At 34.3% G+C, this 144,179-nt stretch overlaps 2 protein-coding genes, 1 long non-coding RNA gene and 1 pseudogene across 4 annotated transcripts; all 4 read right to left on the reverse strand.

Annotated features, from left to right (window-relative positions):
* Nucleotides 1–30,581: 30,581 nt before the first annotated feature.
* LOC128241290 (kalirin-like) lies at nucleotides 30,582–55,901 on the reverse strand (annotated as a pseudogene).
* Nucleotides 55,902–59,312: 3,411 nt separating this feature from the next.
* Nucleotides 59,313–68,514, reverse strand: LOC128240608 (uncharacterized). The gene is made up of 3 exons (XR_008262218.1): nucleotides 68,292–68,514; nucleotides 60,547–60,715; nucleotides 59,313–60,066 (listed from the first exon to the last, which is right to left on the reverse strand). It is a non-coding gene; the product is annotated as an uncharacterized LOC128240608 (long non-coding RNA).
* A 16,198-nt stretch (nucleotides 68,515–84,712) lies between these two features.
* LOC128240602 (protocadherin Fat 2-like) lies at nucleotides 84,713–104,453 on the reverse strand. Of its 2 annotated transcripts, none has more exons than XM_052957300.1 (5): nucleotides 104,355–104,453; nucleotides 87,829–88,096; nucleotides 87,435–87,562; nucleotides 86,471–86,539; nucleotides 84,713–86,140 (listed from the first exon to the last, which is right to left on the reverse strand). In XM_052957300.1, the coding sequence occupies exons 1-5, from the start codon at nucleotides 104,407–104,409 to the stop codon at nucleotides 86,022–86,024; spliced, it is 639 nt and encodes a 212-aa protein (XP_052813260.1). In that variant the 5' UTR covers nucleotides 104,410–104,453; the 3' UTR covers nucleotides 84,713–86,021. The 2 variants fall into 2 exon arrangements, with proteins under 2 accessions (XP_052813260.1, XP_052813259.1); XM_052957299.1 differs by lacking the exon at nucleotides 104,355–104,453 and adding an exon at nucleotides 98,207–98,288.
* An 8,672-nt stretch (nucleotides 104,454–113,125) lies between these two features.
* On the reverse strand, nucleotides 113,126–129,164 carry LOC128240598 (protocadherin Fat 4-like). Its single transcript, XM_052957295.1, has 5 exons — nucleotides 129,003–129,164; nucleotides 116,317–116,590; nucleotides 115,691–115,818; nucleotides 114,974–115,042; nucleotides 113,126–114,651 (listed from the first exon to the last, which is right to left on the reverse strand). Exons 1-5 carry the CDS (start codon nucleotides 129,055–129,057, stop codon nucleotides 114,401–114,403), a joined length of 777 nt encoding a protein of 258 aa, XP_052813255.1. The 5' UTR covers nucleotides 129,058–129,164; the 3' UTR covers nucleotides 113,126–114,400.
* Between the last annotated feature and the right edge of the window lie 15,015 nt (nucleotides 129,165–144,179).

The following is a 144,179-nucleotide window of genomic DNA, read 5'->3' on the forward strand; positions in this document are numbered from 1 at the left end:
CATCATCAACATCATCATTATTATTATTATTATCGTCATCTTCATCCATTTTCCCCTACATTTCTTGAGTTGTTTTTCACTCCGAGGTGTTATTTCCCCATAAGAAGTAGATTCATTCGCTAATTCTATCCATCTGCTATTTTTTCAACTTCCATTTTTTCAACTTCCATATATTATTTTCAAACGCCCAAGACCGCTTTATGTAGAATACAAAAGCAAGATTATATATGAATACATATTTAAATTACGTGATACAATGGAAAACGGCTACATATTTAAAACAGCAACAACAATGACAACATAAAACATGCATTTAAACGTATTTTGCAACAGTTATTTACAACCCAAAACGTTTATTTTTATTAACCAATTGTTTTAAAATGAAAATATCAGTTTTAGAATAACACTTATTATCATTTGTTTGTTGCCATAACTAACAATAAGGTACTCAAATCTCAAATAAACATATGTTTACAATTTATAATGTAAACATCACCATAGTCAAACAGATAATCCGATATGATCATGTAAACATACCTGTATAATTATATACTGTATTGCTCACTTGATGAAGTGGAGTGTTAGCGAGGCGTGTGAATACGAACAGATCACTTGAGTGTCACTCCCCATATTCCACTCAAGTGATCATTTGAGTGTCCCTTACGGGAATGTGGTTGGAGTGTGAGTGAGAGTGGATGTTCTGAATTCGGCCCTTACAATTTCACCATCAAAATCCAGGTTTAGATCCCAGACCGAACTTTGTCTCCTTCATTAAACTTAATTTCAGATGTTCTATAAGCCACATACATGTTCACTACTTATGACGGATAAGAACTTTCGCAAATTGATTATAAATGCGTTTTCCCAGATTTACACCCTCCTCTTGCAGATACTGCCGATGGTGAAGCTTGGATGCACCGGGCCGGTTTTCCAGCCGTGTGGAATCTCCAGCTGAACTGGGGCCGGGAATTATATAAGACTCCTTAGCAGCATGGTGAGCTTTTGCGTATTTATTTCCAGGCTCATATACCCGGCCAGACTTCTGCGTTTAAGCTTTCCTGTCGTCATTTTTTTAAATAACGTATCTCAAGTCTTTCAATGAAATCACCACTGTGACACCTTTGGAGACTAGATTTAAATTAAGGAACCATTATGTGTAGAAAGCCTTTTGGGTGATTTAAAATCAAATTAATAAACAGGATTCTCATGGTTCATGGTTTATAATTGGTCTTGTGGACCTTTCATTCTTTACTTTGGTAACAGCCGCTTAAGTATGTAAGAAGGGGGGGGGGGGGTACAGATGTGATAGTAAACAGTGTTTAATAAGGTATATTTGTTTTTATTTTATCACCAGTTTGAAGGTAATGATTTTGTTAAATCAGGGTTAAGTAACAAGTTTAACACAAACACTGTAACATGTTCTTTATTTCAAATAAATCTATAAATTATCTCTGGAGAATTTAGTCTGATCTCCATTTCTCAGAAAATGTAGCTGTCTAAGTGCCTATTCCATCAATGAGTATCACTGTCTTTAAATTGCTGTTGCGGTACAGTTTAAATAGCAAAAGTTTTATGGCCCTGCTTGTTTGCAACTCCTCATTCATTTTTGTACAGCGAGAAAAGTAAGGGAATTCTAGAGATTTACTAGAATTATGGATTGTTTTTCATGAGTTACACAGTACATAAGGAGGAATAAGTGTGTACACAACTCCTCATTTTATTCCTGTTTATTATTTATATATGTAACATAGATGTTTACAAGACTTAGAAACATGACATAAAAGAGCTCACTTTGATAAATTTTCTCAAAAAAAGATATCTTTACTGTTAGAGTAACAACTTTTACTGCATAGTAAGTAATGTCTTCTGCTCATCTTTATGACATTATTACATGGAATGGAAACTTCCCAAGATACATTTCCACATGGCGCAGCTCATTTATATATATTGCTGATGGATTGTTTAGAAAGGGACAGTTTTAATTGGACAAAATGTTTTAATCGCCATTTTACAGAGTGCCAGCCAGTCATTGCTGTTCTTGCATTGCTGAGGAGGACAGTCCTGCCAACATAACAGTTTGTTCAATAACGGGTAAAAAACTGGTCTCACTACATTTTCAACCACTGCCAGATAATATAATCTTATATAATGATAACTCCTTCTTCACAACTGGTGTTAAATATACAATGATTAAACAAACAATAAAATGAAAATTATGCTCTTTAAACTCAGAACCATTATTGACTGTCTGATGCTACTGGTAAATGAACTGGTCTTGATGTCCTTTTCTTGAGATAATAAGTATTTGCATATTACCCCGGTACTACTATTGTACATTCAATAGAAAATCGTCTTGTTTTGTATTGTTAAATGGCTTTATAATGTTCCCCACTTCCTGATTCTTGAAAATTACGTGAACAAATGACAATCCTACTACCATTTAAAGTTTGATTAAATTTCGTACAAATGTGTTTGTTTTAATTTGCCTTCTGCTTAAAGTAAGGGTATATATACTGGGCAAGAAGTGCTGAATTTCATCGTGAATGACAGTGATTATCCATAGTTTGAATTTGGTTCGGACATGTTTGACGGGAATTCAAAGACATTTTTTTGTCATCATTTTCGCATACATTGGTTCATTCTAAGATAAAAATATAACCTTTTTCAAAATGTTTAATCTGTGAGAGTGCAGCTTTAATAGACCTGTGAAACTAAACTCTCAATCAAACTTTGGTAAAAGATCAAATGCGGGGCTCCGTGTGTGGCATAGACTGTGTTAATTTTTATTTAATATGATGAAGAGCTAGTTAAGTTATCTTTGTTAAAAGTCTTTATTTGAAGCAAAATATGTTTCAATACCCTGTATGAATTTTCTTCACTGGATATTGATTTATAGGTGTCTAGCCATATGAGTAGATAGGAGTGTCACACTCTGCCAAACTTAGTTCATCAGACGAGCAGAAAGCTTCTCAAGATCCCGCACTGCACACTAAGACATAGTCTTTGACTACAACAAGGTGATGAAAGTACAGAGGTCCAATGAAATCAATTCTGTGCTGCTGTCATTTCTTCATTCTGGAAGTCGATGGACATGATTTATTATGGCATCAAGTGTGCATTTTGCCGACTATCAGCAGTCTTGTTCACCAGCTGTGCAACTTGAGCTGGTAGCTTTATTGCTTGAAGCCACTGCATAAGAGGGGGAAGGTGCAGGCTCATCAAAAAGTCTCAAAAGTTGAAACTAGGAAAAGAAGTTTATCAAGAGTGTGAATCTATTTTGAAAACAATCGTTACAATGATTTGATTTCCTTTGAAACTTCATACATACTATGAATTGAGATGCTTAAATAAAAAACCGCTATTCAAATATCAGGAAACTGCCTTTTTCATACTAAAGGGTAAATGATGTCGCCATTTCCTGTATGTATTTAAATAAGATATGTCTCCACAATTAATATTTTTAGGGAATTTTTCTCAACCTTATGAATGAGATTAAATTGTACAGCGTTATATGAGCTTAATATGTTTTCTCATTCTTTAAAATTGGTGAAAAATTGTCAGAAGATAATTAGACCAGTATCCATTACTGCAATCATACAATCAAATATACAGGGACAAGCCCACTGGGCATATAATATAATTAAACCCTGTTTAGGGGCACGAGGCAAACAGAGTTACTTTCAAACGTTAAAGCTGCACTCTCACACTTTGGATGTTTTGACAACTTTTTTCATTTTATGTCTTGGATTGGAACCATCCAATTTTTGCGAAAAATTAAATCCCAGATTTTTCTATTTAAGTTAAAACATTGATATTTTTTATGCACTTTTCTTAAACCGTTAGTAACATTAATTTTCGAACGGAAATATGAAATCTGCGATCTGATCTTTTGTCAGCAATCTTTTATCATTGGTTTGCAGATAATTACGCAAAAACTTGCTCATTCGAAGACAAAAAAAGTTGTGGAAACGGTATATCTGTGAGAGTGCAGCTCTAAATGTTTAATTTCTTGATTTTACTACTGTATTAGAAATTACAGGGATTGGGGTATATTTTTAGTGTTTTTATTGCTTGTTTTTGATTCATACAGTCATACTTTATTCTTCAGGGCACAACTTACAAATAAACAAAACTGGAAAATGGTCATATCAAAAGGTCAAAGATAATGCAAGTTGAACAATCATATTGTTCATGGCTTGTATTTTTGGTATATTTTGTTGCATATGCTATAGAAATGTTGAAAGTTAAAAATAAATTCATAGTTTAAATGATGGCTTTGAATGATATTGTCAGATGAGAAACGGCACTATTAAGAAATAGGTATAATGGTACTTTATTTATTTTAATCAATTTTAGATATTATGAAAATTATTATCTTATTTAGTACATGAGACCTTTTAAACAGTTATTGACAATATAACAATGTGTATATGAAGCTTTAGATCAAAACTTAAAGCTGCACTCTTACAGATTGTCAGTTTAGACACAAAATTGTCTCAAAATCGGCTGATTTGGTTATCATTCCTTTAATTCAGTCATATTAGATAATTCACAATAGAACCAATCAAAAATGTTTGGTAAAACTGCCGAAAAAGTAATTTACATTAAATTGTTTGTAATGCTTTTAGTCATTGTTCGTAATGCTTTTAGTCATAAAACATCATTTTTTTAACATAAATATGATGAACTGCAATCTGATCTTTTTTCAGCAGTCTTATATCACTTAAAATTGGGTCTAGACATTTCTGCAAAAAATACTCCATTTATTGACAAACAATAAAAGAGTACCGGTAGTCAAAACGATCAATCGGTGAGATTGCAGCTTTAAATACACCTTTTAAGACCGCCGTAAAATTCCAATGGTTTGCCTAAATCTTTAAAGCTAGCATACTGTTTAATTGACAACCATACTTATTGTTTAAAATATGTCATGATATCTTTGTACAATGTGTTTATATAATTCATTAAAGAAGTCAAAACAAATTTGTTTACCTTGTAATTTGTTATCTGTTATTTAAATGACCCAGACAGAAATGGGAACGTCAGTGCTAGTTCTTTTACTATAAACATCCCATGAAGTTTCTATTGGTGTAGCAGCAAGGAGGTGTTACATTAATTATGCATCATTTAAACCAAATTATACATTCATATGCACATCATACAGGCGTGTAGCCGCCTATACGTGAATACGCGGCTGAATCCACATGATTCTGACAAAAAAAATCAACCAAAGTTGCAGTATGCGAACTTGACTACATGAATCTAAAACTGGTTATTTTCCAGTACTAAATAATGCACTAGATTGCACCATGGTTTTCAAAATTTTCTGAGGGGGCACGCCCCTGAACCCCCCAGCACATGAATTCACATGAATAGAGGGGTAGCAACGCCCCTGACATAATTGAACCCACAGTGTGGCTAAACAACACTTGTATGTTTATCATACGCAGTGATCTCCCATGGAAATGCAATCGTCAAAGAATCTGAAGGGGCTGTTTATATGGACTAGATTTGAAATGCACCAAGTGTTTAAAAAAGTTGATTTCAGTCACGAAGAGAATCAACCATACCCCACACTTGTTGGAGTAAGATGAAATGTCCACTTTCCGCGAGAAAGAAAGTACATTGAAAATGGTCATTTGATTCAATTGACTTTATCTTTTTATAAATATGTTGCAATACATAAAATACGTTATTTGTTATAATTGTTTACCCATGTTGAATTTTATTTGGCAAATTTATAAGAGATTTAAATATTAAGAAACTCAGCCGCTAAAGAGCATATGATTATGACATACTTTTTTAAATCTTTCGAACATGAGTTTTTGAGTGAATATAAGCGAAGCGTTAAGTGTTTTGAAAATGCATCTTTTACTTGGATTTTATAGATTGTTATTACGAAATAAAGTATGGCGAATCAAACGAAGTGTTAAAGCCAAGCTATTGATGGCTGAAACCCTTCAATAAATGTTGATATGTGCTAAAATATAGTCTTTGAAGTCCAAAATTTTGACATGCGTTACTAACCTGATTCAACAAAAGGCTGTTGCACAATCAGTTGATTGACATAATCACGTGATAAACCAATAACTTCCATTAAGGTTAAAATATTCAACACCTTAGTATGAGTCCCTGTGGGCGAGTGGATAAGCGATCCGTTTTTTATTCTATGTGTTATCTGCACCCCATGTGCTTGCTCCCAACTTGAACAAGATTAATTTTTAATACTTTAATCGGTTTTTTAAAAATGCAATTGAAGTATAAAAGAAAATCAATCTGGTTTCTATTATTTCTGCAATTTCAGTAGCAAGGAGTAAAATAAATATACATGTAAGTGTTTTTAGATGCATTACGAGGAAAAATATGTTTGGTGCCAAAACATGAGAGAGTCTCTTTAAACGGAAAAGTTTTGGCAGTTACTCAGTCAGTCAGATGATGATAAATATAATGCATAGCATCATCGCTCTGGAGTACGAGAACGTTGTATACAGAGTATGTTTTTACTGAACATGCGTCTGTTTATTTTGATGCCATAAAAGGTTTAAACTGTTTAAAGGAACTATAACATTATGAAACAACAAATCTGATTACAGATATCAGTGGCAGATCCAGGAATTGACTTAAGAAGGGGTACGTGAAACTCATGGGCTTAATCTTTCCACATCCGCCCCTCCCTCAGAACAGAAATTGAATGGCTTAAAATGTTGGACCGGGGTGGGGGTTAGACTCCCCTAATTTATAGTCCGAAATAGTGCATTTTTATCTTAATATTGTATTTTTTCCCGATATTGACTGAGAACGTATTATAAACGGACGATTCAAAGGGGTGGGGGACGGCGCGCGCGCTGGGACCGACCCCCCCCCCTGAATCTGCAATTGAGTACATGCATTAAAACCGTCTCCGTAGCCTATTGGTTAAGGCGTTCTATACCCTTCATTCAATTGACTTAATACTTCACACAATTGTTCAGGACCATCAGCCAATGAGGTTACATGACTCCATAATACAAGTTATGGCCCCTGATTGACTTAGGTTAAAGTTTTAGGCAAGTAAAATTTAAGGGGAAGTTGGAATTTAATAAAACAAACTTCCATGGGTCACAATGAACCCAATGAACAATGTTCTTTAATCATGAGCTAACTGTTCAAGCGTTAACAGACACATTCCTGTGCAGACAAAACTTTTATTGTTTTTACAAGCACAGAACTTGTATTTAGAATTTACAGTTTCTATATAATTCAACTGAAAGTTCTATTTAACCATAATATATCAAATATTAAGTCACCATTCACTAGCGGATTGAGAATGGGGCGCAATCGGCGTGCGCTGCCTTTAAAATCGTCCAAGTTAACTTTTTGTGTCAATATATGAGAAGAAAATAAATACGCACATAATGCATCATTTCCGACTACAAATTGTTAAAAATTTCTTGATTGAGTAACCCTCAATCCTCCTGCAAACGCCCCTTAGTAACGCCCCCTTCTAACGACAATTCCTGGATCCGCCCCTGGCCATTATATTTTTTGTTGATCAAACGGTACACATACCAAGTGACTGAAGCTGAATTTCATTTAATGAATGAGATGGTCTATAAAAGATTTCTGATGAATATCCTATGAAATTTGCAGTCCTCCCGTTTCGACCGGTCAATGTTTGTGGATTTATTACACACAATTATATAAAAATACTATTACAAAGTTGTCTCTTAAGGTTACGGGAGCCTTCACTGTCAAAAGTAAGATATATATAATTTGTCCCCCTAATGCCATACAATATGGATGGTCCCCTTAATGCCTCAAAAATAATATTATATATACACTGGTCTCCATAAACCCTTCGACATATATACCGGTCCCCTTAAAACCTGCAACATACTTACAAATTATTAAGGAGACCGCAAATTACGTATATTTTTTGTTAATTAATTTAAGAAGCCTAAATCTTGTACACATAATAAATGATCATTTCAATACTAAATTATCAACAAAAAAGCAAAATAAAGTATAAAACAAAAAATATACAAATTGTCTCCTTAATGCCGTAAAATACATACGGTCTCCTTAATGCCCTAAGTAGATATATAGATATATATATATATATATATATATATATATATATATATATAGTATTTATGCACTGTGCTGTTTGTAGAGTTTTGTGCTGTTCTATGTTTCTTGTTTGTGATTGTGTGTTCTATGTCTTTGGCGTTTGCCCATTGCCACTAAACCGGGTTTATGTTTAAACTTTTTGCTACTGAGATTGTTTCTGTAGCTTTTTGCATATATACTGCAAATCCTGGAAAATTTGTTAAATAAAAAATGTATCGGTCGAAGAGAAATGATATACCTACTAACACAGAATATTGCAGACGACTCGGCGTTAATTGTATTGGTTCCAGGCCGCTGACATCTATGTTGTTTAACAACAACATTTTTTGTACAAGTTGAAATGTATTTTTGTGAATTGTACTATAAAGGCGGTGGTACGGGAAACGAATACCTCGACTGTAGCAGATATTAAAGTCTTTTAAAGTCATTTCTTATGGAATATTGATCAAGCAAAGAGTACTGTAAATATGATATAATTATGTCAGATTAATGTTTCGGTTTTAGATTAAGAGTTATGAAAGGGTGCTGTACCCTTTCACCATTATGAAGGTATTAAAGCATGGGTACCCTTCTACCATCACATGATAACACGCTTAAGAAAATCAAATAATCATTTGGTTTTGATTTAATCTTATATTATGATGATAAATATTAATCAACTATACATACATGTGTTAGGCAGACGATTCTTAATATAACTTCATTCAAATACAAATTCAACATTTTCTGTGGATCTCGAAATGTCCTTCACAGCAGGATACAATATTTCCTTTTTATTTTCATAGCAAGCCGACCGACTTCTGCAGCCTCGTGCCCTTTTTAAACCAATATGCTTTATTACCATTATTGTTTGCGTATTCTTGTTTAGTTATAAATAACAGTTTTACCTATTACCATGGTAGTGAATCAGGTTTTGAGCACTTCTCTTAACATGAGTCAAAAAGTATAAATACTCAGTTATAGTCATTCCTATAACCATGGTAGTGAAACAGATGTTCGTCACTTCTCTTTACATGAGTCAAAAAGTCTAAATACTCAATTAAAGTCATTCCTATAACCATGATAGTGAAACAGATGTTCGTAACTTCTCATAACATGAGTCAAAAAGTCTAAATACTCAATTATAGTCATTCCTATAACCATGGTAGTGAAACAGATGTTCGTCACTTCTCATAAAATCAGTCAAAAGTCTAAATACTCAATTATAGTCATTCCTATAACCATGGTAGTGAAACAGATGTTCGTCACTTCTCTTTACATGATACCAAAACTCCAAAGTCTTAGAAACAGATTATGATCACTACTCTTAACATCAGACCAAAAGTGAAAAGTCCCAGTTGTGAATAATAGTCATTCCAATTACCATGGTATGAAATATTCCTATTACCATGTCATGGAAACTATGATCACTTGTATTAACATGAGTCAAAATGTCGAAGTACCCAATTATGAAGAAGAGTCTTTACGTAACCATCGTTGTAAAATTGATGATAACCCTTCCCAACCCTTTCCAATGACTGAACCCGAGTATTTCCCCTTACTTAATTGCCTAACAAGTTTAAGTTCATAATATTGATACGAACATGTACCCTATGACACTGAGTATATTGATCGCTAATAACAAACAGATAATACAAATGTTAAATGGCAGGCCCTAAAATTAAGGTGAAGAGACGATAGATGTTGTACATTCAATACCTTGAAGCAAAATCTGAAATTTTAAACCGATCTTTAAAACTTAAATTAATCGTGACAAATAATTTTGAAAAATAATTAGGAAGCAAATTAGTGACTTACGAAAAATATACAGAAACATAGCATTGTTTAAAATACAAATATGAAATGATAGTTGTAAAAAGTATAAAGTCATGGACACACTGTGACAAATATGTGTTGGAATAAAAAATAAAAGATTGCAGACTCGCCTTAATTATGCACAATACGGCCACTCACAATGATGTCGGTCAAGCACACACTTCTTTTGTACAAGTTGAGATGTATTTAGGGGACTTAATTGGTATATACTATAAAGGTGATTGAACTTCAAACGAATAACTCGGGAGTCGCAGATTGTTGAGTGTAAGATAGGTTCATCTTATCCCGACTGTAGGTTTTTTTGGGGGGAAACGAGGTTTACCGAGTAAATTTGGTTTGGAAAATTTGCTCCAGCGTTAAGACAGAACTTGCTAATGCTACGGCTTTATTGTTGCACTGGCAGTTTTAACCACAAGAGTATTTTTATGTTGGAAAATTAATCTCTAGCTACACTCTTTGTACGAGCACTTAACACTTATAGCTACAATGCCCATCATTGAAGTTCAGAGTATTTCCGGAAATGACGGAAGGCGTTCACTACTAGAGGCTGAGCAATAGAGGGCCCGAGTCGCTCCGGGCATAGGCATCGACAGAAAATGTCAGGGGTTGCTATTGGAACGCAGCTTGAGCACGCAATATGCTGCAGTCGATCAGGGGTTGTTGGGACATATGCATCAGCGTGATCCAACTACCAGACGTTTTTTGGCTCGTACGTATATAGCATATTCCACCTCTATGAATAAGCGGAATTAAAGTTACACACACCTTAAGGCCGACACGCTTAAAACCTAGAGCTCAAGGCTCAGTAGCTTCACGGCGTGCTCTTTTTTCGAATATCTTAAAGGTTGACTGCATGCGCAGCGTGGCGTATGACGTCAATCAAGAATTTGACGTAAACGCTTGATGCTTGTTTTTCATGGACAAGCTCAGTAGCCATACCTTAACGAAGAACCTGTTTGTAGGCACATCGTGCAAAATATTTTTCAGAAACAGACCACACATGTATACATCTTGCATTTTTAGCTTTGAATTTGATAAGGAAAACGTTCATGTGTTTCGAAGTATAATATGATGACTGACTGATTAAAAGCAGTTCTGTCAATGTTAGATATTGGAACAAGTTGGAACAAGTGTAAGGTTTTGCGCATATAAACAAGTTTAAAGCCCCCAGTAACCTCGTGTTACACTGAACTCGTCTTTCAATGACTGTTCCAAGGCGCTGTGTCAATCATTTTTAATAAAGCTATTGTGACGAGTGTTTTTGATAATAGTGCGTTTGTGGCTCTAATTCAGTGTCGTTTTGGCCCTCATCTTGTGCGTCTCAACAGGGTTTATATTTGAATGTCTGACTACTGGACTTGTTCATTGTATTATCATTGTTTTGTTTCAACGCATGTGAACGATATAGGACGATATTGGAAATTCTGCTATGTTCTTGGATCGTCCATTTGCATAACTCAAATAGAAATGTAAAAAAAAAAAAACAACTCCTAAATCGTGATACATGTTTTATTTTTTTCAAATATTAATATATCAGTACATATTTAACGTTTGACACATCTGGGTCGTTTACTTCAATTTAAAGAGATTTACAATAATCTTACTTGGAATCTATTTAATACAATGATTAGGTTGGTATGTGTCAAATTCGTAAATAACATCAACTTATACCACTTGGTGTTCATCTTATGTCAGGCATGCATAGTTATCATGTATCAACGTTTCCTTTTTGTAGGCTTAAGAAAGAAAGAAATAGCACAACTGTGAAAAAGGCTGAGATATTCAGCAATCAGAACCACAATGGCCATCATAATGCAGAATTCTCAATGAAGGAAGATAAGCAAAAACGACCAGTATTGACGAACAAAAACATGACAAAAACATATTTTCTTTGGAAAAATTAGACAATTTGTACACGTGCATAATGATATTTGTCTTCGTAGATTCAGTTCGCAGAATGTTTTTACTGCTCTACGCATTGTCATTTGTATTTTATAACACATTTGATTATCGAATTAGCTAATAATCTATTAAGTTTTAAGCTTTTTACCAAAACGTTCACAATCAAAGTAGTCCGTACACTGGTTATAGAGAAATAAAATAAACCTGTGCATTAACAAAACGGTCACCCTTCGACTCACAATCCCATTGTATTCAATTATATGTATTTTGATCTGAACTGCATTATTGATAATAACGGAAACTCGTTGTCAGACATCAACTAGATAGTATCGTGTTCAATGCAATGAAACTGCCTTTTTTAGATAAATAATCATTGAAAGTTCAAATTATAACTCTTTTGTTATTATTATCTTTAAATGTGACACAAAATACTATGTTTTTTTAAAACGTTCGTAACACTTTCGAAATTATTTTTATAATTACAAATGTTTGCATAATTGCTGCAAGGTATTTGTTCATACTTGTAAATAATAAAGCTCAGTTGAAACGCAGTTTAAAACAATCGTTGCCAACATCAACTATGTGAATGAATCCCTTGTAACATGTGTTATAAATATTCGTGTGTTGATTTACTCAAGCTTATATTTTATAATAAGAAAAACATTTCCTATTAAAAGTCGTTCACTATATGGCACCTAAAATATTAAGCGTCGAAAACATGTGTCACTCTTTGTATACAAAGTCATGGGAACTTTGTGTAAAATCCATGATACATATGCATATACAATGTAGGAATCTAGAAGGGCGTTCCAACTGCAAGTATCAAAGTCGTTTACAGGGAAAGAAGGGCATACGCAAGCAGAGACAACAGAAGGCTTCCGAGAGCAGCAGCCATTTTTTCCTTCCCGCTGCAGTCACCAACTTTAACCGTCAGTGTAAGGACGTTGCTCTCGCCACCGGTGACCGTGCCTGAAATAGCGACCGTGTACTCGTCTTTTGTGGCCTTGTCGAGGGTAACACCAGCAGCCGTTGTCACAGCTCCAGAAGTGGGACTAACAGCAAAGTTGGTATCTGGAATGGTTACGCGATTCAGGGCATTGATAGACAGATGTATTCGAACATTTGCAATGGCGTTATTAAACAAACAATTATTTTGTAAAACAAATACATCACAATACAAAGATATGTTCCAACTGCTGAATACAAACAATATTGTTATCGACTTTTGTTCTTTGTAAACAGAACGGTTTTTTATTCGTTGTATTACATACTGAATTCCCCTCGTAATTTCTAAATTCGAAAAGGACAATATATTTAAAACATTTCATTCAATATACCATTAATGACTAATGCGTTTGGTGTAATGTTTTAAAAAGATGTTGTTTAAGCAACGCAATACCAAATTAGATCTTGTCATGTTAGGGTATATAAAGAAAAGTAGATTATTCTTATAGCAATTTTATATCGTGAATTGGTGTACATCATATGTTCAGGGCTGCTGCTGTTTGAAATTTTGGTAAAATATATGTAAATTGTATACAGGTTTTTTGAAAGGATGATGCACCCTGTTATTTTTGGTAGCGCCCTTCTGCCCTCATGGAGACCAGCATTTGCACCCTTATGCCTTTATGTTATTAAATGCTGAACAATGTATTCTATAAATTGTGAGGGTTTTTCTTTAAACTTATAATATTATTATATAATTCATACAATTTTTACATGTTTGGTTGTTGAAATATAATATAGCATTATCTCTCAAATTCATAACAATTAAGTTGTTCACAGGCGAAATAATGTGCCTTTTCCCCTTAAGATCCCTGTCCCTCTTCTGCAGCATTCTGTCCTTTATAAAATCTAGCTAAAACACATATATATATATTTAATCCTATGTGTTACGACCATAACCTCGAGTCAGTCTATTGTCTTTGGGTTTTTTATAGATAGTTGTCCGGTTAGCGGAGTGGTAAGCGCATTCGCTACTCACCAATGCGCCTCAGGTACGATTCCCGGCCTGGACGAATGTAAGTTTGGTTCGTCATCACCAAGCCATACAAGTGGGTTTCCTCTGGGTACTCCGGTTTCCCTCACAACATAAGACTATACTCATGTGTGAAATCGTGCCAAACGAGAGTAATTAATATAATGGTGCAATAACTTGTTCAACAACCGTTGCAAAATAAATAAGTTTAGGTACGTACCAGTAGTCGAGTAAGTGTCGACACCGGTAGCAGAAACGTCACCAACCGATTCACCTATTAAAGAAAAAGGTTCATTTTGTTAAATGAGCAATAAATCAATTTCAAAATGTGTTTCTAAAGAGTTTTTGGCTTTTTTTGGCCATTGTTTTAACGCTGATTAACATCTGGTTGTTAAATTTGACATTCAAATACGTACATAACCTGCTAAATGGTTCATAACGAATGTTACAATGAGTTCTGAAAACCTTCAATTAGTAGGTGTTGTAATAATAAGTGAGTATCCGGATTCGTGTTCTTGAATTTATCAATTGTTTTATCATTTTTAATTGGACACTTATTGGGAATGGGTATTTTTATTCAATAATTAGCAAAACAGAATATAAATGTAATTTGTGTATTCATTTATAAATTAAGGAGTGACCAGCAGGTTTTCGCTGTTAACAGATATTCGTAGAGCATAATATCATTGTCAATGAAACAGTACAATGTTACAAACTGACATATTTTAACCATGGAATACTTCAATGCCTATTTTATACTTTCATCTTCATGTTTAAATCACCAGGTTATTTCGAACGGCTGTTTCCGGTATCATGCAAACATGATTTGCATCATGCATCATGCTCATGCATTTATCTTCATATCGGAACAGTAGCCTGAAGTATCGTGAAATAAGTAGAGTGCAGACTAATGATGTTCACTTATTCGCACGCAACCTGAATGATGCTCTAAACAATGTTATGAACGCTCAAATATGATTTCAACAATTTGAGTATAGATCACAGTATGTATTATACGATTTGAACAGATAAAAGCTCATAGCAATGTAATGTATACGACGATGTTTTTACTTTTGACTATTTTAAACCATTTCACATTTTCGCAACATATTTACTCCATTATGCGTATATTAATATAATTACTTGTTATCCGCACATTGATACTTGCACAGTTAGAACTCTGTCTTATGGTTACCACTCTGCATACACAAAAACAAAGAATAAATCTCTCTCCAGTAAAGTACAATTTGCCCTTTAAAAGAGTTTGTCCTAAAACAGTTTTAACAATGGCAAACTGAATTTAATATTGATATCAATAATTAGAAATATTGTTAAAATTTCAATGGGAAAGTTCTACCGACCTGGACCTAAACCATCCTCTACGCATAGCTCTTTTGTTATTGTTGTAAAAGGGCCGACATCTCCAATTAGCACTGAAACAGTAGCAGTTCCGGTTACAGTGCCATCTGTGGCTCTGAAATTAAAGAACGTTTGTAAGAACGCTGATATAAATTGAAAAAACAAGACTAAAGTAAGTAAAAGTAAAAACTGTAATCGTTTTGACGGATATACTCAATGACCCCACAGTTGACATATATTCGTTAAACTAGTTACACGGGCAAAGTTGGCCCGTTAAGGTCGGGGACGATGCTCCATGTCTTCATAGATTAGTATGAATTTGTGTTAAAACATTTATATTGAAATTCCATTTGTTTATTTGTTCTAGACTCACTCGATTTTAAGAACCAATACATCATCAACTTCGTAGTCCACTGTGGCCGAAAGCGTTACAGTGCCTACAGTAGGTGTGGCTAATGTCACCACACTTGGAGTTCCTGTGACCGTGTATCCTGTGATTGCGGTGCCATCACTGGCTGCTGTAAGTGTTACAACTGTTGTTCCTATAGTTGAGTCCTCGGACAGTGCAGCAAGTGTTATTGTTCCACTAGCCCCGGCTATTGTACCATCACCGGACCAACCGGAGATAGCCGACTCTAAAATGAATGTATTTCTTAGTTAAGAAGATTACTAGTATATATATCATTTATTATACACCTATATGGTATGAAATATGTTATTTGAGGCAAAGAAAAGTGTATTGTACCTTTAAAACGGCTAATATTATCTTAATAATGGTTCTTTCGTTTTTTGTTATTTGAATTTATATTATTTTATCATTTTCATCCATTTTCGTAACCAGTTGTAAGAGTTCATGAAACGCCAAGACGCTTCTTTTTTCAAAGTGTACAATATAATGTTCAACGAATCATAAAAGCCGAGAGGTAACAAATAAGTTGCCTCATCCATGTTTAAAGAGTATTGAGTTTATGCGCGCTGACCTCGATCATGACCACTTATGAGAACACCACATTGCTATAACAACAGATCGTTGTTGTTGCTTTTTTAAATGACATTGAAAATTGAACGACTGAAATAATACAGTTAAAAGTGATTTTCTGTTGGTCAAAAAAACGAGACATATTTAATAAAGGCTCAGCTTTCACTCAGCTACTATCCATTGTTTCCGAAATTTCATAATGGGCGCGGACATTTTTAATATTACTAAGATTTGCTAAATATTCACCTGTAAAGATTACATGTTTTGGTGAATTTTCAATTTAAAACATAGGTACCTCGCTGCCGCCGTGGTATTTTGCAAACATTCCACGTAATTTGTAACAAACTGGCAACCACCTTATCGTTTAAGGAAATGTATCTGTTCTCTTAAGTTCAAATGTAACGTCATGACAAAACACTTGCGTTTTCAGAATGTTTGTTTTCTAAATAAATTATATGGATTTTGAAAAACTAAACAATGCATACTGGACCATTCTCTAAATAAATTCTTAATAGTATCAAAGTATTCCGGAGTTAAATTTAATTGATTTATTCATAAAATACAAGTTAATTTCGCTGATGGTATCTAAAACGATCATTTTAGACCTGATCGCTGCGTGTAAAAATGGCATTCGAAAAAGAACCGTTCCAATGCGGTACCTAACATTTCTTGAAAAACATACCTATTTCTTATATAAATAGAATGTATGCACAGTGCTGTTTGCGGAGTTTTGTGCTGTTCTTCTTTGTTTCTTGTTTGTGATTTTGTGTTCTATGTCTTTGGCGTTTGCCCAGTGCCACTAAACCGGGTTTATGTTTAAACATGTTACTACTGAGATTGTTTCTGTAGCTTTTTGCATAAATATTGATTAAAATTCAAAGAAGTTGCTTAACATAAACATAGCTTGTACTATATGCTTGTAATAGCATGTCAGTTTCATAGTTTATGATTGTATTTGTTTGTGTTCAACTCGATTTCTGAACACTTTCACTCTTTTATTAAAGGAGATATAATTCATCTATGATTTCTTCGTCACAAAAACGCTGCTGACTTTAAGATATCACTAAGTCGGAGGCGTTCCAACTCCCTGTTTTGTAAGTAAGATAACAATAATGAATCTTTCAACAGATCGCTGAACGTTGCATAACATTAAAGCACAGAAAACAGTTTCCCAAAATGTTTATTCATATTTTATCAATCATAAATAGATACAAAGTAGACCCTGGCGGCTCTAAAATTTACAAAAACTGATGAATGTTTAACAATTTACTGTATGCGTTTTGAAGATGAAATGTTTGAATATTTACATTCTCATGCTCATCCTGTTAATTTCTTTGAAAAGAAAGTGAATGGAAGTGTTTTTTATTTCATCCCGGTTCCTCGACCAATTTTCTTTGCAGACAGACTTCCGGGGATTGAATGACAAATGCAATGACAAGTGCAATGACAAATGCAATACAAACACAAATTGTCATTATTTTATAACCTTTTGTCAAAACAGAAAAGGAAGTATATAATGACACGGTGCATTTTGAATTGTAACGACTTTTATTTAATAACGACGCGTTGAACAGACCGTGCTCTGTGTGAATACACCTAATCTAACACAGAATAAAACATGGGACAAAAACCAGCAAGGTAAATGTGAGTGCCGAGTTCTTGTTCTGTATAGATTGCAACTCAACCTTAAAAAAGATGTCATATTAATAAAGTAACATTCTTTTTCTATACAATTCGTATTAAGTATAATGGAAACATGTTGTGTGTCAATTTTGCAATTTACTTTCCATTGCACTGATGCAAACAGTTTAAATATTTTAACCGGTAAAATTATTATGTTCTAGTTCACTGATATGAGGCTTTATGAACAAATTGAACACAAAAGAGATAAGATCAGTTGTCAAATATTAAATGAAGACCACATTTGAAAGACATAAGACTAAGGCTAACAGACACTAAACGTGAGACCCTCGACACAGGCAGATCACACATGCATCAGAATACCTATGAACTAAAAAATGATGTAAAATCTCACTTTCTCTAACAAACTACTTATATTTCGACCACAATCTTTGAAAATGTTATGATCCGATATAATTTACAAGTGGGATAGTCCGGAAAACACTAACAATTGTAGCAACAGGTAAAAATGAAAATGTTCCTTTCTCTTGCAGGGTTGAGCAAAGTGGTTATTAGAGAAAAGTAAATGACACGATAATTGGACGTACAAATACGTGACAAATGGAAACTGTAAAGCATATCCATTTTAAACAGTTAATTAACGTTATTAATAACGTAATTTCATATTTATTTTATTTAGCGAAGTGTTATGTTGCAGCCCACTTTATTTACTTAAAAATCTGATACTCGTTTCATCATATATTTACGAGGTACACAATCGTATTCAACTCGTTCAAGAAATATTTTAGTAAGCTTATCAAAATGCTCGCTTACTAATATATTTCCTGAACTCGTTGACTATATGACGACTCATGACAGATCCTATATATCTCTGTTTTAAAATAGATAGTTGGTATCGCATTTGTTTGTTTGTACGTACCAAGCATCCAATTCAGAACTGTAAATAACCCTGTCATATTAACGAATTCCACATTTTACATTGTCTAAGATACCATTTGTTCAGTTTCGCCGATTTGCATATTTCAATTAACTTAATGAGAGTTTAATTTAAATTTGTTTATCAATAGTTTTTTAAAATATATATTGAATCAAACATGTGTATTAATAACAATGTATATATTTGAATATTTGAGATATTTCATAAGAAACAAAGTATAAAGTTTATTCTTAATTTTGCCATAAACGACTCGAATGTTATTTCATTTTATTTCATGCATTCAAACAGTTATCTTTCTTTTTATAAACCCTATAAACCTCGATCGCCATGTTTATACGCATACGTGATAATTTATCAATGATAAGGGGGAAATTTTGACTGATGTCTTCATGTATATTGCGTGAAATGTTAAACACGAAAGAAACTTTGTAATTTTATGTTATATTATGTGTGAATGTTTAGACCCCGTTTAACGTGACGTGAGCAAATTTATCCTCGTGATAAGGTCTTGAGTTGGAGTTAATATGCCTCCCGTTGGACTATCATGTCATATAAACCTTCTGATTTGGGTCGGAATTTTCAGTAAATTTTCTTCATAATCATAAAATTGTAGGGTGAACATTGTTATAAATACACAATTATTTATTTTATTAAATCAATGATTGTCGAAATCCCTTCTTATTAATTGAAAATTTCGAAAATATTTCTAAATAAGCGACTTATACACTAAATTTACGTCGGATTTTCATTCATCGCGTATAGCTATTTGGTTTCCTTCTAGGCTGGTTTACAATTATTAGAAGCTTCTGCACACAATTTATTATATGCATTTTATTTAAAAATATCCAGCAGTGAATGAACATGAAAAGCTAATATTAAGTGTTCGAACAGTCGTACTATTATAGAATGAGGTAACACAGGACATCTGTTAGATTAATCTTATAGAACAGATTTGAATTATATATAAATATCTATATCGCAAGTCCCTTGTCATAGTTTTACTATGACACTATGATCATATTTACTTGAAAACACAGATGATTGTATTTCTAAGAAGAATATCGTCGGTTTATAAAAAAAACTTTATTTCATAGTCGCATTTTTTACATTAAAGTACACACGAACTAATATTTGATACGCAATTGCAAAACATAAAACTTTATCAAAATGATAAGGACATTATTAAACTCACTATCTGTATGCTTTGCATTTAGCATTTTAGTTCTTTGATTGTTCATAAAATATAACTTTTGCCAGTCTTTCTAATATTGTTTCCACCAAACCCGAATATGTCCGACACGGATTGGATGCGCACAAGCAATAGTACCAACATTATTTAAATCGTGAGGTTTAAACAAAGCACCGCGTGTTTGCCTGATGTCGTGGTCGTCTTGCTTACGGCCAGTTACAAATATTCTCATATCGGAATCTTTTTACTTCGCAACAACAACTCCCGATGTGCTCCACGGCTAATAATAAAAACAACCAAGGTGCCTACAGGATAGTCACGGTATTTTCCATGCCTCATATTTCATTAGTAATGTCATGATAATAAACATGCATTTTGGATCGTTTTTTTCTGAATGAATGGTTTATTTAAAACATCTAGCATTTTCTAACATGCTCATAACGCGCGCTTAAGATTATCGGAGAATTTCGGAGTAAAGCCAATTTAAATTAATTTATAAATGCAATACATTTAACTGGCTTATGGTCCACTGTATCAAACGTCTGCATAGAGTCCATAAAAATACTTTTAACCTCTTCGCTTCATGTAAAACAAAGTTTGAAAAAGAAGCTACTAAAACACAAGCGATTGAATTTGATATGATATTACGCAATTTAAAATCAATTTAGCTCGGTTTTCTGTAGCATATATTGTTGGTAACATTATGTCAATTCCATAAACAATATGATTATATTTATTTGTGTTACCAATTGCCCGATTTCTGAACAAAAGCACTTGTTCATTACAGAAGATATGAACCAACTCTGAGTTCTGCGTAACTCCGCTGACATCAAGACATCATTAAATCGAAGGCCTTTCAACATCCTTATTTGTTTCTAAATAATATTATTTAAAGTAAAATAACAAATGTTTTAACATACCAGATCTCTGAACGCCGCAGAACACCATTGCACAGAAAACAATTTCCCGAAACATCGTTACAAAGTAGATCGCAGGTGTGCGTGGAACGTTTTTCAATCAGCCGGTAAGGCGCTACAGGCCCGACCTGACAATTTATACTGCACAATGCTGGGGTTTCTACGGCAGCAAGATAACATTACCTTATTTAGACAAAATGCTGTGTGAGTTGCAAACATATTGACATATTGAATTCAATATTTATATAATTTTATTCAAATAGTATCAATTGGCGACGCCTCTTTTGCAGAAGCCGTAAATAATTACAGGGAAGTCACATATAGAAAGTAAAACTCTGTACTGCCTATGTTTTGCAAAGATGCAGTAAAAACGTAAATTTCAAATATTTACGGTCTCAGCATGTCAATGACTCTTTTGTTAAGAAGTTACATGCAAATACCCTTTGATCCTGCAGGCAATCTCCCGTTGATACAATACAAATAGTTTGACATTCACTTCAACTATTTTGACACAACTAAACAAATAATAATGACAATGTTGGTGCGGTGCATGGGAACACGTAAGGAAGGTTATAATCGGCCACAGAACGGAAAGCAAACAGCAGACCATGTTATCAAACTTGTATAGTATAAAAACTTTTCATTTTTACAACTCGCTTAACTGGCTATGCCCTATGCATGCGGCTTTGCAAAAAGGACTCATTCAGACACCGGCTAAAGCAGGGAGTTGCGTGTAAACATAGCCATGTTATTTTGACTGTTGGTATGCTCGCATATCAAAATAGTTTTATAAATGGGCCGGGACATGAGTTTTTTTTATTCTACTGGCAAGACTGTGACTTTTAAGAAACGTTTATTTGAATGATGTTTAAATCGAACAAAAAATAAAGTTTTGTACATATTTTAACTCGTGCTAAAATGATTTTTAAATGTTCCATTCTTTAATAAATTGAAAGCAGAAAAAAACATACCAAAATACGTCGTTAGTGAATTGTCAAAATAGATTTTCGTTTTTCACGTCAGCAAATGTTCTAAAAAGTTGGTATTGAGTTTAGCGACATCATTTTGAGTGTCAAGTGCACTTAAACATTCCACTGCGTCGACCTTGGCTTAATAACTTTCAAAGCGATAACTATATGATGAATTCAAGATTGTTTGGGTATCCGTGTCCCTAAGACACAATTCAGGATTTCTTTCATATCTGTTTTACACTTAAAACACCTTTAACAGGTTCTTAATCAGAACCTCTGTTGATAACCTCACATCATGCCGGAAATTAAGGTCCTTGGGATTTTGGCCAGCTCTGTGCGCGCTGACATTTAATTTAATAAAGCAAAACGGGACAAATTGGCCATGCAGTGACATATATTAAAACAATATTTCACTGCTTATTTATCTCACTGATATATGAATTAAGGCGATATCGAATCTTAAATGAATTATTAAACATTCATTAATTCTAATCCGAAAGTGAACATTAAACATGTTTCAGTTTCTGATTTTTGTCGAAAGCGCATTAAGGCATTCAATGCTTAATTTCGAAGGAAGCTACGACTAAAACGCTACATTGTAAGGAACCGATTTTACTATTTGCCACCGCATAGAAGATAGATCGTAATGTTTTGCACCAAGTATGCACCAACAGTGACGTAGCAACAATGTAAACACATAAGAATGTGGGTTTAAGTCAGGGATCCAATGTTATTTGCCCTCTTTTGTTTTTATTATGTTTATGTAAAGGATATAAACAATCGCTATTTTTCAAAATAAACGCGCCAAGTTGTGTGCAAACTTTACGTCATTTTGGAAATACGGTCGATAAAATTGTTCCCAACCCCTAGCGCGCTCGCGTTATTTGAAAGAGTACAGTATTACAGTGCAGTTCTATTTTCATTTCACTAGTAAATCGCTTAAGGTCGTAAAGGTTGAACGTGACACAATCCACCAGATCGCTAGTGTCGGGTTCAAATAAATCTGCTGCAAGCATATAATAAATATATGTTTGTTAAAACTACTTTCACGAACGTGAAAACGTAGTGTGTATATATTATGTGTAAGAATCATTGGGTATTGCCGTACGAATTCCCATTGGCTGTTGGACCTTTGATATTGGTCAAATTGTCAACCTTTTCTGCTTCCCTCTAGCTGAACCGAAAATGTGAAGGTCCATCATACCGCTGCTTGAAAGTAGTCCCCGTTCAGGCTTTATATGCATGTGAACCGTAGAATGCGTAAATGCCTGTCGCTTCCGGCCCGTATAAAGCACATGACAAGCCTACATACGTAGGTACCACAAATCGAAATCAGGTATCTTTGTTTTAATACGTTTTTAAGATTGCAACGTGAATGTGAATTTGAAAGCAAGCCGAATATTTTTTTAAATAAATATTGGTGAGTATCCTAGGGGAGTAGATGATTATCCATTTCTTATAATAAAGCAGAAAATGTTGATGTCTATAGACATGGACATGTAAATACTCGTTACACTGATACTTCATTGTGTCAATCTTAGGTTATTTATAACAAAACAAGTAAAATCCTTACAGCCCCTGTGAATACAACATTGTTTACTTCTCACTTGAGCTACTAGAGCATCTATCAGATGATCGGTGATCCGCCCTGAATAATTATACATTTGATAATCAAAAAACGACAACTTAAGTTTATCTTTGTGACCAGTGTGTCTGTCAAATATTTACTTTTATACACAATGCATTGAGGGTTAGTAAAAACATGCATAAGGAGTTATTGAGGATCTATTGAATGGCATTAATTTGAAGAAACTTATCAATAAAACAAATAATAATAATAAAAGAAAAGGTAAACCCCACGTACTTCAATGATTAGAGATCCCAACTCTATCTGCAGACGGAGGGAAACTAAGTCTGCCTTAAAAAGTTTAAAACTGTGTGATCTTAGAGTTTCAAAATAAAAAGCATCATTGTATTTAAACTGGGAACAAATAATAAAAAAAAAACATTATTAAAAATAAAAGCGACTAATATATGCTATTCTCTCCTTCCAAATGATTTGAAAACGTAAAATATTTGAAGAAATTTAAGTCACAGCCAAAACACTCGGAGTCAGTCAACACGTGTCCGCCAAAAACGGTTTTAAACATGAATTAGCAAATTCTTCATAAAAATCAAAGCACTGAAAGTTTAGTTATGAAAGGGTGCTATATTCAACCCAATATTTTGTTTCAGGTATTCATCTTCAAAAACAAGAAGGCAAGTGCTCTTCAAAATATTGCCTTTATATCCACGGTTTAAATAAAATCCAAGTAATTCATTAAGTCTATCTGCCCAACTAACTGCTGGAAACATTTTAATTTTACGAATTTTCTTTGAAACATCACCATAAAAATCGGGATGAGCAATACTATCAGCAATGAACGATTTAAGACTACTATTGTACTTTGATATGAGATTATAATGACCATTAACAAATTTTGACAAAGTTTTCCTTAATTTAAAATATCGGAAACCCTGTTTTCCATCCCTAATAAATTAATGGTTATATTATAGCACCTTTGGCATTCTACTACACTGGTCAGAAGATGATGATGGTAAGTAAGAAAGAAATTATTAGAACTGGAACAAAGTGACTGACCAGAGGGCAAAGCGTGGTCATCTGAAGTACCCTATTATGACCGAGGTAGTAAAGTAAGCACTGACTCTTGCTCATGGAAATGCTGATGTTGAAAGGCCACTATCTGACAACAAAAACACTGTTACCCCAGACAGAACAGACCTTAGCTTTGGGACCATCAATGGGCTGAGACTACAATGGACTAAGTAAGTCAGGTAAAGGGTGTGCACAATGTTCAGAATTTCAACAAACAAGTCATTTGGGCCCAAAAAGCAAAGAACTTTTTAATGAAAGATTAAGAAAAAAGGAAGAAACAGGCAGAAGGAAAATGTCTATGGAGGAAAATAAGATGGAAGAAAAACTGTTACAAATGGAACAAAAAGAAGTAAGAAAACTAAATGCAAATTTTGACAGAAAGGAGAAGGACTTGAAAAATGAAGGAGATAGATTTAGTAATGTAATGAAAATGGCAGAAGTACTGCTAAAAGAAGCTACATCAAACCTGGGGGCAGCCCTGAAAACAAAACGAAATGCAAAATGAGGTTGAAATGCACGTTGCGCAGGGAATGCTTGAGAGTGCAGAAAGAAGAATTAAGAAGGGAAGAAAATGTGTAGAAAGATGTCAGGAAGAAGGCAAACATTTAAGTAAGAACAGAATTAATGATGTTGCCAGAAGTAAGCATATTGTCAACCAAGCATCTGAGAACAGGAAAGGATCAGTTGACACTTGTGCATTTTGTAGTAAGAAAAGAAAATTGTCTAGTGCTAAAGGCAGCAAACTCGTTTCTGTCAAACCTTCAAAGAAATGATGTTTAAATGTCATTTGACAAAACATATATCTATGTAAGAACTATATATCTATGTAAGAATTTTTGTTTCTAGGAATACACGACGGCCTGGTAGAGAGAGCTGAGTTCCAGTGTACTAAGCAGTTCTGTTAAACAGCCTTCTTCCTTTGTCTTGTAATTGTTTAAGTTAATTTTTTTATTGAGATATAACAAGTGCAATGAAGGCGGTTTTCTTTCATTCTAGTGTATAATGTTTCAAGTTACGTCGAAGGAATCCAAGTTTAGAGTATGTTTGTCTTTATGTAGATATTTGCTATGTGGTTCGACCATGTAAAGTCATTTGATAAGTAGTCCTATGAGTTTTAGTTCACGTATTTCCGTTTTGTATTGGCAAGTTCATAAAAGTTAATTTATTTACTTCTGACTCTAGGAAAATAACACTTTCTTGCATTGAATAACATGCCTCTAAAGAGTCGATCCTGTGATTGGACGCTCATAGGTAAGTCATTTATATGGCAGAGGAGCATCAAGGACCTAGGACTGTTCCTTGTGGAACCCCGGTGTCTACGTGTATGCTCCTTGAGTTTACACCTTCAACCACGACATTTATTGACCGGTCTTTCAAGAACGATAACAGCCATGCCAGAAGAAGGCCTTTCGTCCCATAATACGACATCTTCTGCAGTGAGCGATCGTGGTGTACAGAGTCGAAAGCCTGACTAAAATCAAGAATAGCGATATCGATTTGTTTCTTTTCAAAACAATTTAGTCGGTCATGTAAGGTAACCAGCAGCTGTGTTTCAGGAGAGAATCCAGATATATAATCATGGTTAAGTGATGTCAAGACATTGTTGTTTTTTTTCAAAGAATTTCAATAGGTGGCTACATATAATGTGTTTCAATATTCTACCTGTTATAGATGCTAGGTTCACTGTTCGATAGTTCTTAGCTGATTGTTTGTCGCGCTTTTTGAACATAAGTTTAATGTTAGCGTTTCTCCGTTCTAGTGGAAGCTCGCCGCTGTTTAAAGGTGTGTCTGAATACACATTAAATGAATATGATAACAGCATCTGAATCCGTATTGTTTATTATTATAAATACAATACAATATACACAGTCAAGTACAAGCAAATAGTATTTGAACTACCAATAAATAGTGAAAAAACATGTTCATAAAGATTACATTCATCAAGCGTTTATAGAGAATAAAAACAAATGTCAATTTAAATACACAGCAGAAATGTGATTATGATATCAATGACAAAAATGTAAATGTACAAGTAAAATTAATGAAACCTGTATTTCACAGGAAAAACGTTGTATTAAATAGTGTTATAACCACAAACTGCATGTCCATATAAATTCAAATGATAAATTATTGATAGTGTATCATTGTCACAAATTATAATATGGATCGAAATGCATTGTGACCATTTGAATCATTAATCTAGATGCAATCAAACCGAAGTATATTGACGAATTTGACTTGTTTTCTAAATAATTTTGCCAAAATAATGTTTTCTTCAAGTAAATAATTGGCTTGCATGAATATGGAGGGAAGGGTATAACATCTTGGGTGCCGACCTGACAATTTACACTGTAAAGAGCTAGTGTTTCTACGGCAGCAAGACAACATTACCTTATTTAGACAAAACTTCATAGGAGTTGCACATTTTTAATAGCAAACAGACACTTTAGGGTACATTGATTTTAATATTTAATTAATTTTATTCATATAGTCTCAATGGGCGAAACTTCTTTTGCAGTCACTGGCAAATACAAAGTTCAACAACTTAGTTTCTTCGTTTTGAGAAGATGAAGTAAACGATGAAAACTTCAAATATTTACGGTTTCGGCATGTCAATGTTTCTTTCGTTAAGAAAGGTCAAGTAAATATGTTTAAGTACTTCATGTTATCTCCTCGGAGATGCAATACAAATAGTTTGCCATTCACTACATAAATTTTGAGACAACTAAACAAATAATAATAACAACGTTGGTACGGTGCATATGGAAAAATAAGGGAAAATGAATAACTGATAACAGGCCTCAGAACGGAACTCGAAGAAGGGACCATTATCTTAAAAAACCTTTTATAAAATCTTTATTATTACAATGCGCACAGCAGGCTATGACCTGTGCAGGTGGTTTTTCAAACGCAGTATCAAACTGAAGGTTGCGTGTAAACATAGCAATGCTATTTTGACTGTTTGCATGCTCGCGTATCAAAATAGTTTTATAAATGCGGGCATTAAATGGGCCGGGACATGATGTGGTTTTTTTTCATTCTGCTGGCAAGATTGTGACTTTTGAGATACGTTCATTTGAATGATATTTAAATCGAACAAGATTGATATATTTTGTACATATTTTAACTAATGCTAAAATATTATTTAAAGGTTCCATTCTTTAATAAATTGAATGCATAAAAAACATACCAAAATACGTCGTTAGTGTATTGTCAAAAATAGGTTTTCGTTTTTCACGTTAGCTCATTCCTAAAAATATTGTATTGAGTTTCGCAAGATCATTTTAAGGTCAAGTGCATTTAAACATTTAACTGCGTTGACTATGGCATAATAACTTTCAAAGCGGCAATTATGTGATGAATTCAAGATTGTTTGGGCATCCGAGTTCTTAAGACACAATTCAAGTTTTCTATAATATTTGTTTTATGCTTAAAACACCTTTAACAGGTTCTTAATCAGAAACTCTACTGATTATGTCAAATCATGCTGGAAATGAGGTCCTTAATATTTTGTTCCAGCTCTGTGCGCGCTGACGTTTGATGTAATACGGGATAAATTGGCCATGCAGTGACTGATATCAAAACGATATTTTACTGCTTATTTATCTCACTGATATATGATTTAAGGCACTCCTTCACGAGCGGAGACCGTTTAGTGATAAAACATTCTCTTTCTTAACTATATTATTAAAAAGACAGTGCGAGTATTGAATCCTAATTGTATTATAAAACATTCATCAATTCTAATCCGAGAGTAAACGTTAAACATGTTTCAGTTTCTGATTTTGTCGGAAGCGTTAAGGCATTCAACGAACAATTTCGAAGGTAGCTACGACCAAAAGGCTACTCGGTAACGGAATTTACTATTTGCTACCACATATAAGATAGATTGTAATGTATTTCACCAAGTGTGCACCAAAAGTGGCGTAGCAACGATATAAAAAAATATAAATATGTGGGTTTCGGTGAGAGTTCAAATAATATGATATTTGAAAACATTTGTAATGTGCATGAAAAGGATATAAATTTACAAATAATCGCTGTTTTTCAGAGAAACGCGCCAAGTTTGTGGAAACGTAGCGTCATTTTGGAAATAAGATCGATGAAATTGTTCCAAACCCCATGAGCGCTGACGTTATTTCACTATTTGAAACAGTATAAAGTTAAGCTAAGTTAAGCAATTGGCCTGTGTGAGTATGGAGGGAAGGGAATAAGATCATGGGTGCGTTTCATAAGCCCATGGAACGAACCATTTGTAATGGATGTTACATTTGTGCCCTCCGTAATGTGTTCTGTGGCTAGAACTTTGCTTCTTTGCTGAGAGCGACCGTCGGCTTTGTATCGTTGCATTGAAACTTTGCACCTAAACATGAACTAAAACCACGTGGACAGGTTCGAGGCGGGGCTTACATTTCTCGTTCTTTTAATAGTGTTTGTTTTGTCTTGTTTTGTTTTTTGTTTGATTTGTCAGCCAACTGCTTTAAGCATCGGGCCCCATATTCATTCTAAATATTTAGAAATATTTTTGTATTCATCTCTGGGAGATAAGTACAATGACCCTATATAAATCTGGTTTCATTTCAAAGGGTATTGACCCCTGATTACCAATTTATAAAATAAAAAATCGAAAATACATTACAGATAGTGAAGCAGTCGATTTTTCATTATTTTAATGTTGCAATATTTGTATCAGTGTCATGTTTACATATTTTTCCTTTACACATTAAAGGGACTAGACACCAGAAGGTCCCAAAATCTGCCACCTCAGTATGTCCACAAAACAAGCCTATAATTGTCAATAGGAGCTTGTATAAAGACGATAATACATCACTCTACATGATAAAAAGAATATTTTGTCGCTGTTTCAGCTGAATCTACTCGTAAAAAAAGCATAACGGTTTCCAAGTTATAGTGTGTATATCAAGCATGTGAACGTCATGCGTTTAGTAGAGAAACATATTTTCAAACAACTGGTGTTTACCAGTAAAATTCGTATTGGATATCTGTCATTAGCGATAAGATACATCAGTAAGTAAGATTTTTTTATGCGTTGTGCACAACAATATCAATCGTGTGTAAGCTTTTGACAATTTCCTTTTTTTTCATGCAATTGTATCATCTGGTGTCTAGTCCCTTTAAACCTTTTTCAGATGATACCAACACAATATGGGTTCATCGGACATTTAAACGTCACATTATTGTACATCGTATACATAAAGCCCAGCCTCATGCAAACAAAATTTATAAATAAATCAAATGAATGATTGGAAGCCCATGGTTATATTAGGGAGTAATCGACTTGGGCGTGTTTGAAACTTGTAAAATGTTCAGTTTAATTAAAGAATCTGTGCCATAAACTATTTTGTCATTAAATACCAAGTATGACAAGAAGGTTTAGTGTATGGACGTCTGTTTAAAGAGAGTCGTACTTCAGTCAACATTTGCTTTGAGTGCATGAGCCTTGTTATAATTCATTCAAACTTAAAAGCTAGGCCGTATTCAAAAGATTTCCATTAATAATAACAATTTTTATTCGGGCCTGCACGCACAATCCGAGTCATTGAATTTATACAGCGCTGAAGCACCTACAGCTCGAACAATTGGTATAATAAACGGATTTTAGCTTCACTTAAGGGGTCCAGTTTGGTTTTGTAGAATATACACAAATCTAGCCCCAGTTTCTTGAAAATTCTCAAGGTTTTTTTTAAAAAACCCGAGTATAATGTGAACAAAAATCAAATACAATCTATTTTTTCCATATAATTGCTTTTTTAATTATTTTAATTGTGCGAGTATTTCCTTTTATAACTTGATTATTAATAAAGAACAAAATTTCTGTTTCTCCAAACAAGTCTCTATACAGTAAATATAATCCATAAGTTTGATTCTGACAGAGTAAAAACATTTCTTTGTTTTACCCATGTTTCGCTGTTAAGTTGTAAAAAAATTCGAGATAAGTAAAGATAAATTACTTGAGTATGTTCGAGTCACTGGGACCTGGTCCTATATATGTTGAGGTAACACGATAGGTGAGAAAAGGCTGCTGAAAGACACCTAATATACACACAAAGTCATAATAAAGAGTTAAGATATATGTCTCTCGTCAGATGCACCAACGTCGCTTCTTATCAAGATGTGGCCAAAACCTGACAAAAATAAAAACACATTATACTATATTTACTATTAACAGTAACACATATATTTCTATAAATATAATTAATTACCAATCATTATGTTTGGGTACCTTGCACGGTAACAGCTAGGAAATTATTGCGTAGCGCGCGGAAAGTGCGTACCCGGATCGATGTTGCATAACCGGGCAGATATTGCTCATTCTGACCAACATGACGTTACCGGGCCGATACTGCTCATCCGATGTTACCTAACATTGGTCCGAAGTAGCGATATCGACCGTGGTACGTGCCGATATTTCATTTAACAATATTCGTTCAAAATCACTTTATGTGTCCATATCGGAAAAAAGTAATAAAATACGCTCATAATGCACCATTTCTGACTTTAATGGTTTAAAAAATTCAGAACCCCCTGCCAGCATTTTAAACCATAAAAAATAATTATAATAGAGGTACTCATGTCAAAAGGTTGCACCCCTAAATTACGCCCCTTCTTATGTCAATTCCTGGACCCGCCCCTGATTATCGCTCTGCCAAACCAATACTACTCTCTACTTTCCAGTACACAATTTTAAAGCTCAATCAATTTTATTAGCAAAATACAACTGTCATGTGTACATTACAACCTATTTTTCAATCCATTCAAATCGGCTTGAACTCGAATATCATTCCTTAACTATTGATCCATTATTTAAAATCTCACCAGGTGTCGCCTTCTGTCCAGGAAATGAGCAAGACGGGCAGTTGAGATAGGGCGGGGCCTAATCTAGTTCCTTCGGTGAAGCGCCGCCCTCTTCAGCCAGGCGGAGTCAAGACACGTATGCGCGGTGGGCCGCTTTCTAAAAACAAAACAAATTCTGTCCATGTGTATTGTGCTTACAGTTGTGTGCTATCCTTGTTTTGTAATATGGCATGGTCCCGTTAAACAAGAGACATAGTTGATTGCTTTTTATTAGGATTTCGTGGTATTTAGATGAAAAATAACTGTCAAAATGTTCAAAGACAACATGTACACACCCCATGTCATCGACGAGCAGCGTCTTAATAAACTCCTTTGCCTCAGCAGTGACGCCGGCGAAGAACTCTTCGGGAAAGCAAAAGTCGGTCCTCAGAATGTTAGAGCAAGTTTCTTCTTCGCTTTCGTCTAAAAACGGGGACACGCCGCTCAGCATAACGTACAGTACCACACCCACCGCCCTGAGGATACCGATAAAGGGTATTAACATTACAGTATATATCAATGTACACGATTAATAGGCAAGGCAGTCATTTGTACCTCATAATGTTGGAGGAAGTCTTCTCTTCGCATTCGTCTAAGGTCAGCAAGGCATACAGAACCACAATTACTATGTAACACTGTAAAGAACACATTGTCAACGGTAAGCTATAGCGTTGTATTGTTTGATAAATCCCAGCAAAGCACAAAGTAGTAAACTGTCAATCATATGCAAACTCAAAATCTTAACACGCAAAAATGAAACAAGCATTATACAAATCAAGACTATATGCGTACTCCAGTACGCCCGGGCGAACAAATCCTTAAGGTTCCTCCAAACACGCACGTGCTTCAATCTTAAATTTTGGAGTTCAAATCGAAGGCTTACAATTCACACCGAATGTTCGCGAAAATAATGCTTCGAACACGGTTCTTAAAATACTGTTTTCTTCATAAAATTCTCACACTGAGACCAAAAAAATAAAATACCTTTTTAATATCGAAGGGCGTTCATTTAAAAGTTTTCAGTTACGCCCCTGAATACTGAACATGTTTTTAAGCATAAACATGTCAAGGATCGATTTAAACCAGTACAAACAAGCAGTACTACAAACAGTGATTATTGTTAATAATATGTAATAAGTTTTGTTCCTCATTTCCATACCATATATCTGAGAGAAGACCGACGGGAGTGCCGGCGACTATTTCCGGTGCGAGGAACTCTGGGTCACCGGAAGCCGCGTGCACGTAGTAATTGTTGTAGATGTGTCGAGCGTCACCGAAGTCCGTCAGCTTCACCATTGCAACCGAGTTGCTGATGTCTAGTAGCAGGTTCTCCGGCTGGATAAAATAAGGTGCAAGTGAAGGAAAATGTGCAAAGAAATATATATATACATTGCATGCCCAAATACGGATTACGTATTTTGAACAACAGACTCTGTTATCTCGAAATTACAATATTTATATTGAAACACAGGCTGGTTTTGGATCGAATAAGAGTAATGTAGGTAATATGTTTGTACTTCATAGCTTATTAGCGCATGTCATTAACCAAAGGAAACAATTGTATTGTGTTTTTATCGATTTTACTAAAGTCTTCGATTATGTTGTCAGAGACAATCTTTGGTGAAAACTTATCAAGCTAGGAGTACGATGTAAAATATTTTACATTATTGAACCTATGTACTCTTCAGTTAAGTCGAGAGTAAATTATTGTAACAATTTGAGTGAAACGAATGAATTTTTACTAGGCGTGAGGCAGGGAGAATGTTTATCGCCATTCTTGTTCTCTATGTATTCATAAGATCTAGAGTCTATTTTCTGTGAAAAAGGTGTAAATCATTGGTATTGATATAGATTCATTTAAAAAATATTTATTTATTATAAAGCTTAACAAATAATGAGTTGCATGAAAGTCTTAATCTGTTATCAGATTATGCGACGAATATCATTTTGTTTTAGAATGCAGTTTATACACTGATATTAGTTGTTAAAACCTAAGTGGGCAATCCTGCAGTTATGCAGGTACTGAATGGCCTCAAGTAGCTGGGCAGTCAAGTATGCGGGGTCATGATACGCATTCTTTCAGCTACTGTATTTACTATATCGCTATACCTTAATATCTAAGTGAGCAATCCTAAATACATAGTTACAAAGCTAAGTGGTCTCATCACCGCGCATATATATATATATGCGTACGGATGTAAGAGTTCTATAAAAGGGAATCCGAGATCAGTAGTGAAAGTAAACAATCCATTCAAATCATAAAATGATCTGTTTTGGTTATCCAATACATGTATACGTAAAGAATACCAAAGTTATATCTGACAATGATCTTTGGGTTTATATAAGTATATATTTGGCATCAAAACACTCACAGCTGCATAATCAGAAGATAGTGGTCGGGCGTTTCGTACAAGTCATGCACGCGGACGATGCCCGGATGCTGCAGGCTCTGTACGGTGTTGTATTCGGTCTCCACGAGCGCCTTGCACGTGCCGCGCTTCTTTATGTACTTGGCGGCAAAATGTTGACCGGAGCAGTTCTGAGACGTTTTCTTAACAACCGAGAACCGACCCCTGGAGTTGTTAAAACGTATACTTGTGTAAGTTATTGAGCATACGAACAATCATCGTATATAAATATCCATATTTACGTTCTCAGGGGCGATTTATCTAGCACTATCGATCGCTACGCAACGGTACCTACCTCTAAACCCTGATTCAGGTCGCTTGTTAGGTAAGAAGCGCTTTCACAGAGCGCTATTCGGGACTCTCTTCCGCAACTAGACCCATGTATAGCTGCAGCTTAAAACTGTAAGCGGAATTCAATACAGAAAAAATAAGTAACAACAGAATTAGCCGAGTTAAAATTTACATGTAGTAATGTTACGAAATGTTTCACTATCATGCAATCCCAGAGTTAAACATTTACATGTAATCATGTTACGGAATGTTTCACTGATATGCCTTCACAGAGTTAAATATTTACATGTATTACCAGTCTAAACTTTCCAAGCTTATTAAATGGTTCTAATGGGAATGTTAGAAAGGCACGGGTTCATTTTTTTAGTCTTTATTGCACCGTTTTAGTTATCATAAACATGTAGATTCCAATAACCGTATTCCATGTAATATAAGAGAGAACGTTCTGAAAATAGAAGAGTAACAATACTTATTACAATACATATATAACTATTCTTGTAATATAAACATAAGGTACATAGTAAACAAAGAATATATGCGTTACTTAAATATGATATTACAAATACGTCAGGTAATTGTCTAGTGGTGTTAAAATGACATAACACATACAATAACATACAATGTACGTATACAATAAACAAACATGTACAAAACAGTTCACAACAATCACCTACCAGGTCTGAGGTACTGAACTCCCACTCTCAATCACACATCTCTCAGGTGAATGCATTTCATATCCTGGTTATAACTGAAAACCCAAAACCATGAATGCAATATTAAATGTAAAGAACAATTAGCAGATTATGCTATATTGAAACCAATCCTCAAAAGTCTAATACCACGACAATACATAATTCAGCCTGACAAATCTACCAAATGCATTATTACATTTCCAACACATTGCAAACACAAATAGAATAGTTTAAAGATCAAATTCAACCAATACTGACCATAATAGTTTTCCTATACCTCGACCAGATCAAATTAAAAGCTTCCACAACTTTTCAAACGTTTTCAACAATGGAGGGAAAAACTTTGCAACAATGATAATTACAGTCACCTGACCAATTTCAAAGAATTCACTTAACCATATAACATATCATGGTCTAAGGGAAACAGTAACCAATAACTGGTAAAAATGTAAAATCAATATGCATGATACATTTTGATAAAAACATGTATCAATAAAACATAAAATTGGTTCAATAGCTCTATTAATCTACTTCATTTTAATCTACTTCATCAGAGACTCTATCACGTTCTGTGCCACAATCAAATCTAAGTTTCTCAATGCTCCTGACTGTGCTAGAATATCAAGAGCTTCAATCCTTGAATCAGGTTGTCTCTGAACCATCTGTTTCATCTGGTAATCTCTGTACCTATCTGGTGGTCTTCTCTGTCTCTCTGACCTTCTTATTTCTAGCTCCTCTGCAATTTCTTCTCTCTCATCAACTTCATCTATCTGACCTTCTTGTTTTTGATCTCAAGTGTCTCTTGTAGCATTTCTGTCTACTTCTACCTGTTCTATCACATCTTTCCTTATAGTGATATCATCAGTTTCTTCTCTTTCTTCATCTGTACGGTCTGTTCTCCTGCTAGTGTCCTCAGTGTTCCTGTCTCCAACTGTAGTTCCTGTTGTGTTATCTTCAACTACCTTTGGTCTTGTATCCTCATTCGTCTGAGAGGGCTGTTCCCTTTCATTACCAACATCATCTGTTTCCTCAGCTCTATGCTCTATATGTTGGTCAACAATATCATCTCTATCTCTTCTATCCTCTATTTCTTTTCCTCTTGTACCGTTACCTGTTTTAACTTCACTTGCTCCTCTTGGATGGTAGGCGTCCCCACTTCGGTGTGTCATGTCTACACACCCATATCCCTCTTCAGTTTCACTTTCTGTTTCATCTGCGACATCGCCTCTATTTTTTCATATACATTATCTTCTTCCTTATGTATCTCAGTTCTACTTTCAGTAGATGACTGTTTCCCCTGTTCTTCTTTCACTTTCTTTTCCTCATCTTCTTGCTCCACTTCCTTATTGTCGTCTCCCTGGCAATTACCGGGTACAAATGATTCCTGTGAAGTGTCTTCAATAATCCTGATCTTCTACCTCTGATCTTGAACACTGGTATCTCACTTCTAGGCTGATCCACGACCTCGTACATCTCTTCTTCAAATTTGTCATCGATTTTGTGCTTCCCATCAAACGCTAGTTTCTTTACTAATACTTTGTCTCCTATCTCTATCCTAACCGCCTTTTTCCTTTTTGTCGTATCCTGTTCTCTGTTTTGCTTTCGACTTCTGTGTGTATTCTTGAACTACTTCGTTAGTTCTCTTCATCCTTTCCCTAAGGTCTTCTAAATACTCCCTAGTTGCTGGGTTCTTGATGCTATCTCGCTCTACGTCAAAAACTGCGTCAGTAGATAATCTCGGTCTTCGTCCGAACATCAACTCGTAAGGTGATATCTTTGTTGTCTCGTGAGGGATGCAATTGTAGGCAAACACTAATGGCGCAATGTACCGCTTCCAGTCCTGTTTCTGTTTAGGCTCTAATGTCCAAAACATGTCTAGGAGGGTCCTATTCATTCTCGCTGTCTGACCATTTCCCATCGGGTGGTAAGGTGTTGTCCTTGACTTCTTCATGTTTGTCTACACAGTTCCTGTATTGTCTCAGACTCAAAATTTGCGTCTTGCTCGGAATGTAAGGTGGATGGTATACCGTAATGACCTATAAAATTGTTGAAAAGAGCTTCTGACGTGGTTTTAGCTGTCTGGTTCTTTGTTGGAATTGCGTGCGCGAATTTAGTGTAATGGTATGTAATGACTAAGATGTTTGAAATGTTGCCTTTGGATGGTTCCAGTGCCAAATAGTCAATACAAACTCTCTCAAGTGGATATGTTGACGTCATGTTGACTAATGGAGCTCTTGTGTTGGTTGGGGTCTTTCTCTTGAGACACCTTTGGCAATTATTAATCCAGTTTTCCACATCTTGCTGTATTCCTGGCCAATAAAACCTTTCTTCAGTAGTGACATGGTCCTATCTTTTCCAGGATGTCCTACATCTGTTTGTACTCCTTTTAAGACTTCTTCCCTATGGAGGTACTATCAATTGGTCATAACATATGTCTCCTTCTCCTATGTGTTTATACATAACCCCATCTTCATCATCAAATTCTTAAAATGCCTCCTCATCACTATATCATCCCAACCATGTATATTCCCGGGTAACCTTTCATCTATCACAGCTCTTCTCCACTTCTCTATCATCGGTTCCTGTCTCTGACTTCTTCTCACTTCTCAACTCCTTCTGAGCTAACGTCTGTCCTGCCTCTTCTAATGTCTCTACTAGGTTGATATTCATAATTGGTATTGTCTGAATCAGTGGTGTCTCATGTGTGCTATTGCATATGGCCTTAACTGCTTCGTCATCAAGCGTCTTCTCCTCCTCATCTCTCTCTGGATACCTACTTAAGCTGTCTGCATCTGAATTCTTAAGTCCTGCTCTGTAATGAATTGTAAAGTTATAGTTCCCTAATGCCGATGCCCATCTGTGGCCTGTCGCATCCAGCTTAGCTGTTGTGAGAATATATGTTAGCGGGTTATTGTCAGTGTAAACTTCAAAGGTATTCATTTTTAAGTAATCTGAGAACTTCTCTGTGACGGCCCATTTTAGCGCTAAAAACTAAAAACATTTTGTACTGGATAATTGCGTTCACTTTTGGAAAGAGACCTGCTGGCATAGGCTATCACTCTCTTTTGGTTATCCTGTGTTTGGTACAATACTGCCCCCAGAGCTCTAGTGCTGGCATCTGTATGTATTTCAAATGGCTTCGTGAAATCTGGGTAAGCTAGAGTAGGTGGGCTTGAAAGAATGACCTTGAGTTCTTCGAATATTTGTTGTCCTTTCTGGTCCAATTCCAGTCTTGATTAGGCTTCTTGTGTCTTCCTTTCTTTGTCGGTGTTCCTGGTAGTAGGTCTGAAAGTGGTCTCGTGATCGTCGAAAAGTCCTTAATAAATCTGCTGTAATATTCCGCGAACGCTAGAAAGGACCTCAGTTCACCACTGTTCTTTGGAGTCGGCCAGTTCTTCACCTTCTCTATCTTTCCCGAATCGGTCTCCACTCCTTCCCCACTTACTACATGTCCAAGAAAATGAACTTTTTGTTGTATGAGAAAGCATTTCTCGGGAGATAGTTACAGGTTGCATTCTATCATTTGAGGTGGAATTCTGCGATGTGGTTGTTTGAAGGGTGCTTGGCAAACTGGTAAAAGGTCAATCCAATGCGTAATCATGTCGCAATGTCCGATGTCTGTGTCTTATGTTGAAAAAATGTCCCTATGCTTTTCAAGTAAACTATCTATCTTCTTACTTTTATCTAAAGTTAGGTTATTGTCTTCATCAACATGTATCTGCTTAAGTACATCTGACTTGTCTTCTTCAATCTTGTTGAACACTTCTTCGTCAACCTTGGCGGGTTGCAGTTCACATAATATGGCTTTAGGGTTGATAACAACTGTGTTGGTGGTAATGTTGGATACATTCACTATCACATTCTTGCTTTTTCCATATTCATAAGTTATAACTCCTGGTGTGATATCAACATAAGATGGCAAGGTGCTCTCATTTGATTCTTGAATAATTGCTGTGGTTTTTGCATGATTAACTGCCTTGTCTATATATCCATTTATATGTTTACTTTCATTTGGCCTTAGTACAATCTTCTCTCCTACTGCACTTCTGATAATGGCAAGTCTGTCTTTGTTTCTCTTTAATTCCCTTTCTCTAACTACCATACACCTAAATGACAAAAACCAAGGTACATATAATCCAGCTCTATGAAGAAATTGTTCACCATGTGTTTGTTCACAATTATCTAGTAAAACTTGTAAAATATTTATTCCAATGATAAGTGGTGTTGTAGATGAGTACTTAGTATCTGTGGTGACCAAAAACATGCATCTAAGTACATCTGAGCCTGGTATTCCTTTCTGAACTTCCAAATCTATTTCTACATAGCCTTCATATGGTAAGGTATTGCCATCCGCACATTTTCAATTTTCAATACACTATCAAGGGGTTTAATCTCTATATGTGCTAAGTTTTTGTCATAATACTAACACAACTTCCAGTGTCAAGGAGAGCATTCACTTCTATTTTGTTCAAAAGTACTTTTACTTCATTGGCTTTACTTCACTTTATCTCTGTGTGTCATAGGAGCACTCATGTATCTAGTGTTTGGGCAAAGTCTAGCAATGTGACCCTTTTGTCTGCAATTAAAACATGTAGGCATAAAAATATTTATTGCGATTGGCCTTCTGGGTTTATAATTCTGTCTTCTTTTATCATAATGACCCCTATATCCTCTGTACTTTCTGCTTGCCTTGTACCATCTTCTTTGTTCTTCCCCTATTTGTTCTTTCTCTAAAGTTTTAATTCTATCTAGCAATATGTGAAGTTCAGTTTTAACATCACTCTCAATTTCAGCATATCCATCAATCTTCACACCAGCTCCACAATAAGCATCATGTTCATTACTATGTGTATCTTCTTCAACTTCGCTTAAAATCTTTTTCTATTCTTCTAAGTTCAAAAATGAAATCTTCATACACTTTCACTGTGTCAAACTTATACCTTACCCTATATTTTATCTCTCTCCTCAATCCAGCATACAATACATTCTGTAAACTTTCTGTATCTGAAGACTTTAGACCTCATAATTGCACTGCCTTTTTGAACAATACCTCAACCCTCCTTGAGTAACTATTAATACTTTCATCAGTATCTTGACTTAATGAGTAAAACCGTCTTAAAATATCTTCCCTTGACCCTATTTTTCCAAAACTACAATCAACTGTGTTCAAAATCTGTCCCAGAGTAGCTTCTGTTCCAAGCCTTCTTGCAGCATCATGTGCAGATCCCTTCAGAGCCTTCAAAACACCTAATTTGACCATATCTTCACTAAATTCATTACTATTCAACAATATCTCCACCTCAAATTTAAATGTGTCCCAGCACACTTCATCTTGTTCACTATTCCCATAAATTTTGAAATTCGTGGACAAAGATAAGATTCATATTCCCACTCAAATTCACTATCTTCTGAATCTTCTGCCATAATTCCAATCACTTTCAACAGCACAACACCATATCACTATCAAATCACAAACTCAAAGTCACTTTAAAATGTCTGATATCCTACCATACAAGTTTTTCTCTTAAAGACTAGAAGTTCTCATTTTTCCATTCACTTCAATTCATAATCACTATCTTCGAATCAAACATATTACACAAATACTTTCTGAACACTAGTCACTAGTATTCATATAATTCCACAGAATTTTATGTCCCGTGTAACACAATCTACTATTCAATATTTCTTATCACTATGTGCAATCACATATAGTATATCACATCAATTGCTTAAAGGTAATACACAATTGTACAATGTCTGCGACAAAACAACTTGTCTCATCAAAGTCCAAATTATCACCCAAATTACACGTATTGAGAAATTAATTCAGCATGCAAAACATCATCTGTACCTAAGTCATCTCTTAAAATCAATGCTTATTCATTCAATCATTATCTATGCACCAGACTTTATCACCAATAAGTTATCAAATAACTCAAAATCTTAATCACATTGTAGCAATAAAAAGTTTCTCTAAATTTTTATACCAAGATGTGTCATCGGTCATTCAGATAAATCTAAAACATCAACTAATGTATGAGCCTTTGATAAATGAAACACATTGGTAATGTTGTATTATTGCACAACAAATCTAAGTGTCAATAATTCACAATAGAATAATTGCAAATTGTCTAAGTACAAACAATAATTTGCAAAACTATCAATGCAATCCAAAATATTTTCTATTGCAAGTGTCTCTTTTCATTATACACAGCTTAAATTCAAGGTACCTTTTCACTAGGCACTGCACACACAATAATTAGTCACCAAAAATCAATAATCAATTTTCATCTGTTATGATCACTCTTCATGTAAACAATCATCAACTGCATAAAATGACACAACTCTAAGTTACAAATTCATTAATAAGTTCCCTTATGTTAATTAAATACAAATATTAAACATTTCAAAATACAAAAACAAGTGTGGGGTAAAATAAATATATGACCAGTTAAATTTATTTAAAATAATGACAATGTTTTATTTTAAATACTGACAATTCAAAGTTCAAATTAAGTCAAATTAGTTTCAGTAAAGAAATTAATTTGGTAAATGTATTTTATGTACAATGCGAACTAATCAGATTATATTTACTCATTTGTTCTCAACTAAGAATACAGAGATTGTTCACAACAATTTCATTATTCTCAACTATTTTTAGATTTATTCTAAGTTTAATTGATTCAATGCATGAATCAATTAAATAATTTTCCCAATATGTTATAATACTTCTTAGTCAAAAATATATACTAAGTAGTTCTATTCATCTAAATAACCTATGCTAATTCTTTTCTACAAGTATGTCTATCTAAACAAATCACTATTATTGTATATGTGTATTTATTTCAGAATCTCTTCATAGTAAATTCATTACCTGATGAATGAAGTTCATGGGTCACGACCTTTCCAAATAAGGTTACTCTACTATTAAATAATCACCTGACACGTCACATGACCTTTAGCTTCTAATTTAAGAACCAATAAAAGTCAACTTTTACTAATTAGTATGCAAACGTCACTAAAGTGGGGGTAAAACGGAATAGCTAATACAGCTGTCAAAAAGTAGCACTTCAAATGTCAGAAACTATTCCCTAGTTTATTCAATGACAAATGACCAAAATTCACAAATGATCTCACCAAAACTCGACTAAATACAAGACAAATACAATTGAGGCTTGAAAATCAAATGTCTGGGGTAATATTGCCAAATATAATTCAATACACAACTAGGTCAATATGAGGGCAAAATGTAGACCATGTGTTGGAATGCAAATGTAAACAAACTCAGCTGATTAAAATTAATATCAGAGTGGTTTCAATGTAGCGGAAAATAGTCAGAATATAGTGTTAAATGTTAAATAGTGATACAAATAACTTAGTTACCTAGTAAGTTAATGTCCTTTACCAGTATTAAAGTACATGCAAAGTGAAAATACTCTTACTTTCGGTTTCACACTACAATAGCTCACCAAAAATGTACATCAATATTCTCTTTTCAATCAAAAACTGCAGTTATCCTTGTGAAAATAAAACTTTAAAATCAGAAAATAATAAGAATGGATAGAGATTTACTGAAATAACTGCAATTTCTGAAATAAATCCAATGCAATATTTATTTTACTCACGTAATCTTGAAAACCTTGATCTTTACTGCCACTAGACAAAAATATATAAGTCCTAATTCACAATTCACAAATAAAGTTCACTGCTACAAAGTTTCTGTCCTTGATGATTGAAGAATACGTCTCCTGGTGATCACAATACACATCCTGTCTCCCTGCGGCCTGAAATGCGTCCCAGCATTTCAAAGAAGGTTCCCGAACGATGGCACATCATCACGTACAACCTGGACCACGAAACGATCCGATATGGTGTTAGCGAAAGTCCAAACGATCCAATCCAATCCATATGGCTATATGTTCAAATTCATCAACTTGGTTATGGCAGTCGATTACTGCTACAAATGTTAATCAGGCTGATAATCCAAATCATACACTTTTATCAATGTAGATGTTCAATACGGTGCATATATTATAATATTTCCACTGTCTTTCCATTCTTTAAAATTAAATTTCTGATTTCTCCTGTATTCATTTAATGTTTATGGACTAAAAGGCACAACACACGTTGGGCGCCAATATTACCAGTCTTAACTTTCCAAGCTTATTAAATGGTTCTTATGGGAATGTTAGAAAGGCACGGGTTCGTTTTTTAGTCTTTATTGCACCGTTTCAGTTATCATAAACATGTAGATTCCAATAACCGTATTCCATATAATATAAGAAAGAAGTAACACTACTTATTACAATACATATATAACTGTTCTTGTAATATAAACATAAGGACATAGTAAACAAAGAATATATGCGTTACTTAAATATGATATTACACATACGTCAGGTTATTGTCTAGTGGCGTTAAAATGACATAACATACAATGACATACAATGTACATATACAATAAACAAACATGTACAAAACAGTTCACATCAATCACCTAACAAGGAACTGAACTCCTCACTCTCAATCACACATCTCTCAGATGAATGCAGTTCATGCTGGTTATAACTGAAAACCCAAAACCATGAATGCAATATTTAATGTAAAGAACAATTAGCAGATTATGCTATATTGAAACCAATCCTCAAAAGTCTAATACCACGACAATACATAATTCAGCCTAACAAATCTACCAAATGCATTATTACATTTCCAACACATTGCAAACACAAATAGAATAGTTAAAAGATCAAATGCAACCAATACTGACCATAATAGTTTTCCTTTACCTCGACAAGATTAAATTAAAAGCTTCCACAACTTCTCAAACGTTTTCAACAATGAGGGTAAAATCTTTGCATCAATGATAATCAAAGTCACCTGACCAATTTCAAAGAATTCACTCAACCATATAACATATCATGGTCTAAGGGAAACAATAACCAATAACTGGTAAAAACGTAAAATCAATATGCATGAATTGTCTCCCTTAAACTCTCAGAATTTCAACTGGATTACACATGTAGTAATGTTACGGAATGTATTACTGACATGTCTTCCCAGAGTTAAATATTTACATATAATCATGTTACGGAATGTTTCACTGGCATGCCTTCCCAGAGTTAAATATTTACATGTAATCATGTTACGGAATGTTTCACTATCATGCCTTCCCAGAGTAAAATTTTTACATGTAATCATGTTACGGAATGTTTCACTGACATGCCTTCCCGGAGTTAAATATTTACATGTAGTAATGTTACGGTATGTTTCACTGACATGCCTTCCCTTAGTAAAATATTTACATGTAATAATGTTACGGATAGTTACAAAATTATCATACCTTTTCCAGCTCCTCGAGTTCGGTGAAGTCATTCTCATATGTTGTTTTCCACGTTGTAAAATTGCCGTCAGCGGTCTCTGTCAGTTCTAAAGATAAGTATGGAAGACCATTAGCGTCAAAAACAAACCGCTTCATGCCTTTATGATAAAATATTATGGTCCTTTTATGAAAATATAATTGTGTTTTTTTTTTTTAATTTAATCGTTTAATTAAAGGTGAAAATATAAACAAGAGGGACATGATGGCCCTAAATCGCTCACCTGAGTAAAAGAGTTTAACCTTTGTTATCAATATAGCTTGATATTTGTTCTCAAAAAATATTGAAAAACATACTGGTCAAACATGTTGCCTGGATAATCACTGACATGATTTGTCACATGTGCCTGCACACTGACAAGACTTGTCACAGTTTCCTGCACACTGACAGGACTTGGTGATTGACTGCACACTGACAGGATTTTGTTCAGTTGCCTGCACACTGACAGGACTAGGTAATTAACTGCACACTGACATAATTTGATTCTTATACCTGCACACCGACAAGATTTTGTTCCGTTGCCTGCACAATTGATAATAGACAGCACACTGACAGCACTTGGTACAGATACCTGCACACTGACAGGTCTTTTTTCAGTTGCCTGCACACTGACAGGACTTTGTTCAATTGCCTGCAATCTGACAAGACTTCGTTCAATTACCTGCACACTGAAAAAAAAACTATGTTAAATTGCTTGCACACTGAACGAACTTTTAGTATAGATACACAAACAACAAACAGTGCACCATCCAATAAAATCAATAAACTGCTTAAAGCTTTAAAAATCAGATATCAGAACAGATTCAACTAATATTATCGCTACTTCCATCTAGGACAACACCACCTTCCTTCAAATGTTAAGAACCAAATGTTGCTTTATATAAGGCTTATTCACTATCCACACAGAAGATAAGATTGTAGCTTAGAATAATCTATATGAAGTTTACAATAATCTACATGAAGTTCAATGGAAAAGTCTGATTATTAAATTTATCATAAACTAAAAATAAAATTTCTTCTAAAGAATAAAGTGTATAATAATTATTTGAATCTATGAACCTTAAAAAAAGAACAATAATTATCTTAGAACTGACTATGTTGAAGACTTAATAAAATTTAAAATCTATTCCCTTGTTACTAAAAATAGAAAGTATTGGAATCTCCAACAAAAAGGGAGACCGTATAGCAAGACTTGCTGCCCTTTCTTCAAGAGTAAACTTTACATAACAATCAGATTTTAATAAACATGGTAGATAACCAATAGACAATGTTACACACCAAATACTTAAGCACTAGGCCTCATAGTATTTGCCAAAGAAAGTTTTGTAATTTTTCCTTTAGGTTGCCATGGCAACAAGAGTTCTGCATGGAATTCATTTCTTTGAACAATTATGAAAAAGAACCAACCAAGGATCACTCCTATGAAGTTTCATTAAGATTGTCCAAGGGGTTTAGGAGAAGATGATGATTATAACCAATTGTTGACACTTTTCCTTTAGGTTGCCATGTCAACCAGAGCTCTGCATGGAATTCATTTCTTTGAACAATTTTGAAAAAGCACCAACCAAGGATCATTCCTATGAAGTTTCATTAAAATTGTCCAAGGGGTTTAGGAGAAGATAATGATTATAACCAAATGTTAATGCTTTTCCTTTAGGTTTCCATGGCAACCAGAGTTCTTCATGGAATTCATTTCATTGAACAATTTTGAAAAAGCACCAACCATTGATCATTCCTTTAAAATTTCATTAAAATAGTCCAAGGGGTTTAGGAGAAGATAATGATTATAACCACTTGTTAACGCTTTTCCTTTAGGTTGCCATGGCAACCAGAGTTCTGCATGGAATTCATTTCATTGAACAATTTTGAAAAAGCACCAACCATTGATCATTCCTATGAAGTTTCATTAAAAATGTCTAACGGGTTTAGGAGAAGATAATGATTATAACCAATTGTTGACACTTTTCCTTTAGGTTGCCATGGCAACCGGAGTTCTACATGGAATTCATTTCTTTGAACAATTTTTAAAAGGCACCAACCAAGGATCATTCATTTGAAGTTTCATTAAAACTGTCCAAGGGGTAAAGGAGAAGATGATGATTATAACCAATTGTTGACACTTTCCATTAGGTTGCCATGGCAACCAGAGTTCTGCTTGGAGTTCATTTCTTTGAACAATTTTGATAAAGCACCAACCATGGATCATTCCTATGAAAATTGTCCAAGCAGTTTAGGAGAAGAAGATGATTATAACCAATTGTTGTCGCCGAACGACGGACGACAAACGCCGGACATAGACAGATCACAATAGCTCACCTTGAGCACTTTGTGCTTAGGTGAGCTAAAAAAACAACTTATTATTGTATGATTGATGCGATTCATTTTTGTAAATATAAACGCTGTTTTACAGGCTCCAAAGCATTTAATTACTTCCTTGTCGACATTGTGGCGAAGTTAATACTCATGGCATGAATTACTCAATGATACACTTCGAGAAACTTCAGGGCATAATAAACACAAATTATTATTATTTTACCTCACTTTTGTCTACAATGGTAAAATCCCATTACCCGAAAAAGAGATATTTTGATTATCAGAAACATTTTTAATCTTTTTGACACGTGACCAAGCGAAAATTCACTGTCAGGTCATGTGACCGCAGTGATATTTTGAATGTCATATAAAGGCAAATAACTGCGTCAATATTTTAGCTACATTATGACGTGATTGCCTCCCTTATACACATTCAGCAGTGACGTCACTAATCAATCTGTACACAAAAACATCAGACGACAGAAACTGTCGGGCTTTTTAAGGAATTTTAGCATAATTAACGTTGGAATTTGGTCCTAGATATAATTATATTATATTTTGTTTTCCTTGTTAAACCTGTTTAATTAAATGAATCAAAAACATGTTTAAACCTTTTATGTACTTCATTTTGTTCGGTATAATAAAATAAATATCATATCGCAGCATGTGTGACATTGATATTGTCAACCGTCAGGTGACATTCTGCTCTCGGGTTGACAATTTCAATGTCACACATGCTGCCATATGATATTTATATAATATTAATTAAATATAACAAAACTCCATTGGACTATAAATACCTGATTCGGTTGTTTATGGCAACGGGGTAGGAGAGAATGCTGGGGTCGCTCATACCGATTGTGTTATTGGCCCGAACCCTAAACTGGTATATGGCCCCCGGGGGAGATGTCTCCTATCACCTGGGAGGTGGTGGGCACGTAGGGAATCCCGGCCTGCCAGTAATCCAGACCGACCTCATTAAACTCTATTGTGTAACCCTGGAAACAACGATCATTGAACTTACGTTAAAGTAGTATATAATTAATGTTTATGGGTTTGACTTCACTTCTATCAGAGCGGATGAATGAGTAAGCGGGTATACCCGGCGACTTCCAGTAACTAGAGGCCCACGAGAGCCTACGCTCTACTACCATGACATTTATGATATTGTTTTTATCAAAACAATGTACATACTAGTTATAGGCAATATACTAAACCCACATTCAAAGGGAAGCAATCAGTGAATTATATGTTTTGCAACGGGCAAATTAACTTTATAATAATACATGACTCTCTGTACAAGTTGTCTCCCTTAAAGTAAACTTTCGTTAGAGCTACAGCATTTCAAAGGCATAATCCAGTCATGCGTTGGTGGATCTGACTGACTTCAGAAAAGAACCGAGCTCTTATGGATATCTTACTACTGTATAAGTTTGACTGATACAAATCGAAACTGAAGACTGAATCGCGTTTATAAGCATTCGTATACGGACGGACGCACGGACAACGGACACCGCACCATCTCATAAGTCATTGGCCAGTATAGTTAAACATGACCTACCACAGCAGGAGTTCTTACGACAAAGCGAGTCATTTTCCAGGATGCGCCTTATACGAGCTCAACTGTGATTCATGGATGCATAGTTAATCCCCATAAGGCTCAACTATCTAAACTCTTAATCTAGACTCTTTATTATTCCTTTATTTTTATCTTTCACTATACATACTCTCACCTTTTTCTTCAGTTTTATTTTACTTTATTGCGCTATCCCCTGGCAGCTTGTTGAATGTGGCAAGTATCTGGTAGAAGTAGAAGAAGTCCTCAACTTTAAACTACATGTACATTAAAGGCGCTGTACCTGTATCTGTCTACAGGATACGATGGAAGGCGGGCGCCACTCCAGGTGGACGGAAGTTCCCACCTGCGTCTTCATGTCCGGTTTGGAGGGAGGGTCGGGACGGCCAGCACTGTGAGTGTCGCCCTGGTGACGACTCCGCCGATGTCGCTATTGGCAACGCATGTGTACTCCCCGCTGTCTGCCGCTGTCACCTGGGAGATCTGTAAACAGGAGAGGGGGACTTGAAACGCAGTACATGTATAACGTTTGTGGAAGAATATAGTTTTTGGATATTTTGTTTTTTTGAAAAACAGCATAATGATGGAGCGATCATGATAGAAAAGGAACAACAAAATCTCCTTAATTTTTATTAAAGCTGCCCTATGACAGATTTACCGTTAATATAACTTTTTTTCTTGGAATGAGCATATTTTTGCGTAAATATCTGCAAACCAGTGATAAAAGACTGCTGACTAGAGATCAGATCGCAGATTTTCAGATTTCCGTTCCAAAATTAATGTTTTGTGGCTAAAACCGCTACTAACGGTTTAAGAAAAATGCATAAAACATCAATTGTTTAACTTAAATATAAATATCTGCAATCTTTTGTTTTGTCAGCAGTCTTATATCACTGGTTTACATGCATTTTTGCATAAATTGGCTCGTTCCAAGACAAAAAATAAAATTAGTGCAGCTTTAAGCATGTTGTTTTTTTGTAAAAATAAATCATTAATACACATTGAAATTAGTACTAATTGAAATGTCATTTTGTTTAAAGCGTAACAAATACCGTTTATTGGCAACCGTACTTCCGGAAATAACTGCTCATTCGCACAAGATATACCAATAAGAGGCCCAAAAGGGCCTATGCTCTACTGGCATGGCTCTTGTGGTCATTTTCAATCCAGTGCATGTACCAAGTAAAGGTAATCAGAGGGTGAAAATATTTGCTTTCAAAACTGCACTCATGGTCAAAATTTCATTTTTGTTGCTTTAAAAATAAAAAGTTGGTCAAAAGGTCAAAGTCAAGGACATCCGAGGACAACATTGATGCTCGTTTGCAAAACTGTACACATGGTCAAAATTTCATTGCTGTAGCTTTAAGAATTAATAAAGTAAGACAAAATGGTCGGGGCCAGCTTTTGCCCAAGGGGCATAATTTTAAACGTTTTGCTAGACGGTCATCATATGATGCTCCACAACAAATATCAAAGGTATGGGCCTTGTGGTTTGAAAATATTTCTGAAATAAGTCTCTAGGAAACTTGTGACCCCCGGGACAGTGCAAGTTTTGACCCAAAGGGCATAATTTGAACAACCATGGTAGTGGACCACTAAATTAAGCCTTGTTCAAAATAGCAAGGATCTGCATAGTAAGGATCTGCATAGCTGTTTCAGACAAAAATGCTTTTAACATTTCACAATTTAAGTATACCAAACCTGTGAACCCGGGGCATGGCCAGTAATGACCCCAGGGGCATAATTGGAACAAATATTCACAAGCAATTGCGACTTTACATGTAAACTTGGCTAAAGATAGACTTTGCTCATGTAGACTTGGCTAAAAATAGACTTAGCTAAAAATAGTATTTTTTATACTTTCATGACCCATAATCTAGGCATGCATTGGCGGATCTGGCTGGTTTTCAAAGCAACCGAGCTTAAATGTATATCTTAAGTTTCATCGAGATACAAATCAAAATTGAAGACTGTATCGTGTTCACAAGCAATTGTTTACAGACGCACTGATTTTTTATACTTTCAAGGCCCATAATTTAGGCATGCATGGGCGGATCTGGTTTTCAAAAGGAACCGAGATCTTATGGATATCTAAATACTGTACAAGTTCCATCGAGATACAATCAAAACTGAAGACTGTATCGTGTTCACAAGCAATTGTTTACAGACGCACGGACGCACGGACGCACATACTACGTACACATTACCATTTGGCCAGAAGAGCTAATCACGATAATCGCACAACTGATTGTAAAACTTGTTTGCTCGTCCAAATACCTGCAGAGTAACAACGCCATCTTCCCTGTACGCCGTGATTGTTCGGTGGTCCGGTACCACAGACATGTTGCTGTTAAACGTCCATGTGACGATAGGGGCGCGGGCGACCGCATATCCGACATGTGAACACGGCGCTCTCGCCCACCTTCACTGTAAGACTCGACAGGGGAGTCACCGCGCTGGGTGACATCTCAAACAAGAACTCCTGACTGCCCGCCTGCAAGACAAGCAATGTTTGGCTACATTTTAATAACCAGATTTTGTTTAATTCAACTGCGCATGTGACTACAATATGTGTATAGCGTGACTAAATTGCATATAAGTGACTGCAGTATGTGTATGACGTGATTAAAGCATGACAACAGTATGTGTATAATAGGACGACTGTATACGTCGGTGACGACAGTATGTGTATAATGGGACGACTGTATATGTCGGTGACAACAGTATGTGTATAATGAGATAGCAGTATATTTCTATGACAACAGTATGCGTATAATGCGACAGCTGTATACGTCTATGACAACAGTATGCGTATAACGTGACAGTTGTATATATCTATTATAACAGTATGCGTATAATGCGACAGCTGTATATGTCTATGACAACAGTATGCGTATAACGTGACAGCTGTATATGTCTATGACAACAGTATGCGTATAACGCGAAAGCTGTATATGACTATGACAACAGTATGCGTATAACGTGACAACAGTATGTGTATACCGTGACCACAGTTTGAGCATAACACGACTACAGTTTGAGCATAACATGACTACAGTTTGAGCATAACGTGACAACAGTTTGAACAAAAAGTGACTACAGTATGCGAATAACGAGACAACGGTATGTGTATACCGTGACCACAGTTTGAGCATAACGTGACTACAGTTTGAGCATAACATAACTTAAGTTAAAGCATAACATGACTACAGTTTTAGCTTAACATGACTTCAGTTTGAGCATAAAGTCACTACAGATTGAGCATATCATAATATCAGTTTAAGCATTACATGACTACAGTGACATAAAGTGACAACAGTTTGAACAAAACGTGACTACAGTTTGAGCATAAAGTGACTACAGTTTGAGCATAACATGACTACAGTTTGAGCATAAAGTGACTACAGTTTGAGCATAACGTGACTACTGTTTTGAGCATAACATCGCTACAGTAAGACTCCGGTATTATACTTTGTTCATAACCTGACTAAAGTAAGTGTAAAACGTAACTTAAGTATTTGTATCTCATGAAAGAAATTTTCGTAAATAAAGAGTTTTATTTCATTAGAGTTAAATACATGTTAAATTTCCGTCTAAAATTTAAACCCGGAAAAATGTGTATTGCATAATGAGTTTACTGATTCCGCTAATCTTCAGCAATACAATTTGAAAGAAATAGGACGTACGGTTTTCGTCGAATTAAATTGCTTTTGTGAAAGTTAAACTAATACTATTTAAAAGTACTTTAAATTTTGAAAGAAAACAAAAGATATTCTAGTCAGTTGATCTGTGGGGTTGTATCACTTCTCGTTGATTCTCATGCGATATGGACTTGACGCAAGAGTCTCAAAGTGATACAAGGCTAATAAACCGACTAACATAATATTCCCTAGGCTAGTATTTAAACCTGAAGGTCATATAAACCATTATTAATCAACTATTACGTATTTAGCGAGATACAGAGACAATAGCGGTACCAATACCAGACAATTGAAGACAATATATGCCAGAACTCGCTCAATATCGACCAAACTCGGCCAATATCAACAAAACTCGTCTAATATGAGTTTCCTCCGTTTTGATTGGCTAAAAACTCGCCTAATATAGGATTTGAGAAATGGGCCATTTTCATTGGCTGTCGAAACTCGCCTAATATGAGAAATATGTCGGAAATTATTATAGTAGTCATTTTGTTTTTCGTTTTCCGACTATTTTGAAAAGTTTGTGCTTCTTATAAACCTATTTGGAATACTTGAACATATTGAATGATTGAACCACTGTGTACGGTTTGATATTACAGTTGCATTTCACCCGTTTGTGGATTTTACGACTATTACGATTTTGTGCACCGACAAAAAGGACGACGAAGGTGAAACATTTGACGTTTTGGCAAATGATTTACGAATTTAAGACGAAAAGACATGCTTCCTTACAATGTACAGTGCTTTATTCATAAGTATGTGCAATGTCACTCTAAGGATGCATGTCAAAATCAGCAAAGTCAAGTCTAGAAAAGCAGACACCATGAATGGATAAGGGATAAATACGGCTTCACTGTGAACTAAAGGTAAGTTATAAGAATGTTTTTAACCAAAATGGTAAAAGTTCTTTATTAAAATACTTATTGATTATGTGATTTCATATTGGCCCAGTTATTTGTCCTCGGTCAGCTGTATTTGCCTGAGCCCGAAGGGCTCAAGCAAATGCAGCTAACCTCGGACAAATATTTACTGGGCCAATATGAAATCACCCAATTAATAACATTATAATACAACTTTGGTAGTTTTATCTTATTTAAAACAGTTGTTATCTTATGTCAGGATTCTATGGTTATTATGAATTTCATTTACTCGTGACAATTAGTCAGCCTTAGCAAACAGTTCCGCACTGTATCTTTATTCCGGATTTAAGAACAATTTCGACTTTATTTTTAACCTTGTTATAATATACAAGTACCACATAGTGTGGTCACTTCTCTTAACATGAGACACAAAGTGAAGACTGTATAAATTGTAAAGAAAAGAATTTATGTCGTCATTACATAACTGATGATAACACTTTTAAACCCCTTCAATTGACTTAACCGGAGAATTTCTTCTTTCTTCTCTGCTTTACAAGTTTATTCTATTTATAGCACTAAATATATTGATCGCTTATACAAATAGTTAAAACAAAACTTAAATGGTAGGTCCTGGTAGGTCCTTGAAGAAAGATCTGAAATTTAAAACGATCTTAATTAAGATTAATAATAATTATGACACCTAGTGCAGTTAGTTAGTGACCTACAAAATATAAACATGAACATTGTTAAAAGTATGACCATTATATTTTTTAAGTCATAGACATACTGTCACAAATATGGGTGAAAAATTTAAAATAAAAAAACAAAATGAAATATAAGTTCCTAATAAAACGACAGGATTTCTTTAATTATTCATTGTGTAAAAAAGGTTTTACTTGTGTATTCCTACAATTGAATCGACAAGCATGTAGAGTTTGAAGAGGGCAGGCACTCTGGAACATTTAGGTGATTTAAAATGGCGTGGAGAAGTGTACCTGTATGTTTTATATTTTCCTGGAAAAACGATCCCTCAATTCGAGTTGTGATCGGAGTCCATGTGTTTCTTTGCTCTTAAATCCTTTGTATAAAAATGTATAAGGCAGATAGAGATAATATACCTACTAACTCAGGATATTTTAGATGACTCGGCGTATAACGGCTTTCATCAATTGTGCAAAATTAGGCCGCGTATAGTGATGTTGCTCAACCTAACATCCTTTTGTACAAGTTAAGGTGTATTTGGTGACTTGATGGTTACTGTAAAGGGGATGGTGCGTGGAACGAATACCAAGCAAAGAGTACTGCAAATGTGATATGTATGTCTCTCTGAATATGTCAGATTTATGATTCGGGTATTAGCTTAAGAGTTTGAAAGGGTGCTGTACCCAAATGGTTATTATATTATATTATGATAATAAGTATTAAACTTTACATACATGTGTTTGGCAGATGATTCTTAATAGTACTTCATCCAAACACAAATCCTAACATTTTCTGTGAATCTCGAAATGTTCTTCACAGCACGATACAATATTGGATTTTACTTTTCTCTAAAGTACCCGGACCGACTTCTGCAGCATCCTGCCCTTTTAAAACTATTAAGGTTTATTATTGTTGTTCAGTTTTCCTATAACCATGGTAGTGAATCAGGTTCTAAGCACTTCTCTTAACACAAGTCAAAAAGTCTTAATACCCAATTATGAAGAATATTTATTCCTATAACCATGGTAGTGAAACATATGTTCGTCACTTCTCTTAACATGAAACCAAAACTCAAAAGTCCAAGAAACAAATTATGGTCATTACTTTTAACATCAGACCAAAAGTGAAAAGTCCCAGTTATGAATATTAGTCATTCTAATTACCATGGTAGGAAATTAAATTATGATTACTTCTCCTTACATGAGACCTTATGTCAATAGTCCCAGTTATGAAGAAAAATCATTCCTATTACCATGACATTGAAACTATGATCACTTGTATTAATATGAGTCAAGATGTCTAAGTACCCAATTATGAAGAAGAGTCTTTACATAACAATGATTGTCAAATTGATGATAACCCTTCCCAACCCTATCCAACGACTTAACAGGAGTATTTCCCCTTATTTAATTGCTTAATAAGTTGAAGTGCATAATATTTATACGAACATGTTCCCTATGACATTGCGTTTATTGATCGCTGATAACAAATAGATAAATAAATCGTCACCTTAGTGCAAGAACTCAATATCTGATTCTATTTCTATATGCTGTTATTCAGTTATTGCACTAAGGTGACGAAATGTTAAATGGCAGGCCCTAAAATGAAGGTGATGAGACAGTAGATCTTTCACTTTTAATAGCTTGAAGTAAAATCTGCAATTGTAAACCGATTTTTAACACTCACATTTATCATGACAAACAATTTAGAAAAATAATTAAAAAGCAAGTTAGTGACTCACGAAAAATATAAACATAACATTTTTTATAATACAAATAAGAAATAATAATTATAAAAGATATAAAGTCATAGACAAACTGTAACAAATATGTGTGGAAATAAAAAAAGATTACAGACTCCCCTTAATGCACAATAAGGCCGCTTACAATGGTGTCGGTCAACCACACAGTACAAGTTGAGATGTATTCAGAGGACTTAATTGGTATATACTATAAGGGCGATTGAACTTCAAACGAATAACTCGGCTGTCGCAGATTGTTGAGTGTAAGATAGGTTCATCTTAACCCGACTGTAGTAAATTGGGTTTAGTAAATTTGCTTCAGCGTAAAGACAGAACTAGCTAATACTACGGCTTTATTGTTGCACTGGCAGTTTTAACCACAAGAGTATATTTATGTTGGAAAATTATCTCCTAGCCACATTTTTTGTGCGAGCACTTAGCACTTATCGCTACAATACCCATCATTGAGGTTCAGAGTAGTTCCGACAATGACGTAATGCGTCCACTACTTGAATCTGAGCAATAGAATGATGACCCAAGTCTCTCCGAACATTGGCATCGACAGAAAGAGCCAGGGGTTGCTGTTGGAACACAGCTTGAGCAAGCAATCAAGGGTCGATCAGGGGTTGTTGGAACAGGTGCATCAGCGTGATCCAGCTACCAGACGTATTTTGGCTCGTACGTAGCTTTTCATATTCCACCTCAATGAAAATGCGGAATTAAAGTTAAAGACACCTTAAGGCCGACACGCTTAAACCAAGAGCTCAGGGCTCAGTAGTTTCACTCTCTATTTTCGAATACCTTAAAGGTTGACTGCATGCACAGCGTGGTGTATGACGTCAATCAAGAATTTAACGTAAACGCTTGATGCTTGTTTTTCTTTTATTTACCAGGGGCAAGCTCAGTAGCCATACCTTAACGAAAAACATGTTTGTAGGCACCATATATTAATCCAGACATACCGTACAAAATGTTCTTCTGAAACAGACCACACATACATCTTACTTTCATGTGTTTCAAAGTATATTATGATGACTGACTGATTAAAAGCAGTTCTGTTAATGTTAGATGTTGGATCAAGTGGGAACAAGTGTAAGATTTTGCGCATATAAACAAGTTTAAAACCCACAGTAACCTCGTGTTACAGTGAACTCGTCTTTCAATGACTGTTCCAGGGCGCTGTGTCAATCATTTTTGATGACGCTATTGTGACGAGTGTTTGGTCTGGTTTGATGATAGTGCGTTTGTGTCTCTTATTCAGTGTCGTTTGGGCCTTCATCTTGTGCGTCTCAGTAAGCTTTCTATTTGAATAACAGACTACTGGACTTGTTCATTGTATTATCATTTTTTTTTTCAGCGCATGTGTACGATATAGAACGATATTGGCCATTCTGCTATTTTTTGGATCGCCCATCGCCATAACTCAGACATAAATGTAAAAAACAAACACAACTCATAAATTGTGATACATGTTTTATTTTTCGGTAATATTAATATACAAGTAAAAAGGTTATTATTGACACATCTTGGTAGTTTAGTTCAATTTAAAAGAGATTTGCAATAATCTTACTTTAGATCTATTTTATATAATAAATAGGTTGATATGTGTTAAATACGTAAATCACATCACTTGGTGATTTTTTTCGTATTGACACGGTGTTTATCTACTGTCAGGCATGCATGTATCATGTTATCATGTATCAGCGTTTCTTTTTGTAGGCTTAAGAAAGAAAGAAATAGAACAATTGTGAAAAAGGCTGAGATATTCAGCAATCAGAACCACAATGGTCATCATAATGCAAAATTCTCAATGAAGGAAGATAAGCCAAAACACAAAACCAGTGTTGACAAACAAAAATATGATAAAAACCTATTTTCTTTGGATGAATTAAAAAAATTGACACTTATCCCAATATCATTAAAAATTATAACAATTGTATTCTTAGATTAAATTTGCAATAAATTTTATCTGCTCTATGCATTGTCATTTGTATATTATAACATATATCATAAAAGAAATAGCTAATACTCTAAAAGATTGTCTTTAAACTTAACTATTCATTTTAACGTTCACAAACAAAGTAGCCCATACACTGGTCCAAGAGCGAAAAATCCTATGTATAAATAAACTTGTGCATTAAAAAAACGGTCACCCTTCGACTCACAATCGCATTGTACTCATTTATATGTAACTTAACCTTAACTTCATAAGTAATACATGTAATACCAGAAACTCGTTGGCAAACATCAACTAAATTAGTATCGTGTTAAATACGATGAAGTTGCCCTTTTTAAAAATAAATAATCATTGAAAGTTCAAATTATAACTCTTTTGTTATTATTATCTTTAAATGTGACACAAAATAGTATGTTTCATTAAAACGTTCGTAACACTTTCGAAAATATACTTATAATTAATAACAATTGTGTGCATAATTGCTGTAAGGTATTTCTATAAACTTGTTAATTAGATAGCTAAATTGAAACACAGTTTAAAACAATCGTTGCCAAGATCTACTATGTTTATGAATCCCTTGTAAGATGTGTATTAAATCTTCATTTGTTGATTTCCTCAAACTTATATTTTTTAATAAGGTAAACATTTTTTTTTATCAGATGTCGTCCAAAATAAGGCATTTCAAACATTAAGCGTCAAAAAATGTATCACTTTGGTATACAAAGTATTGGGCACTTTGGGTAAATCCATGATACATATATATAAACAATGCGAGAATCGATAAGGGCACACTAACTAAAATTATCAGTCTTTTATAGGGACAGACTGGTATACAAAAGCAAAGACAACAGAAGGCTTCCGAGAGCAGCAGCCATTTTTTCCTTCCCGCTGCAATCACCGACTTTCACCGTCAGTGTTAGGACGTTGCTCTCGCCACCGGTGACCGTGCCTGAAATAGCGACCGTGTACTCGTCTTTTGTGGCCTTGTCGAGGGTAACACCGGCAGCCGTTGTCACAGCTCCATCAGTTGAACCAACATCAAAGTCGGTATCTACAATGGTTAAGCGTTTTAAGACATTAATAAGGAGAGGGATTCGATCATTGTCAATGGTGTTCCAAATCAAACATTATTTTATTACAAATACATAACATAAAAAATAGATGTTTCAACTACAGAATACTAGCAACATTTATATCGACTTTTGATCTTTGTAAACAGAATGGGTTTTTTTATTTGTTGTATTACAAACTGAATATAACTTGTAAGTTCAATTTCTAGAAGGGCAATAAAGTTTAAACTTTTCATTCAATTTTCCTTTAATGACTGATGAGTTTGATGTAATGTTTTTAACACCATGTTGTTAAAATAACACAAGACGAAATTAGATCTTGTCATGTTTAGATATGTTTTGAAAAGTAAATTATTCATATAGCAATTATATGTCGTAAATTGGTGTCCATCCTATGGTGATGGCTGCTGCTGTTTGTATTCTTGGTAAATGTAAGTAAATTGCATACAGGGTTTTATGGAAGGGTGTTGCACCGATTTAGTTTGGTAGCGCCCTTCTGCCTTCATTGAGACAATCCTTTAAGTAATTAAATGCTGAAGAATGTCATTCATATCTTTTGTTGTTTTATAAAACTTATAATATGATTATATAATTTATACAAATTTTACATATTTCAGTGGTTAGCGCATTCGCTTCTCATCAAGGCGTCTCGGGTATGATTTCCGGCCTGGGTGCATGTGAGTTTGGTTCGATATCATCAAGCCTGACAATTGGGTTTCTGCGGGTAATCTGGTTTTCTCCACAACACTTGACTATACTCATGCGTAAAACCATGCCAAACGAGAGTGATTAATACCATGTTGTAATAACTTGTTTAACAGTCGTTGCAAAATCAATAAGTTAAGGTAAGAACCAGTAGTCGTGTAAGTGTCGACACCGGTAGCAGAAACGTCACCAACTGGTTCACCTATTAAAGAAAAAGGTTCGTTTTGTTAAATGAGCAATAAATGAATTTCAAATAGTGTTTCTAAAGAGTTGTTGGCTTGTTCATGGCCATTGTCTAACGCTGATTAACATCTGGTTGTAAATTTTGACATTCAAATACGTACATAACCTGCTTATTTGTTCATAACGAATGTTACAATGAGTTCTGGAAACCTTCCATTAGTAATTGTTGTGCATCTGGATTCGTGTTCTTGAATTTTTAAATTGTTTTAACATTTTTATTGGACACTTGGTATTTTAATTCAATAATTAGCAAAAAATGAATATAAATGAAATTTGTGTATTCATTTATACAGTAAGGAGTAACCAGCAGGTTTTCGCTGTTAACATATATTTGTAGAACATTATATCATTATCAATGATAAATATAAAACAGTATCATGTTACAAACTGACATATTTTGAACCATGGAATAGTTCAATGCCTATTTTATTCTTTCATTTTCAGGTTTTAATCACCAGGTTATTTCGAACGGATGTTCCCTGTATCATTTTGGAAAGAGCTTTGTTTGTTTTCGTTCATTTATTTATCTCCATATCGGAACAGTAGCCATCAGTATGGTGCAATAAGAAGAGTGCAGATTAATGATGTTCACTTACTCGCACGCTACCTGAATGCTAAGCTTAACAATGCTATGAACGCTCAAATATGATTTCAACAATTCGAGTAGAGACCGCAGTATGTATTATGTGTAAACCATTCGAAGAGATAAACAACATATTTTTCGCATCATATGTTGTTAGGTATTTCCTCAATTTACCGTTCATTGTCATATCGTTGTATGTTATCCGCTCATTAATACTTGCAGAGTTAGAACTCTGCCTTATGGTTACCGCTCTGATATAATAATGAATGCATAAAAACAAAGCATAAATCACTCTTCAATGAAGTACAATATGCGCTTTAAAATATATTGTCCTAGAATAGTTCAAACAATGGCATAATGAATTTGATATTGATACCAATCATTGGAAATATTGTTGAAGTTTCAATCGGAAACTTCTACCGACCTGGACCTAAACCATCCGCTACGCATAGCTCTTTTGTGGTTGTTGTAAAAGGGCCGACATCTCCAATTGGCACAGTAACCGTGGCTGTTGCGGTCCATCGCTATCTGTGGCTCTGAAAATAACGACATTTTGTCAGAGTGTTCGACATCAATTAAAATAATAAGATCACAGTAAGTATAAGTACAATAAATTGGTAAATATCTTATTTTGTCTTCTTTGTGTGTCTTAAAGTGAAATCATCGAAAAGGTGAAAACAAAGTACGTGCGGGTAGACATTGGGTAAAAGGAGAATGTTTGGTGTGTTTTTTTATAGTAACACACTGTTTATCACTTAGCAAAGTTTGTCGTTTCTTTACTGATATAGTCAATAACACCACACTTGACAGACAGTGATTACGGGGAAAAGTTGGTCAGTCAGGATCGGAGAAGATGCTACATGTCTACATAGTCTAAACTAACATATTGATATAATCCATTTGTTTATCTTTCTAATCTTACATGATTGTAAGAACCAACTCTGCATCTGTTTCGTAGTCTACTGTGGTTGTAAGAGTTACAATGCCTACATTAACTGTGGCTATTTCCACTTTACTTGGAACTCCGGTGACCGTGTATGCCGAGACAGTGCCATCAGTGGTCGCTGTAAGCGAAACAACTGTTGTTCCCACACCTGAGTCCTCGCAAAGTGGTGAAGCAAGTGTTATTGTTCCATCGGCCAGTGGCTAATTTGCCGTCACCGGACCAACCACTGATAGTTGATTCTAAAATGTATGCATTTCTTAGTTTAGAAGATTGATGATGATGATGGTGGCAATTGAACTCTTATATATATTTATATATGTATTTATATGCCATTGTCTTTTTTAAAACGGCTTATATTATCTTAATAAGGATTCTTACGTTATTTTATATTATTTCATTATTTTCGACCATTTTCGTAACCGGTGGTAAGAGTTCATAAACGTGAAAAGGCTTCCTTTTTCAAAGTGTACACTAAACTGTTCAACAAATTATAAATGCCAAAAGTACAGAATAAGTAACAATGAATCATCCATTTTTAAAGAATAAATAGTAATACTTGAAATTAGTAAAATGACAACGTTTTGTAAATATGCAATCTTTTTTTTAAATAAAGTAAGTGCAATATTATAGTTTTATACCTGTCTCACCTGCACTTAAATAGTTTAGCAGAGGTAAAAGTGTATGCATTGTTCAAAATAGTATATCTAACTTAGTAATGTACTATGCAACAATTATTTTTGTCTTCAAAAAGGAGGACGATAAAGATCCTACTACTACGAGTACTTTATTCCATATAATACATTTTTAACATAAACAGGATCATTTTCGATACACGGATATAACTCAACAATTATTATTGCTATAATTAAAGGCCATACTTTCGTGTCTTTGGACATATGTGTCAATATTTATGTAAAAAATTACAGAAACAAGATCAGTAGCAAAACGTTTAAACATAACACTGGTTTAATGGCACTGGGAAAATGCATAGAACACAAAAACAAATAATCACAAACGAGAAACATGGAAGAACAGCACAAAACTCCACAAACAGCACAGTGCATAATACTATATATATAAAAAACTAGGTATGTTTATCAAGGATTGTTTGGTACCGCCTTGGAAAGCTCATTTCAATATCTTGACCGATTTTGTGTTAAGTTATAGTTGTAGCCTAGTATTGAGTTTATGCGCGCCCACCTCGACAATAAAGATAGCACATTGATATAACAACAGATCGTTGTTGTATTTTTTTTTTCTTTACATGATATTGAAAATTGAACGACTGAAATAATTCAGTTATAAGTGGTTTTCTGTTGATCAAAATAACCGATACATATTTAATAAAGGCTCCGCTTTAACACTGCGACTATCCTATGCTTCCTTCTGTTTGGAATGAACGTGGTAATTTTCCAGATCACTAAGATTTGCTAAATATGCACCTGTTAAGGTTGAATGTTTCGGTGATTTTTCGTTTTAAAACATTGGTACGAATGAACGCACGTTCCCCAACATTTCAATTCTAATTTTTAAATATTTTTGTATTAAATAAAATAGTAGTCAAGTTCTTAAACATATTATATTTGTATGTGCGGGATTTATATTTATGTAGCCCATACAGATACCCGTATGTGTTCCCGAACGGTGATAATGATATTCTTTGTTCGCTTTTTAGTACTTAACTCTGCTTTTTATTTTCTTACAGTGTTTGTCAAATTGTTTTCTTTAACGCATTTCTGTCCGTTAAAAAGTTACTCAAAATAATTCTTACTTTATTGTAAAGGTAAAATTAATCTGTACATGGAATTAAGATTGCCTTATTGTTAAATCAACTACTAATATCCACCTGACCCGTGCGAATTGTTATTCTACTTCGGCAACCATAGTAAGCGAATCCAATCGCGTAGAGCCCGTTAGTAAGATGCAATGGTACCGCATTATTCATGCGAATGCCGTACGGTACTTGGTCGGGAGACGGGCGGAAACCGTCAGATACACGTACGATTTCAGACGCCGTACGGCGCTCGCAATGGACTCGGACGGACAATGTTAAAGACTTGAACGATTTGAAGAGCCAGTAACTCCCAAAAGTCAGTCCGGAAATCGTACGAAGTCCGCCCGATTGTTGTTTGGGCCGTCTTGGGTCGTTACAATATTGTCTCTAACGTGTTAGCTAGCTTAGAAATCAGTTAGAAATCTTTTCACATCGGAATATTTTTATTTTGCACTCCCTATGCGCCTTACGGCTAATTAAGAATCCAAAGAATCCCGCCGCATAGCCACGGTTCCCTCGCTGCGGCCGTGGTTTTTGCAAACTTTCCACGTAACTTGTTACTGGCAGCCAACTTATAAATGGTTTAATGCATACTTTGATAAGAATTCCCTTTACGTTTTTTTTTTCTTTATTTAGGATTGTTGGGATAAGAGTGAGGTTTGTGCATTTAAACTGTTTTAAACCCCCAGTAAATTTACATGTTACTGACCGTTCCAAGGCGGTACCTAACAATCCTTGATAAACAAACATAGTTGTTTTATATAAAATATGTATGCATTTTGCTGTTTGTGGAGTTTTGTAATGTTCTTCCATGTTTCTTGTTTGTGATTTTTGTCTTTGGCGTTTACACAGTGCCATTAAACCGGGTTTATGGTTAAACTTTTTGCTTTTGAGCTTGTTTCTGTAGTTTTTAACATAAGTATTAAGGGTACGTTACTGTTTTCTTAAGTTCAAATGTTCAATCATGACAATAAACGTGCGTTTTTAAAATGTTTGATTTCTAAATTTATGGATTATTAAAAATAAATAATGCATAATGGACAATTCTCGGAGTACAAAGTATTTCAAAGTTAGACAAATTTAATGAGTTTATTATTGAATAGTTAATTTGGATGATGGTCCACGGTATCAAAGGTTTACATATAAAGATCCATTTAGACCTTATCGCAAATAGCATTTGAACAAAATGCTTCTAAAAACACATGCGATTGAAATTAATATCAATTGCTTAAAATAAACACAGCTTTTGCTATATGCTGGTAATAGCATGTCAATTTCATATATGATTGTTTATTTACTTTTGAACAAAGTCACCCTTTCATTAAAGTAGATATAATTCATCAATGATTTGTTCGTAGCAAAAACGCTGCTGACTTTAAAAAAATCAATAAGTCAAAGGCGTTTCAACATCCTATATTTTTGTTAATATAATTTATTTCGAGTAAGATAACAGAAATGAATCTTTTAACATACCAGATTTCTGAACGCCGCAGAACAACAAAGCACAAAAAATAATTTTCAGAAACATCATTGCAAAGTAGATTTGTGTGTGGAACGTTTTTCAGTCAGTCGGTAAGGCGCTACGGTCCCGACCTGACAATTTATACTGCATAATTCTAAGGTTTTTACGGCAGCAAGACAACATTACCTTATTTAGACAGATTTAACATGAGTTGTGTTTTTCAATTGCAAACAAACTGACACCTGAGGACACATTGACTTTAATATTTGAGTAATTTTATTCAATTGATTATCAATTGGCTACAACTGTTTTTGCATGCGCCATCAATTAATACCAAGTAGGCCCTTGCAGATCTGTAATAGGCAAATACCAACGAAAGTACGAAGTAAAGCATTGCACAGTCTGATTTTGAAATTGAAATCTTTAAATATTTACATTCTCATCCTTTCAAAATGTCTTTGCAAAGAAAGTGCTTGAACATTTTATGTTATCCCTATTGCAGGACCCATTTGATTTGCAGACAGTCTCACGAGGATTTTAATGACGAATGTAATACAAATACAACTTGTCATTTATTCACTGCACCTTTTAGCAAAATATGAAACGAGTTATTTGTTAGTACGATGCATCTTCAATTTTAAGGACGATTAAATTTAAAACGACGCGCTTAACAGGCTGTGACCTGCGCCGGTGGTTTTTCGAAAACACCGGAGCAAACACAGGGTTAAACAAAGGGGTAAACACAGCCAAGTAAATAGGTTACTCATGCTTAAATAATTATCTTATTAATAAAGTAAAATTCTATGATAAATGTATTGCTTGTAATGCTTGAAAACCATTAGGGTTTTCTATACTAATATACATCAAGAACGTAATCTCAAAAAAGGTGTATGTTTCTTACTTCAGTATTCTCTTTAATATAAAACAAGGCTTGAGTGAAATCATTTTGTGTGTCAAGTCTGAACTTTCACATTCCATTGCACTGATAAAATCAAATAAAATGAAATAAAATCTCTGAACCGGTAATATGCTGCAATTATCAAGTAATATTTCACTGATGTATTGCTTTAAAAAAATTATAATGGAAACCATGGACCAGTAATCGGACCCTTTTCAAAGGCACAAAACTAAGGCTGACAACCAAAACAAAACAGGCAGATCATACATGCACCAAACAAGGCTTTCGCAACAAACTACATATATTTCGATCACAATCTTTGAAAATATTGTGTGGACCAATATCATTTATAAGTGCGAAAGGCCGAAAAACATTGTTTAATGGTAAAAAGCTATATACATAGAAGCACTATTTCATTTAACCGTTTAGTTTTGAGTTAAAAATTGTAGAAGCAGGTGAGTCAAATAAATTTGTTGCTCTTTCTCGCAGGATCGGGCAAAATGATAAGTAATTAGAGAAAATAGGTGGCACGATTGTTGGATATACGTGACAAATGAAACCTGTAGAATGTATCCATTTTAAACAGTTAATTAAAGTTATTAATAACGTTGTTTCATTTTTTTATTACGCGAAATGTTATGTTGCAGCCCATGATGTCTTGATGTAAACTGAGTGACATCATTTTAATCATATTGACGGGTAAATTGAATGTCATTTTAAACACGTTTAAATGCTACAATTGTGTATTTATTTTAATTTACACGAAACTTATAAAACACTTCATGTGTATTGCAGCCAATTATTGCATAAATTCCAGCAAGTCATACGTTTATGTCTCCTTTTGTCTTGGTGATAAAGAATTATTTGAATTAAGTGGTTATTTTTCATTACATCGTTAGAAGAAAATGGTATATGTTCATGAAACCATGTGTGACGTCGACTTTTGCACGGATTCTTACAGGATAAGTACTACCATGTACTATATTTAGGCAATGCATGTAGCTCGGAAAATTGATTTGTCAGGTCATTATTAGCGCAGGTTAAACAGGTACGTAATTGTTTTTTTTTATTTATTACCACAAAGGGGCCAGTGATAACAATTGTACGACATTCGTTTCATCATTTAACGCCGTATTTCACAATAGTTTTTAACTCATCCAGGAAATATGTTCATAAGACCTCCAAATGCTCGCCTACTAACAAATTTCAATGAACTCGTTGAATACAATGGGGACTTATGACAGATCCTACACATCTTCATTTAAAAATAAATATTATTTTGTATTGTATTTGCATGTCAGTATGTTATTGTCAACGATCCTTTATGTTTAAATTATTTATAGTCTGAAATTAAACGCCTAACACAAACCATATACATCTTTATAAAGATGACTTTGAATTAAGCATCTAATCAAAAACTGTAAATGATTTTTTTTAAACCTGTTTTTATCAAATTGCACATTTCATAGTTATCAGTAAAATAACAACAACAACCGTTTATACATTTGCGTTATGCATCGCAACAGCGTAAAGCACACAAATGAATATACATGTAAGAGTATCATAAACAATTATCGGTATATATGTTATAAACATATAATATTGAATTATTTTATTATTGAATAATTTATGAATGAAATGCCTCGAGGATTGAAATATTACAGATAAGCTTTAATAGAGATAATACTTTTATTGTAAATGTTTAAGTCAAGGATTTAACTAGTTTATTATTAAAAATATATAGTTGGGATACTTTCCAATCATCGGCGCTTACCGAAGGACTGCGAACGACGCTTTGCATATTTCAATTAACTTAACTGAAAGTCCCAGAAAGATAAAAACATGCAAAACAAATATGTTCTGTTCGGTGTAATTGCTGAGACACCGTTTATATGACGTGAGCAAATTTACCCCACGGGAAATATGTGCATGTAAACGCAAAAACTCCCTGGTGTATTTTTGCCAAACGGGCCTTGAGTTGGGGCCAATGAGCTCCGTGGGACATGTCATATAAACCTGAATTGCCTTCGGTGATGTTTTGATTTAAGCCGCAGTTTTCCGAAATTATTCGGCAGTATTATAAAACTGAAAGAACTTTGTTATATATACACAATTATATATTTATTAAACATGTTGTCGAAAATCCAAGCCACAATATTTCTTAAAAAGCAACTGGTGTATCTAAATGAAATGTTTACATCTGATTCTTTTCATTGCGTTTAGCTATTTGGTCAATTTCAAAATTGGTATACAAGAGTTGAAAGCTGCCGCACATGTTTTTGCATGTGCATTTTGTTTCAAATATTTAACAGTGAATAGACATGAACAGCTAAGTGATCTAATAGCCTTATAATTACTTATTGAGGTGACACAGGACATATATGAGTTTTTTAAGTCGTTTTTAATCGTTTGATTCAATGCAGTTTTTTAGTGTGTAGAAACAGCCGTCAGTCTTTCTAATATTGTTTCCATCACGGATCGGATGCGCACAGCACTAGTCCCAACAGTATTTAAATCGTGTGGTTTAAACGTACGCGATGCTGAAGCGCACAGCATGTACGAGGACATAATGTGGAATGGTGTATAGATGCTACCTACGGCTGATAAAGATCTCCAAGGCGCCCGCCGGGTAGCCACTGTACCCTTGCTGCCGCCGTGATATTTTGCAATCATTCCACATTATTTTTAGTTCAAATGTAAAATCATGACAATAAACATGCGTTTTCTGAATGTTTGTTTTCAAAACCTTATGGATTATCTAAGAAAAACGAGCATAATGTACCATTCTTTAAACGCATTCTAAAAAGTATCGGAGCATTTTTGAGTTTAACAAACTTAATAAATTATAAGTTTAATGCTACTTAATTATTGAATGGTCCTCGGTATCAAAGGTTTACATTGAATCAATGAAGATCATTTTAGACCTTATCGCTCTATGTAAAATAACACTTGCAAAATTGAACCTTAGTTAACCACAAGCATTAAAATTCATATACGTTGAATAAAATAATAACAACTTTTGCTGTGTGCTAGTTAAAGAATGTCACTTCACATATTTATATATATAAATAATTGGTATGTTTATCAAGAAATGTTAATTACCGCCTTGGAACGGTCAGTAAAATGTAATTTTACTGGGGGTTTAAACCAGTTTATGTGCACAAACCTCACTCTTATCCCAACAATTCTTAATAAAGATAAAACGCAAAAGATAAACCTTATCAAAGTATGCATTAACTTTAGGAAACTTATCAATAAAACAAATAATAATAATAAACGAAAAGGTAAACCCCAAGTACTTCAATGATAAGAGATCCCAACTCTATCTGCAGACGGAGGGAAACAATTCAGAGCACCTAATGCAAATACTTTTCAAAGATACGATGCAGTCATCGTTAGAAACCAAAAGCTTCACAACAGTCTGCCTTAAAAGGTTTAAAACTGTGTGATCATAGAGTTTCATAATAAAAAGCATCATTGTACTAAAACTGGGAACAAATAAAGAAAAACATTATTAAAAATAAAAGCGACTTGTATATGCTATTCTCTCCTTCCAAATGATTTGAAAACGTAAAATATTTAAAGAAATTTAAGTCACAGCCAACCCGATTTCTGAACGAAAACACTCGCTCATCAAGGTAGATATAAATCATATAAAAATAAATGAATCTTTTAACATACCAGATATCTGAACGCCGCAGAACACCAAAACACAAAATTAATTTCCCGAAACATCGTGGCAAATTAGATCTCAGTTGTGTGTGGAGCGTTTTTTAATCAGCCGGTAATGCGCTAAAGCCCCGGTCTGACAATTTATACTGCAAAATTCTACGGTTTCTACGACAGTAGTAAACATTGCCTTATTTAGACAAAATTTGACACAAATAGCAATTTTTCATCACAAACAAACTGACACTACAAAACACATCGACATTAAAATAAATACAAAGTAGTCCCTGGCGGTTTTGAAATACAGGAATACGAGCTCATTTCAAAAGATGCACCAAAATATGCAAATTTCAAATGTGTACGTTCTCAACCTGTCAGTAATTTATATTTTAATACAACCCTTGATCAAGGACCCATTTGTATTACAGGCATCCAGGTGGTGTTAATGGCTAATGTAATAAAATCAGCTTGACATCCAAAATATGTTTTGACAAAACAAATTTAGATATATGTGTAATAGTATACGTTAATGGTTATGTTAATCGACAAGATGTAATATTTATTCTAAAAATGGCATAATAATATTGAAATTTGCATAAAAGTGGTATTAAGCTATGACACAGTGTATTATGCATTGTAATTAATTCTGCATATATAATAGTGCCTTAAAGATTAATATTTAGAATAGAACCCATATAATAAAAATAAATATTATAATTAAAATTTGTTTATAACTACGCCTTTAACAGTCTGTGCCGTGTACAATGACTTTGCAAGACACTTAAGCAAACACATAATTAAACTGTCTATGGGGTATAAACACCGAAATGGTATTATGAGTATTTTTGCTTGAGCGTCTGTTGAAAGAGTTTTATAGATGCGAGTATAAAATAAGCCGCGATATGAGATCCATTAATAAATATTTATGTTCTTTCGGTTGAATAATAATTAAATCGAATAGAAACTTCTTCTTCAATTTTTTTTTTGCATATTTTGTAACCTATTTTCAAATACAAGTCTTTTTCATTACTTTTGAAACATAGCTTTAAGTACTTACTTGTTAAAACATATTACCAGCACTGTAATAAGCAATTTATTTCTTTTATTATATGCATAGGAATGATACAAAATCTAATTGTAGTATTTCCCGAAAAGCGCGCTGAATTGTGTGCAAACGGAACGTCATTTTAGATATGACGCCGATAAAACTGTGTCCCAGATTTGTGCTCTCTGACCTTTGATTTATACGTGAGAACGAGCAATTTGATTCGATTTGAAGACAATACTCTAATCGTTAAGAACAGTGAAATATCTTATTTCACAAACCATCTAAAACATTAATCAATTAATCAAGCTTGATTTCTTATAAGATCACATCACTTATGTCTAAAAACCGCACAAACAAACATTTTGTCAGAAAATGACGTTTTTGATTTCTAGTATCATCTGTGTGCCAGCTGAGTACCGAAATCAGTTTCGTTTTTCAAAACTTGTTCAAATCCAGCTACGAGAAACCTTTATGATCTATTACATTTTACCTTGTTATCATTCAATTTATAAAACACATTTTCTTATTTAACACCTTATTTCTTTTCAGATTGCAATCTATACCTGTTTATAATTCAATTTATCACCTGAAAACGGAGGCTTTTGCGCAATAAACTGCCTGTGCATGCATTTCAATCATAATGATTTGAGGTATCAAAATACAACGACTAAATGTTAACTGGGTAAACAGAGTCACTGTCAAATGTTTTTTAACTATTAACATGATACATTTATAATGCATTAAAAGGTTTGCATCGCTCTTATGATGAATGCATTGGCCATTGAATGGCAATGAATATACTGTAAAACTATTACTGATTTTGATTATTATGTATCTGCAATTTATGTTTCCTTTGCATTGAACATAAAACAGATGGATTTACAGTGTAGAACAGTCCTTACATCGGTCTGGTTATGTGTTGCACAGATACCTTATTTTCACCCCAATTTGAAATGACACAAAGGTTATATGTAGCTACTCGATTTTTAAATGTATGTAGTTCATAAAACACAAATAGAAGTATTAATTAAGTGTAGTGTTTAACGTGTATGTTGTATTTCTAAGTTTAAATTAATTGTCAGTAAGGTGTATCATTGCATAAACAATTAACATTGCCAAGAGTTAATTCATGAAGTCTAACCCCCAAATTTCTATGCGATCTACTTGCAGCGTAGTTAAACTGTTAAGATTTCTGACATTGTAAACCGTCCATATACATTCGATGTGGTTTGATGAATGTCAACATGCCACACAGTTCCAAAAAGACTCATTTACTATTGACACATCCTGAAAGTTAAGATTGATTTCATAGAAATTATTGATTATTATCAAACAGTTTATGTATTTAAGAAAATATACATATTTGTATTTTATTTTATACCTTGTAATAGAAGTTACATAGCTTGAAATCATTTCTCTTAACACCAGACCAAAGGTCAGCAGTCCTATATAAGAGATCAGTCATTTATATTAGCACGGTAGTTACACAAATTGTGGTCACTGCTTTTACATGAGATGAAAGGTCTAAAGTCCCAGTTATAAAAATCAGTCAATCCTTTTATCATAGTAGACACATTTGATTTTTGTCACTTTACTTACCATGCGACCAACGGTCAAAAGTCCCTTTTATGAAGAACAGTCATTTCTTTAGCATGGTATTAACAGAGAATGCGGTCACTTCTCTTACCATGAGACGAAAAGACAAAAGTGCCTATAATGAATAGTCATTCCTATTACCATGATAGTAAACTAATTTTTGTCACTTCTCTTAATATGAGTCAAAAGGTCAATATTCCGATTATGAAGAAAAGTAGTTCCTATTACCATGGAAGTGAAACGGATTGTGGTCATTTCCTCTTAACATGTGACCAAAACGTAAATGTCCCTGTTATGAAGACAAGTAGTTCCTATGACCATGGAGGTGAAACTGATTGTGGTCTTTTCCTGTTAACATGTGACCAAACTTAAATGTCCAAGTTATGAAGAATATTCATTCATATGCCCATGATGGTAGATTGATTTATGTCACTTCTCTTAATATGAGTCACAAAGTCAATATCCCGATTATAAAGAAAAGTAGTTCCTATTACCATGAAAGTGAAACAAATTAGGGTCGTTTTTTTTTAACGTGAGACCAAAACTTTAAGACGCATTCTTACTCCCAAATAAGATTTACCACAATTTAATTATTGTTTTAATATTCCAAAAAGGATTGATAAATATCAAAAAACAATTGTCCTTATGAAGGATACCGAGTTTAATTTGAAAGAAATGTGACATATCATATAAATAACAATGAGCTTGTGACCTGGAAATAAAAGTATATATGTTAAAATGAACCCATATAAGAGCAAGTATTTACAAAGCCGTTTGTTATCATATTCATGCATACAAATACAATTAGGAAAATAGGATTATAACATCGAAAACAGTGATAACATCAACAAGATTTACCGGCTGTACGGCCAGTCTACACACACACGGTTCCACTAGTGGATATACCATTGTAAAATGGTTAGTTGTTTCAAAAGTATAACTTAAAAAGTAATCATATATACATTAAAATAACAAAATTGTAGGTAGCAAAATATACAAGGGAATAACAGCTTTGTACATCGATGTGTAGTTTGTAAAAAAAAAAATACAATTAATCTAGCTTGATAGGAAAAATCTTTGAAATAGTAGTCACGCGACATACAGTTACGTCATAATACAGTCATTTATGACGTAATATTGTTCTCATCTTGTTCACTCTCGAGAGAGGACGTGTATTTGTTCAGTCAGGAAAATAAGTTTATTTTATAGACAATTATTCAGATGGAGGAACAGTTTCAGGAGTTTAAAGACTCTGTGAACGAAAGGATTATCGGCGTAGAACGAAATCTACAGACAGTGATTCAGAAACTTGATATTTCCTCCGGATTTGTAAATTCACCACGTGAAGGGTGCTTCTCGGTAAACGACCACCCAGGAAGAAGGCACGTGTTGGCTCCCGGTACCGCAGCTCTAACTGCCACCGAGTCTAATTCTGATATCCAGGGGGATTTTTCCGCACTGAAGGACAGTTTGGCACGGATTAAGCTGCCGACAGAGCTACGACCCAACGAATCCCGTCAAGGAATCAAGCGTTCGGATGTTCCTGTATTGAACATTCTTTCAAAGTGTAGCCGTTACAGTGAAACCACGGCAAAACTCCTATCGACAATTGAACCAGGATCTAGTGTAACCCAAGAAACATCGGACCAGTTGTTTCTTATTTGTCATGCCCAGTGTAAATATGTTCAGGACGAGTATGCGGCTATTCTTGTAAATGGACAGTTTGACCAATCAACATCAAGGATATTTCGTGCGTTACAAAAGAACACAGCCGGGTTAAACGCAGACCCGCTCGATACTTTAAGGTCTGCAGCCACCTTATCGGCGGCCAGCCGTACGACAGCCCCAGCACGTGGTGCGTCAACATCATCGTACGAGTCGGGACGTGGCGGTTATCGTGGAGGTCAACGCGGAGGTCGTCGAGGAGACGTTTTCAATAGCTTCGCGTCGTGCCAGTTCCCGTCGTCGAGATACCGCAACAGTCACCAGAAGGACGAGGGTGCACCAAACACATCCGATAAGGAATAAGTTAATTAAAATTTTGTTTCAATGTGTATTTCTAATCTCCAACGAAATATATCTGCATGGAAACAGATTAATGCTCCCGATCACATAATTGATTGGATTACTAATGGTTTTACTATCCCCTTTGCGACACAAGTACAGCCTTTCGAGTTAAAGAATCACGATCTTAGTGCAAAACAGTGTCAGTTTGTTAATCAGGAATTACATAGGTTGTTATTATTCGAGATGCTGTGAAGTTAATAGAACCCGAAGACAGGTTTATTACGACTGATATCAAAGACGGATTTTTACATATACCTGTTCATGTATCACACAGAACATTCTGAGGATTTAAATGGGATGGAGTTTATTATGTGTGGAATGTGTTAGTATTTGGTTTATGCTGCTCACCATATTTTTTTCAAAAAGATTTTGAGGCATGTTATAACGTATTTACGGTCTGTAGGGTTGAGAATTACAGTTTTTGTTGACGATTTTCTACTTTGTGCATCTGTCACAAATATAACAGATCACAAAGATCAGTTACTGCATACATTAGACGAGTTAGGGTTTGAAGTGAATTTTGAGAAATCAAACCTAGTGCCAACACAGCGTATTGCATACATTGGATATACAATATGTACTGCCGACAGCAAAATAATCGTAAAAGTGCAGTTGATTCGCGTGGCCAGGCTGACGAGGTCTATCCGGAGAGTTCTTGGGCAAGGGCTGGCAGCTGCCCGTCAGTTAGCGAAAGTATTGGGGCAGTGTGTGTCAGTTGCCTGGGCCGTCACACCTGGCAAACTTTTTCTGAGAAATTCGTATAAATTACTTAGTGCGCGTAAGTCGTGGTCGGATAGCTTAATTATAACACCGGAAGTTGCAGAAGAACTACAGTGGTGGTTAAATTCAGTAGATTACTGGAAGTCACCCGAGATATGTTCCGAGACAATACAGGCTCAGGTGGTCACCGATGCCAGTGGTCTAGGCTGGGGAGCAACGTACGGCAGCCATGTTGCACCGGGCGACTGGAATCGCCGCGTCTTGTATCTCATCTCGAACGAAAGAGAAATGTTGGCCATATTGATGGCCATCAAGGCCTTCGCGAAGCTGTTACGCGGGTTAGTAGTGCAAGTACTAACCGACAATATTTCTGCAATGACTTATATAAACCATATGGGGGGCCCGAGCCAAAAACTGTCAAGGCTGGCATTAGCAATTTGGGCGGAACCGTTCGATCATGGAATCACGTTACGTTGTGCTCATATCGCAGGAGTACAGAATGGTCAAGCTGATTATTGGTCGAGAACGCCAGACAAGCACAATTGGATGTTGCATTCAGCCATGTTCGGCTACATAGACAAATTGTACGGTCGTCACACAATAGATCGGTTTGCAAGTTGTTAGAACGCTCAGTTACCGAGGTTCAATAGTCGGTACTGGGATCCGTTGTCAGAAGCAGTGGACGCAATATCGCAGGGCAACTGGGGGTGCGAAAACAACTTTGTAAACGCCCCGTTTTGTCTTATACCACAAATTTTAGACATAGTACAAACGCAAAAAGCGTAGGCGACCATAATAGCTCCGCAGTGGAAGACACAAACATGGTATCAACGGTTGGCTCGTATGTCAATTTCCCCACCTCTAAAGTTACCGAACAACCCAAGAGTTTTTCGATCAATGGCGGAACCGGAAGTGGCAAATAGTCGCCTGGAGAGTGTATGGCGGGAAGAACTTGTAGCAAAAAACTGGTCACAGTATAGTACTAGCAAGTTGAGATACAGCCTTGCTAAGGACACTTTACGATCATATGATAACGCGCTCGAGAAATTGTTTAAGTTTTGTACTGAAACAAACTGTGATTTCCCGCCAAATGACACATGTTATCTGGCCGATTTTTTCTGCAACATGGCTAACGCGTCGTCTCGACCTAATTCGGTCATTAGAACAAACATTGCCGCTATAGGTCACTTATATCGAGCCAAGGGGCGTGTCAATCTTGTCGAAGATTCAGACGTAAGACTTCTCGTTAGCGGACTAGTCAAATCGGGGACCAGTGAACCAATGAAGAGATCAATGGTCATGCCTATAGAGCGTTTTCACAACTTATTTTTCAGTTGGTCGGACAACAAACATTTGGATTTTAAGTATCTGAGGCTTAAAGCCTTTACGTTATTAGCATTGACGTTAATGCTAAGACCATCAGACGTTGCACCTAATGGCATATTGTATTCACAAGCCGACGACGAGATAAAGTTATGTTTCAATATTAGTCAGGTTGAATTCCGTGAAACGTCTGCCAAAATAACATTTTTCGGAATCAAAAATGATACATCGCGGCCAGGGTTTGAGGTCGAGTTGCCACGGGCGAGCAACGTTAAGCTTGATCCTGTTCAGACATTACAGGACTACATTGAACGGACAGACAGGTTCCGGCCGCCAGGTGTTCCGGTATTCTTATCGCTTCGCGCGCCGTATAATGCAATTCAAGCATCGTCTGTTGCCAAGATTTTGGATGAAGCTATAAAACTGGCAGGTCTAGAGGGACAGGGTTACACGGCAAAGTTGTTTCGTCCAACGGGAGCTACTACCGCGATAGCTCAGAATATAAATCCCGAGATCGTACGTAAAGTCGGGCGATGGAAGAGTTCAGAGGTTTTCTTCGCGCATTACGTGCATTCTCAGACTCCTTTTGGCTTCACAGATGACATACTTAATCATGAGTAAATAAGTATTGGAGATTTTAGTTCATACATGGAGTTGGCACTCTGGTTTAGTACTCTCAAATTTGAGTACTTCATTCTATTTTGTGCATTTATCTCATCAGTATGGCATATGTGTTTAATTTTAATGTTTAAAGTTTATTAAAATTAAGAAATAACAATGTATGTATTGTTTGTCGTAGTGACGTATATTTACCAAAAAATATTACTAAGAGGAGGTATGATATATATCATGTTATTTTGATATTACACCTATCACTGTAAAAGAATGTTAATTGAAAAGGTAAAGTCGTAACACCTAGACAAAATACTTGCCGAAAGAAAAACACAAGTAGTTGTATGTGTTCGACAGATGTTATACAAATTTGAAACAATCATAAATAGATATTAGACCATGTTATTTAATTTAATAAGTTGTTATTTTAATAAAAAAGTCCGCTGAAATCTTCTCCGGTATTTGAATATCATATTTTGTCCAGTGGGTGTAAGCCATTCCACTGAAAACAAAACTCCTTTTCCGTTCAGACAAAGGATAAACGGTAATAAAACATCTTATAATTCTCAATTCCTTCTAAAAAAATCAAGCAAAAAGGTAATATTTGCACATCAAAAATTTACAAGAGGGACCTGTCCAGCCTTCTAAATTCCAGGTAGCTTTGGGAGCACCTTTTTTCCTTTGGAAGGCTGTTCCACACCCGACTGGCCTCAAAGAGGAAATAGTTTTTCCCATATTTAGTTGTTATTACTGATGGAATGTCTACACAGTTTTCGTATCTCAGATTAAAATTGCATGTCTTAAAAGTTACATGGTTTTGAACAAATTCCGGTGAGATACCACACAGACATTTGTAAGTTGCAATAGCAATTTATCTTACCCTGCTCAAATATAATGTTGGCAACTGAACTCTATGAAGAAGATTTTCGTAAGTTGAGGTGTAATCATTAAAAACATTTTTTAAAGCTCTGTATTGAATCTTTTCCTATTTTTCTGTGTTGGTCTTGCTACAAAAATGCCAAACGACAGGACAGTAGTTGAAATTGGATGTGATAAAATATTTAAAGATACTAAGCTTAGTATTGGTTGTCAAAAATTTGCTTAGTCTTTGAAGAATATTCAATTGCTTAGCTGTTTTTTGCGCATTTTAGAAATCTGGGCATCAAAATTTAATAAACAATCTACCTAAACATCTAGTGGTTTCACTTGCGCTTCAAAAAATGGTGTGATTAGGAATATTAAATTGTTTTATTTCTTTTACAGACCTTGAACCAACTGAAAGTGCCTGAAATTTGTCAGGGTTAGCCTGCATTTGATTGGAAGTAAACCACGTAATCAAAATGATACTTCTTCAAGTTAATCTTCACTCTTGAAGAAGAAAGTATCATTTTGATTACGTGGTTTACTTGGTAAAAATCTTAACAACATCAGGATTTTTATCACACACAGAAAGAGTATTGTCATCTGCATAATTATACAAAACTGCATTATTGATAAAGTAAAAGTGTAGTTTTTAGAGATTTTGAAAACTAAAGGCCCTAATATTGATCCTTGTGGTACGCCTTTCAGGATGTAGTTCAATTCACTGGTAATTTGACAAAGTTTGACACGTTTTTTTTCTGTTTGTAATATAGCTGTGCATAAGTTTACATGCTGTGGCTGAGAGACCGTATGCATTTAGCTTATGTAAGATAATATCATGGGGCAGGCAGTCTAATGCTTTTGAGAGGTCCAATAGAACTGCGTCCAACATTTTTGTTTTCATCAAGGGCCTTTTTCCAGTCTTCCACTAGCCTTTACAGGGTAGTTTGACAAACAAAAACTGTTTTGAATGTTGCAAGGAAAGGATGAAAAATGTTATCAAAATGACTTTTCACGTATGACCCGTTCATATAATTTGGACATTGATGGTAAAATACTAACTGGTCTATAGTTCTTTTCAATAAAGGGGTCATCTTTCTTGAAAATATGGGTAACTAATGCTAGCTTAAGACTATTTGAAATGATCCTTGGCTAATAATTTCATTGGCCATGTTTCGGATGGGAACCTGTTACGTATCTTTGCCAGCAATGATGATTTGGGGAGGAGTCAGATCGATACCAGTAAATTTTTGGGGATTTAACTTGTCAATGTATTTTCAAAAATCTTTATCGGTGACCGGGTGAACTGAAGTCAGGTGACATTTGGCAGTTCTCTGATATTTGGCAAGACTAGGGTGTTTATTTTTAAGCTGAGTTCCAGATAATCCAATATTTTCTGCTATATTAATGTAAAATGAATTCATTTTATTGGCCACCAGCTTTTGATCAGAAACCAAATTCCCAACGTTGTCTTTGAGTATTTTTGGTTTATCTGATTTATTTGTAGGTTTCTGTGAGTGAAAAGGTTTAATTGTCGGCCAGAAGTCCTTAGATTTGGGTCCTCCACTACACCGTTCTTGGAGATTAACAGCTATAGATTCTCTTTTTACCTTGGTTTTGAGATTTCTGAACTATGTGTAATTTAACCAGTTGGCCATGTTCTGATTTCTGTTAAAGGTGTTTCTTGATTGAAGAGCCTTGAAAATTAGTTTACGATACCTAGGGTTCATGTAAGGTTGTGGATTCTTCTTTGGGGTTTTCTGTTTTACTAGGGCATGCTCGTCGACTTGTTTCAGTATGTGTTTGTGAGCCCAATAAATATCGTTTATGTCCTCAAAGATATTGGCCACATGGAACGGTACATGGGAAAGATGTTCATAAAATGTTTTTGTCAAAGTTCTTGTGTGAGCTGAAAGTGACATTCTTTTTCATAAATGACTCACGTTGTTCACTTAAAGTAGTAGCTATGAGGTTGTGACAGTAGTCGCTTAGGCCGCAATTAAAGTTAACAGTTTTACACATGAAAGACTTTGTATTGGTGAGGATGACATTAATAAGTGTGGGTCTGCAATTTTTCATAAACATAGGTTCAGAAATAGTATTTTCCAGGCTAAAGTTATCACAAATGTTATGAAGAGGTTTACTTTTTTGTCTGTTCAGTAAGACATAATTAAAAACTCCTATGCAGATAATAATTATGTTCAAACGTTATCAACATTTTGTCCAAACACTTGGAAGTATAATTTTCAAAGTCTGGATCTTACATCGACGGTTTTGATACAAGCACAAAATTCCCCATTTCTGCCTCTGGAATGACAGCTCGTAGCACTGGCATTCCAGTTGATCATTTTCCAGGTCCCTACGGCGTTTGAAGGGAAGATCAGCACGGGTGAAGGCCATCAGTCCTCCATTATGGCAGTTGCGATCTAGTCTTTCTTACTTATATCCGTCTGCAGTGAAGAAGTTGTTGTTGAGACTCTGATCCAGTTTGGTTCAAGAGCCGATCTGAAAGTTATCATCAAGGATTGTACGAATTGTCATGGAAACTGTACCGTATGCTCTTAATATTTATGTATATAAGCAACGGACGTTTATTGTTTTCATTTCCGAGAGTTTTAAGGTTGTCGAATAAATTTGAAGAGTCGCTATTTGTGCAGCAAGATAAAACAGAATCATTAGTCATAGGGGTTGTGTTGTCCGCTGTTGTGTCCTCGCCAGGCTGTAGCCAGTCTTCTTCAGGATCTGAAATAGAATGAAAAGAGTCATTTATATCTAAAAACTGGTTGCAACTGTCAGATGCAGGTAATCCTGGTCCATCTCGTCGCCGGGGTGTTATTTTCTCTGGTGTAGGGATAAAAAAATGAGTCTTAAAAATGAAAGCAATTGTTATATGCCAGGCATATGGCACACGGAGAACATGTAAATGAGTTATCAGATGGATTATTATTTAACACTGATGTAAGATCTTGGTAGTTTTTTTTTCCCTTTAGTTTGGAACATTTTTTATGAATCCAGTGACGACAGGTAGAGCAAAGTTAAATATGATGATATTTGCGTACATTTTTTAGGCAAACACTGCAATTATTCATCGAATTGTTACCAGAAGGTCCAGGGTTAAGCGAAACGTCGCCGCTCAATAGAAGAGATAAAGAAAATTTATTCAAATCTGTAAGGTAACATTTCGGTTTGTCGATTTTCCACCCGAAATCATTCCGTCCGAATAAGTTCTTCACCACGTAGGTCGAATTTCCATTTGGCTACCACACACCCGCTTGTCTAGGTACATTTATTTAATTTATTATTTCTGTTGTTTTTGTGATGTTTTTCTCATACAAATTAGTTAAACTTGAGGTAAAGTGAAGGTAAAAAGACAAAATTAAATGCTGTTTACAAATCGCGCTATACCGCGAAGCAGGTAACAGTCGTTAGCAAAACTATTTTAGCATTCACCAATCATTTAATATGTTTGCGTTTTCTGTTATTAAATACAGGGTTACATCCTTGTTATCAGTTATATTTTTTTTTTGAATTTAATACAGGGTTACATCCTTGTTATCAGTTATATTTCTTCCATAAATGTATTATTTAGTAAGTAGTTAAAGGTTTATCACTCAAAATTGACGTTTGTTATACATGTGTATGTATTGATTTTGAATATGTGTCACTATAAATGTCTCAGTAAGGAAGAATAGTCATTCATATAACCATGGTATTTAATCAGATTATGAACCATTGTCATGGTAGTAAAAGGTGAGGATAATCCTTTCCAATCTTTCCATTGACTTAACCGGAGTATTTCCCCTTAATTAACCGCCGAACAAGTTGAAGTTATAATATTTATACACACATGTTCCCTATGGCACTGGGTTTATTGATAGCTCAATAACAATAACGTCAGACAGGTCCTAAAATAAAGGAAGATACACGATAGAAGCAAAATCTGAATTCTGAAAACGATTTGATCTAAAACATAAATTCATGATGATACCTATCAGTTTGGCAATGGAACACTGGGAAGCAAGGTATTAACATGAACATTGTTGAATATTTAAAATAAAGAAGAAAGAAAAAATGTATAAGCATAAAAAGACAAAGACATACTGTAATAAATACATGTGGAAATGTAAAGTAAAAAATAGTAAATGTTTATCAATTTTTATAACCACTTAAACGATAGGATTGCTTTAATTATGTAACATATGGGATGGGATTTATTTGGAAACTCCTTGACTTGAATCGACACGTGTGTAGAGTTTGAAAAGGGCAGCTACCCTGAAACATTCAGGTGATTCAATGTGGCATTTAAATAATGTACCTGTATGTTTTACGTTTTGTATGTGAAAGGCGATTCCATAACGTCATGTTTTGTGTCCCAAACCCCGAGGATGTTATTTTCAAATGTATCGGTCAGATGCGATACTTATGTGAAAATCTTCAGAAACGAGCTCAGTACCCATTGAAACATAAACCCCGTTTAATGGTACAGGGTAAACCCCAAAGACATAGAACACAAAAACAAAAAATCACAAACAAGAAACATGAGACAACAGAGCTTAACTCCACAAACAGCACAGTGCATATATACTATATAAAACACTAGGTTTGTTTATCAAGGATTGTTAGGTTCCGCCTTGGAACGGTCAGTAAAATGTAAATTTACTGAAGGTCTAAACCAGTTTACGTGCCTCACTCTTATCCCAACAATCCTGAATAAAGAAAAAAAAACATGAAAGGTTAATCAAAGTCGAACCTACTTACACAAAATATTGCAGACGAATCCGCGTTTAAAAGTTTCGATTAGTTCATGTGTTATGCCCAAAAATCTGAGGAAGTTGTTATCAACATGTATCGGTCAGATGTGAACCTACTTACACAGAAGATTGCTGACGTATCCGCGTTTAATAGTTTCCAGTTAAGTGTGCATAATCAGCACGTTACATGGTTGTTGGTCAAACACATCATCCTTTTGTACAAGTTAAGATGTATTTAGGGACAATCATGATAGGTACTGTAAAGCCATTTGACCGTGGAACAAATACCTCGGCTATCGCAACTATTTACACCCTGAGCTGATTTTAAGAAGCATTGCAATTCAGACATTTTTGTGATACCCGATATGGATATAGATAATAAATACTCTTTTGTTTGCTGATGCCAAATTTCATTATTTATTAGTGGTCACTTCTTTTAACACGAGACCAATGATCGAAAGTCCCAGTAATGAGAAATATTCATTACAATGGCTACGGTGATGAAACAGATGTTTGTCTCTTCTTTTAACATGACTCAAATCTCAAAAATACCCAATTATGATTTATCTTTCATATCATCATGATAGTAAAATTGATGATAACCCTTTCAACACTCTGCAGTAGACTTTACTGGAGTATTTTCCCTTTCTTAACTGCCTTATCAAATGAAATATGAACACGTTCCCAATGACATTGAGTTTATTGATCGATAATATCAATTAGATTAAATAAAATACTTAAATGCCTAGTCCGAAAATTAGGGTAGTGAACGATAGTTGCTGGATTTTTAAACGCTTGAAGCAGAATTTGAAATTTTAAAACGATCTGAATTTAAACTTAAAGTTATTATATGACTCCTATCAAGTAATTAAAAAAAGGCTTGTTAGGGACTATATAATATAAACATCGTTAGTATTTGAGTCGGTGTGGCCATACAAACTACAAATACAAAATGTGTAATAAATTAATGTCAATCCCAATAAAACGACAGTACAACCTTAAGGATACAGTTCGCGAGCTTAGTGCAAAACGGTTGTAATTCAATGTAGATATAGAATATTTATGTTTTCTTGGATAAAGGATGTTTTTCTCCGAATAGGGGTCGGTTGTTTATTCGTTTCGTGCACTATTCCCGACGAAGCTGTCATAGAACTTAATCGAACTGATAGGAGGGTAAACCTACAAACACAAAAGAATATAAACGACTCAACGAAGTGAAGCTTCTCTTAATTGTGTTAAATAAGGCCACTGACAATGGTGAGGGTCAACCACAACATCCGTTTGTACAAGTTAGTATGTATATTGGTGACACGGTGCATAATGTAAAGGCGATTGAGCTTGAAACGAATACTTTGGCTGTGCCTTTTAAACACACCTTATGGAATATTGGTCAAGTATAAGGTACTTGCAAATGCAAAATATCATTCTGGTTATGTCAGAACAAAACAACAGGGTTTTAGCTATGGAGTTTTTTCAAGGTAGCTGCACCAAGTCCTTTTGTAAGCATCCTACCGCTCTCATATAATTGAATTCAATGCTAGCTTGGGCGCCCGTCTGCTTTCATATAATTAATTGCTCAATTAGAGAGTCAAATATTTAGTTTTTCTTCGTTACATCTTGTTCATTATTATTTTATAAAATAAATAATATATATATTGCAACGAGAACCCGAGTATTAATTCACTACTCGAGTACTCGGAAAAAAAGGTTTGAAATTCACGAAATACGCGATATTCAAGATGAAAATAACCAATATATACAAACATTAACTTGTCTTTCTCGAAAACTAATTCAAGTTTTCCGTGTAATCGAGTACCCGAGTACTCGATCGGAAGATTGTCCGGGTACTCGAGTATCAATTTCACTACTCGTTGCTATCGCTAATATAAATACAAAGGTTACATATTTGGCCGTTAAAACCTAAAACTATAATTAAACAAAATTCCTAACGTGTACTTTTCAGTTCAGAATGTTCCAAGTTTCACACAGCCCTTTTTTCTCACTTAGCCCCAGTCCTACTTCTGTAGAACCTGCCCTGTTTCAAACCTGGTTGAAGCCCTAAATAAATATACATGAAAGCGCCCTGCTCTAATAAAAAGAACCATTGCAATTTAATTATGTTTCAGCCAACTAACTAAATTAATAATCACACTTTTATGTTGGCTCATTCGTATTTAGCATTATTATACATTCCGTTATAACCTGCCACGTATACTCATTACTACGTACTAGGTAGGCATACATGCTTTTAAAGTCGTTTCGAATTCTTGTTGTTAATCTGTATTATTATATGCAGGTTTTTGCGACAGCTTTAGCTGTTCTCAGAATGAAAAAAAAAGCCCGATAACCATCTAAATACGCAATCTCTTTGCTGTGATTTCCCTTGAAGAGCAGATATAATATCTGCCACGTCGTACCAGACAACTGTGCTATATTCTGAGGTATCCATTGTGATTTATCCATAATAGTTTGGATATAGAATTGAGTATTATTGTCATTGAGGGTGCTTATTTTATTCAATTGCATATTGATGTAATACCTGATCAGGTTATTCGTAAAACCGTGATTGTGATTTCAACTTTTAACTCGCACTTCAAGTATAATGACCCCTACACATAAATCCATGTACAACAATAATTTTTTTTGCATGGGCCTTTTTAAGAAAATGTTGACCTGGTTTACAAGTTGATGTGGGAGAGTTGTATATCGTTTAAAAATGGTTTGGCATTTTGTCGGTGTGTTATTTTGTCCTTAAACATTTTTCAAAATAGCAACTAGTTTTGTCTATTGCTCAAGGACAGCACAGGCGATTCGTAATCCAATATCAGACAAATACAATGTCATTTGGTCGACCAACAAATCAATGCCTCCGTCGTCGGAATGTTGTACACACCCACCAACAGAACACCCTATCCCATTTTGTATCAAATTGCCACCCCGAATGGCCAGGTAAAATACTTCACTAAACGAAGGACCGTACGACTTTAAAAGTCATTATAGCAGCAAATGTGCTTGCACTCAAGCAAAAGGACACGCATGTCCACAAAACATTGAATACAATTGTGATGTTTTTCCATGTTTCTTGTTTGTGATTTTTTTGTTTTTGTGTTCTATGTCTTTGGCGTTTACCCTGTGCCATTAAACGGGGTTTATGTTTAAACTTTTGGCTACTGAGCTTGTTTCCGTAGTTTTTGACATAAGTATTGATCGTGTTACATAATGAGGGGACTTTTGGTAATTCACAGATGGGGTAAGCAAACTGACCAAACTCATTACTCTGTTTAGTGTGTACATTTAAAAACATACAGTGAATGCACTACTATCAACATTTGTCCCAATGTTTATATTTCATCGAAGTGCCCATTATTTCACTGTTTTCCTGTCAGAATTTACGAGGTGTACTTCGGAAGGACGGAATGGTGAGATTTTAAAAAACAAACTTCAATGGCGTTTTATATCATTTATTTTTATCACACTATCGGTAGCTTGTCAGATAAGAAATTGTCTCGAGAGTAACCAAAACGTAAAAGTCCTGCTCTAAGAAATCCAAGTGTCGTTACTGTGTTAGTAATTCATGTTGGATTTACCTAGGCTATTTCATGAAAAATCATAACGTATTTCGAAAAAGTAATTTGAATGTTTTCAAATCGAGACAATCTCCGTAAATCTGACTGGCATCCGAAATTGGTATACACACTACACACTTTATTAGAAGAAATATGGGTAATATAACTCATAATCGGTTGTACAAAACCAAACGGTTGAATTCAACTTGTTTGTCTTTTTTATATCACATATTTTGGATGGTGGCTATCTAAGCAACTAAGTTTTTATTAAAAAATATGTTTACAACTCTGAATCGTATGATCTTATAATAGATTAAACAGTTGACATTTTGTAACAAAATACAATTATCATATGTGTAAGAAACAAAACTGTCATTGTACAAAGATCAGAAATATATATCAAGGTATAATAATAAAAGCATGAATTGAAGGTATACAGCACATCACTTCAGATAAAACAGAGATAACACCTCGTTTGCGAAACACTGCGTGTAGTTGCACTTAAGGTTACAGTTGGTGTCAAAAGTTGATTGTACGTGTAGGCTCAAAGACATCGGTGCGCGTTCCTTGTGATTGGATTCAATTTTGTACAAGTGTTACCGTGTGTATATTGAGTTTGCTCAACTTTGCTTAACTTTCTCAAACCAATGGGAATAAGATTCATATCGGCTACACGTTTATAATTTATCAAATGTACCCATGACTTAAAGGTATTTCATTTGAAGAGAAGCAACCTCGGGTACGTACATGGAGCGTTTCGCAACCTCGCTGATGTCAACATTGGTTCGTAAGTTCAGAGAGTTATTATTTGGAAATATGTCTTGGCATAACCCATGGTATTTGCTAAAGGTTTAAGCAGAAATTTCAACAAAATAACAGCTGGAAATTAAAAAAACAACTAAGCATCGATTTTATTTTAAGAATGTTCATGGAATATTGGCCTATGTGTTATGTTGATTGTGGTCGTTATGTTTGTTTTATTTCATAATATGTTAATGATTGTTAGTTTTTCACATTTATCTGTTAATCTGAAATATCAACTTTGTTGACAGAGATTCTCTTCGGTAACTTTAGAACTCACTTAATTATATCAGATAAGAAACAATCGCAGACATAAGCACAGACACAAACATGGCACCGAAGGCTTCCGCGCCGCTGCATGTTGACTCGACACTCAACGTCACCGTTGCTGTTCCGGTTAGGGGTCCGGTGTCAGTGGCATGAAGCACCAACGTGTAGGTTGCCATTGTGCTTTTTTCAAGCGTCTTGCTGGTGTACCATCTGTCCCGTAAACGAAGTCAGAGTTGGTGTCTCCAGCTTAAAATAAACACATGTTATTATGCGTTAATATCTTTACATTAAACCGTGAGATTATATTCGAGATTTAAGCTGATTAAAATGCGGCCGCATATTCGTTACAATATCATTTGCCTGCAGATGTATTATGGATATAACATTCTAATTTTATTTTTCTTAAGCTTTTTCAAACATTTATTCAGTCTGAAGGTTACACTGTTTATACATTTGCTTGTAAATTAGCATTAAAACTACATGTAGTAAAATAAACAATATTAATTCAGGTAAAAGCACAATATTAAAACAAAACGACGAAAAACAGCTTTAAAATATTTTGAAAATGCATCCTACAGGCAATGGAGTATGTGACAGTATCGCTTGCGTCCGGATCTGTGGCTGTATATGTGCCTACCAGCGTGTCTGAAATGGCGCATGATCAAAATGTTATACATGTAAACAATGAATGAATTCAAAGAATATTATATATTGTTTAAGTTTATAAATGTTTCAATAGTTTTATCAATCGATAAAATTATCATCGATGTATTGACTGTTGGATTGAATGCTCCAGTGTTAACCAATTGATAACGAAATCAGTTAACGCTTCGTTGAAGGGGAAAGCTGTAAATTATGTATCTTATATTGAAAACAATGAGGATTAAAAAGACCAGGGGTCGAATTTCAGAAGTATGTTTTAAAAATGCAATGTTGAACTTGTTTAATCACTTTGGAATTCAGATTCTTTAAGGGAGTCGTTCAAGTGTTTTTTGGTCAAACGTGAACACAATTAATGTCGTATGATATGTGAACAGACTGCTTGTTGCTAGGATACGACTTCATCATGAGTTAAAAAAGAACTCAATTGTGAATCATTATTGAAAATGTGACAAAATATGGTATATTTAGCCGTAAGGCAAATGATAGAGTTGAAAATATTTGCTTTTAGCGATCTAAATTCTTACGATGATATATGTTTTTGTTTTGTTTTAATGTATCTGAATGAAATTAATAATGCTTAAACTAATGCATTTGAAACTTGAATCATTTAAGGCTTTAATATACAAACTGCTTTTCAAAGGAGTGTATGCTAGTCACTATTCGTTCATAAAAAAGGAAAACAAAAACATTACAATACCCATATCCGCCCGACAACTGTCCGATATAAATAGTCCTGGTGCTGTTGATATGACGTCATTGTCACATGGTATGTACAGCGTGATTATATAAAGAGAACGTTTAGCATTGAATGTTTAGCCTTTTAAAGAAACAACCCAAGACAACTAACGCATAATGTAAACTGATTGCTATTTTTTACCAGCGCCAGAGTTGTCCTCAACACACTCTGTGAACTGTGCCTCTGCGTACGCTGGCGCTTCATTGACGTCGGAAATTGTAAGGGTAATGGTGGCTGTTCCAACACCGCCGTCTACACTATCAGTAGCCCTGAAAGGAATCAACAACTAAGCGTCACTTTAAATTAAATAATTGAGTGCGATTAATTATGATATGGTTTTCGAATAGTTGCCAGGTTAATACAAACTAGGAATGAATATGAAATAAGGTGACTTTAAAAATATCGTAAGCATCCGAGCTTATTGATGAGGACTCAACCTCACATTTGTTCAAACACTTCTCCTAAAAACAGTAGCATAATACTCTCTAAATTTTAAAACTTGAGAAGTAAATGAAGTAATTATATTCATACATACTTTACTTTAAATATAAGAGTTTGAGCCGCTTCAAAATCCAGCGTCTGGCCAGTTGCCAAGGACACTACGCCAGTGCCTCCATCTATCGTTCCTTTACCACCCGCATCATCAACAAGAATATAGGGGCCAAGGGCGTTGTCAGCAGTTGCTGTGGCTGTAAAGAGGGGTGCCCCAGCAGTGGCGCCTTCTGCTATTGCAGTTGGGACTGGTATATTGCCATCTGGGGTACCTAAAGCATCAGGAGCTGTCCATGTAGTTACCCCTGCCTCTATCAAGAAAAATAAAATATTAATATGACATTTGCAGTTTATATTTGACAGAAAGGATAAACATCGTATTTGTGCTTTTAAAATAAAAGTAGTATGGCGATATAGGCGAAAATTTCAATCTTTGAGTTTAGAATATGCATGATAATGACATCTGCAAAAGTAAACTATATCTTCGAATGCCAAAGACCATTATATGGATCTTATATTTACTGCTTTACTTAAGAGTTATTGTATTTCATTTCATGTCCTTTCTGTATAGTTTCAGACATAAACAGTGCTAAATTTAATTTGGCGTACACCTTCGAAGTTAATTTACTGTACAAATACACTGGAAGAGTTATTTAGATGCTTCGCATGATCCCAAATATGTCAATTACAAGCAAGATTAAAATTGAATAAAACAATGATAATTTCAACACTGTCGACATATCTTAGCACCAGATTAAGCAAAATACTATTTTCAATAATTGAATGCAACTAATTCAAAGATCCTGAAAAAATCATAAATTAATGACTACACTACGGACTATTGGACTTTATGCGGGGCGTCTCTATAACACAAGGGTGTTGTTATCCGTAAACAGGAGTGTCTGGTATAGGTATAATAACATCTTACTTATGTTACTTACTGAAAAGCTTAGCCTATAGAAAAGAAGGCTTTATTACTTTTACGAGTGTTTATTACTGATGTGTGTAATCATGATTGTACAGAAAGCTCTACCAAGATAAATATCACTCTACAGTTCGTTTTCTTTGGTGTAAACAAATAATAGTGCCCTTTTTGAAGGGCCAATAGAACATCCCTCTGGTGGTTATCGTACCTACACATCTTCGGCACATTACCACTAGACTAAACTTACGCATTTAGAAGTTAAGAAAGTTTATCTTAACCCCCCAACCAGCAGTCAATACAATCTATTTCTTTAGTGATGCACATCAAACGTAATTGTGTGCGTTGTTTAAAATCGGTGTATCTGTTGTAAAGATACTTCTAACAGGTGTTTTAAAGGTGTCATTTTTAAACATAAGCCTGTTCGTGAATGAATGTTCATGTAACTTATTCTATTTTGCTTAAAGATGCACTATTACTCCCAAATAAGATTGATGACAATTAATACAATTGTTTTAATTTACCGCAAACGATGAATAATGTCAAAAACAATGGTTCTTATTAAGGGATACCGAGTTTAATTTGAAAGAAAGATGCAGAAAACTCGGCATTTCTTCCTTTTGAGACAATATACGATGACAATTAATATTTTAGCACTCACCAATCGTTTATTTTTTGCGTTTTCAGCTATTAAATAGACGATTACAATCTTGTTATCAGTAATTAATATATTCCATTAATGCATTATTTAGTAAGTTGTTAAAGGTTTACCACTTATTTTTATGTTTTGTTATACATGTGTATGTATTGATTTTGATAAGAGTGTCACTTTATACACCTTTATTGTGGTGTTTATGTGTTATTATCAGATTATTTACGTACTTACAAGCGTTTAAACATAGACCACATACGCACCAAAATAGCATTTTCAATAAATAATGTGATGTCATCAATCACTGGAACTTGCTATTAGACATTTAACGGGGGTTTATGTTTAAACTTTCGACTACTGGGCTTGTTGATGAAGTTATTCATATAAAAAGTGTACGTAATTTTAACCAATTCCCCTTCAATATACTTTCATTGTGATTTTTACGTTTTACACTTAGGCATTTATTTGTATTATGTCAATCAAAGCAAGTAAAATGGTGTGTTAATAGTTGTTATATATATATATATATACGTTGTCTTGTGACGTTACTTATATCTCGTTCAGTGGATGTTGGGATTTGTAACTCTATGTAGCTTATATTGTAATAATTTGATTATTTCGAAATATAAAGCTTTGTAAATTTTTGAGTTTTATTTAACGGTCTGGGTATAATTAATATTGCAGTTTTCTCTCATTGGCTCACTTCTATGCTAGTCTAATTGAATAAAATGATATCACATAGTGGACTCCTCCAATCCGTCCATGTTGCCGGTTATAGAATGAGTGCCAGTGATGCATTACTTGGTCTCTGCGGAAAAAGCGATAATGCAATAAAAGTGTTGTAGACACTCGCGGGGGAGTAAAATTTAAACTATTTGCGAGTCAGAGATGCAAGTTCGCGGAGGGAGGAATGAGTCGCGCGGAGGGAGGAATAAGTCGCGTATTAAAAGCGCCACATTATTGAGAGTGATTAAAAAGCAGCTTGGTACGGAGACAAAGCGCCGGATGTTTAAGGACAGTTGAAGTAATTGTCGGATTTCGCGATTCCTAATGATAATAGTTTAATATTTCTAAAGTCAAATCATTTTGCGAAAATTTGTCCTTAAGTACTAATCATACAGACAGTGTAGTGTCGAGGAAAGTTATCACATATATATATATCAACCAATTTTGAATGAATGGACTAGATAGAGGCAGCTTAATTTCGCTTTCGGTCCATGGTATCTAAGGTCTATATTGGATCTATAAACATCATTTTAGACCATATCGCTCCGTGTAAAAAGCGTAGTAAAACACACGCGATTGAAAGTCATAAAGTGTAGTTAAGTAAAACACAACTTGTACCGTATGCTGGTAATTTAATGTTCATTTCATATATTATATATCTTCATTTTAAAATAAATATTATTTTGTATTGTATTTGCGTGTCAGTATGTATCTAGATGTTATTGTCAACGATCCTTTATGTTTAAATTATTTATAGACTGAAATTAAACACATTATACACACTATATACATCTTTGTATAGATGACTTTGAATTAAGCATCTAATCAAAACTGTAAATGATTTTTCTTCAACCTGTCATTATCAAATTGCACATTTCAAAGTCAAACAAATAACAACAACAACCTTTAATGCATTGGCGATATTCATCGCAACAGCATAAAGCACACAAATGAGTATACATGTAAGGGTATCATATACAATTATCGATGTAATAAACTTATAATATTGAATTATTTTATTATTGAATAATTTATGAATGAAATGCCTGGAAAATTGAAATATTTCAGATTAGCTTCAATAGAGATTAGACTGTTATTGTAAATGTTTAAGTCAAGGAGTTTACTGGTTTATTATTAAGAATATATAGTTGGTATATTTCCCAATCATCGCTTACCGAAGGACTACGAACGACGCCGTGGTTTCGTATAAAGTACAAACTTTTTAGTTTCACCGATTTGCATATTTCATTTAACTTAACTTAAAGTGGCTTTACTTCACCCTTTTAACATTTTAACCCACAGAATGATAAAAAAAAATGTTCTGTTCTGTGTAAATGCTTGAACCCCGTTTAAATGACCCCGAGGGAAATATGTGCATATAAACGCAAAACATCACTGGTGTATTTTTGCTATTAGGGCGGTAAGTTGGGGCTAATGTGCCTCCGTGGGACATGCCATATAAACCTGATTTGCCTCTGGGGTTGTTTTGATTTAAGCCGCAATTTTCAGAAAATATTCGGCATAATTATAAAACTGAAGGACGAACATTGTTATATATACACAATTATTTATGTATTAAATATGTTGTCGAAAATCCATAGCAAAATATTTCTCAAAAAGCAACTGGTATATCTAAATACAATGTTTACGTCTGATTTTTCTTTTATCGCGTTTAGCTATTTGGTTTCCTTCTAGGCTGGCATACAAGAGTTAGAAGCTACCGCACACACTTTATCATATGCATTTAGTTTCTAATGAATCCAGCAGTGAATAAACATGAACAGCTAAGACTTACGTGTTTTTACCGTCTTATAGTCATTGAATGCGGTGACACTGGACATATATTAGTTTATCTAAATGTTACCCATGCAAAAGAAATGAATTAGATATAACTATTTCTATCATAGTTCACTGATAGTAGTTTTACGTATCACTATGATACATGTTCTGTTCCAACAAAAACTATTGGAGCTTTATTAAATATACTGGCATTTTTTTTATTTGCAATATCAACGCGTGCAAAACAACTACCAGATGCATTATTTTGAGGGGCGAAATGAAGTGTTGAACATATCAACGGAGTAACAGTGGATGTGTTTTCTCTTTAATAAGTACACTTCTTTAAATCGCTCAGGCCATTTTTTAGGGTAACATGAGCAATGCGTCTACTTTATACTTATTTCAGACATGTTTTTATAAGTCGTTTTTAATCGCTTGATTCAATGCAATTTTGTAGTGTGTATAACCAGCCGCCCGGTATGTTCAGTCGGTAAGAGCACCAGGCTAGCCCCACAAAAAAAACAACATTATGTTTCCTCATAAATAATACAGATAATTGTATTTCTAAATACAAATATCGTCTGATAATAAAAAAAATGATTTTATTTCAATAGCCGCAATTATTTTTCAAATTGACAGATACAATTACTTATTTCTGTTAAGCAATCGAACAAATATCACTTTATCAAAATATTTCACTTGCCGTATAATGAACACGAACTAATTAACTGATTCTATGCATGTTTTGCTTGATTATTTAAGTTCTTTGATTGTTCATAAAATACAACTTTTGCCACTCTTATATGTTTCACCCAAACCGTGTTCGTGTATGTCAAATCGTGTGGTTTAAACGAACACAGCATGTACGTATAATGCTGGCCTTATGTTGGATGGGGTACAGTGTTGGTAGGAACCAGCCTCCTGGTTAGATCTGTTGGCAAAGCGCCGCGTGTTTGCCTGCGGACATGGGATATCATAGCAAATATTTACTGTTTTGTCTTGACGACATTTAGATGGTAATGAAAACATCAAAATTGATTCCGTTTTCACTCTGCGACGATCCTGTGTTTCCCTTATTTTAAAATGGGTGCTATAATTTTCCAGATCACTAAATTTGCCTAAAATTCTCGTGTATTATTATATCATGTACAGTTTATTTCAATACTGAAGTGTTTTTCAGTAACAATATATATGCCTTACATTTTATCAATCTGATTGAATCATTTTTTCAATGAGTGCTCTGCTTCCCGCAAGCGAATAAGATCTTGCATTTACTTCAGATTAATATTTCAAAATATTGTTTTGGTATAAATCCAGTCAAAACATGAGTACAAGTGTACGCACGCTCCAGATCATTTCGATTTTGTTTCCATTTCAATTATAAAATTCCTTTTTATAAAACATTTTTTTAACAAACTATTATGTATATAATGTTGTTATTTCGGTGGTTTATGTTTAATCTTTATCAATCAAAAATCATTTGTGCGATAATACTGACGTCGTCAGTTTTATCCTGTTGTCGTCGCTTTTCTGTTGGTATCTTTTATATTCTCATACTGTTTATCCGGTCAAGTTATTCACAACAACGCATTTCTGTCTGCTTCAGACGTTATTCGAATGTATTTGTGTTTTATCATTAAGGTAAACATATTCTTTACATGGAATAAAGAATGACTAATGCTTCAATTATCTATCCAACTAATCCGTACGAGTTGTTATTCTTGCCGATTGGAATTAGGTATGTCAGTGATCTTCGGCAACCGCGTGAATCGGTACCCGCCTTGTGCCCTATCATTTTCTTCGCAAATTCAATCGCAAGTGGCCCGTTAGTAAGATACAAGGGTGCCTCAGGATTGAATGCGGACGTTACATGGTACTAGGACGGGAGACGTCAGATACACATACGATTTTTTAATATCGCACGGGGCTCGTGAGGGACAGATGAGGTATTGAATCACACATGTATATTGGATTGTAGAATACTTAAACGACTTGAAGAGCCTGAAACTCAGAACAGTCCGTTCCAAAATCATAAAATCCAAATCATACGGCATCCGCCCGAATTCTGTTGGGGCCGTACTGGACCGGTGCAATGTTGTCTTTAATGTGTATGATAGCTTACGGTATTTTAGAATTTTTCTCACATCGGAATCTTTCAACTGGGCACTCCCGATGCGCTTAACGACTAAATAAGAACCCAATGAATCACGCCAGATAGCCACGGTACCTTCGCTGCCGCCGTGGTATTTTGCAAACTTTCCATGTAACTTATAACATACTAGCAACCAACTAATGGTCTAAGAATATGTAACTGTTCTCTTAAGTTCAAATGTAACGTCATGACAAAACAAATAGGGATTACTAAAACTAAACAATGCATACTGGACCATTCTGTAAACGAATTCTTAATAGTATTCGGAGTTTGGCAATTTTAATTAATTTATTTATAAAATACAAGTTAATTTCGCTGATGGGTATCTATAAAGATCATTTTAGACCTTATCGCTCCGTGTACAAAAAGCATTCGAAAAAGATGCTTGATTAAAATTCAAAGAAGTTGCTTAACATAAACATAGCTTGTGCTATATGCTTGTAATAGCATGTCAATTTCATATTTTATGATTGTTTTTGTTTGTGTTCAACCCCAATTCTGAACAAAGTCACTCTTTTATTAAAGTAGATATAATTCATCTATGATTTCTTCGTCACAAAAACGCTGCTGACTTTAAGATATCACTAAGTCAGAGGCGTTCCAACTCCCTGTTTTGTATTTATTTATGTTCAAATTATAAGATAACAGTAATGAATCTTTCAATATAACAGATCACTGAACGTCGCATAACACCAAAGCACAGAAAACAATTTCCCAAAATGTTTATTCATATTTTATCAATCATAAATAGATACAAAGTAGACCCTGGCGGCTCTGAAATTCACAAAAACTGATGAATGTTTAACAATTTACTGTATGCGTTTTGAAGATGAAATGTTTGAATATTTACATTCTCATGCTCATGCTGTTATTTTCTTTGAAAAGAAAGTGAATGGAAATGTATTTTATTTCATCCCTGTTCCTCGACCAATTTTCTTTGCAGACAGACTTCCGGGGATTTGAATGACAAATGCAATGATAAGTGCAATGGAAAATGCAATACAAACAAATCTTGTCATTATTTTATAACCTTTTGTCAAAACAGAAAAGACACGGTGCATTTTGAATTGTAACGACTTTTATTTGATAACGACGCGTTAAACAGGCCGTGCTCTGTGTGAACACACCTTAGCAAACACAGAATAAAACAGGGGACAAAAACCAGCAAGGTAAATGTGAGCGCCGCGAACTTGTTCTGTATAGATTGCAACTCAACCTTAAAAAAATATGCCATATTAATAAAGTAACATTTTTTTTCTATACAATTCGTATTAAGTATAATGGAAACATGTTGTGTGTCAATTTTGCAATTTACTTTCCATTGCACTGATGCAAACAGTTTAAATCTTTTAACCGGTAAAATTATTATGTTCTAGTTCACTTATATGAGGCTTTATGAACAAATTGAACACAAAAGATATACGATCAGTTGTCAAATATTAAATGAAGACCACATTTGAAAGACATATGACTAAGGCTAACAGACACTAAACTTGAGACCCTCGACACAGGCAGATCACACATGCATCAGAAACTAAAAAAAAGATGTTATAATCTCACTTTCTCTAACACACTACATATATTTCGATCACAATCTTCGAAAATATGTTATGATCCGATATAATTTACAAGTAGGATAGTCCAAAAAATACTTTATACATAACCGCCTCAGTTTTATTTTTGACCGTCAAGTTTTGATGTAAAAAGGTGTAGCAACAGGTGCATCAAATAAAAATGGTATTTCCTCTTGCAGGATTGAGCAAAGTGGTTATTAGGGAAAAATAGGTGACACGATAATTGGATGTACGTGACAAATGGAAACTGTAAAGCATATCCATTTTAAACAATTATTTAAAGTTATTAATAACGTAATTTCATACTTTTTTATTTAGCGAAGTGTTATGTTGCAGCCCACTTTATTTAGTTAAAAATCTGATACTCGTTTCATCATATATTTACGAGATACACAATCGTATTCAACTCGTTTTAATATAAAATATTTTAGTAAGCATATCAAAATGCTCGCTTACTAACAAATTTCCTGAACTCGTTGACTATATGACGACTCATGACAGTTCCTATATATCTCTGTTGTAAAATAAATAGTTGGTATCGCATTTGCTTGTTAGAACGTGCCAAGATATTTTTGTCGACGACCCTTAATGCTAAAAGCTATATCTTTTTCGAGTCAGAAATTATCCATCTTTGTATATAAAGCATCCAATTCAGAACTGTAAATAACCCTGTCATATTAACAAATTCCACATTTTACATTGTGTAAGATACCATTTGTTCAGTTTCGCCGATTTGCATATTTCAATTAACTTAATGAGAGTTTAATTTAAATTTGTTTGTCAATGGCTTTGAAAAATATTTCGAATCAAACATGTGTATTAATACCAATGTATATATTTGAATATTTGAGATATTTCATAAGAAACAAAGTATAAAGTTTATTCTTAATTTTGCCATAAACGACTCGAATGTTATTTCATTTTAGTTCATACATTCAAACAGTTATCTTTCTTTTTATAAACCCTATAAACCTCGATCGCCATGCTAATACGCATACTGATAATTTATCAATGATAAGGGTAAATTTTGACTGATGTCTTCATGTATATTGCGTAAAATGTTAAACACGAAAGAAACTTTGTGATTTTGTGTTATATCTTGTGTGAATGTTTAGACCCCGTTTATATGACGTGAGCAAATTTATCCTCGTGAGAATTGTGGCCATATAAACGCAAAAAAGCCACATGTTTAAATTTACCATTAAGGTCTTGGGTCGCGGTAAATGTGCCTCCCGTTGGACTATCATGTCAGATAAAGCTTCTGATTTTGGTCGGAATTTTCAGTAAATGTTCGTCATAATTATAAAATTGTAGAGTGAATATTGTTATAAATACACAATTATTTATTTTATTAAATCTATGATTGTCGAAATTCCTTCTGCACACAATTTATTATATGCATTTTATTTAAAAAAAATCCAGCAGTGAATGAACATGAACAGCTAATATTAAGTGTTCGAACAGTCTTACAATTATAGAATGAGGTAATACAGGACATCTGTTAGATTAATCTAACAAAACAAAAATGAATTATATATAAATATTTATATCGCTAGTCACTGGTCATGACACTTTTTACATTGAAATAAACACGAACTAATATTTGATACGTAATCGCAGAAAATAAGACTATATCAAAATGATAAGGACATAATTAAACTCATTATCTGTATGCTTTACATTTAGCATTTTAGTTTCTGATTGTTCATAAAATATAACTTTTGCCAGTCTTTCTAATTTTGTTTCCACCAAACCCGAATTTGTCCGACACGGATTGGATGCGACAACGCAGTAGTACCAACAGTATTTAAATCGTGAGGTTTAAACAAAGCACCGCGTGCTTGCCTGGTGCCAGTTTTGTCTCAACAACCTCTAGAAGGTATTGATAAAGAAACAACGAACGACAAAATCATGCAATGCTGACTTTAACATGTAAGCTAGCTTACGGCCAATTACATATCTTCTCATATCGGAATCTTTTAACTTCGCAACAACAACTCCCGATGCGCCCTACGGCTAATTAAAAAAAAACAAGGTGCCTACAGGACAGTCTCGGTACCTTGCATGCCTCATATTTTATAAGTAATGTCATGATAATAAACATGCATTTTCTGATCTGATTTTCTTTTCTGAATGAATGGTTTATTGAAAATTATTGGAGCATTTCAGAGTTAAGCCATTTTAAATTAATTTATTAATGCAATACATTTAATTCACCTATGGTCCACGGTATCAAACGTCTGCATAGAGTCCATGAAAATACTTTTAACCTCATCGCTCCGTGTAAAACAATGTTTGAAAAAAAACGCTTATTAAAACACAAGCATTGAAATTCATATGATAGTATATAAGTTAAAATCAACTCAGCTTGTGCTTTCTGTAGCATATATTGTTGGTAACATTATGTCAATTCCATATACAATATGGTTATATTTATTTGTGTTAACCATTTGTCCATTACCCGATTTCTGAACAAAAGCACTCGTTCATTAAAGAAGATATAAACCAACTCTGAATTCTTGACTTGAAGACATCATTAAATCGAAGGCCTTTCAACATCCTTATTTGTTTTTAAATAATATTATTTAAAGTGAAATAACAAATGTTTAAACATACCAGATCTCTGAACGCCGCAGAACACCATTGCACAGAAAACAATTTCCCGAAACATCAGTAAATCGCAGGTGTGCGTGGAACGTTTTTCAATCAGCCGATATGGCGCTACAGCCCCGACCTGACAATTTATACTGCAGAATGCTAGGGTTTCTACGGCAGCAAGACAACATTACCTTATTTAGACAAAATGTTATGTGAGTTGCAATTTTCAATTGCAAACAAACTGACACTCGAGGACTCATTGATTTTATTCTATGAGAACTGTTATTAAATGTATTATCGATCGGCTACAAAACAGTGCAGGTGTCATCAATAAATTAATGAACGCCTTGGTGGTCCTGTAATGAACAGATACCAAACAAAGTTAAATACTGCACTGCCTGCGTTTTGAAAATGATTAATTTTATTGATTTACATTACCATGCGTTGTTTTATTTGCAAAGAAATTGCATCAAACAATTATAAGAAAATAGTTATGTATTGGTTCGATGCACTTGTACGGATTTAATTATTACTACGCGATAAAATTGATGTGTCATGCCGCTTTGCATAAACAACTGAGGAAACTGGGGTTGGGGTAATCACAGCAAGTTGAAATATGAGCCCGTGCGTACTCGTTTTCTATAAATTCTAGCTTCTGCTTTAAACTTGTATGACTAATAGAGATAGATTTTTTCATAAAATTAATGCATACAAACCATAGCAATCAGGTGCGTAGCCAGGCTTTACTGAATGTTACGCACGCTAGGAGGAGAGAATGGGAGGGGGAATATCCCTGTAGCCGTAGGGGCACTGATGTGTATTTGGAGGGATTTATAGGTTCGAGGCAGTCGACATTGTAGTAACCAAGTGATTGATTTAGGCTCAGTAAGCTATCGTGCTAAGAGAAACAATGATTATTATAGCTGATCTTCCCTTTATTCTTTATCAATATTTAGCTTAGCCCTCGACTTTGATGCCATTTTTGGCCATATTAATTTTTTAATTTTCAAATTGATGTTACGCACATGCGGAAGTGCGTAATGCTGGCTACGCTTCTGGCAATATACGTGAATTACATTAAAAAACACGTTAAAACAGTGTATGTCACACTTTCACATTCCATTGCACTGACTTTTGCACAACCTACTATCAATGCGGCAATTATTCAAAACTTTCGAAAAATTGCCGCATTGATAATAGGTTGTGCCTGAGCAATAGAGAGCCCCAGACGCTCCGGGCAGCGACAGAAAGAGCCAGGGGTTGCTGTTGGAACGCAGCTTGAGCACGCAATATGTTGCAGTCGATCATGGATTGTTGGGACAGGTGCATCAGCGTGATCCAACTACCAGACGTTTTTTGGCTCGTACGTGTATAGCTTTTCATATTCAACCTCAATGAATAAGCGGTATTTAAGTTACAGACACCTTAAGGCCGACACGCTTAAATCAAGAGCTCAGGGCTCAGTAGCTTCACCGCATAGGCTCAGTCAAAAACTATTGACACAAACTGCTCTATATATACTCATGTACGAAACGAATCAAAACTCAACAAGAATTTGACGTAAACGCTTAATGCTTGTTTTTCATGGACAAGCTCAGTAGCAATACCTTGACGAAAAACCTGTTTGTAGGCACCAGATATTAATCGGGACACACCGTACAAAATGTTCATCAGAAACAGACCACACATACATCTTGCATTTTTTGCCTTGAATTTGATAAGGAAAACCTTCACGTGTTTCAAAGTATATTATGATGACTGACTGATTTAAAGCACTTCTGTCAATGTTATATGTTGGAACAAGTTGAGAGAATTGTAAGGTTTTGCGCATATAAACAAGTTTCAACCCCACAGTAAATTTGCTCCATAGCGCTGTGTCAATCATTTTTGATAAAGCTATTGTGACGAGTTTTTGGACTTGTTTTGATGATAGTGCGTTTGTGTCTCTTATTCAGTGTCATTTGGGCCATCATCTTGTGCATCTCAACATGGTTTAAATTTGAATGTCTGACTACTGGACTTGTACATTGTATTATCATTGTTTTGTTTCAGCGCATGTGAACGATATAGGACGCTATTGGTTATTCTGCTATGCGCTTGGATCGCCATCGGCATAACTCAGATAAAAATGTAGAAAACAAACACAATTGTGATACATGTTTTACTTTTCTCAAATATTAATATACATGTACAAATGTTACTTTTGACACATCTGGGTAGTTATGTTCAATTTGAAAAAAGAGATTTACAATAATCTTACTTTGAATCTATTGTATACAATAAATAGGTTGGTATGGGTCAAATACGTAAATCACATTAACTTATACCTCTTGGTGATTTTTTTCTTACTTATAACGTGTTCATCTTATGTCAGGCATGCAAAGTTATTATGCATCAGCATTTACTTGTTGTAGGCTTAAGAAAGAAGGAAATAGAAAAATTGTGAAAAAGGCTGAGATATTCAGCAATCAGAACCAAAATGGCCATCATAATGCAGAATTCTCAATGAAGGAAGATAAGCCAAAACACACGAGCAGTGTTGACGAACAAATAAAATGACCCAAAAAACGATTTACTTTGGATAAATTGGACAATTTGACACTTATCCCAATATGTTATAACAATTATCTTCGTAGATTCAATTCGCAAGAAATTTTATCTGCTCTATGTATTGTCATTTGTATATTATAACATATATAATAATCGAAATAGCTAATACTCTTATAGATTGACTTTAAACTAAACTTTTCATTAAAACGTTCACAAACAAAGTAGCCCGTACACTGGTCCTAGAGCGAAAACTCCTATACTGTATAAATAAACTTGTGCATTAAAAAAACGGTCACCCTTCGACTCACAATCGCATTGTACTCAATCATATGTAATTTTATCAGAACTTTATTGAAACGTATACCAGGAACTCGTTGTCAGGCATCAACAAAATTAATAGCGTATATAATGCGATGAAATTGCATGTTTCAAAGATAAAACATCATAAAAAGTTCAATTTATAAATATTTTGTTATTATTATCTTAAAATGTGCCACCAAATGCTATGTTTCGTCAAAAAACGTTAAAAAAACTATAGAAAATATACTTGAATATAAAATTGTGTTCATGATTGCGTCATAGCTACTGTATGGTATTTGTTTAAACATGTTAAAAAATAGCTCTATTGAAACACAGCTTAAAGCAATCGTTGCCAATAATATCAATTATATAAATGAATCCCTTGTGAAATGTGTTCTAGATCTCCGTTGTTTGTTTTATTAAATTGTTAAAAGCAATATATTTTTAGAGTCAGAAATTAAATGCATACCACATTACAAATCCATCTTTGTATAGAATGCTCTGAATTAAGCATTGAATCAGAAACTGTAAATAACCCTGTTTGAATTTGTTTTTCAATGGTCTTGAATGTATATATTTAAATATTTGAGATATTTTATAAAAATAAAGTATAAAGTTTATTCTTAACTTTGCCAAAAACGAATCGAATGCTATTTCATTTTATTTGATTCATTCAAACAGTTATTTTTCTTTTTATTAACCCTATTAACCTCGATCGGCATGTTTTCACGCATACGTGATAATTTATCAATTATAAAGGGTAAATATTTACTGATGTTTTTATGTATATTGCCTGAACTTTTGAACAGGAAAGAAGCTTTGTTATGTTATGGTTTGTTCTGTGCAAATGTTTAGACCCTGTTTATATGGCGTGTGCAAATGTATTCCCGGGAGAAATGTGTACATGTAAGCCACTTGTGTAAATTTACCATTAGGGACTTGAGTTGAGGTTAATGTGCCCCATTGGGACTATCATGTCATATAAACCTTCTGATTTTGTCGGATTTATCAGTAAATATTCGTCATAGTAATAAAATTGTAGAGCGAACATTGTTATAAATACTGCTGTCGAAATTCCTTGGCAAAGTATTCCTAATAAGCGACTGATATGTCTACAACAATGTTTAGATCTGATTGTGTTTCTTATTTAGTTTCTTCGGGGTGTGTATACAAGAGTTATACAATACAATTTATCATGTGCATGTTGTTTCGGAATAATCGAATAGTGAATATACATAAACAGCTAAGTGTTCTAACAGTCTTACAATCGTTGAGGTGACACAGGGCATCAGTTAGTTTAATCTAAAGTTACTTAAGAGAATAAAATGATTAGATATTTATATCACAAGTCACTGGCAAGAGTTTAATCGAAAAAAAAATTCGAACTTTATTAAAAATAGTTAGTTTTTTATATTGAGGGATGAGGTACAGTGTGGGTAGGAACCAGCCGTCAGGTAAGATATGTTGATAAAGTGCAGCGTGTTTGCCTGTGGAAATGGGTTTTCACAACAGACAATTACTGTTTTGTCTTGTAGGTAATGAAAACGGAATAACGACTAAAGTATTTCAGGCAGAAGTGATTTTAGTTTGGTCAAATAACTGAAAAACATTATAAATGATTCCCTTAAGATTCTCTTAATTTTCAAATGGCCGCTGTCCTTTTCCAGATCACTAAAATTGCCTAAAATTATATTGTAAAGAATATATTATGTGCAGTTGATTTTAGTAGTGAAATGTATTTCAATGACAATGTATACGTTTATATCTTTCATTTTATCAATCTGAGTGAATCCTGGATTCAATGAGTGCTCTGTTTCCCGCAAGCAAAAAAGAGCTAGCATGTACGCAAGATTAATATTTTGAATCATTGTTATGGTTAATGTTCAATTAAAAGCATAAGTTGGAATGTACGCATGCTCCAGAATGCTTCGATTATGTTTCTATTTTAATCTTTAAATTCCTTACTTATAATGCAATTATTAAAGCATTTTTATATGTATATTGTTGTTATTTCGGTGGTTTATGTTAATCTGTATCATACAAACACTCATTAGTGTCATAATACCGACGTACCAGTAAGTTAAAAATAATAGTCTGTGTTGTCGTCGCTTTTCAGTAGTTTGGCCCTGCTTTTAATAATATTCTAATAGTGTTGCCCTGCCAATATATTTACAACAACGCATTTCTGTCCGTTTACGAAGTTATTCGATATAATTCCGGCTTGATGATGAACGTTAAATTAATCTTGACATGGAATTAATAATGACGTATGCTACAATCAGCTATCCACCTGACCCGCTGTTATTCTACATAGAGCGGTTTTCTACGAATTCTGCAAATCATGATGTCAGTGGTCTTTGGTAAACGTGTTAAGCAGGACCCGCGTTATGCCCTATCATTGTTTCGCGAATTCAATCGCGAGGAGTCCGTAAGTAAGATAAAATGGTACTGCGTGATTTCATGCGGCTGCCTCACGGTACTGGGACGTTCTAGAGCCGTCAGATACACGTTATATTTTTTTTAACATCGTACGGGGCTCGCGAATGACTCGCAGGGACATGGTTAGGTACTTGAACGATGAAGGGCCCGAAATTTCCTAAAGTCAGTCACGAAATCGTACGGCATCCGCTCGAATCTTGTTGGGACCGTTCTGTGACGGTACACGGCTGTCTCCAACGTGTATGCTAGCTTAAGGTAAATTAGAAATGTTCTCACATCGGACTAAAATCTCCCGATGCGACCTACGGCTGATAAAGATCTCCAAGGCGCCCGCCGGATAGCCACGGTACCCTTGCTGCTGCCGTGACATTTTGCAATCATTCCACGTTATTTTTAGTTCAAATGTAACATCATGACAATAAACATGCGTTTTGCGAATGTTTGATTTCAAACATTTATGGATAATCTAAGAAAACGAGCATAATGTACCATTCTTTAAATACATTCTAAAAGTATCGGAGCATTTCAGAGTTTTACAAACTTAATTAAATTATTAATTTAATGCCACTTAATTATTGTAGGAACCTCGGTATCAAAGGTTTACATTGAATCAATGAAAATCATTTTAGACCTTATCGCTCTATGCAAAATAGCACTTGCAGAATTGAACCTTTGTAAACCACAAGCGATTGAAATTCATATATATGTTGGTTAAAATAAAAACAACTTTTGCTGTTTGCTGGTTAAAGAATGTCACTTTCACATATTACATTATTTTAATTATTTAATTTTATTTTCAACCAGATTTCTGAACGAAAACACTCGCTCTTTAAGGTAGATATAAATCATATAAAAATAAATGAATCTTTTAACATACCATATATCTGAACGCCGCAGAACACCAAAACACAAAAAACAAATTCCCGAAACATGCTGGCAAACTAGATCGCAGTTGTGTGTGGAGCGTTTTTGAATCAGCCGGTAAGGCGCTAGAGCTCTGGTCCGACAATTTATACTGCAAAATTCTACGGTTTCTACGACAGCAGTAAACATTGCCTTATTTAGACAAAATTTGACACAAATAGCAATTTTTCATCACAAACAAACTGACACTACAAAACACATCGACATTAATTTAATTAATATTAATATTATTCGAATAGTTTCAATGTGATTCAAATTTATTTTGCAGACACCATTAATAAATACAAAGTAGTCCCTGGCGGTTTTGAAATACAGGAATACGAGCTCATTTCAAAAGATGCACCAAAATATGCAAATTTTAAATGTGTACGTTCTCAACCTGTCAGTAATTTATATTTTAATACAACCCTTGATCCAGAACCCATTTGTATTACAGGCATCCAGGTGGTGTTAATGGCTAATGTAATACAATCAGCTTGACATCCAAAATATGTTTTGACAAAACAAATTTAGATATATGTGTAAGAGTATACGTTTATGGTTATGTTAATCGACAAGAGGTAATATTTATTCTAAAAATGGCATATTAATATTAACATTTGCATAAAAGTGGTATTAAGTTATGACACAGTGTATTATGCATTGTAATTAATTCTGCATATATTATAGTGCCTTAAAGATTTATAATTAGAATAGAACCCATATAATAAAAATAAATCTTATAATTAAAATTTGTTTATAACTACGCCCTTAACAGTCTGTGCCGTGTGCAATGACTTTGCAAGACACTTAAGCAAACACATAATAAAACTGTCAATGGGGTATAAACACCGAAATGGTATTATGAGTATTTTTGCTTGAGCGTCTGTCGAAATAGTTTTATAGATGCGAGTATAAAATGAGCCGCGACACGATCTCCATTAATAATAATTTATTTTCTTTCGATTGAATACTAACTAAATCGAATAGAAACTTCTTCTTCAAACCTGTTTATATATTTTGTAACCTATTTTCAAATATCAGTTTTTTTCGTTACTTGTGAAACATAGCTTTAAGTGCGCACTCGGTAAAACATATTACCAGCACTGTAATAAACAATTTATTTATTTTATGATATGCATAGAAAGGATATATAATGAAATTTAATTGAAGATTTTTTCGGAAAGCCCGCATACTTAGATGTGAATGGAATGTCGTTTCAGAAATGACGTTGATGAAACTGTGACCCAGACAGAGTCTTACCTTTGATTTATACGTGAGAACGAGAAATTTGATTTGATTTGAAGACAATACTTAAATCGTTTAAAACAGTGGAATATCTTATTTCACAAATCATCGAAAAACATGTTATACTTCGTGTCAGTTTATAAATGTAGCTTAATTTCTTATAAGATCACATCACTTATGTCTAAAAACCGCACAAAGTCACATTTTGTCAGAAAATGACGTTCTTGATTTCTTGTATCATCTGTGTGCCAGCTGAGTACCGAAATGAGTTTCGGTTTTCAAAACTTGTTCAAATCCTGCTACGACAAACCTTCGTGATCTATTACATTTTACCTTGTTATCATTCAATCTATAAAACACATTTTCTAATATAACACCTGATTTCTTTTCAGATTTCCATCTAAACATGTTTATTATTCAATGTATCACCTCAAAGAGGTTTTTGCGCAATAAACTGCCTGTGCATGGATTTCAATGATTTGAAGTATCAAAATACAACGACTTAATGTTAACTGTATAATCAGAGTCACTGCCAAATGTATTTTTACTGTATTTTGACATGAAGCATTTATTAGGTATTAAAAGGTTTGCATCGCGCTTATGATGAATGCATATGCCATTGAATGGCAATGAATACACCGTAAAACTATTACTGATTTTGAGTATTATGTATCTGTAATTTATGCTTCCTTTGCATTGAACATAAAACAGATGGATTTACAGTGTCGAATGGTCCTTTACATCGGTCTGGTTAAGTGTTGCACAGAAACATTATTTTCACATGAAATGACAGAAAGGTCATACGTGGCTACTCGATTTGTTTTAAGTGTTTTATCTCCTCGAGTTTATAATGACGCATTCCGACCATTTTCCATCGAAAAACAACCTCGGATGTACGCCAATACATCAGTGGATGTAGTTCATATAACACAAATGTAATTATTAATTAAGTGTAGTGTTTAACGTGTATTTTGTATTTCTAAGTTGAAATTGATTGTCAGTGAGGTGTATCATTGCATAAACAACTAACATTTGCCAAGAGTACATTCATGAAGTCTAACCCCCAAATTTATATGCGATCTTCTTTCAGCATAGTTAAACTGTTAAGATTTTTGACATTGTAAACCATTGTCCATATACATTCCATTTGTTTTCAACGGATAATGGCTTAGAAGTTCTGAATTTGCCGTCATCCGCTAGCGATGGTAAATGTCAACCATATATACGTCTCTTCCTCTTTAACATAGCTTTGCGATGTGGTCGGGGCATAACGTAGCCAATGGAAGCGGGCAGACGTTCAAATTCTTAAATTTTGCACCACCTTGAGGGTCTGTAATTGTATAATGTCAATGTATAACATGGCGTCCGTTTTGAATCACTGATCAAACCTTTGGCTGCCTGTCAACACTCTCATATTTCAGTGCGGGTAAATTTATTTTTCAATAAATTTACAAGAACAGTCGGAAACCTTTTTCAAATATCAAGTTATACTTAAAACACAGCCTCGGGCAATAGTTTACTTGTCCTTCTCGACCTCCGGCAATAGTTCGCTAGTCCTTCTTCGACCCATGTCAAAAGTTAGCTCGTTCTCCCTCGACCTCGGTCAGTAGTTCACTCGTCTTTCCTCGACCTCGGTCAGATTGTTTTTACTTTTCATCGACAAACTGTTTCATGAGTATATACTAACGAATTAAAAAGAATGATGAAAACTGTATTTTACAGAAAAAACACAGTAATCATTTTATAACTACAAACTACATTTTGTATGAACCAAAATGAAATGTTCTTGGAAGTCCATCATTTTTTCTTGTCATAAACTCGACTTCTAAAAGATTCTTGTATCTTGTATTGTTATCAATCGTATCATGGATTAAACTACTATCAAAAAGAATATACTTCCAAAAATGCATGCTTTTTAAAGACTATTGGTAAAAATGATATGCTATAAATTGTATCAAATCTGCATGTAAAACAATAGGTGTGAATGTCGATAGGGGTATTAAATCCACTTATTGTTGAATAAGTCAGAAGAGTAAATCATTTGCTGCGTCGTTACGGAAAAGCCCCGCCTAACTCTCTGTGACTAGAATGGTGCTGTTTCGAGAAAGAGGTTTTCGTGAACGTGCTATTAAAATTTATATCAATAATAAAAAAAAGCTTGGACTTGTCCGAGTCGAGGCTTGGCATTTCCCGCACTTTTTGCATAGTTTGTTTTCTTTCGTAACAAAAAGCGCGTTTGCTAAACAATAAGTGTGGGTCTGCAATTTTTCATAAAACATAGGTTCAGATATAGTATTTTCCAGGCTTAAGTTATCACAAATGTTATGAAGATGTTTACATTTTTCTTTGTTCAGTAAGTCATAATTCAAGTCTCGTATGCAGATAATAATTATGTTCAAACGTTATCAACATTTTGTCCAAACACTTTGAAGTATAATTTTCAAATTCTGGATCTGACATCGACGGTTTTTGATACAAGCACAGAATACTCCATTTCCACCTCTGGAGTGACAGCTCGTAGCACAGGCACTCAAGTTAATCATTTTTCAGGTTCCTGTGGCGTTTGAAGGGGAGATCAGCACGGGTGAAGGCCATCAGTCCTCCACCATGGCAGTTGTGATCTCGTATAACTTACATCCGTCTGCATTGAAGAAGTTGTTGTTGAGACTTTCATCCAGTTTGGTTTCAGCAATTACGAGCAGATCTGAAAGTTTATCATCAAGGATTTTACAAATTTTCATGGAATTTGTACCGTATGCTCTTAATATTTAGGTAGATTAAATACCTACCGGACATTTTTTTTTATTTCTAAGAGTTTTAAGGTTGTCGAAAAAATCTGAAGAGTCGCTATTTGTGCAGCAAGATAAAACAGAATCATTAGTCATAGGTGTTGTGGTGTCCGCTGTTGTGTCCTCGCCAGGTTATAGCCAGTCTTCTTCAGGATCTGGAATAGGATAAAAAGAGTCATTTATATCTAAAAACTGGTTGCAACTGTCAGTTGCAGATAATCCTGGTCCACCTCGTCACTGGGGGTGATATTTTCTCTGGTGTAGGGCTATAAAATGAGTCTGAAAAACAAGAACAATTCTTTTATTCAGGGCATATGGCACACGGAGGACATGTAAGTGAGTTATCAGATAGATTATTATTTAATACTGATTTAAGATCTTGATTGTTTCTTTCCTTTAGTTGGGAACATTTTTTTATGAATCCTGTGACGAAGGGTAGAGTTAAGTTAAATATGATGATATTTGCGTACATTGTTTAGGCAAACACTGTAATTATTAATCGAATTGTTACCAGAAGGTCCAAGGTTAAGCGAAACGTCGCCGCTTAATATAAGTGATAAAGAAAATTTATACAAATCTGAATGGTCATTTTACGGTTTGTCAATTCATTTACCCGAAATCATTCCGTCCGAATACGTACTTACCACATAAGTCGAATTTTCATTTGGCTGCCACACGCCCGCTTGTCTTGGTACAGTTTTTTTTATTTACGATTACTGTTGTTTTTGTGATGTTTATCTCATACAAATTATTTAAACTGGAGGTGAAGTAAAGGTAAAAAGACAAAAATAAAATGCTGTTTACAAATCGCGCTATACCGCGGAGCAGGCAACAGTCGTAAGCAAAAATATTTTAGCATTCACCAATCATTTAATATGTTTGCGTTTTCTGTTATTAAATACATGGTTACATCCTTGTTATCAGTTATATTTTTTTTAATTTAATACAGGGTTACATCCTTGTTATCAGTTATATTTATTTTTCCATAAATGCATTATTTAGTATGTAGTTTAAGGTTTATCAGTCAAAATTGATGTTTGTTATACATGTGTATGTATTGATTTTGAATAAGGGTGTCACTTTAAATGTCCCAGTAAGGAAGAATCGTTATTCATATAACTATGGTATTTAATCAGATTATGAACCGTTGTGATGGTAGTAGAAGGTGAGGATAATCCTTTCCAATCCTTTCCATTGACTTAACCGGAGTATTTCCCCCTAATTAACCGCCGAACAAGTTGAATGTCATAATATTTATACACACATGTTCCCTATGGCACTGAGTTTATTGATCGCTCAATAACAATAGCATTAGACAGGTCCTAAAACTGAAGGTAGTTAAACGATAGATGTTGTACGTTCAAAGCTTGATGCAAAATCTGAATTTTGAAAACGTTTTATCTAAAACATAAATTAATGATAAAACCAGTTTCAGTTTTGCAATGGGATACTGGAAAGCAAGGTATAAACATGAACATTGTTGAATATTTAGAATAAAAAAGAAAGAAAAAATAAACAAAAATGTTTAGGCATAAAACGTCATAGACATACTGTAATAAATACGTGTGGAAATGTAAAATAAAAAACAGTAAATGTTTATCAACTTTTATTACCACTCAAACGACAGGATTGCTTTAATTATGAAACATATGGAATGCGATTTACTTGGAAACTCCTTGACTTGAATCGACATGTGTGTAGAGTTTGAAAAGGGCAGCTACCCTGAAACACTCAGGTGATTCAATGTGGCATTAAATACTGTACATGTATGTTTAACGTTTTTATGAAAAAGGGATTCGAAAAGTTCATGTTTTGTGCCCCAAAACCCGAGGAAGTTTTTATCAAAATGTATCGGTCAGATAAAGATGTTTACCTACTAAAACAAAAGATTGCAGACGTATCCACCTTAATAAAAATCCAGTTAATTGTGCAGAATAAGCCCGTTTCATGGTTGTAGGTCAAATAAAACATTATTTTGTACAAGTAAGATGAATTTAGTGACAATCATGGGTACTGTAAAACCGACTGACCGTGGAACAAATACCTCGGCTGTCGCAGCTATTTACACCCTGAGCTGATTTTAAGACGCATTGCAAATCGGATATTTTTGTGATAACCGATATGGATAATAATTACTCTTTTGTTTGCTGATGCGAATTCTTAATCAGCTTTATTATACCTGCCGCCGTTAATTTGTCGTTATGAACTTGAAGTATAGTCATCAATAGCTTTTCTGTAATAATGATACTTTCAAACTTCTTTCGAGGACTGAAAATTATATGTCTGTATTACTTTACGCTTGTCATTTCAACATTTGTTAGTGGCGCTTCTTTTAACCCAAGACCAATGATCGAAAGTCCCAGTAATGAGGAATATTCATTCCAATGCCTACGGTAATGAAACAGATTTTGATCTCTTCTTTTAACATGACTCAGATCTCAAAAATACCCAATAATGATTTATCTTTCCTATCATCATGGTAGTTAAATTGATGATAACCCTTTCCACACTCTGCAGTGGACTTTACTTGAGTATTTCCCCTTACTTAACTGCCTTACAAGTTGAAATACCAACACGTGCCCATTGTCATTGAGTATATTAATCGATAATAGCAATTAGATTAAATAAAATACTTAAACGGCTAGTCCGAAAATCAAGGTAGTAAACGAAAGCTGAAGGACTCTCAAAAGCTTGAAGCAGAATTTTAAATTTAAAAACGATCTTATTTAAAACTGAAATTTATTACATGACTCCTAACAAATGATCAAAAATGAATAAAGCTTGTTAGTTACTTTCAAATATAAACATTGTTAGTATTTGAGTCTGTGTGGCCATACAAAATACAAATTCAAAATTTGTAATAATTTAATGTTAATCCCCAATAAAACGACAGTACTGTCTTTATCGTTTAGTGTGTATAAAAGGATACACTCCGCGAGCTTAGTGCAAGACGGTTGTAATTCAATGCAGAAATAGAAGGCGTTACATCAATTTTGCGTATGCGCATGATTCATCACCTATGTAGCATTTGAAGGGGAAAGGCATTCATAAAATTGCAGGTACTTCAACGAATGCACTGGTATATTTATGTTTTCTTGGATAAAGGATAGTTTTACCCGAATAAGGGTCGGTTGTTTATTCGTTTCGTGCTCTATTCCCGACGAACTGATAGGAATGGTAAACCTACATACACAGAAGAATATAAACGACTGAACGAAGTGAAGCTTCTCTTAATTGTGTAAAATAAGGCCGCTGACAATGGCGAGGGTCAACCACAACATCCGTTTGTACAAGTTAGTATGTGTATTGGTGACACGGTGGTAACTGTAAAGGCGTTTGAGCTTGAAGCCTATGGAATATTGCGACATATCATTCTGGTTATGTCAGAATAAAAAATAGGGTTTTAGCTATAGAGTTTTTCAAGGTAGCAGCACCAAGTCCTTTTGTAAGCATCCTACCGCTCTCATATAATTGAATTCAATGCTAGCTTGGGCGCCCGTCTGCTTTCATATAATTAATTGCTTAAGAGAGTCAAATATTTATTTTGTCTTCATTACATCTTATTCATTTTTATTATAAAATTAGGGATGGCAACGAGTACCCGAGTATTAATCACTACTCGAGTACTCGGAACAGAAACTGTTTGAAATTCACGAAATACATGATATACATACTATGTATCAATATTGGCGCGTTGCTTATAAGGCAATGTACTGTCCCTCTAATCCCCTCTATGTACACAATTGACCCTTACTATTAAGTAGAATACAACCTACATTTTAACCCAATGACATTGCATGTAGGCTATCATTAAGTACTAGACTTAACCATTAAGAATTTCACCTTTGCGGGTGTTTAAAGTCAGCCTACTGCCACTCATCCGAAACACATTACCTGCGTCAGATTTTGCGCTGTCAATGCATCAACCAATTAGGTTGTATTCTTATTCAGTTAGATGACTTAAGTAATTTCTTAATGAATTGACCTCATGTCATCTTACTATTACATGAGAGTTGTGAGAGTAAACAAACTGTCATAAAGGGCCTAATTTGCAATAAGCACTGATATCAATTAGCGAAGTCTATCTCATACACAATTTTTATTGTTAACCAACTATTTTTTTTTTCGAATAATGTACGTTGACAAGGGAACTAGGAACGACAGTTACGAGCATTGATTCGTTAAAATGCGTATTTTTGCAATGATCCGCACAATTGACTGGTGGATATCTTTAATTTGGAATTATGAATAGTAATGATGTTAACAACAGTATAACAATATGACGAATTGTCCCTTAGTAATAATATTGTGTATGGTAAACAACTGAACATCAATCACAGTGGATTGTAGTGTCAATTATGCAGCTCGCAAAGCCCACAACGTCAATTACGAGCAGCCGACAGAGTCGTGGAAATGCACGCTGTTAGGTGTCGAGAGAGTTCTAGTTTTTTGTATGTGCTTTTTTTTATTATTTTTGGATACATGTTCGTTGTATCTTGAAGTTTAATGTATGCTAATAAAATTTCGTTCAATGAAATTTCATTTACGTTCATCATTGAGTGTAAAAGACACAATGACAGACTTATTGAAAGCTGAAAATGGCCAATATATATATATATGCCCATTATTTGCACTGTATTACTGTCGGAATATACCCGTTTTTTCTATGGATGAACAAAAAGATGAGATTTTTAAAAACAAAGTTCAATGGCGTTTCATATCATTTATTTTTATCACACAATCGGTAGCTTGTCAGTAAAGAAATTGTCTCGAGAGTGACCAAAATGTTAAAGTACTGCTCTAAGAAATCCAAGTGTCGTTACTGTGCCAGTAATTCATGTTAGATTTACCTAGGCTATATAATTGAGAATCATAACATTGTCCAAAAGTTCAAAAAAAATCATAATGTAGTTCGAAAAAGTAATTTGAATGTTTTCAAATCGAGACAATCTCCGTAAATCTGACTGGCATCCGCAATTAGTATACACACTACACACTTTAAAAGAAATATGGGTAATATAACTCATAATCGGTTGTAAAAAGCCGAACGATTGAATTCAAATTGTTTGTCTTTTTTTATATCACATATATTGGATGGTGGCTAATTAAGCAACTACGTTTTATGAAAAACATGTTTACAACTCTGATCTAATGATCACATAATAGTATAAACAGTTGACATTTTTTAACAAAATGCAATTACCGTATGTATAAGAAACAATACTGTCATTGTACAAAGATCACAAATATTTATCAAAGTATAATAATAAAAGCAAGAATTGAAGGTATACAGCAAATCACTTCAGATAAAACAGAGATAACAACTCGTTTGCGAAACACTGCGTGTAGTTGCACTAAAGGTTGCAGTTGGTGTCAAAAGTTGTTTGTACGTGTAGGCTCAAAGACATCGATGCGCGTCCTTGTGATTGGATTCAATTTTGTACCAGTGTAACCGTGGGTATATTGCGTTTGGCTTAATTTCTCAAACCAGTGTGAGTAAGATTCATATCGGCTACAAGTTTATGATTTATAAATTGTGCCCATAACTAGAAAGTATAGCATTTGAAGAGAAGCCATCACGTGCATGTACATGTAGCGTTTCGCAACCTCGCTAATTTTAGAATCGGGTCGTCAGTTCAGCGAACTATCATTGGAAAATATGACTTGTCATAACCCATGGTAGTTGTAAAGGGGTTCTCAAATAATATACAAAATTAAAGTATTTCCAACTGCAGTTAGAAAATATGAATATTTTAAAAAGTTAAAAATGCATTGATATTAAGGGATATTAAGGAAACAACGACTTGAAACTAAAAAAAAATCAGCATCGAATTGTTTAAGAAATATTTGTGTGTGTTTTTGTGTTGTTGTTTTTTCATAATTTTAAATAATTTCTAGTTCTTCACACGATATTTGTCTTTAAATCTCAAATCACAGCCTTGTTGAAAACTTTCTCTGAAAGGTAATTTTCAAACTCTTCAATTTAGATCAGACAAAAAACAATCGCAGACAGAAGCACAGACGCAAACATGGCACCGATGGCTTCCGCGCCGCTGCATGTTGACTCGACGCTCAATGTCACCGTTGCTGTTCCGATAAGGGGTGCGGCGTCGTCATCAGTGGCATGAAGCACCAACGTGTAGGCTGGCGTTGCACTTTTGTCAAGCGTCTTGCTTGGCGCCACTTTCAGTTGACCATCAGTCCCGTACGCGAACTCAGAATTGGTGTCTCCAGCTAAAAATAAACACATGTTATTATGCGTTTATATCTTTACATTAAACCGTGAGATTATATTCGAGATTGAAGCTGATTAAAATGTGGCCGCACATTCGTTACAATATCACTTGCTTGCAGATGTATTATGGATGTTACATTGTAATTTTATTTTTTTAAGCCTTTTCGAACATCTATTCAGTCCGAAGGCTGCAATGTTTATCAATTTGATTGTAAAATCAACTTCATGTAGTACAATACATAATATTGTTCCAGGTAAAAGCACAATATTGAAACAAAATGACGAACAGCAGCTTTAAAATATTTTGAAAATTCATCTTACTGGCAATGGAGTATGTGATGGAATCGCCTGCGTCCGGATCTGTGGCTGTGTATGTGCCTACCAGCGTGTCTGAAATGGTGCATGATCAATATGTTATACATGTAAACAATGAATGAATTCAAAGAATGTTATATATTGTTTAAGTCTATAAAATGTTTCAATTGTTTAATCAATCGATATAATTATTATCGATGTCTTGACTGTTAAATTGAATGCTCCAGTGTGATCCAATGATAACGAAATCAGTTTAGGGGAAAGCTGTAAATTACGTATCTTATATTGAAACCAATGAGGATTACAAATACCAGGGGTCGAATTTTAGAAGTATGTTTGAAAACATGCAGTGTTGAACTTGTTTAATCACTATGGAATTTAGATTTTGTACGTAAAGGGAATCGTTCACGTGTTTTTGTGGCCAAATGTAGAAAACAATTAATGTCGTTTGATATTTGAACAGACTGCTTGTTGCTAGGATACGACTTCATCATCAGTTTAAAAGAACTCAATTGTTAATCATTATTGAAAATGCGACCAAATATATATTACAAATATGATATTTATGGTCCAGATGTTGTTTATATGACGTCATTGCTACATGGTATGTACAGCGGGATGATATGAATGGAACGTTTAGCATTTAACGTTTAGCCTTTTAAAGAAACAACCCACGACAACTCACCCAAAATATAAATTGATTTCACTCAGATTACTATTTACCAGCACCAGAGTTGTCCTCAACACAAGCAGTGAATTGTGCTTCTACGTATGCTGGTGCTTCGTTGACGTCGGAAATTGTAAGGGTAATGGTGGCTGTTCCAACACCGTTGTCTGTACCATCAGTAGCCCTGAAAGGAATAAACAACTAAGCGTCATCCTAAATTAAAGACATTGAGTGCGATTAATTATGATATGTTTTTCGAATAGTTGCCAGGTTAATACAAACTAGGAATAGTTATGCAATAAGGTGACTTTAAAAATATCGAAAGCATCCGAGTTTTTATAAAAAAAATTAAAAAACATGCGGTCCAGTCTAATAACCTTTAACTATTGCAAATTAATATCATGTATAATTTAAACACATCATTCGTTTCAAACACAAATCGATTGATAATAAAGTTTATTGAACATATACAGATAACATATATTTTGAAATGTCTGTATTAATAAATGTTGGGATTACCGCTTGTGAATGTTCAGCAATGCAGCCATTCATGGATACCGTTACCTTATTAATGATGACCCAACCTAACAATTGTCCGAACACTTCTCATTAAAACAGTATCATAATAATCTCTAAATGTTTAAATTTGAGAAGTAAATGAACTAATAATATGCATACATACTTAACTTCGAAAATAAGAGTTGGAGCAGTTTCAAAATCCAGCGTCTGGCCGGTTGCCAAGGACACTACGCCAGTGCCTCCATCTATCGTTCCTTTACCACCCGCATCATCAACAAGAATATAGGGGCCAACGGCGTTGTCAGCAGTTGCTGTGGCTGTAAAGAGGGATGTCCCAACAGCGCTACCTTCTGCTATTGCGTCCGCGGCTAGAATCGTAAAACTCCCATCTGTGGTAGCGATAACTCCCGGAGCTGTCCAACCAGTTACCGCTGCCTCTGGCGAAAAGAACAGAGGAAATACAGGAAAGACCTCAAATAAACATCGTATGTGTGTTTTTTAAATAAAAGTAGTAGGGTGATACTAGCGAATATCCCAATCTATGACTCTGGGATATGTATAATAATGACCTCTGTATAAGCAAACTACCAATTTTGTTAATGCCAAAGTCCTTAATACGGATCGTATTTTCTGCCTTAGAATGCAGTCATTTACAAGCTATATTTGAGTTTAATGATAAAAATGAATTATTCATCACAGCGGACGAATTTTAGTACCTGATTGGGCAAAATGCTATTTTTAAGAATCACAATTAACTTTTTCAAGGATCCTGAAGAACCATAAAATAAATGACTTCGTTGTGGACGATTGGACTACATGATGGGCGACTTTACAACACAAGGGCGATGTTATCTGTGAACCGGAGTGTTTGGAATAGGTCAATTTACATCTTGTTAGTAAATACTAAATTGTATAATCATGATTATATAGATAGCTCTACCAAGATAATTATCACCTAATTCTTTTTCTTTGGTGTAAACAAATAATAGTTCCCGTTTTGAAGGGCCATTAGAAAATCCCTCTGACGGTAAACGCATCTTCGGCACCTTACCACTTTACTAAACTTACGCTTTTAAAAGTTAAAAAAGTTTATCTTAAACACCCAACCAGCAATCAAATCAGTGATTCACATCAAATGAAATTGTGTGCGTTGTTTTAAATCGGTTTATATGTTGTAAGGATACTCTTAACAGTTGTTTTAAAGGTACCTTCTTTTGATTTTAAACAAAAACCTGTTCGTGAATGAATGTACATGAAACTTATTTTACTTTGCTTTAAGATGCACCATTACTCCCAAATTAGATTGGCGACAATTAATATAATTGTTTTAATTTACCGAAAAGGTTAAATAAATGTCAAAAACAATGGTTCTTATTAAGTTTAATTTGAAAGAAAGATGCAGAAAAATCGGTATTTTCTTCTTATGAGACGACAGATCCGAGTCCGAGATGCCAGTTCGAGGAGGGAGGAATAAGTCACGTATTAAAAGCGCCACGTTATTGAGAGTGAATAAAAAGCCGCTTGGTACGGAGACAACGCGCCATGTTTAAGTACAGTTGAAGTGATTGTCTGATTTCGCGATTCCCAATGATAATAGTTTAATATGTATAAAGTAAAATCATTATGTGAATATTTGTCCTTAAGTACTAATCATACAGACAGTGTAGTGTCGAGGAAAGTTATCATATATATATATCAACCAATTTTGAATGAATGGACTAGTTAGAGGCAGCTAAATTTTGCTTTCAGTCAATGGTATCTAAGGTCTACATTGGATGTATAAACATTTTAGACCATATCGCTCCGTGTAAAAAGCGTAGTAAAACAAAAGCGATTGAAAGTTATAAAATGTAGTTAAGTAAAACACAACATGTATCGTATGCTGGTAATATATTGTCAATTTCATATATTATGTAACTTTATTCGTTCGTGTAAACTTCAACCTGATTTCAGAAAAGCATTTGTTCAATAAAGTAAATATTAATCTTAGAGTCTTTCAACATCCTTTTTGTTCTCATTTTGATAATAGTATTTACAATACGATACCAATAACGAACGCCACAGAACATCTTAACACAGAAAGCAATTTCCACAAACATCATGCCATAATAGATCGCAGTTTTGTATGGAACGTTTTTCAATCAGCCGGTAAGGCGCTACAGCCCCGACCTGACAATTTATACTGCAGAATGCTAGAGTTTCTACGGCAGCAAGACAACATTACCTTATTTAGACAGATTAAATATGAGTTGTATTTTTCGATTGCAAACAAACTGACACCTGAGGACACATTGACTTTAATCATGAGTTATTTTTGTTCAATGGATGATCAATTGGCTACAACTGTTTTTGCATGCGCCATCAATTAATACCAAGTAGGCCCTTGCAGATCTGTAATATGAAAATACCAACAAAAGTACGAAGTTAAACACTTCACAGTCTGCTTTTGAAAGTGAAATCTTTAAATATTTTCATTTTCGTCCTTTTAAAATTATTTGCAAAGTAAATTCTAAAACATTTAAATATATCTTTATTGCAGGACCCATTATTGATTTGCAGACTGTCTCCTGGGGATTTTAATGACGAATACAAATGCAACTTTTCATTTATTCACTTCACCTTTTACCAAATATGAACCGAGTTTTACGTTAGTACGATGCATGTTCAACTTTAAAGACAATTTAATTTATAACGACGCGCTTAACGGGCTATGACCAGCGCCCTTGGTTTTTCGAAATCACCTGAGCAGACACAGAATAAAACAGAGGGTTAAACACAGCCAAGTATATATGTTACTCATGCTGAAATGATTATCTTATTAATAAAGTAAAATTCTATAATAAATGCTTGAAAACCATATGGGTTTGCTACACCAATAAACATCAAGAACGTTATATCAAAAAAGGTGTATGTTTCTTACTTCAGTATTCTCTTTTATATTAAACAAGACTTGAGTGAAAGCATTTTGTGTGTCAAGTCTGAACTTTCACATTCCTTGTCACTGATAAAATAAAATATCTGAAACGTTAATATGCTGCAATTTTCAAGTAATATTTCACTGATGTATTGCTATAAAAATATAAAATGGAAACCATAGACCAGTTATCGGACCCTTTTCAAAGGCACAAAACTAAGGCTGACAACCAAAACAATACAGGCAGAACATGCATGCACCAGACAAGGCTTTCGTAAAAAGCTACATATATTTCGATCACAATCTTGGAAAATATTTTGTGGACCAATATCCTTTATAAGTGCGAAAAACATTGTTTAATGGTAAAAAGCTATAAACATAGCTGCACAAGTTTTTTTAACATTTAGTTTTCAGTTAAAAACTGTAGCAGCAGGTGAGTCAAATAAAAATGTTGCTAACTCTCGCAGGATCAGGCAAAATGATAAGTAATTATAGAAAATAGGTGGCACGATAGTTGAATATACGTGACAAATTAAACCTGTAGAATGTTTCCGTTTTATACAGTTAATTAAAGTTATTATTAACATTGTTTCATTTTTTTATTACGCGAATTGTTATGTTGCCGGCCACGATGTCTTGACGTAAACTGAGTGACATCATTTTAATCATATTGACGGGTAACTTGAATGTCATTTCAAACACGTTTAAATGCTACAATTGTGTATTTATTTTAATTTACACGAAACTTATAAAATAAACTTCATGTGTAGTGCACCCAATTATTGCATAAATTCCAGCAAGTCATACGTTTACGTCTCCTGTTGTCTTGGTGCTAAAATATATTTGAATTAAGTGGTTATTTTTCATTAAATCATTAGAAGAAAACGTTTCATGAAACGCATCTCACCAGGTGTGATGTCACCTGTTTCACGGATTCTTACCGGATAAGTACTACCGGGTACTATATTTAGGCAATGCATGTAGCTCGGAAAATTGATTTTGTCAGGTCATTATTAGCGCAGGTTAAACATGTACGTAATTGTTTGTTATTTATTATCACAAAGGGGCCAGTGATAACAATTGTACGACATTCGTTTCATCATTTAACGCCGTATTTCACAATAGTTTTAAACTCATCCAGGAAATATGTTCATAAGACCTCCAAATGCTCGCCTACTAACAAATTTCAATGAACTCGTTGAATGGGGACTCATGACAGATCCTACATATCTTCATTAAAAAATAAATATAAGTTTGTATTGTATTTGCATGTCAGTATGTTATTGTCAACGATCTTTTATGTTTAAATTATTTGTAGACTGAAATTAAACTCATAACACAAACCATATTCATCCTTATATTGATGACTTTGAATAAAGCATCTAATCAAAAACTGTTAATGATTTTTCTTCAACCTGTTATTATCAAATTGCACATTTCATAGTTATCAGCAAAATAACAACAACAACCGTTAATACATTTGCAATATGCATCGCAACAGCGTAAAGCACACAAATGAGTGTATATGTAAGGGTATCATATGCAATTATCGGTATATATGTTATTAACTTATAATATTGAATTATTTATTATTGAATAAATTATGTTTAAATGCCTCGATGATTGAAATATTACAGATATGCTTTAATAAAGATAAGACTTTAATTCTATATGTTTAAATCAAGGAGTTTACTAGTTTATTATTAAAATATATGGTTGGGATACTTTCCAATCATCGGCGCTTACCGAAGGACTGCGATCGACGCTTTTCATATTTCAATTACAGTGGAACCTCGTTATGTCGACTTTTTCGGGACCTAGTGAAAAGTCGAGATAACGAAAAGTCGACTCATCCGAATTACAAAAAAATATCACCAATCCCAACACGTTTGAGTTTGATTGTACATGTTTACATCCACAATTGAACGGTCTTGTTAAATATTTTCGTCGTGAAAACAGCAAACTTATTATTGAAAAATAAAATGAAACAAAAAAAGAATTATTTGTGTCAAATTTATTTCTTTTACGTTTATGGATCATACAAAACACATATAAAACCACAATTGCATACATTTGTACATTGTCAGATTGTATACGGGGTCTTTCTCTGAATTGGTCGACCAGAGCAGTGGACCTTACATTTGATAATCAATAAAATGTTCATGTTTTATACATTACCAAAGAGCTTGAGCAATAAATATCTCTTTAATTAATTACATTAACAAACAAGTTTAATTATTCGCACTTACCAATTACATTTTTGTATCCCCCAATTATGACAGTTTGTTATATTGACATGCACGGTATTTTGCGACATGTCGCAAACCGCTAGAATATTTTCACACCTACGTCTCGATCTACAGTTCGACATAAAGAACATTGGAAATCTGTGAAATTCGACCACTGGGACTGAAAAACGAGGTCGACATAGGGAAAAAGTCGAGATAAAAAAATCGACACAAACAGATTTATTTAATATAGAATAAGAAGGAATAAATTTGGGACCGGATGAAAAAGTCGACATAACCGGAAAGTCGACTTATCCGACGTCGACATGGCGAGATTCGACTGTACCTTAACTGAAAGTCCCAGAATGATAAAAAATGCAAAAAAAAAATGTTCTGTTCTGTTTTATTGCTTAGACCCCGTTTATATGACGTGAGCAAATTTACCCCACGGAAAATATGTGCATATAAACGCAAAAACTCCCTGGTGTATTTTTGCCAAACGGGCCTTGAGTTGGGGCTAATGCGCCTCCGTGGGACATGTCATATAAACCTGAATTGCCTCCGGTGATGTTTTGATTAAAGCCGCAGTTTTCAGAAATTATTCGGCAGTATTATAAAACTGGACGAACTTTGTTATATATACACAATTATTTATTTATTTAATATGTTGTCGAAAATCCATGGCAATTTTTTTTTTAAAAAAGCAACTGGTATATCTAAACGAAATGTTTACATCTGATTTCCTTTCATCGCGTTTAGCTATTTGGTCAATTTCGTAGTTGGTATACAAAAGTTGAAAGCCGCCACCCATATTTTTTCATATGCATTTTGTTTCAAATATTTAACAGTGAATAGACATGAACGGCTAAACTGTTATGCGATCTAATAGCCTTACAATTACTGATTGAGGTGACACAGGACATATTTGAGATTTTCTAAATGTTATAATTCGTTTTTAATCGTTTGATTCAATGCAATTTTGTAGTGTGTAGAAACAGCCACCGGTCTTTTTTATATTGTTCCACCACGGATCGGATGCGCAAAGCACTAGTCCCAACAGTATTTAAATCGTGTGGGTTAAACGTACGCAATGCAAAAACACACAGCATGTACGAGGAATGCTGACATAATGTGGGAAGGGGTACAGTGTGTGTAGGAGAAGTCGTCTGGTAAGATCTGATGACAAAGCGCCGCGTGTCATGAAAATGGAGTGACGACTCTAGTAATGCAGCAACAACTGATTTTAGTTTGTTCAAAATAACGGAAAAACATTAAAATGATATTCCACTTTCACTCTTCGACTATCCTTTGTTTCCTAAATTTTCAAATCGGCGCGGCCATTTTCCACTACTGCTGAGATTGCCTAAAATTACGTTGTAAAATTATATTATGTACAGGTGTATTTCAGTAGTGAAATATTTTTTAGTTACAATATATACGTTTATGTCTTACATTATTGCGATCTGGTTGAATTTCATCAATGAACGCTCTATTTCACGCAAGCAAATAACATCTTGCAATTACTTTAGATTGATATTTTATATAATTATTTTGGTTATTTTTCAATTTCAAACGTCAATGTTAAGTGTATGCACGCTCCAGAACATTTCGATTCTGTTTCAATTTCAATTCTAAAATTCCCTTTTCTATTCTACAATTATATAACAAATGTTCATGTATATAATGTTGTTATTTCGGTGGTTTATGTTTATTCAATATAAAAAAACAACCTTTGCGCGATAAAACTGACTTTCCTGAACGTTAATAATGATAGTTTGTGTTGTCGTCGCCTTTCAGTTGTTGTTGTTTTTATATTCTAAAAGTGTTTATCCGGTCAAATTATTCACAACAATGCATTTCTGTCCGTTTAAAACGTTATTCGAATTAATTCGTGTTTTATTATGAAGGTAAAAATAATCTTTACATGGAATAAAGAATGACTAATGCTACAATTATCTATCCAACTGATCTGAACGATTTGTTATTCTTGCCGATTTGGATAAGGTATGTCCGTGATCTTCGGCAACCGTGTGAATTGGTACCCGCCTTGTGCCCTATCATTTTCTTCGCAAATTCAATCGCAAGTGGCCCGTTAGTAAGATACAAGGGTGCCCTAGGATTTCATGCGGACGTTGCATGGTACTAGAACTGGAGACGACCGGGGGCAGTCAGATACACATACGAGTTTTGAATATCGCACGGGGCTCGTGAGGGACAGATAAGGTATTGAATCACACGTGTATATTGGATTGTAGAATACTTAAACGATTTGAAGAGCCTGAAACTCAGAACAGTCAGTTCTAAAATCATAAAATCAAAATCATACGGCATCCGCCCGAATTCTGTTGGGGCCGTACTGGACCGGTGCAATGTTGTCTTTAACGTGTATGATTACACGCTTACGGTATGTTAGAATTTTTCTCACATCGGAATCTTTTAACTGGGCACTCCCGATGCGCTTAACGGCTTAATAAGAACCCAATGAATCACGCCAGATAGCCACGGTACCCTCGCTGCCGCCGTGGTATTTTGCAAACTTTCACTTAACTTGAAACATACTGGCAACCAACTAATGGTCTAAGGATATGTAACTGTTCTCTTAAGTTCAAATGTAACGTCATGACAAAAAAACATGCGTTTTCAGAATGTTTGTTTTCTAAATTTATGGATTATAAAAAATTAAACAATGCATATGGTACCATTCTCTAAACGAATTCTTAATAGTATCAAAGCATTCGGAGTTAAGCAATTTTAATTAATTAATTTACAAAATACAAGTTAATTTCGCTGATGGGTATCTATAAAGATCATTTTAGACCTTATCGCTCCGTGTAAAAATAGCATTCGAAAAAGATGCTTAATTAAAATTCAAAGAAGTTCTTGTGCTATATGCTTGTAATAGCATGTCAGTTTCATATTTTATGATTGTTTTTGTTTGTGTTCAACCCCAATTCTGAACAAAGTCACTCTTTTATTAAAGAAGATATAATTCATCTATGATTTATTCGCTGCTGACTTTAAGACATCACTAAGTCAGAGGCGTTCCAACTCCCTGTTTTGTATTTATTTATGTTCAAATTATTTAAAGTAAGATAACGGTAATGAATCTTTCAACAGATCGCTGAACGTCGCATAACATCAAAGCACAGAAAACAATTTCCCAAAATGTTTATTCATATTTTATCAATCATAAATAGATACAAAGTAGACCCTGGCGGCTCTGAAATTCACAAAAACTGATGAATGTTTAACAATTTACTGTATGCGTTTTGAAGATGAAATGTTTGAATATTTACATTCTCATGCTCATGCTGTTATTTTCTTTGAAAAGAAAGTGAATGGAAATGTATTTTATTTCATCCCTGTTCCTCGACCAATTTTCTTTGCAGACAGACTTCCGGGGATTTAAATGACAAATGCAATGACAAGTGCAATGACAAATGCAATACAAACACAACTTGTCATTATTTTATAACCTTTTGTCAGAAAAGGAAGTATATAATGGCACGGTGCATTTTGAATTGTAACGACTTTTATTCAATAACGACGCGTTGAACAGACCTTGCTCTGTGTGAACACACCTAAGCAAACACAGAATACAACATGGGACAAAAATCAGCAAGGTAAATGTGAGCGCCGCGTACTTGTTCTGTATAGATTGCAACTCAAGCTTAAAAAAGATGTAACATTCTTTTTCTATACAATTCGCATTAAGTATAATGGAAACATGTTTGGTGTCAATTTTGCAATTTACTTTCAATTGCACGGATGCAAACAGTTTAAATCTTTTAACCGGTAAAATTATTATGTTCTAGTTCACTGATATGAGGCTTTACGAACAAATTGAACACAAAAGATATACGATCAGTAGCCAGTTATTAAATGAAGACCACATTTGAAAGACATATGACTAAGGCTAACATACACTAAACGTGAGACACTCGACACAAGCAGATCACACATCCATCAGAAATTAAAAAAGATGTTATAATCTCACTTTCTCATACAAACTACATACATTTCGATCACAATCTTCGAAAATATGTTATGATCCGATATAATTTACAAGTGGGATAGTCCGAAAAACACTATATACATTACCGCCTCAGTTTTATTTTTGACTGTCAAGTTTTGATTTAAAAAGGTGTAGCAACAGGTGCATCAAATAAAAATGTTCTATCCTCTTGCAGGATTGAGCAAAGTGGTTATTAGGGAAAAATAGGCGACACGATAATTGGATGTACGTGACAAATGGAAACTGTAAAGCATATCCATTTTAAACAATTATTTAAAGTTATTAATAACGTAATTTCATACTTTTTTATTTAGCGAAGTGTTATGTTGCAACCCACTTTATTTACTTAAATATCTGATACTCGTTTCATCATGTATATACGAGATACACAATCGTATTCAACTCGTTCAAGAAATATTTTAGTAAGCATATCAAAATGCTCGCTTACTAACAAATTTCCTGAACTCGTTGACTACAATTGTGAACTATATAAACTATTTTATCAATATGCTCGCTTACTAACAAATTTCCTGAACTCGTTGAATACAATTGTGTACTATATGACGACTCATGACAGATCCTATATATCTCTGTTGTAAAATAAATAGTTGGTATCGCATTTGCTTGTTTGTACGTACCAAGATAGTTTTGTCGACGACCCTTTATGTTAAAAGCTTTATCTTTTTAGAGTCAGAAATTATCCATCTTTGTATATAAAGCATCCAATTCAGAACTGTAAATAACCATGTCATCCATTGTGTAAGATACCATTTGTTCAGTTTCGCCGATTTGCATATTTCAATTAACTTAATGAGAGTTTAATTTAAATTTGTTTATCAATGGCTTTGAAAAATATATCGAATCAAACATGTGTATTGATACCAATGTATATATTTGAATATTTGAGATATTTCATAAGAAACAAAGTATAAAGTTTATTCTTAATTTTGCCATAAACGACTCGAATGTTATTTCATTTAAGTTCATACATTCAAACAGTTATCTTTCTTTTTATAAACCCTACAAACCTCGATCGCCATGTTTATACGCATACGTGATAATTTATCAATGATAAGGGGTAAAGTTTGACAAATGTCTTCATGTATATTGCGTGAAATGTTAAACACGAAGGAAACTTTGTAATTTTGTGTTATATTATGTGTGAATGTTAAGACCCCGTTTATATGACGTGAGCAAATTTATTCCCGTGAGAAATGTGGCCATATAAGCGAAAAAAAAACACTTTAAATTTAAATTAACGTCTCGATTTGAGGTTAACGTGCCCCCTCTGGACTATAATGTCATATTAACCTTCTGATTTTATTCGGAATTTTCAGTTAATATTCGTCATAATTATAAAATTGTAGGACTAACATTGTTATAAATACTGCTGTCGGAATTCCTTGGCAAAGTATTCTAAAAAAGCGACTGATATATCTAAAACAATGTTTACGTCTGATTTTGTTTCCTATTTAGTTTTCTTCGGGGTTTGTATACAAGAGTTAGAAGCTACCGCGCACAACTTAATCATGTGCATTTTGTTTCGAAATAATCGAATAATGAATAAACATAAACAGCTAAGTGTTCTAGCAGTCTTACAATCATTGAGGTGACACAGGACATCTGTTAGTTTAATCTAAAGTTACTTAAAACGATTAAAAGGTTAGATGTAAATATTTATATCACTAGTCACTGGTAATAGTTCTATGTATCAATATGATATGTAATTTTCCAACAAAAACAATTCGAGCTTTATTAAAAACAGTCATTTTTTATATTGAGGGATGAGGTACAGTGTGGGTAGGAACCAGCCGTCTGGTAAGATCTGTTGAAAAAGGGCAGCGTGTTTGCCTGCGAAAATGGGTTATAACAACAAACAATTTCTGTTTTGTCTTGGCCACCTCTGGTAGGTAATGAAAACGGAAGAGCGAATATGGTAGTGCAGGCAAAAGTGATTTTAGTTTGGTCAAATAACTGAGAAACATTAAAAATGATCCCCTTAAGATTTCCTTAATTTTCAAATGGCCGCTGTTCTTTTCCAGATCACTAAGATTGCCTAAAATTATATTGTAAAGGTAATATTATGTGCAGTTGATTTTAGTAGTGAAATGTATTTCAATGGCAATATATCCATTTATATCTTTTATTTTATCAATCTGATTGAATCATTTTTCAATGAGTGTTCTGTTTCCCGCAAGCAAAAAAGAGCTTGCATTTACCCAAGATTAATATTTTGAATATTTTTAATTTTCAATTAAAAGCATCAGTAAGAGTGTACGCACGCTCCAGAATGTTTCGATTATGTTTCTATTTTAATATTTAAATTCCTTTTTTATAATAAAATTATTTACAAATGTTTATGTGCATAGTCTAGTTATTTCGGTGGTTTATGTTCAATCTATATCATACAAATAATCGTTTGTGCATAATACCGACGTACCAGAACGTTAAAAATAATAGTCGTGTTGTCGTCGCTTTTCAGTAGTTTTGCTTCGCTTTTTATATACCCATAGTGTTGATCCGGCCAATGTATTTACAACAACACATTTCTGTCCATTTACGAAGTTATTCGATATAATTCCGGCTTTATTATAAAGGTTAAATTAATCTTTACATGGAATAAATATTGACGTATGCTACAATCAGCTATCCACCTGACTCATTGTTATTCTACATAGGGCTGATTTCTAAGAATTCGGCAAATCGTGGTGTCAGTGGACTTTGGAAAACGTGTGAAGCAGGACCCGCGTTATGCCTTATCATTTATTTTGCGAATTGAATCGCGAGGAGTCCGTAAGTAAGATAAATGGTACTGCGTGATTTTATGCGGCTGCCTCAGGGTACTGGGACGCGCAATAGCCGTCAAATACACTTTATATTTTTTTAATATCGTACGGGGCTCGCGAATAACTCGCAATGACATGGCTAGGTACTTGAACGATTCAAAGGGCCCCAAATTCCCAAAATTCAGCCCCGAAATCGTACGGCATCCGCCTGAATCTTGTTGGGACCGTTCTGTGACGGTACACTACTGTCTTCAAAGTGTATGCTAGCTTAAGGTCAATTAGAAATGTTCTCACATCGGACTTTTCGCACTAAAACCTCCCTCCCGATGCGCCCTATGGCTAATAAAGAACTCCAAGGCGTCCGCCGGGTAGCCACTGTACCCTTGCTGCCGCCGTGCTATTTTGCAATCATTCCACGTTATTTTAGTTCAAATGTAACATAATGACAATAAACATGCGTGTTCCAAATGTTTGTTTTCAAAACTTTATGGATTATCTAAGAAAAACGAGCATAATGTACCATTCTTTAAACGCATTCTAAAAAGAATCGGAACATTTCATAGTTTAACAAACTTAATTAAAATATTAATTTAATGCCACTTAATTATTGTAAGGTCCTCGGTATCAATGGTTTACATTGATTCAATGAAGATCATTTTAGACCTTATCGCTCTATGTAAAATAGCACTTGCAAAATTGAACCTTAGTTAACCAAAAGCCATTGAAATTCATATACCTTGAATAAAATAAAAACAACTTTTGCTGTTTGCTGGCTAAAGAATGTCACTTTCACATATTATATTATTTTATTGCTTAAGTTAAATTTTCAACCCGACTTCTGAACGAAAACACTCGTTCATCAAGGTAGTATAAGTCATATAAAAATAAATGAATCTTTTAACATACCAGATATCTGAACGCCGCAGAACACCAAAACACAAAAAACAATTTCCCGAAACATCGTGGCAAACTAGATCGCAGATGTGTGTGGAGCGTTTTTCAATCAGCCGGTAAGGCCCTAGATCGCCGGTCCGACAATTTATACTGCAAAATTCTACGGTTTCTACGACAGCAGGAAAACATTGCCTTGTTTAGACAAAATTTAACTCAAATAGCAATGTTTCATCACAAACAAACTGACACTACAAAACACATCGACATTAACTAATTAATATTATTCATATGGTTTCAATGTGATCAAATTTATTTTGCAGACACCATCAACAAATACAAAGTAGTCCCGGCGGCTCTGAAATTAAGAAATACAAACTAATTTAAAATGATTCACCAAAATTTGCAAATTTCAGTTTTTTACGTTCTCAACCTGTCAGCGATTTCTATTTTAATACAACCCTTGATCCAGGACCCATTTGTATTAAATGCATCCTGGGGGTGTGCATGGCTAATGCAATACAAACAGTTTCACATCCAAAATATGTTTTGATAAAATAAATTAAGATTCATGAGTTAGATGATACGTTCGAACGAAATGTAAAAAGGAGTCAGTTTAATTACTGATACATAGATTGGCGCGCATATGATTAAAAAAATGTAATTAAAATATAATTATAACTAGCCCCTTAGCAGTCTGTGCCGTGTGCAATGGCTTTGCAAAAACACTAAAGCGAACACAGGATAAAACTGTCAATGGGTATAAACACCGAAATGGTATAATGAGTTTTTTGCTTGAGCGTCTATCGAAATAGTTGTATAGATGCGAGTTTAGAATTGGCCGCAACAAAAGATTCAAGGTATTCAGATAATTTTGTAACTTGTTAGGTACTTTCGATTGAATAATAATTGAATTAAATCGAAACTTCTTCTTCGGAATAGTTTTTATATACATTTTAACCTATTTTTGAATATTTGATAACTTGATATAGGAGACATAGATTTAAGTGCGCACTCGGTATAACATATTACCAGCACTGTAATAAACAATTTATTTCTTTTACGATATGCATAAAAAAGATTTATAATGAAATTTAATTGTTGTATTTTCCGAAATGCGCGCATACTTGTGTGCGAACGGAACGTCAGTTCAGATATGACGTCGATGAAACTGTGTCCAAGAATTTACGCTCATTGGCCTATACATGAAAATGAGCTAATGCTTAAACACAATACTTTTATCGTTTAAAGCAGTGATTTATCTGTTTTGCAAACCATCGGAAAGGATGTAATACATCGTGTCCCTTCATCCATTGTATGCTCGAAGCTAAAGAATGATTAAAATATAACATCATTAATGTTGAAAATCGTTTAAATTCACCTTTTGTCGAAAATTACGTTTTTAATTTCTTGTACCAGCTGTGTGCCAGCTTAGCAAAGATAAATACACTTTTCAGCAGCCATGAGTTTCGGTTTAAAACTTGCTCAAATCGTGCTACGAGAAACCTTTATGATCTATTACATTTTATCTTGTTATCATTCAATCTATAAAACACATTTTCTAATATTCTGACCTTATTTCTTTACCTGTTTATAATTCAATTTATCAAAACAGGGGCTTTTTAGCAATTAGCTGCCTGTGCATGTACTATAATCACAAAGAATTGAGGTATCAACATACAACGACTAATGTTAGCTTTGTAACCAGAGTCACTGTTAAATGTTTTTTTACTAGTGACATGATGCAATTATAATGCATTAAAAGGTTTGCATCTCTCTTATGATGAATGCATAGGCCATTGAATGGCAATGAAAACACCGTAAAACTATTAGGATATTGATTGTTTTATATCTGTAATTTATGTTTCCTTTGCATTGAACATAAAACAGATGGATTTACAGTGTAGAACAGTTGTTACATCGGTCTTGTTATGTGTTACACAGATACATCATTTTCACTCCAATTTGAAATGACACAAAGGTTATATGTGGTTACTCGATTTGTTTTAAGTGTTTTATCTCCTCGAGTTCATAATGACGCTTTCCGACCATTTTCCATCGAAATACAACCTCGGATGTACGCCGGTACATCCGTTGGAGTGGTTCATAAAACATAAATAGAAGTATTAATTAAGTGTAGTGTTTTAATGTGTATTTTGTATTTCTAAATTTAAATTGATTGTCAGTAAGGTGTATCATTGCATAAACATTGCCAAGAGTAAATTTATGAAGTCTAACCCCAAAATATATATGCAATCTACTTTCAGCGTAGTTAAACTGCTAAGATTTCTGACATTGTAAACCGTCCATATACAGCCGAGGTTGTTTCCAATGGAAAATTGCTGAGGAGTTCCGAATGCGCCGATTTCATTCTTCACTTATACGTCATCCGCTATTGATCGATAATGTCAACCATATATACTCCCTTCCTCTTTAATACAGCTTTGCAATGAGGTCGGGGCTTAATATGGCCAATGGAGGCGGGTATACTTTTAATCTCTTCAATTTTGCACCACCTCGAGGGTCCGTAATGGTATAATGTATATGTATAATATGGCGTCCGATTTGAATCACTGGTCAATAGTTTGATTGCCGGTCAACAATTTCTTGATGGTAAATTACTTTGGTGGATTTTTTTTTTTCAGTAATTAAAAAGATCAATCGGAATTTTTTTACATACATCAAGCTATACTTAAAACACAGCCTCGGGCAATGGTTCACTCTTCCGTCCTTGACGTCTGGCAAAAGTTCACATGTTCTTCCTCGACCTCGGGCACTAGTTCACTCGTCCTTCCTCGACCGCGGGTACAAGTGCAATCGTCCATCCTCGACCTCGGGCAATAGTTCACTCGTCCTTCCTCGACTTTGGGCAAAAGTTTACTCGTCCTTCCTCGGACTCTGTCTATAGTTCACTCGTACTTCCTCGACCGCGGGCAATAGTTCACTCATCCTTCCTCGACCTCTGTCAATAGTTCACTCGTCCTTCCTCGACCTCGGTCATTAGTTCAATCGTCCTCCCTCGACCTTGATCCAACGGTCAAAAGAATAGTCATTCTTATTACCATGATAGTAAACTGATTTTGTCACTTCTCTTAATATGAGTCAAAATGTCAATTTCCCGATTATGAAGAAATGTAATTCTTATTGCCATGGAGGTGAAACGAATTGTAGTCATTTCATTTAATATGAGACCAAAACTTAAATGTCCCAATTATGAAGAAAAGTAGTTCCTATTACCATGTAAGTGAAACGGATTGAGGTCCTTTCATCTTAACATGTGACCAAACGTAAATGTCGAAGTTATGAAGAATAGTCATTCCTATTACCATGTTATATTATCAGGGTATGAACCGTTTGTCACGACAGAACCATTTTTTATGTAAATTGTTATTGCCGGGCCTAATTTACTCATGCTCTTGCATGGATAACTAAGTTACATTTTTGTAATTTACAGTCTTGTCGGTTTAAACCTTTATATTTTGTAAACCAGTGTTTGGCATAAAACTCGGTTTGTTAAATGATAGGTTTTTAAACTTCTTTCACATTTTTCCTTTCAGTAAATTTTAGACATTTGTGGATGACGGGCCTCTGTTTTTACACTGATAATCTATCATATGATTCATACATGGCTGTTGTTTGTTGGTCAATTTGGAAATGTGCACAAGGACTTCGTGTTCCACGTCGTGGCGCAAAAGTAGCATATAGTATATATACGGCGCCCAGGAACCGAGTAGACCGACAGTAATATTGACAGGAATATGCACCAGCTGGAATACGTGTAACTGTCCACACTATACGGCATTTTGGGTGATTTATTTTTATTATTTGATGTAAGGTTTTGTTACTCTTGTTAGAGGTAGAATACAATTAAATTGTTTTATTTTTGTAATAAATATTTGTGTTGAGATTAATTAATTTATTTGTTGGTTCAATTGAGTTCAACAAAAGTACAATTTTATTGGTGGAATATTGCATTGTCGTCGAGAGGGTATACATAAACTCATGTTGTTATATATATTTATGTCCATGTACATGTTACGTAATGTCTGTGTATCGTATATTGGGGGAAATTATACTGTTACACATAGAGCTATCTAAATAGAAAGGTTGAATTGATTTAATTCAATTAAAATATTACATTGTTATTGTGGTGTATTGCTTTAAAGTGAATACATTTAATTGATGTTTAGTAGATGTAGTTAAAGCACATTTCATATGTACTGATCATTTATTATAGCGATCCATGCAAATACCAATAATGTAGCAGAAAACTAGTGCATTACTTAATGCAAGTAGATTTAATAGCCTCAAGTGGCATTGTACCTTATACATAATATGACTGTATGCGTCATTCATTTGTGACAAAGCATTTATAGTGTCATATGATTTAGCCGTTCCAACTTGATGGTACGTAGACGTCAGGTCAGGGACGCATCGATAGCGTTACGCCAGGGCTACTAGAGTAACGTCATGTTTACACGGCGCAATACTCGTTGGCATAGCCTTCATCACCTCGTCTGTTATGAGTAAAGCCAGGGCTCGACAAGGGATCACCGTCGCACCGTTATACGGCCGGTCAAGTGACATATGCCGACTAAGTTACTTCCGGGTTAGGACTGTTCGGTGGACGGCATACATTTCTACACTTTCGGCATTGGTTCAGCTCGGCACTACGTGTTGATTTCCGGTTGAGCTCGGACCGATACTTCACTTTCGGGCTTTTGAAAGCTCGGATCGCTACGTGCTACGTGGATTCGACTCTGTGTCCAGGCATCGATCCTGGACTGTTACAGTCATTGACGGCTGGACTCTACACCACTAGATATTTAGTTTTTACATCAGTGGCATTGGTCTACGTAAAGTCTACGCTCACTTTAGTGCACTTACATTAAAACAGCAATGATTAAGTATTGGGTAATTAAGTAATTTACTCATTTGTAAATATTTATATTCATTTATTAGTTTGTAGTATTTTTGTAAATAAATTGTTATTATCATTTTTGTTGTTATATCTGTTCTTAACGAGTTATTGATGAGTTGTCGTCCCTCGTCAATCTTGATCTTTGCACCGTTATTATGGTAGTAAAAAGTTTGGATAATCCTTTCCAATTATTTCCATTGACTTAACCGGAGTTTTCCCCCTAATTCACTGCCTAACAAGCTGGGGATCATAATATTTATACACACATGTTCCCTATGTCACTGAGGCTATTGATAGCACAATAACAATAAGATAAGACAGGTCCTTAAATAAAGGTAGTTAAACGGTAGATGTTGTACGTTCAAAGCTTGAAGCAAAATCTGAATTTTGAAAACGATTTTATCTAAAACATAAATTTATGATGATATCAGTTTTGCAATAAAATACTGGAAAGCAAGGTATTAATATAAACATCGATGAATATTTAAAATAAAAAAGAAAGAAAAATAAATAAATTATATAGGCATAAAAAGGCATGGACATACCATAATAAATACGTGTGGAAATGTAAAATAAAAATCTTGAATCGACACGTCTGTAGAGTTTGAAAAGGGCAGCTACCCTGAAACATCCAGGTGATTTAATGTGGCATTAAATAATGTACCTGTATGCTTTACGTTTTTATGGAAAAAGGATTCCAATAGTTCATGTTGTATGCCCCAATACCCGAGGATGTTGTTATCAAAATGTATCAATGAGATACTGATGTGAACCTACTTAAACAGAAGATTGCAAACGTATCGGCGTTTAAAAGTTTCCAATTAATTATGCAGAATAAGCCCGCTACACGGTTGTTGGTCAAACACATCATCCTTTTGTACACATTACGGTGTATTTAGTGACAATCATGATGGGTACTGTAAAGCCAATTGACCGTGGACGTATAGTTAAGCCATGCTGATATTGTTGATTTGTACGGATGAAGTAATTGTGTATTTTCCAATTTTTATAAAAGAGTGTTCACATGCCTTATCACTAGCATTTTAATACTGCTCCCTGTGTTATCTCCGATTTCTCAAAATCTTTAAACTCTGTATATATTGAAAACATATCTTTTGACCCGATGGATTATTAGCTTCACATTAAAATAGCAACAAATTTGAAAACCTACATAAAAAGACTGTAAATGAAGGCTTATCATAGGGTAAGGGCATTGCTTATGCTACGGTCAAGTATCCACAGGGCCCTAAGGATTTATTTTCTACCTCGGGTGTATTTTTTTAGATTAGTAGGATCGTCGAACATTTTGAGGTGCCAACCAGTCCGTCCCATTACGGCACCCGCACGAATGCAGTACGGGCCGTAAGCAATGTCTAGGACTTGCGGCTGACACATCAGAAACGTTTAACTTCGCGCTTAAATTTTTCGATGAGCCTTAAGGCGAGGAAAAAACACCAAGGTACCCATAGGTTAGCAATTATGCGCTTGGCCACACTCAAGGTTTTGCAAATTATCCTTGCAGATATGTCTGTACTGGCACCTTATTCAGAACCAATTGATGATGCATGGTTGATGTAATGAAGAGTATATGCAATAAGCATACGATTTTCGTGTGTTTGTTTTCTTAATTTATAATCATTTATCTAAACAAGGGCTTTAATGTGATAGGCTCTAAAGTCACACTTGATTCTCAAGGTTTTTCGGAGTTAAACACATTTAAAGTAATTAATTAATTCGAGACATCATAATTTCGCTTAAATACTTGTGTGAAAAACTCCAGAAACAAGCACATTAGCCAAAGGTTTGAACATAAACCCCGTTTAATGGCAAAGGCTAAACGCCAAAGACATAGAACACAATAACAAAAAATCGCGAACAAAAAACATGGAACAACAGAACAAAACTCCACAAGGAACACAGTGGATATATACTATATAAAAAAACTAGGTATGTTTATCAAGGATTTTTAGGTACCGCCTTGGAACGGTCAGTAAAATGTAAATTTACTGGAGGTTTAAACCAGTTAGTGTCCCAACCTACATATTTGTATTTTGTTTCAATAGTATTAACAACACACTAACATTAACGAATGTTTTAACATACCAGATCTTTGAATGCCACAGAACACTAAAGCACAGAAAATAATTTCTCGAAACATCGTGATAAAGAAGATCTTAGTTGTCTGTGGAGGGTTTTTCAATCAGCCGACAAGGCGCTACAATCCCGACCTGTTAATTTATACTGCAGAATGATAGGGTTGCTACGGCAGCAAAACAAATTTACCTTATTCGACAAAATGCAATGTGCGTTACAATTTCAAACTACAAACAAACTGACACTTTTAGCCTCATTGATGTTAATATATGAGAACTTTTATTAAATGTATTATCAATCGGCTACAAAATTGTGCATGCGTCATCAATAAATATATGAACGCCTTGGTGGTCCGGTAATGAACATATATCAAACGAAGTAAACTACTGCACTGTCTGCGTTTTAAAAATGATTTATTTTATTTATTTACATTACCATCCGTTCTTCTATTTGCAAAGAAAGTGCATCCAAAAAAGTATTAGAAATAGTTATAAATTGGTTCGGTGCATCTTGAATTGTACAGATGATTTGATTTATAACTATAAACTTGCTGTGCCATGTGGTTTTGCATTAACAATTGAGAAAACTGGGGTTGGGGTTAACACAGCGAGTTGAAATATGAGCCCGTGCTTACTCGTTTTCTATAACTTTTAGCTTCTGCTTCAATACTTCTATGACTAATAGAGATACTTTTTTGATAAAATTATTGCTTTCAAACCATAGCAATATACGTGAAGAATGTAATATCAACGTACGTGTGCATATCTTACCTCAGTCTACTTTCTATAAAAATAATATTGAGTTAAGTGAAAAAACAGTGTTTGTCAATTTTGCACTTTCACATTAGATTGCACTGGCTTTGGAACAACGTACTATCCATGCGGCAATTATTTAAAACTGTATGCTTGTTGGAGCAGCCGTGTCCCTTTCACAATTCCAGTTATCTTTCAGTATTTGCTTTAAGCCTAAACCTCATTTGAAATGCCATTATTAACTAATCTTAATCCAAAAAGCGATCTAACGTATCTATAGCGTCACGTCATGCAGGTAATGACGTCCTAAATATTTCGTTTCGATCTTGTGCGCGCTGGCGTTTGATTTGGATAGCAAAACGGGAAGAATTGTCCAAACAGTGAAATATATCAAAATGTTATTTACTTATTATTTATCTTATTGGTTAAACTGTAAACTATGAACTAGTATGTGCTGGCCCCCTCCAAAGCTAGAGATATTCATTGACATCGCATTCACATATTCGTGCGCACAAGATATTATTCAAATAATAAATATTCATCTATTTTAAATGTATAGTATTCCTTGATCATCCACATGTGAAGAACATGTTCCTGTTCCTGATGTTATAGCCTAGATTGGACAAGCGACGGCTATCAATACAATATTGCTTGGGAAGCTATGACCACCACTGGTGTGGTGCCGAATACCACTTAGAACAAACGACAGTAAGTGAAACGAAGGCTTCTAATGTACATCTGTAAATGAGCCCTAGGCCTCAAACGTTTCACTTAAAAGAGAGGGCATACTTCACTAACAAACCACAGTATGGGATCCAAAATCCATAAATGCAGCACTGAAATAGTACCGTAGGCCTCTAACGCCCTTATGTGATGGATTCAAAGACCACAGACTTGACACTGTAAGAAAACCGAAGGTAACCAACGCGCAACTTTAAAATTAAATAATCAAGCCACTGTAATGGGACCTATATGCACTAACGTGCCACTAGTTGTGACGCATAGGCAACCAACACACTACAGTAAAAGAACCAAATGCTACCAACACAAACTAAAGAAACCGAAGTTCGGGCACGCTGTTATGGAACAAAGGCATCAAGCCTAGTGTTTATTAAGTATATATGCAAGGTGCTTTTTGTGAAGTTGTGTGCTGTTGTTCAATGTTTCTTGTTTGTGATATTTTGTTTGTGTATTATATGTCTTTGGCGTTAGCCCAGTGCCATTAAACGGGGTTTATGTTTAAACTTTTGGCTACTTAGCTTGTTTCTGTAGTTTTTCATATAAATATCAGAAGACCTATAAACTACCAGATGATGTAATAAACTGACTTTCTCTCACAAACTAAAGTATTTTCGACAACTATCTTCAAAAACAATTTACAAGCATGATGATCCAATAAAAAACAATTTGAAGGTAAATATATATGTATATCATCGCGTTTTATTTTTACCGTCTTTTTTGAACTCAAGAATTGTAGCAGCGAGTGCAACAAATAAACATAAAAAACATAATTCTCTCTCACGGAAATGAGCCAAATTATTAGTTATGGATATATTGAATAAACGTTAAAAATGAAACCTGTAAAGTATGATTATTTTAGACAGTTTGTTAAAGTTGTGAATAACTTTATTTCATTTCTCTTTGGCGCAAAGCGTTATGTTATAGCCCACTACGACTTGACGTATATAATGTGACTTTTTTTAGTTATATTGATGGGTAACATTTAAATGTCATATAAAACATTCAAATGCTATAGTTTTGTATTTATTTTACATACATCAAGCTAATGCAATTGTGTTTAATCATGTATATAAGTTTATCACATGCTATACCTTGATTCCTGTTTCAGTAGTATACATGTGTTATATAACACGCTGCATATATACAATTAAATTGGAACATTAATCCCTAATTCCAGCAAGTCATACGTGTATTTCTTATATTGTTTTTGATAAAGATTTGTTTGAATAAAGAAGTGATTTATTTTTCATATTTTCTCATAATCTCATTCTTAAAACATTCGTCACTTTCTGTATTTTTGATATTGATTCACAAATGCTTATTAACACAATGACATATATACATACTATTATTAAACCAACTTTTCTCCATTATATTGTTTATATTTCTGTTCATTGTATTTCTGTTATTCATACAGATATCATTCCATACTATATGGCCAGTTGTCATATATATTTGCATAAAATACAATTTTATCAGGGATCAACTGTCATTTTTTTATTATGACTCTTTGCCACATATTCTTCAGATTTATGTTATAGATAATTCTGAAACGTTAACGTAAATGTGGAACATAATGAGCCGCCCGGTTAGATCAGGTGGCTGGAGAGCTATGCTATCCTATAAAGGAAAACTGATTCCATGTGTCCGCAACAATAATACAGATAATTGTTTTCCTAGTATCTCTAAGTAAAATTAACGTCAGTTAATAAATAAAATCGTACTTCAATACATTTCTTTACATTCACACATTCAAGAACTAAAATTAATCACAAAACTAGGGTTTGTAAATATGTTTCATGTTTAGACTAACAACGACATAATGAAGATCATTCTCCGTAAGTTTGCTTTATGATATTATCTTCCTGCATTAAAGTTCTTTAATTGCTTAATATATGTTCAACCGAACCTGAATTATCTTACGCAGATTGGCAAGCAATAGACTCAGCAGTATTTACATAGTTTGAGGCGGAATGGGATACAACTACGGTAAGAACCAGCCTTCCGGAGAGCGCCGTACTCGTGCACTTTACAACATACGATAAATAGTAGAACGAGTACAGAGCAGTTTCATTTCATAATTCCGTCAAAATCTCGCGGATCACATACATAAGTGGAGAAATATGCCGGATTCGGAACCAATGTGATTCCCCTTCAGTGTTTCGCGATCAGGATTTTTTTATCATTTCACTGCGCAATCGCGCGGCAAGTATTCATTATCCACCCATTTAGCGTTGAATAATATTTGATTTTACTTGATTCAAAGAATTAAGAAGAGCTTTATCTTAACATACGATGTTAACATATCGGACTACTTTGTGAAAAACACTTTCACGGAAAGTGTTGATATAGTGTAAATAAATAATGTTCCAAAAACCATCGGGCATTTCCGTATGGATTTTCATTGGTTGTTCATCGTTGAAAATTGTCCATTTTTTTCTCAAAGCTAAACGCGTTTTATAAGGACAACGTTGATGAAGCGTTTCTAGTTTCCACTAGTTGAACCAAAAATGTTAAGGCCCATTATTCCGCTTTTTGAAATAGGTAGTCCCCATTTATCATATATACACGTAGAATATACAAACCACCGGAAAGCAAAACGAGGGTTATTGTTAGATTGAGTGGTTTAATCAATTTTATTTCATTGAGTGAGCGCGAAATTAGTTTTTTTCAGCTGATGTAACGTTTCGATGTGCAAGACTTATGCCTAATCCTGATACCTACTGAAAACTGATTCTTTTCAATTGTATTTTTTTTTTCTTTTAATATGTTAAATAAAAACGAAATATTCTAACATTGAACGTTTCCAACATTCACTGTTAATATTTGTTCATCTAAATGGGCGATTACATACCAGTTCAGTTTGAGTTGAACAGCCTACCGTCTTGTGCAAACATTATAAAACAAATTATCAAAATACATAATACTATCTTCGTATCCAGAGACATCTATAACGATGGTGTATTGAAAATGTACTAAAAGGTTAAAGTCGTTCTAATTATGTATTTATGGTCTATTGAATGGCAATGCACTCATCGTAATTAAGTATTACGGATTTCAAGAGGTACGCGTTGTGTTTTATTGTTCATTTGCGTTAAACATAATGATTTAGAAGATGAGTTATTTCTTAAGTGGTCTAATGGCATTGATGTTTCATTATTGAAATTATTTATGTTAATGTATGCAGATGACATTGTCATTTTTTGCACAAACAAGTGAAGATATGCAACTTTACTTGAATATTGAACATGAATAGTGTGTGAAATGGAAACTCACAGTAAATAAGGATAAGACAAAAAATGTTATTTTCAGAAAAGGTGGTAAAATACCTGACAATTTACTTTTTTATTATGGCAACTCTGAAATTGATACTGTTTCAAAATATTGTTATCTTGGGGTAGTCATGACGTCAGGTAGCTTATAGGTAGAATGTCAAAAAAACTATATCGTGTCAAGCTCAAAAAGCTGTTAACAAGATTAAAATATATTTTTTTAAATTCACGAACATATCTGTTGATCATGTTTTGATTTATTTAATAAGTTGGTTAAACCTATATTGTTCTATAGTTGCGAAGTTTGGGGTTATTCGCAGGCCAGTGCTTTTGAACGGATTCATACTATGTTTTGTAAAAGCCTGATGTGCATTGAAATTACGCTGCAAAATGACTTTTTATATGGAGAGATAAGAAAATATACGAGAGTTATGTACAATGTATTACTGCAAGATTTTGAAAACAATCCGAGATGTATCAACTGAGTATCTATGTTACGAAATATGTTATGTAATTTTGGTTTTAATGATGTGTGGTTAGTACAAGGAGTTGCTAATATGCTAAAGACACATTTATTCAAAGCTGGTAAAGTAGAATTGAATGCTCAACTAGGGCCTCCTTTTACAAGATTTTTTTATAAAATTTGAGTTTAGTAATTATCTGAAGAGTGTTAATGTGAAAAAATATATAATTGCCTTCACACGATTGTTAGTATCATCACACAGACTAAATATTGAAACAGATTGGTGGTCTAACATTCCACGGAATGAAAGACTGTGTAGTATATGTAACAAATTAGAAGATGAATATCATTTTATTTTTGAGTGCAAGTTATATGATGAATAACGTGTAAAATACATTAAGAAGTACTATAGATTAAGACCGAGCATATTCACATGTACTGATATCTTATAGTCTAACGATGTTTGCATAAAAAGAAATCTTAACAATTGATGCAACAATTAGAAAACTACAAACTACTAATTACCTGAAAATGTATAATTACATGAGAAAGCAGACACAGGGACTTGTAAAGAAAAGCTGAAAAAAACAAGACACAAAGAATCGCATTCAAATAAGATTTTATAAAAATAATTTCTTATACAAAATAATAGTATTTACATTATATTTTATTATTTTACTGGTTATAACATCTGGGACCAATCCTTCTCCAAATTAACATTTAATAAAGACTGGTAAGTAATTATTAATAATAACATAAACTTTTAAATTATCCATTTAATTTAAGTCATTTATCTCTGACTACCATATCCTTCAATTCTGAAGAATTTCATCATTAAATGATAGACAACTGTACTAAATTCCTTTTATTCGCTGTTATTAGTTAATAATTATCTGATTATCCATCGTGTACTGAACTGTTTCTACTATCTCGAATTGATAATAATCCTTGTTTAAACGAAATTGCACATGTCACTTAACTATCTCTGAAATTCAAGTTTACACTTTCCGTATTTTTGTATCTATTATATGTCACTTAACTATCTCTGAAATTCAATTTTACACTTTCCGTATTATTGTATCTATTTTATGTCACTTAACTATCTCTGAAATTCAAGTTTACACTGTCCGTATTTTTGTATCTATTATATGTCACTTAACTATCTCTGAAATTCAAGTTTACACTTTCCGTATTTTTGTATCTATTATATGTCACTTAACTATCTCTGAAATTCAAGTTTACAATGTCCGTATTTTTGTATCTATTATATACACATGACACGTATTATGTGTTGTGTTTTGAATAATCTTTACTTTCACACGTGTGTAAACGTCGTAAATGTAAACACACTTTGTAACCCAAAGACATACTTACGAAAAGAAGGTCGAAGATAACTGTTTGTTAACCAGAAATTTATATGAAAGAGTAAATCATACGCTGTACAACTATTTAATTTATAGAAAAATATTTGTTAAACGGTTTTTTATTTCAGTAAGGAAAAACTTCAATGCCGACAAAATGAGCTATTTAATCGAGTCCTGTAATAGTCTAAAGAACTTTTGCTTTCGATTTCAAATTTAGACTATAGTGAATGAGACGTAATTCGAAAACTATCAAATTCTATAAATACTGTTGTTAATAATATGATAAAAATGTACTATTTTAGAGTTTAAATTATTTATAATTTATTTATGATATGTGTCAAACTCATTAGATGCAGTTGCTATTTATTTATTTCTTTGATACAAACATACTTGTTTATGGTTTACTTATTCGCTATTTGTATTTCTATACGTAAACCATTACATATTCTATGACTGATTTGCTCGGGTCATGTTGGCCTTTTTCAAATTTTGGACCAAAAATCAGTTTTTCCCATAATGCTTCTGAAAACACTTATTTTATCATTATTTTACTCTATATCGATTTGATATCGAAATTGAAGAAAAAAATACAGTTATCGCATAAAAAAGTATTTTGGTATTTGTGGGGTTCGAACCCACGCCGATAGATTCAAGAAAAAGTAGAGAATAGATGGCTAGTCCTAACGGTTACCGGGACTTTAACAGGTGGATATGTTGACCTGTTAAGGATACATTGATAACATCACGTGATAATGTCAATCGACCAATCACGCAACACCACAGCCTAATTAATTTTCAATCGCGTTACTAACACGAGTAAATATTGTGGTCTTCAAAGACGATGCTTGAGCAAATATCGACATTTGCTGAAGGGTTTCAGCTTTTGGTATATTTGTTTAAAAAACTCCTTATGATTTGCCATACCTTATTTCGTAATTAAAAAAGTGCATTTTACAAACCATAAGCGAGTTACTATAACAGTAGATACAAATTTATTGCAAATCTGTTCAGTTCATTCCATTGTTGTAAAGAATATCCGCAGGACACACCGCTCTTTATAGACTATATAGACCCATATACATAAGACACTGTCCTATAGACAGTAAGGTTGATTTCAAGAAAATCATTAACAATAATCCAATTTTGAATGTATTTTATATTTTAAATAGGTAAGTATTTGAACCTAAAGATCATATCAACCTATAAAACTTACAACGGTAGTTTTATCTTATTTAAACAATTGTTATCTAATGCCAGGATTATAAGGTTATTTTGAAATTCCGTATCTCGTGACAATAAGTCAGCCTTAGCAAAAATGTCCTCATTGTATCTTTATTCTGTATTTAAGATGTCATAATAAACAAGTAACACATACTGTGGACACTTCTCTTAACATGGGACACAAAGTCAAGATACCCGATTATAAAGGAAAGTAATTTTTTATCGCAATTGTAGTAAAACTGATGATAACCCTTTCCAACCCCATCCGTTGACTTAACCGGAGTACATTCCCTTATTTTACTGCCTTACAAGTTCATTTCATTTATGACACTGATTATATTGATCGCTTATACAATAAGATAAA

The sequence above is a fragment of the Mya arenaria genome, chromosome 7, assembly GCF_026914265.1.
Source record: "Mya arenaria isolate MELC-2E11 chromosome 7, ASM2691426v1".
NCBI classification, from domain to species: Eukaryota; Metazoa; Mollusca; class Bivalvia; order Myida; family Myidae; genus Mya; species Mya arenaria.

Bases quoted from the DNA above. Each gene is read 5' to 3' on its own strand.
- LOC128240602 (XM_052957300.1), bottom strand. From the start codon at position 104,409: ATGTTTCGGGAATTTGTTTTTTGTGTTTTGGTGTTCTGCGGCGTTCAG. The intron at 87,563-87,828 runs GTATGTATGAAT...GATTCCTTTCAG, and splicing joins ACTCTTATATTTAAAGTAAA to GGCTACTGATAGTGTAGACG. The intron at 86,540-87,434 runs GTAAAAAATAGC...GCGCCATTTCAG, and splicing joins TGAGGACAACTCTGGCGCTG to ACACGCTGGTAGGCACATAT.
- LOC128240598 (XM_052957295.1), bottom strand. From the start codon at position 129,057: ATGTTTCGGGAAATTGTTTTTTGTGTTTTGGTGTTCTGCGGCGTTCAG. The intron at 115,819-116,316 runs GTATGTATGCAT...TATTCCTTTCAG, and splicing joins ACTCTTATTTTCGAAGTTAA to GGCTACTGATGGTACAGACA. The intron at 114,652-114,973 runs GTAAGATGAATT...GTTTATTTTTAG, and splicing joins CATCACATACTCCATTGCCA to CTGGAGACACCAATTCTGAG.